This window comes from Urocitellus parryii, chromosome 1 (genome assembly GCF_045843805.1).
Source record: "Urocitellus parryii isolate mUroPar1 chromosome 1, mUroPar1.hap1, whole genome shotgun sequence".
In the NCBI taxonomy this organism is placed as follows: Eukaryota; Metazoa; Chordata; class Mammalia; order Rodentia; family Sciuridae; genus Urocitellus; species Urocitellus parryii.
This window is the reverse complement of record NC_135531.1, coordinates 100,203,485-100,347,663: the sequence shown is the minus strand read 5'-3', so window position 1 is coordinate 100,347,663 and position 144,179 is coordinate 100,203,485. Positions and strand designations below refer to the sequence as shown.

The 144,179-nt window shown below is 37.8% G+C and overlaps 2 protein-coding genes across 3 annotated transcripts; both read right to left on the bottom strand.

The window, feature by feature from the left end:
• Positions 1-13,770: 13,770 nt before the first annotated feature.
• Positions 13,771-15,098, bottom strand: Pou4f3 (POU class 4 homeobox 3). The gene is made up of 2 exons (XM_026384450.2): positions 14,979-15,098; positions 13,771-14,667 (listed from the first exon to the last, which is right to left on the bottom strand). The coding sequence occupies exons 1-2, from the start codon at positions 15,096-15,098 to the stop codon at positions 13,771-13,773; spliced, it is 1,017 nt and encodes a 338-aa protein (XP_026240235.1).
• A 49,438-nt stretch (positions 15,099-64,536) lies between these two features.
• Positions 64,537-143,947, bottom strand: Rbm27 (RNA binding motif protein 27). 2 transcript variants are annotated; one of them, XM_026384362.2, is made up of 21 exons: positions 143,697-143,947; positions 130,014-130,132; positions 124,328-124,452; positions 118,251-118,342; positions 117,407-117,600; positions 116,367-116,627; positions 113,851-114,144; positions 111,419-111,553; positions 98,042-98,206; positions 95,063-95,212; positions 92,059-92,203; positions 90,123-90,276; positions 88,397-88,693; positions 85,589-85,729; positions 81,373-81,492; positions 79,962-80,036; positions 79,666-79,830; positions 77,547-77,651; positions 77,244-77,435; positions 69,865-69,975; positions 64,537-68,386 (listed from the first exon to the last, which is right to left on the bottom strand). In XM_026384362.2, the coding sequence occupies exons 1-21, from the start codon at positions 143,753-143,755 to the stop codon at positions 68,303-68,305; spliced, it is 3,183 nt and encodes a 1,060-aa protein (XP_026240147.1). In that variant the 5' UTR covers positions 143,756-143,947; the 3' UTR covers positions 64,537-68,302. The 2 variants fall into 2 exon arrangements, with proteins under 2 accessions (XP_026240147.1, XP_026240146.1); XM_026384361.2 differs by having other exon boundaries at positions 64,538-68,386; positions 116,367-116,630.
• Positions 143,948-144,179: the final 232 nt, after the last annotated feature.

Here is a 144,179-nt window from a genome sequence, read left to right as displayed (position 1 = left end):
GAGGTGAATAGTCCTCCTCCACAGCATGCTCCCTCCATGATGTTCCATCTCACCACAGGCCCAACAGCAATGGGGCTAACCAACCATAGACTGAAAACCCTGAGACTATGAGTCTTATAAAATATAAATCAGTACAAAATAAAATAAATGCACAGTTCAGGGCACTCATTTTATGCTGAGTCCAACAAAGATCTTCAGAAGCCTTAGGCACCGAATACCTTAGTACCTTATTATCCTGTTTTTGAAATTAAAAACACAACCCTAGAAAATATATTAGAGGAATTCCAATACAATTCAGAATTTGACTATTAAAATGCTATTTACTTAAATACCAAATATTGAAGTATTTCAAAATACTTTTATTTTGGGTGTCTTGGCCTTGCAAGTACCCTGGCTGCATATCAATCTGCTTAGAACTTCCTATATAGCCTGTTGCCTCTGGAACACCAAAGGGCCCAAAGGAAAACCTTAAAAACAGTCACCAACCTTCCAAAGCATTTTGACACTGTATAATCAGGAAAAAGGAGAGTCAGGAAGAGACTGAAAAGGAAAGAGAAAGCTTTTTTTTTTTAAAAGAATAGATTAAAGAGAAGATAAACCCATACTAGTAGACAAAGTCAATATAGTTCCTCAATGTAGTTCCTACTATAAAAATCATTTTATTTTTATTTTTTTAGAGAGTGAGAGAGGAGAGAGAGAGAGAGAATTTTTAATATTTATTTTTTAGTTCTCGGCAGACACAACATCTTTGTTGGTATGTGGTGCTGAGGATCGAACCCGGGCCGCACGCATGCCAGGTGAGCGTGCTACCGCTTGAGCCACATCCCCAGTCCTATAAAAATCATTTTAAATGACAGCTCCCAAATGATATTTGCATTCCCCTGAAGTCTCAATGGATCCCTATGTTAACACTATAAACTATTGAGTTTTCTATTGCAGTAAATTGATAAAAGAACAAAGTCTCATAATTTTATTATTATTGGTTTTATTAAGTATTTCTCTTGGTATTCCAAAGGCAGATGTGAAAAAAATATTAGAATACTTACATTTCATGCTACTTTAAGGAAGTGGCAATTTTTCTTATTTTTTTAATTTTTTTTTTTGGTCAGAAAGCACCTAACATTTTTTCACTGGAGAGAACTAGAACTGATCATCTATAGAAGATTTTCTATAGCAGCACTGACTCTCAAGTTGGAATGAGATGTCATCTTCTCCATCTATACATCTCATCATCCATTCTCAGACAGGGACTGACAGTGCAGGTCTCCTTGAAACTTCTTGACTGCCAGAGTCTTCTTCCTTGTGTGGGGCTGAAAACATTTTTCTGTGTGACTTTTATTTCCTAACTTGTTATACCCCTTGGCGCACACCTAGAATTCCAGCTGCTCAGGAGGCTGAGGCAGGAAGATTTTGGCTTCAAAGCCAGACACAGCAATTAGCAAGGCCCTAAGCAACTCAGTGAGAACCTCTCTCTAAATAAAACACACAAAGGACTGGGGTTGTGGCTCAGTGGTAAAGCACTCACCTAGCACATGTGAGGCTCTGGGTTGGATCGTCAGCACCACATAAAAATAAATAAATAAAGGGCTGGGGATGTGGTTCAAGCGGTAGCGCGCTCTCCTGGCATGCGTGCGGCCTGGGTTCCATCCTCAGCACCACATACAAACAAAGATGTTGTGTCCGCTGAAAACTAAAAAAAAATATTAAAATTCTCTCTCTCTCTCTCCTCTCTCTCTCTCTCTCTCTCTCTCTCTCTCTCTCTTTAAAAATAAATAAATAAATAAATAAAGCTATTGTGTCCAACTACAACTAAAAAATAAATATTAAAAAAACTATCTTAAAACATACACAATACACACACACACACACACACACACAAGGCTGGGGATGTGGCTCAGTGGTTGAGTGCCCCTGGGTTCAGTCCCCCCCAAAAAACAAAATTTAAAAAAAGAGTAAGCCTTCTTTCACATAAAAGTCCTTCTGTTTTCACCTCTAAAAACATAATTCCATTTTCTTCTACAGGAGCAAACATGGCACAGCAGAAAGAGTATAGCTCTCATGGCAGATCATTCTGGGTTAAACTGCTAGATTCTATAATTTTTAGTTACATGAACTCAGACAAGTTGTTAAATCTTTCTGATACCTCATTTGTAAAATATGAATTATAATACATATACTTTACTTACTGCACATTTTTTAAAATTCCTTTCTTACCTTTGCCTTTTGGGGAGTGGGATGTGGTGGGGAGAACAAGCAAGAATAGCTCATTCCCTGACTCAATTTCAAATATTTGTTAAATATTGGGGTGGGGATATAGCTCAGTTGGTAGAGTTCTTGCATGCACAAGGCTTTGGGTTCAATCCCCAGCACTATAAAACACACACACACACACACACACACACACACACTTGTTAAATATCTGTTCCTTAAATGTAATTATCAGGATGTTTCTTGTTTTTACTGTCATTTACTATGAACAGCTGCTCTTCCATATTTGTGAGTTTTGCATCCATGGATTCAACAAACTGTGTATCAAAAATACTTGATGAAAAAACTGCATCTCAATCTGTATATTTTTTTTCTTGGCATTGTCTCTAACTGATATAACATCCATATACCTAGCATTTACATTGTGTTAGGGGTTGCAAGTAATCTAGAGATTATTTAAAACCTACGAGAAAATATGCATAGCGTAAACGCAAACACTATTCCATTTTTACACAAGGGACTGGAGTAGCCACAGATTTTGGTATCCATGAGAGTTACTAAAATCAGTCCCTTATAGATACTGAGGTATGACTGTATTTGCTAAACTGTTGTTAGATCTCATTTGTGCCCTACAACAAAGAGGTTGCATTAGAATTTACTTTCAAACTAGGCTACTTGTTCTTATGGATGGCATGTCCAAAGAATCTGGATGCTGTATCAGTTTTCTCCATGATACCCAGAAGTGTGTGTGCTGTGAACTGAAAGTCTGTGTCCCCCCAAAAAATTTGTATGTTGAAGCCCTAATCCCTCATGCAATAATACAAAGCATTTGAGAAAATATCGTTCCAAGTCCCTCGCTAGATGGAAAGACCTGTCTGTGATGATATTTGTAAGTGGGGTCTTTAGGAGGTAATTGAATCATGAGGAGGAGCCCTCATAAATTGTATTAGTGCCCTTATAAGAAGAGACATGAGAGAGATGATCTCTCCCTGTATTGGCCATGTGAAGACATTGTGAGAAGGCTGCCATTTGTAAACCAAAGAGGGCATTCACCAAATCTGCATCTTGACCTTCAACTTCCCAGCCTCCAGAACTGTGAGAAATAAATGTTTGTTGTTTAAGCCACCCAAATCTGTGGAATTTGTTACAGCAGCCCAAGCTGAGTATGTATGTTTGTATCACAAGTCACGTGTATTGTAAAATAGGATGCCAAATTTATGCCATCTTTGTTTTAAAATAAATGCCTTTACTATGTTTGTTTAGATCCATTTTCCTTTCTTCTGCTTTGTAAATATAACAACTCACATTGATTTTTTAATCATTCATCACTAGAATAAATCCAATTTGACTATGATGTGCTATTCTTTTTATATACCATTGAACTGGTTTTTGACATTTTGGGTAAGAGTTTTTGCATTTATTTGGGGGGAAGAATTGCCTGAAATTATCTTTTCTTGTAATGTCCATGTCAGATTTTGATTAGATTTGACTTAAAAAACATTTTAGAGCATTTTCTCAAAAGTAATTTATCTTGAAAAATTGTCTATCACAGACCTGAAGTCATAAGATCCTGCTCTATACCATTGCCGTCCTTGAGAAAGTGCAAATCATTAGTCCTTAGAATGTTCCCCAAATTGGCATCACTTCGGAAAGACATGCTCTTCACAATTCCACAACCTACAAGGTGTCTCCTGCTGAACAACAAATGGCACTACTATCTGTCCCTTCCTACCCCCTAACTGTGTCTCACACTTCTTCAAAGCACAGTCAACTTATTCTGCCTTTCATAAATAACAATTGAAAAGAAAATTGTGTTTCTGACTATATACTCAGACTTCAGTATAGGGCACTTTGGTTTAAAAAAAAAGCAAAGCAAAATATAAGAAATGGCTTTAAAAAAAAAAATAAAGAAAATCTTCCTCAGGCTGGGGCTGTAGCTCAGAGGTAAAGTGCTTGCCTCGCATGTATGAAGCACTGGGTTTGATCCTCAGCACCACATAAAAATAAATAAAGATACTGTGTGTTCATCTACAACTAAATAAATATTTGAAAATTTTTTTAAAAAGAAATATCTTCTTCAATTTGGGCAAGCAATCAGAATCATGCAGAAAAATTATGAAAAATACAGATTTCTGGGCCCTAGAACTACATGATCATATTTTCCAGCTAGAGGACCTCTAAGAGACCCTTCCCAGCTCACATCTTTGATTCCATGTGTCCATCTGCAATAATACAATTGAGAAAATATCGTTCCAAGCCCCTCGATAGATGGAAACACCTGTCTGTGACAGCCAAGAGAAACAGGGCTTTCCCTCACCAACCTAAGGGCATTAATAGAAGAAACAGGACCACCCTACACAAAGTCAAAAGCAACAGTAAAACACCACAGGCAAAATAACAAGAAGTAAATAAAAAGCAGAGAACAGACAGGAGTAGCCCTGGTAGTCTGTGTTTTAATCATTTCACCAGAACAATCTGACCAGTAATTCAGGCCCCAGAGGTTAAATGAGCTCACAGCTGCAAGGGTTAATCCAAGTCAGAAGGAGATTTTGCCATTCTCATGTCTGTGGATTCCAGTCAGAGCTGGGATAAGCATGAGAGCCTGGGACCACCTTGTCCAGCCCTCAGCAACCTTCAGTTTCTGGGTCCTCCACTGGGTCTCCTCAGACCCACTGATGAGCTGGCAGGGCAGAAACAGGACTATCTAGTCTAACAAAATGTTTTAATTTCATCCCTGCCTTCTATATTCACCTTATTGGTGTTTTTACTTTTTTATTAGGGGTGTGGGATCATGTTTCTACAAAATGGTTTTAGAATCAGAATGCTAAAAAGAAAGAAAAAAAAAAAACAGGAGAAACCATACATGGTAGCCCCTAGCCCTCTTTTCCAGATTTTATCTATTTATTTATTCTTTTTGAGACAGAGTACTGTTTGTTACTTAGGGTGGCCTCAAAACTCCAGAGCTCAAGTGATCTGACTGCCCCAGCCTGTCCAGAAGCACCAGCTCTATTTGATGGTACAACAATCTTTTTGAAAATAAAATAAGCCAAACCAAATATGATAGACAAGACACATCAGTGCCTTTACACATAAATTCACATAATGTGGCTGCTTAGTGCCTCAGAGAGCCTCTGCTCCAGCACCTCATTTCCCAACAGGGCAAGAGGGGACAAGATTAGGGAAATTCCCAAGTCAAATTCTCAGCTCTAGTTGTTGGCAAACCTAGATTATGTGCCCTAATGTGGTGGGTTTTTTCCTTCTACCATTCTCTCTCTTGGGAGCCTATTGATCTGAAAAATAATTTTGCCATTTGGAGTCTTCATTGGCAACTTGCTCATTGTCTAATTGGCACTTTATTTTTACTTTTGATGAAGCTCTGCCCAGTTTACTAAACTGATTTCAGTGTTTATGGGTATTTGGTCATAAATACAGATACTCACATAAAAAAAAAAGACCTTTAGCTCATCTAATCCTTAGGATTCTTAATCTGGGATGCATGAACTCCTGGACTGGATCCAAGGGATCTAGATCTATGATTGAAGCTGGGAAAAATTTTGAGTGCACAGGAATGTTTTTTTCTGGGTTAGGGAGGGAAAAAAAAAGAAAGTCTATGAATCTCATCAAAACTGAACTACTATCTAGTTCAGTTTCCTCACATTGGTGTTGAAGAAACTGAGTCACTGAGAAGTGAATAAACTTGTCAAGGTCACATAAAGGGAGTAAGGCCGGGTTCTTTCTCAGTGCCCTATGAAGCTTCTGTGGCAGTATATTCTGATCAGAAATTATTCCTTTCTCTCAGTTAACCCTCTTCTCTAAATCCTGTGCTTTATATAAGAGGAATTCATTGAGATAGTATGCAGGGTTCAAATCAACAAACCAACTCCAGAACTCCCAGAAGTAAATCAAGATCATACTCAATTAAAGATAAACCTTGCATTTGGAGGTTCTCTACTCCCTTGTTGGTTGAGTGCTCAGCTGCAGTTTCTGCAATGTGATCCTCCATTCCCAAACCCAGGTAGTTATTAAATATTAAATTATGTCATCAGCATCTTCCCCAGTCCTGTTTTAGCTGTGTATACAAAACAAAAACTTATCTTACTGGAGAAATGGGCTCACTTGGAAAAAGCAAAGGAATAAAGATAGTTTTTTTTTAAGGAAATTCAATAAAACTTGGCACTATATACACTGAAATATCCAATAGATAAAGTTAACTTCCTTATATACATAGCATCTAATTCCGTAAAAATGATAGGCTGCTTTAAATTTTATTTGGTTGGAGGTAGGACAGATCTCAAATCAATCTAAAAACTCTCTTATCTTTGTGACTAAGCAATTGTGGTATCTGTACCTCCAGATTCATTCTAAAGAAAGGAAAGGAAACAGAATCACGGTATTTTCAACTACCCATTCAGTTGATTTTTAAAAATATTACTGATTTTATATAAAACTTCCTAGGGTCCTTGGTGTGTGAAGAGAATTCAATGTTATTGCATTTCTCACTTTTTTATGATATCATAGCTGAGCAATTAAGCACAATGACTAAGAATGGCAAATCAAGAAATGGTAGCCAATAAAATATCTCTGGAGTATTGGTAACATTATTTACCATTAACAAAGGAAACTGGGTAATGTGGGCCATTCGAAGGAAATTTTAACTGCAAATCTTTTAGTTCTCTTGGATTTAAATCATATATTATTGAATTAAAATGTTAATGAATAAAACTTGAATTTTAAAAAGAGAAAAAAGTGGCAAAAATATATTACTTAGATATGTAATTAAACTACTAGAATAAACATAAAAGTGGTTGAAAATGAGAGTTGGTCGAATTGCTCTTCTTTGTTACTCAACTTTTAAATTACTCCGACAAAATATAAAACTAACTTTTAAAAGAAAAGGAAATCACTTCTGACCAATTCATTTTACAGGTAAAGAAATTAAGGCCCCAAGGTTGGGAGAGACTCCCGGGTGGCAGAGCACAGATACATGCTTAGATTGCTGAGTCTTAGGGCACAACTTTCTTCCACTTGAACAGGAATTTTGGAGCAGCTAACAACTAAATACCTTCTAATTATTATTATTGTTATTATTATTAGAATTAAGACGTTTTTAGAATAGTTGAATAAAATTGACCTCTCCTCATTCTGATCTTCTGTGCTAATAATTGTACCCTTTTTTATTCATTCAATTACAAGCAAATTGACAGGAGACATTTATATGAGGCAGCTTAAACCCCAGCTAATGGAGTGCCTAATGACTAATTGATCAGATCCCAACCCAGAGAGCAGCTCTGAGTGGCCTAAAGGAATTTATGCAATTAGTTTAGGTTTGGTAGAAATTGAGTGCATATGAAAGTAAGCTTTTTATGGTCTTGATTTATGAAGGCTGGACATTAACTGTATCTGCCAAGAGGTGAGCTGCCTAGCAAAGCCTCAGGCACGGTGGCGGGGGCGGGGGTCTGTCTCAGGCAGAGAAGTTGGGATTTGGAGCAGGGCCGACGTGTGTCCTGGAGAGAGAGGAAAGGAAAGTGGAGAAAAGGGGGAAGATGGGATTGGGAGAGGGATTCTGCCAAAGGGTGAAGTTATGGTGGCGCACCCTCTCTGTGTAATTCAAAGTAAAGACATTAAACACTAAATATGTATAAAAAATCCAATAAAAATATCTAAATTTTTCCAGGATGAACACTTGGGATTTGTGTGAGAAATCCTAAAAAACAAAATCTTTTAAATATTAAAAGATACACATGGTGAGAGAGGGGGGAGGTGTTTCTGTCCCAGTTTGTCCCCACAAGTCGGGGCAGCGCTGGGCGGGGCTGAACTGGGGGAGGGGGCGGAGGAGTGGGGATTTGTGGAGCGCAGTTCTCCACGTGCTGCGTCGGGAAGCAGCGCTGGGGGGCTTTCTGGGAGGATTAGGGTCTCGCCGCCCGGGTGTCTTCCCACAACGGCTCCTGCCGCGGACCAGGGGGGCTCCCTGGACGCGGCCGAAGGGAAGTTCCCTCCGGAGGCGCCGGGAGGAGTCGGAGAGCCCCGACCCCACGGGGAGCCCTGGGAAATGGAGCTGCCGCGGAAGCGCCGTCGCGGGGCGGAGGGAAACCTGACCTGATCGGAAAACAGCGATCGAAGGGGAGACTAATTCGTCCGCCGGGGTCCTCGCCGGCTCCGTCCGCCCGCCGGAGCGCAGTTACCGCGGGGCTCCCGCCGCTCCGCAGAAAAGCGGAGAGGCGGAAGGGGACATTCCCCGCGCCCTGGTCTCTCCTGCACTGTAAGGTCAAAGTTTCAGATCTGTGAGGTTGCAGAAAATCTAGGAGGGGGTTGAGTGGGACACAGGTGAACAGATGCACTTAGAAGTGGCGCGGGACGAAAAAGAGCCGAGGACACCCAAACCTGGCGAAGACAGCGGGCCTGCTTGGCTCTCACCGCCTCTTCTGGGTCTCACTTGGGGACAGAAGAGGCGGAGAAACCAAAGTTTTTCAGATTTCTCCACCAAATTGCTGCATTCACGACGTGTCCTGGGCACAGTTACAGGAACCCTCTGTGCCTCCGTGTTCTTATCTGTAAAATGGGATTTAAATATACCTATTCGTAGGGATTTAAAAAAAATTGCACATAAAGCGCTTGGAACAGTACCTGGTATAGGGGAAAGCCTCCATACATTTTAGATAATCATTATTCGACTATCCAACAAACGTTTATGGGGCGCTTACTCTGTGTGAGGTCCTGCGTTGTGTTGGGTTCACGGAGGGAGGGGTGAACCGGGCGACCTGCTCACCCAGAGCGCATTTACTGCTAACGTAAACAAGGTGCTTTCAGGAAGTCGTAAGGACTAAGAAAGAAAGAAAACGAGGCTACTTTAGGTAGAAGGGGTCAACTAAGTCCCTTTCCCTCTATGGGCCTCAGCCTCTCTTTCAGTGAAAGGAGGAAGGTGAAAGTGTTCTACTGCCCAGGCATTCCGGAGCCAAACGGTGAGCACAGGGAGAAGGGAAGAGTCCAAGACACCAATCCTGCTCCTCTTTTACCCACTGGAGCCTTTCTTCTCTGGAAGGATAGAAGTCGGGGTCAGTGTTGGTTGCTGGAAAAGTACGAGGTTCAAGGAGCCACCAATTGGGTCCAAACTTCTCAATGGGAATTTTGCATATTCAAAGGCTCCTTAGCGCATTCATGGTCTCCTCGGTAACAGGAACCCATTGGACTGTGTGCAAAATAGTTTCTTTTACACTTTACGTTTCTTGCCCCTGAAAACCACTCAGAGAGCGGATAGGGGACACTACCCTCCTTTGACCAGATGTGGCTCACAGTGCAGAAACGTTGAATCCGTCTGACTTCAAGGCCTGAACTTGCCCTCAACACTATCTCTCACTTTTCTGAATATGAAGAATGTTTGAAGCAGTTAGTTACCCATTAACGCCTCTCATGGGTCAAGCCCTGACCTTACATGATCTCATTTAATCATCAGAGCAATCCTGAGATAGTCTTTTTTCTCCAATTTTACAGATGAGAGCACTAAGGGTTAGAGTAATAAGGTCACTTAAATAAGAGATGGTGTGCTTATTCTGCCTTGAATCTGCCCACTCCAGAACCAGAGCTATTTCCATCTCAGCAAAAAATTAAAATTAAAAGAGCCCAAGCAAAAAGGCAGGGCCAAGAGTGGGCCAGACAAACAGGACAGGGCACTCTCTGGTCCTCCTCCTTGACCTTTTCTAGTTTCTTGGAAACTTTCTTCTAGTTTCTTGGATCCATGTCACAGAAGCACCCTGATGCTCACCAGAGTGAGGCACACCCTCTTCTATATAAGCAGGAAGAAAACTGGCTGCCTTTGGATGAAAACTTTTGACCATTTTGACCCTGAACCTGACTCTCAGGGAGGCTGCCATGTCCTATGGTCTCTGTCCTTCTCTATAGTGCCTAGAATTTCAAGACCATTGGGCTGGAAAGGGTGCTTTCATTTTACAAAACCCAAACTTCATTCATTCAATACTTATCTATTGCCTGCTACTCTGGGTCAGACTCTGAGCTGGGCATGAAATATTGAACAAAACTGGCACTACCTCAGACACAGAGAGAGGAAGCCACTAGTCAGAGATCACACAGTTAAGAGCCCAGGACACCGGCCTCTAAGTTCTGCCTGCCAGGACTTGAGCCCTGCTGGGGTGTTATATGCCTGGCTCATTCCAGATCAAGCCCAGTTCAAGCCAAGAAGGTGCCTAGAAACCTTCCACCGAGTTCCCAGAGGACTCTCAAAGGCCTACCAGTAGAGGCCCAAGGCAGCTTCAGAATATCGGCCTCATTTTGTTCTCTATACTGGCTAAAGAAACACCCAGTTAAGTCTTGGATGGTCACTATTGCAAGTTGGTGGCATTTGAGAAAGGAAAAACTTCTCCAAGTGCTCTTAAATAATCCTCAATTACTCAAAAAAAAAATTGTTTTTTACAGCCGTCAGCAGAGGCTTAGGTGATGTGAGCTGCCCAAGGTCACATGGTTAGGAACTGGACCATGGATACAAACTAGGTCTGTATGAACCCCAAACCTGCTGGTACCCCTCCCCCAAGAGAGAGGTCTGTGCCTCCGCCGGACGAGTGGCAGAGGCGACTAAACAATCGTGGGGAAACCACATCTCCCCTGGCTTCCTGAGCGAGCCCCAGGAAAGAGGCAGCGGCGCCGACCCGGCGCACTGAGAGGGAGGGAGAGGGTGGAGCGCTTCGCGGGCAGGGCGGCAGCTGGGGCCTGGAAGTATAAACTGGTCAAAATACTCCGAGCGCCAGAGGTCCCCGGCGCCTGAAAGGGATGAGGCGCAAAGGAGCAGTTCAGACTTGTTACCAAGTGCGTTGCAGTCAAGCGACTCCTCTCTCCACCTCTCCAAAAAAGTCTCCCAAAGTTTTGAGGTTGCTGATTTTAAAAATTGAGACAACACCAAGGAACTTTTCCAAAAAGGAGAATGGAGCTAGATATTGGGTTTTTTCCTAAGCCCGAAAATCCGAAGGCTCTTACCTGCAGGAAACCTAGCAAAGGCGCATCCTTCTGGAGCGCTTCGCTTCGGCACGGGATGCTCATGGCCGCCTCCTCTGCAGCCCGGCTGTGCTCCGGCCCTGTGTTTTATACCACTATAGGCAATTAATATTGCATCAGCCGTATTTTAAATTTTCAAAACCCACAATATAATGTAATGGCATAAGGGCATTTATTATTAAAGGACGCCCGATGGAAAGGGAGGTGGAGAAATCACTTGGGCTGTTGCTTAAGGCGGAGGCGAGGGGCTGAGGCCCGGAAAGCAGGGGCTATCCACAAGTTTGCTTTCCCCGTGGAGTGGGGGTGGGATGCGGGGGGGGGGGCGCCACACTGCCCAGAACGGAAACTATTCTACTCCTAATTTCGGGGAAACTATTCTACTCCTAATTTCGAGCGGAGGTCTAATGACCCAGAACTCTTTAAGGGGAAATGTTCAGACGACTCCTGGACCTGTAGCATTAATTTTTAAATCACGACAGCGTTTCTGCGGTTCACAAATAAAAATGTTTCTCCCTCCGCCCTTTAGAGGGAGTAGAAAAAGAGAAGGAAACTGACATCTTTTGAGCACCTACTGTGTGCAGGGCAATAAACTAGGTGCTTTGCAGCATATCTGCTCAGTCCCTCCACAAAGAGAGGGATAGACCTTTTGGAGATTAAACCATGGAGAGAATAATTTGGATGACTATCTCAAATAAATTTTTGGAGACCCGGAAGGGATCCCAACAAATTGCCCCAATGACCACTTTTTTTCTCTTTTTGCCTGTATCCCCTCATCTTCTTTCCAATCACTTGAATCTTTTAAAATAATTTGTTTCTTACCGAGTGCTGAGCATCACCTGCCAGATGTCTTAAGTAAACCCTCTCACCTAGTCCTGACAATAACCATGGGAAACAGGTATTAAACCTTCATTCTGTAGACAAGGAATCTTATGAAGAAGGCTTAGAGAAGTTGGGAAACTAGCCTCAAGATGGTTTAGCCAATGAGTGGAGTTGAAACTCCCACCAGTCAGAGTGCAAAGTTTGGAATTGAAGTTAAGTCCAGAGAATAGTCTGATCTGATCGATGGGCAGTGAGGAAGAAAGTGCCTTTAAACGTTGAGGTCTGGAGAGGAACAGTCAGATCTCCCCGGAAGAGATCCCGGTAAGAGTGAGAGATTGCAGGGGAGAGGAATGCAGAGAAGAGATGGCTGGGGGCTGGCTGGCAGGAAGTGACAGTCCAACCCTTTTGGATTTTCACTTTTAAATCCTCCCAAGACCAGTACCCTTAGCATCCAAGAAGGAAAACTACTGCGATTCGGGTTGAAAAATAAAGCATTTATTTTAGAAGTAAATTCAAGGGGGGAGAAAGAGGAAAAAACTTAATATTTTATTTGCATCAATTCAGAGAATGAAACCAAAGGTCACACGCAACACACAAACTACAAGGAGCAACAAAAAAAAAATAAATAAAACATGATGGGGTCAGAGGGACTAGGATGGGAAAAGTCCAGGTCGGTGGTCCTGCTCCTTTTCCCACGCAAAACTATAAGTGAACCTCCAACGAGAGACACTCACATAAAGAGGAAGGAAAGAAGCGGAGTTAAATAAATAATTGGAATCAACTGATGCCAACAACAACAGTAATAAAAGCGCAAAGAGGTTAGATGTGTTGGAAGGACTTGCATATGATTCGGAGAAGTTACAGTCACTTTGGAGCACTGAGCCGGCAGTCTGGCAAGAGCAGCAGCTGAGACCAGTCCTCATTCAGTCTGGTCAGAACACTACCAACTCAACATCCCCCCACACACTCCCTCCCCATCCCTCCCTCCATCCGGCGGTAGTTACCCCCTCAAACGCCAGCAGGTCGTGAAGGATGGCCAGAGCTGGTGTGGCTGCTGCTTACAAATAGCCAAGGGATCCCAGCATTTTCAGTCGCTGGATTGGGCCCACTTTTCCGGAGCCCTACTTACCACCAACAGCTCAGAGCCCCCAACTCTCCGCACACTTTCCCTGAACCTAATCCATGCTACTTTTTGAGAATTTACTGCAAACCCAAGGATAAGATGGATAGAATTTAGGCCGAGAAGGGAGTATAAGGCTATCCTTTGGAAACATAAGTGTATTTTATATACTCTAATAAATCTCCAGTACGTTTGTGTTCCACTTAGATCCTATACTTTATATTATTATTTATCACTTACTTTCCATCCCTTCACCCCTTGCCTAATTGCTCTTAGCAAAGTGGCGCTTTCACCCCATCGTCGGGCGGCGGAACCAATCCACTACCCTCTGCTTTGAGGCTCCTGCCCTGAGGTCTCGCTGTCCAACGTGCGAGTGCGGGTTTCAGCACCACGGACAGCACAAGTCCCACCAAGCCGGCCACTTTTGCATTTTTCCCTAGCGCCAAAACTTTTTTGGTGGGAATAGAAAAAAAGAAAAAGAGAAGGCCGGGAGGCAACTAGGCGGGATAAAGGGGAAGGTCTGTGGCTTCGGAGGAGAGAGCCTGACCTGCTAGGAAACACTTTGGGGTTTCCTATAACCGTCCCTCCCATCTCCCGACTCCCGATGCTTTGCCCCGCCGAAGTCAGTGGACAGCTGAGTACTTCATTCGTTTCTGTTTCTGTCTCTGGTTACAAAACCAGACCCTCACCACGTTCTTTTTAAGGTCCAGTTTCTCAGCAATGGCCGCAATCTTCTCGGATGAAGGACGTGGCTGGATGGCAAAATAGGCCTCGAGTGAGCGCTTCTCAGGAGCGGCGATCGACGTGCGTTTGCGCTTACGCTCGCTGCCGTTGAAGAGCTCCGGCTTGCTGTTCTTCTCTCGGTAGGCAGCCTCCGCTTCCTCCAGCCAGGCCTGGAGCACCGGCTTGAGAGCAATCATGTTGTTGTGCGAGAGAGTGAGAGACTCGAACCTGCAGATAGTGCTCTGGCTGAGTGAACCCACGCCAGGGATCTTGAGATTAGCTAGAGCCGCGCCCACGTCCGCCTGGGTTACCCCCAACTTGATGCGTCGCTGCTTGAAGCGTTCGGCAAAGGCCTCCAGCTCGCGAGGGTCTGACTCCACGTCACTGAGGCAAGCGGGCATAGTGCTGTGAGGCGCCACGGCGTGCGGGTGACTCATGCCCATAGCCTGGTGCAGGTGGCCCATGGCGCCTAGATGGTGCGGGTGAATCTGAGCCGGCATCACCGAGTGCTCTGGCGCACCCAAGCCGCTCACGCTAAGCGTGGGCGAGATGTGCTCCAGCAGGTCACCTTCGAGGCCCTGGTGCACTGCGTGATGCGGGTGCGAGGTGAGCGCTGCCGGGTGGGAGATGGGCACCGTGGACGAGGTGGACGTGCAGGGCACGCTGCTCATGGTATGGTAGGTGGCGTCGGGCTTGAACGGATGGTTCTTGCCGTGGGAGACGATATCCACTGCCGCCAGAGCTTCGGCGCGTGCCAGCAGGCTCTCATCAAAGCTTCCAAATATATTACCCTGCAGCTGCAAGCGAGAAGGCGCACAGCACGGTCAGTAGGGAATACTGTCAACTCAGGATTAAAACACATTTTCAAGCAACTGAGATGCCTCTCCTCAAAGCCCAGGTCATAAAAATTAATACGGAGGCAGCAGCTCTGCTGGAACAGACGTGTGGATCAGAGACATGAATGAGAGAGAGCGCCGGGAGAGAGCGCAGGGGAGACAAGGAGAGGGGTTCAGACAGCGGCGATTGTTCTGGGCGACATGAAATAAACATGAAGCTAGTGCCTGTCAAAAACTGTGCCTTAGAGCGGTAATTATGCTCCACTACGTACCTGCGGGGCTGGGAGACAGACTCGGCGCATGGCCTCGGAGCCGGAGTGCAGGCTGGAGAATTTGGGTTCTTGCAGCACCGGGTGCATGCCGAAAGGCTGCTTGGCGTTCATGGCCATCATCTTCGCGCGTCTGGCAGGGAGGCAGCGGGGGACATGGAATCAGGCTCGTCTTGCTTGCTCGCTGCGCTCCAAGTGAGCGCCGATCAGCGCCCGCGCTCCCCTCGCCCTCTCGCTTGCTGCCTCCCCTCTCCCCCACCTGCTTCTTCACTCATCTTACAAGCAGCCTGCCAGGAAGGGCCCGGGCGCGCGCAGGCGTGCACACGCGCCCGGGAGTCGCAGGGGCTGCCCGGGAGGCAAGGCGAGACAGCAGCTCACGGCGCGCCTCTCAGTGCCCGCCGAGGCCGCCCCCTCCACAGCATTTATACCCAGGCCTGCCCGGGTCTCTCCCCGACCGCCCCGCCCCGCCTGGCTCCAACCTGCCAGACCTTACGGATTCTTTCTTCTTCGTCCTGGACTTCCCTCCCCCTCTCCAAAGTCCCGAACCTCTCTGTCCGGTTCCAGCTCGCACTACCTGGATCGAAGGCAGTCTTGTGCTGAGCAGGGGCAGGAAGCTGACCCTACTCCGATACCCCACCACACACACACACACACACACAAACACACACACACCACAGTCGGGGCCGGGCTGCCGCCAAATTGCCCATTTCCAGGGCGCTCCTGGCCCCACGCCCGAGCAGTCCACCAGAGTCCAGCACCGCCGCTCGGAGAAGAGGCGCCTCCAGAACCCAGACCAAGTCCGGCAAAGGCGAGAGGTTGCCAGAATGAGCCCCTGGTGACCTTCCCCCACCCAGGAGCCCGCCTGGGTGGAGGTACGGGCAGTAAATGTTTTTCCTGTGCTAGAGGCCTGTGGCTTTCCCCACATGCTTGCCTCTCTTGCTTTCTCCAATCTTCCAAGGGAAGGAAGCTTTCTGAAAGTTCTCTAGAATAGTGACAGTTCAGAACAACCCACCTGGCCTGCTTAATTAAGGTCAGTGCACTTCTGCTGGGCCATCCCTGCTTACAAACCCCATTGCCCCTAACAAAAGCTACTATTTTTGAGCTACTAATATGTGCTAAGCCATTTAGAGTTCCATTTAGAGTTCAATCCTATGGGGCAGATGCAATGATCCCCTTATATAGATGGGGGAAATCAAAGGTCAGAAGGTTAAGGCTTTTGGCCCAAGACTACATGGTTGAATAGAGCCATTATCCATCCCCCCAAATATTTCCAACAGCCTACTGTGTGCCCGGCCCCACAAATGATTTCCGGGACTCTTGACTACTTAGCCTCTGTGTCTTCCAGAAGTTTCGAGACTTGAGGGCCCGTGATCCTGCCGGATTCCCTCCCTCTCCCCGCCCACCCCGTGTCTCCTGCCCTCTCTTCCCCTCTTCTTCCCTCTTCTTTTCTCTCCTTTCCCCCGAGCTGGTAAACATCGTCAATAATGGATGGGGAATCCAGGGACTGCGGCCGCGCTCAGTGTTGCGAAAGAAACCCCGCGCGCCCAGCTGCGTCTCCGCAGCCACCTCCGCTTCCGCCAAGGGAGCGATTTTCAGGGTTTTAGGCGCATCACCTGAGCTTCGGGAGTGCGTGTGCCACGTTCCCCAGAATCTTAACGCGATGGGGGCGGGACGATGGAGGAGACCCACACACACACCCACACCCTGGCCTAAGAGGAAGTCCTGCCTACGCCCAACTTTCCTTTCCACTTGACACCCTCAATCCCTTCCCATCCACGCCAGCTCAGGGCGGGGAGGAGGTGCGGGGGCGGAATCCAGGCGGAGGAGGCCAGGCGCAAGCGCTTTTGCTAAACTTCTGTGACTCTTTTCTCCGCTCTAAAGTGGGAATTGCATTCACGTGTGCTTTCTTGGGTTCCAGTGAAGATGTTTTGAGCTAGAGTAGTCAAGAAAGCATTGCGCATTACTCAAACTAGTGTTGAGTAAACTTCCTCACAGCCTTTGCACCCTCCCTCAGACTCCCTCAAAATGCACCTCTACCTCTCTCTGGCGGAGAGACCATTAGATCTTCTCAACGCTTCTGTACTGCAGGGTCCTCATCTGTAAAATGGGGATAATAGTCTCTTCCCCGCTGATTATTGAGAGGAACACTCTGAGAGACGGACTTGACACAGTACCTGGCACATTGGAAATCAGAATAAACGTTAGTTCCTCTCTTCTTCCTCAACTTAAAGAGAAAGTGATGGAGAGTGGGGATGGCCTGGGGTTATATCCCTGGGGAATATTTCCTCTGAGGGTGCAAACTGTGCTTCCTTCCTCTCTATTCTTTAGCTCCAGCTTTATGCCAGAATACCAAGGACTGAAACACAAATGTGAATCAGACTCCAGCCCTGCCTTCAGAGAGTGGCCAGTCTAAAATCCACAGCAGGGAATTGTATACTCAGGAACAAGGCAAGAAATAAGGATGGCGATATATATATATATATATATATATATATATATATATATATATATATATCTCACGATGGAGGATATATATTTTATATATATATATGATGATGGAGGAGATATATATATATAACTACAGGCCTCAGAGAGGCCTAGGTTCGGAGCTGCACTCTGATGCTGGACCTCAGCTTACCTATAAGGAGATCATTGCTAAGAGCTTCCAACTTTAACAATCAAAAAATGGTTAATTTAAAAAACATTTTGAACAAATCAGAATTTCTGTTCAGGATCCATCGGTTTCCCAAAAGCAGAGCAGTAATTTTTTACTATTTAGGATCACTAAGTCTTGTTTCTATCCAATGCTGGAAGCCCAAAGGGAAAAGGAGAATGAAAGTGGGGGTATGGGATCTGCATCATGCCTGGCCTCGTGGTGCCCTAGGACCCACACTCACTCCATAATACCCTAGTTGGGAAGCTGAATCTGCAGAAACTAGGAGAAGTAGGCCCATCCACATCCATCTTCTTTCTCTGCTGTTTCCTCAGGGTCCTTGGAGATGCTGAGGAGATCACAGTCAGGTATCAGTCAGTGACAAAACAAAACCAACAACTGCTCTGTCTTCAGAGTTGACCCTTACCTCACCAGCTCCACCTCCACCACCACCACCCCCAGGCATTAGGATCACAAACTGGAAAACATTCTCTCATCCTTCCCTCCCAGAAGGTCTACTAGCAGCTCTCTGCAGCCAGCAGTAAGCTGATATTCATCACTAAGGACTAGTCTTCATGGAAAGGTCCTGGAGATAACAACCTGGAAGAGACAGACCATACAGAACACAATTGGAAGGGGAGCCTTAGAACTCAATTAACAACATCTTCCAGGATTTGCAAAGTTAAATTCAATTAAAGGCAAATATGGTAAAATAAGTTAGTTACTCCAGCTGGGTACATGAAAGGGAGATTGAATGATGATAAACTGGACAGCACATGCTCAACCCATGGCATTAAATTACAGTTCACACACACACACACACACACACACACTCCCACATGTGCACCGTGTACATGGGCCAAACAAAATTTGTCCAGGTTCCAAGTAAGGACCACATGGGCATTAAAGCAAGTGTCACTAAAGGGGCCATATCCTTTATTATAGCAGCATTTCAGAATGCTTGGGATGCTGATGGCTGGGTCTTGTACGTAGGTTCTGTGGGGAAAGAGGGCAGATACACAGAATTGCCACATAAACTCTAAGTGAGGGTACAAAGCATTAAATCCTCCAGAAGGACTAGCTTTGTAGGGAACAAAGGGATGAGGAGGGGGTGCAGTGGCATTTTCCTATGAGCTAGTAGCTCTCAACTTTAGTATAAATAAAAATAACCTGCAGCCTTTTAAAACTACAGCATCCCAGCCTCACACCCAGAGATTTTGACGATAAGGGTTCTTTAAGAGATATCCATGATTTGAATGCAGATGGGACTCACAAATTGCAAATCTTACTCCGGGACACCTATCACTGGACTCAATATTGTTTTTGATTGAAGCCCTGTCCTAGGCCAGGAGTGGTGGCACATGCCTGAAATACCAGCAACTCAGGAAGCTAAGGCAAGAGGATCCTAAGTTCAAGTCCAGCCTGGGCAACTCTGTGAGACACTGTCTCAAAATAAAAAGGACTGGGTTTGTGACTCAGTAGTAGAGCATCCCTGGGTTCAAGCCCCAGTAGTTGGGGGAGGGGTGGCCCTGCCTAATTATGTGAGTTTCCTGGAGACTTAGAGTTTTCCTTTTCAGAGCTCCCAATGTCTTTTGAATCTTCCTCTATTATTTCTTAGTAAGAATGTGAGATTTTTGTGCCCTCTGCTCTTTGAAGAACTCTGGGACTTCTTTGAAAATAAGTTTTTTTTTTCTCTCTCTCTCTCTCTCTCTCTCTGTCTCCAATACTTGTGTCTATGGGCAAAGCACCATGTAGAAGCTTACTGTAACTTGTGTCAAATGAATGAATACATGAACAATGTTCTCCCCAGGACTCTAGCAGAGGGGATGATGGTGACAACAATAGACTTTTATAGAGTGGCTCCTATTTGCAAGGCTCTGAGCTAGGTGCTTCAGAAGTATTGAATTTCTGTACCAAGCCTATATCATTGTGCCCATTTTGCAGATGAGAAAACTGAGACACACCGAGATTAACATTCTCAAGACCATACAGTTAGGCACTGATGGGGTGGGGATTGGAATCCAGGTTTATCTGACTCCCCAGCCCTTGCTCTTAACTAACAACCTTGGCTGGCACCCATTACCCTTCACCCAAGCCCAGGGGCTGAGGCAATAGGGTGAACAGGGTTTTACTTTTCTCCTTCTTCCAAAGACTCCGAGGCTGGACAGGCTCCAAGCACACTTCCGGCAGAAGCAGGTTTGGAAAAGCAGCAGCTACCCCCACCTTCTTTTCTGGCCAAGCCTCACCTTGGAGCATTGGAGAGGGGGCAGGGAGGGTGGAATGGGAGATGGCCTCCTGGATAGGACTCCCGAACTCAAGATGCCATCGCGGGGAGGCAGCTGGCATGGCTGCCTGGCCAGGTGTTCGCAGCCGCCTGCCTTGCCTTCCTCTCCCTTTCTCTCATCTCTTTTCACAAACTTCTCACATGTACTCGCCGCCTGTGCATCTGCTGCTGGACTCGCCTGTCGGCCGCTGCCCCTCATTGTCTGCTCCAGCTTGGACGATCCGAGATGCCCAGAGGGACTCCGGAGCCGGGGGCCAAGCATCCTAGATGCTTGATCTGCCTGATGGGCACGCGACAGGAGCCCTCCCCAAACCCCACCCCCGTTGTGGACAGGCACTTCCTGCCTCTCTCAGCCTCAGTTTCTCCATTTGAAAAAGGACCAAGCCAGGCAGAATCTCTAAGAGCACTTCCCAAACACATTTTTTTTCACTGAACATATATTTACTGAGCACCTATATTAGGCAGCCACTATGACAGAATATAGGAATTTAACTGCAAAAAAAAAAAAAAAAAAAGCAGCACTTCCCCCCATCATACCCATGAATCAACCTCCTGGGCTGTCACTTGAGCAGAAGGGAAGGAATAAATAAGATAGTAAACAACTGCTACAGAGAAAATAACCCAGAGTGGTGGGGGCAGAATAGAAGGGGCGAGAGGGAAGAAGTGAGCCTGAGGCCAAGGCCTGAGGGAGAAGAGGGAAGATAAAAGGATCAGTAAGTACAAAAGTGGGAACAAGCCTGGGGTGTTCAAGGAAGGGGAAGAGGCTTGGGTGGGGCCACCAGGTAGTGAATAAACAGAGAACAGAGAGACATGGGTTGGCCAGGAGCTATTCCGAGCAGAGAGGGGGCCAAGGGTGATGATAGCATGTGAGGTCCACGCTCAGAGGACCTTGCTGGTGCCTTGGCAGGAACTGGATTGAAGCTATGCAGAGTATAAAAGAGAGGTCCCCATTGGGGGATGGGGGCTGAGGCTAGTGCTTCATGGGGAATCCCGATTGACAGTTTGGATCTAAGGTGCTGTTGCCAGGAGACCCTTTCTAATAACTTCCGACCTTCGGTGCTGAGCTTTTTGACAGCCCCCCATTGTACTGTAGGTCCTGCCGTGTCTTCAACGGTGAGCTCTACACTGGAGATACCTGGGCAGCAGCAGTATGGCCAGCTCTGTGCTCTCTGGACTCTACCATCACAGAGCCCTCGTCCTGGTAGATAAGGACTGGTTTTGCCTTCCTCCATCTCCAGTTCCCAGGCATCTTGGAGTATAAAATTGTGAGATCAATCCTTTGTGGTCTACTTAGTATCCCTCTCTTTCACGGCCAAACAATTAGGCCACTTCTCTAGCCAGCTCTGTCTGAAGAGGTAGCAAGGGAGTGGTACAGTGGACAGAGCATAGGATTTACATGTGGGTATATAGCCAAGCTGCTATGTGACCCTGGACAAGTCACTCATGGTCTCTGTTTCTTAATCACTACTAGAAGGCTAGGGAGAAAGGCTCCTTCTCCCCTCCCTGTGTAGATATTCAAGGCTCAAAGTATGGGTCTTGGAAAGAGGGTGGTGGCCAAGCATCATCATAAATGGAAATCAAGTTCTGATGGTTCTGTAGGGCCCTCTGCACAAGATCTCTGTTGCTTATGGTATTCAAGAAAGGCTTTCTGAGCATCTCCTCAGACACTAGCACATTCTAGGCCTGGGGATAGAATGAGAACAAGACCCCCATCATCCCTACTTTAAGACACCTTAAGAGTCTGCTGCTGTCTTACTCTGCTTTCACAGTAACTCTCGGAAACAGGCATTATCCCCTCACCCTTTTCCTTTCTATAGAAAAGGAAACTAGAGCTCAGAGACATGAAATGACTTGTCTACCAGTATACAGCTCTCACTTGAGAGCCTGGCTGGGCATTATATCAGTTAATCCTCACTAACAGGAACTGTTATTACTTCTTTTTCACAGAAAGAAGAAACTGAGGATCAGAGAAGTTAAGCATGTTCTTTGAGGTCACACAGGAATAGGTAACTCAGATAGGATTTAAACTAAGGTCTGCTGACCCCAGACCATAAGCTTTCCCCACACACAAAGCAACCTCCAGAAAAAGGGGGTGAAACTTCCTGCCACTTTTTTGCTTGCCCTTAGGCCCCAGAATCGGTTAAAAAAAAAAAAAAGCCATTAATCACCCTTCCTAAATTAAAAAAAAAAAAAAGAAAGAAAAATTAAGAAAAATAGAAAAAGAAAGGTAGAAAAGAAAAAGGAAGAGGGAAAACAAGTGAAGGCTTTGCTCCCATCAGGGGGGAAATCGGCGTCTTGTCGCCTAGCTCCATGCCCTGATTTATGATAAAAAATTTAGAGGAAATCATTTATATTTTAAAGGATCTAAATAGCTGCATGAAAGTTTTATCTAAAGTGCCACTGTATTTATAGGCAGTTCTTCCATGCTGGAGGTAATTAATAGATGTATAAATCGCTGGGCTCCCAGCTCTCCTGCGCGCCTGGCTGGATGGTGGCGCGGGCCTTGGCACTTGGGGACCTCGGCAGGAGAAAGGGGAGACAGCAGCGCAGGGATCTACACCACAGCTCACGCCCCCTCCCTTGGTGTGGGAAGCCTGTGCCTGGGACCCCAGGTTCATGTGCATTCGACAGCGGTTGCAGCCCTGCTGTGGTTCCCAGCCGCCCACCAACTCCTACTCCTGGTCAGGACTCCAAAAAGATCCCCGAGACGAGGCCAGCCCCCCATCCGTCCTTCCAGCCATGCAATCAGTCTCTCCACTCTCCGGGAGGTCCCTTTAGATGAAATCCTGGGCTCCCTGGCTCCCCCACCCCAACTTGAACCAGTCGCTCATTTCTCCCTGGGTGTGCCCCTGCCCAGGATGCCAGGTGCTTGTTTTGGAAAAGGGAGCCAGTTGCAAGAGGCCCGAAGCTCTGGGCTTACTTTAATTACGCTGTGAAATATTGATGGTTTGGCTCTCTCCGCGGCCGCCACACCTTAGGAGAGGGGAGCAGGGCCCAGGGATGAACACGTTAAGCAAGGCCAGATGGCTTCCCTTCAGACGCACCGCGCAGACCGACCGAGGTGTCACTGCCTGAGATCATCACCGAGCACTGAATAATTGATGGGTCTCCTGAATTCGAAAAGGAAAAAAAGAAAATGCACCAAATTGGAAATAACAGTAATGATTCATTCGTGGATGGGCCTTTGGAAATTGGGAGAGAGAGGTGTGTTCACCTAGCGGGTTGTGGGTGGAGAGGCGGGGGACAAAAAGCAACTAACGGGGTCCCTCCTCCCTTCTTGGGGTCCTTCCAGCTGGCCACATTGGGCAGCCTTTGCCATCTGGAGGTGGAGCCTCTAAATACACGTCTCTTTTCCTTGGGAACCAGAAGCAGGCCTTACTGCTTTCATTTCCCATCCTCACCAAACAATGGGGCTCCAAAAACTTACCTAGTGGCTCTTTACTGCATCATTAAAATTGACTCGGTGCTTTTTCCTCCTTCTTTCCTTTCTTCCTCCCTTTCTTCCTTCCTTCCTCCCTCCCTCCCTTCCTTCCTTCCTTCCTTCCTTCCTTCCTTCCTTCCTTCCTTCCTTCCTTCCTTCCTTATGGCCCTCTACATGGCACAACTGAAGGAGCTGATATCCTGGGGAATGGAGACTTTTTAAAAATGTTTTCAATTATATATACATATATAATTTTTAGTTATACATGACAGTAGAATATATTTTGGCAGACTATATATACATAAAGTATAACTGATTCTACTAGGTTCCCACTCTTATAGTCCTACATAATGTGGAATTACCCTGGTCCTGTATTCAAATACAAGCCCAGGAAAGTTCTGACCAATTACTTCTATTATCTTTCCTATTTCCTTCCCCCCTCCCTTTCTTCATTACCCTTTTTTGAGTCCAATCTATTTCTACTTTTCCCCTCCCCGACCTCCCTTGTTCCGGTTAGCCTCCACAAATCAGAGAGAATATATTTGGCCTTTGGTTTTTGAGATTGGCTTATTTCACTTAGCATGATAGTCTCTAGTTCCATCCATTGACCTGGGCAAACGACCTAGTGAATTCATCTGGGGAGTTGGAGAGGAGGTGTTGGTGGTGATGTTTCTGGTGGAGATGGGGGAGACCTCACCGTCTGTCTGGTCTATTCTATTTGGGATGGACTGGATGGAGTAAAAGGTTTTGACATGGTTTGACCTTGCCCTGGACATACAAGGGCATACCATTACTTGGTAGGGTTTTACAGTTACTGTCTCCTTACAAACAAAGCAAAATACTTTAAGCAACTACTACCCTAACCCATTCCTTCCCAGGTATATTTATCTAGCATTTATTCTCTCTCTCTCTCTCTCTCTCTCTCTCTCTCTCTCTCTCTCTCTTTATTTTTAATCTAACAAACAGGACAGTGACGACAGGGCCCTATCATTGGGTTTAACATATGAGTTCTACTACAGTGGGAATACAGAGAACCTGGAGACTCTTTTTTGGGGGGAAGGAGGTACTGGGGATTGAACTCAGGGGCACTCGACCACTCAGCCACATCCCCAGTCCTATTTTACATTTTTTTTTAGAGACAGAGTCTCACTGAGTTGCTTAGTGCTTTGCTTTTGCTGAGGCTGGCTTTGAACTTGTGATCCTCCTTCCTTAGCCTCCCAAGCCGCTGGGATTACAGACTTGTGTCATCATGCCCAGCTCATCCATTTCTTTTCTTTTCTTTTTTTTTAAAAATTTTTTTGTAGTTGTAGATGGACAGAATGCCTTTATTTTATCTGTTCATTTTCATATGGTGCTGAGGTTTGAACCCAATGCCAAACACATGCTAGGCAAGCGCTCTGCCACTGAGTCTTCATCCACTTCTTTCGCTCTTTCATTTGACTTCCTGAGCAGTGTAGAAACTTATTCATGTACTTGCAACTGAGTCTTTTAAATATATTTTTAAAATTTTAGTTTGGATACAGCATAACATTTCACTCCATGTCTATAATGTGTTATGATTAGATCAGGGTAATTGTCATATCCATTACTTAGACACTTATCATTTCTTTATGTTCAGAATATTCAAACTCTTCTCTACTAACTGCTTTGAAAAATTCCTTTTCATTAACCATGACAACTGAATCTTTCAAAATTTAAAGCCAGGTCTGAAGGTAAATAGGCGAATCCTGAAATGAATGTCATATTCTAAGTGGGCTGCAAGACTCACAACATGGGAGATGTGTCCTCTGTTACATTTCACATTTAAAATCTTTTTCTACAAAGAGCACATTACACATAACCAGGCAGTTTCACTGCAGAAGGAAATGCCTGCATCATCTGTGAGTAAGTGGCAAGTGGCCCTAGGTCCTATTCAGAGAGACCTTGATGGCTGCCCTGAGTGGAAGTGGCTATGTGGTGGAGAGTGGCCTTGGGGTCTGAGTGAGTCAAGGAAGCCATCTGGGGGTTGCTGAGACCTATGGGAAGAAGGGACTAGCCACATGATAAGCTCTGGGAAGAACAATCTAGGCAGAGTCCTGGATAGAAATGGGTTTGCATGTTCAAGGACCAGGAAGAAGGCTGCTATGGCTGGAGCCATTGGAACAGTGGGAAGCAAAGGTGAATTTTGAGAGGTGAAGAAATTAAGTGTGACCTTATAATCCAGTGCATGTAATATATGTTTAACTCCAAGTACAGTGGAAGGGTTTTTGGAGGGTTTTTGGCGGGGGTACCAGGGATTGAATTCAGGGACACTGTACCACTGAGCCACATCCCCAGTCCTATTTTATAATTTTATTTAGAGACAGGGTCTCACTGAGTTGCTTAATGCCTTGCTTTTGCTGAGGCTGGCTTTGAACTCGAGATCCTCCTGCCTCAGCCCCCCAAGCAGACAGGATTACAGGCATGTGCCACCGTATCCCACAGAAGGTTTTGTTGTTGTTGTTGTTCTTCTTCTTAGATATACATGACAGTAGAATGTATTTCAACATATTATACATACACGGAGTGTAGCTTATTCTAATTTGGATCCCATTTTGTGGTTGTGCATGATGTGGAGTTTCACTGGTTGTGAATTCATATATAAGCATAGGAAAGTTCTGTCCAATTCATTCTACGGTGTTTTCTATTCCCATCTCCTCTCCCTTCCCTTCATTTTTCTTTGCAGTGGAAGGTTTTAAATAGGAGAATGATAAAAATTTCACCCAAAGGGATAAATCTCAGACTTAGGCAGGTAGGTGGCAGAGAGGTTTTCCAAGGGAAAAAAAAATGGCACTCTTACCATTCCCTGTCCCTACAATGTTCTTCTCCCAGATAGCTGTAGGGCTCATTTCAACTCAAATGCCACCTCAGTGCAGTCTTCCCTGAGTGTTTAAATTCTGCAGTCATCTCCCCTCCCATATTTCCGATTTTTCCTACTGTTTCATTTTTTCTCCATAGTACTTATCATGTTACATACCTTATAGCTCTATTTTATTTATATATTTATTTTAATTTTTTTTTTTTTTTTTGGTACCAGGGATTGAACTCAGGGCACTCAACCACTGAGCCACATCCCCAGACAGATTTTATATTTTATTTAGAGACAGGGTCTCACTCAGTTGCTTAGCATCCTCACTTTTGCTAGGCTGGGTTTGAACTCTCAATCCTCCTACCTCAGCCTCCCAAGCCGCTGGAATTACAGGCATGTGCCACCATGCCCAGTCTCTATCTTATTTATTGATTAGTCTACTGTCTATTTTCCTAACACAACCCAAGCCCAATGAGAAAGGGACTTGACTTTAATCACCACTGTATACCTTCTGCCACAAATTCTGACCAGGGCTCAATCAGTATGTGCTGAATAAATGAGTTCACCTGAGCTGAGCTTTGGTATCATGTGATTTTCATGCATGAAGAGTGTCACTGCCTTGTACCATTGGGGAGGTACTTTTTTTTTGAAAAGTTTAGCTCTATTCATATCTTCTCATTCCCACCCTCAACAACTGACAGGAGGTTACAGTTGAAGGGGTGTTTGTTTGTTTTTTGGTCTTGGAAGGTGTCAAAGGTGAGTGCCAATGTGGACATCTACGTCTTATCATACCTTGGTCCCCATCATTCTTGCTAAGCCCATTCCCATCTCAAAACCTCTGTCTTTATGTTCTGCTGTCTCGTATCTTCTTTTCTCCAATCCCTCACATGACTGACTTCTCTATGACATTCAATTCTTAGCTCAAATGTCACCTCCTTAGAGAGGACTTCCCTGGCCACCAATTAAAATTATTTCCATCTGGCCCTTCTCTCCCATCCGTCATGCCTACCCCATGACTCCACTCCATTATTTTTTTTTCAGCATAGTCCTTATCACTACCTGAAAACAACTTGTTCCTTTACTGCTTGACTTATCTCCCTAGAATATGAGTTTTATAAAAGCAGCCAAGATTAATCCTCTGTGCCATGGGATCCTCAGTACCTGGCAGAAGGAGTGCTCAAAATGTGCACCGAATGAATGCAAAAGTGAATGAGGGCAGCCGACAAGCGAGGTTAGCCTGGAGCTGCAGAGTAAATGATTGGCATTGCCTGGGAAACCTAATTCCCCCTCCCCTCCTCCCCTTTAGACCACATTGTCTTCCCGATGTATGTGGGAAAAGATACCTGAAACGATTAACAAGAAGAGCTGGAACTTTTCTAAGCCCATCGAAGGGGGAAATGCTGAGCTCTCGTGGAGAAAAGGGAAAGCGTGTCCTGGCTTTGGGAGGATCACTGCTTCCATTGTTCACCTGAGACTTTGGGTCAAGAAAGCAGATTTCTGACATCATAAAACTGATTAAGATGAAAAGAAAAAAAAAAAAAACTTGACACTGGCTATGACATGACTGTTCCATTGTACAATCTGATCGAGGAAATGTATCTAGGATTACCCAGACAGTCAATTATTCATGAGCTAAACGTCCAGGCATCAATTACCTGGCTTGATGCTCTTATTCATTAAGGAGATTGAACAGTCCAACTTAACAAAGCTGGAGAAAGTTGCTAAGTAACAGAAGTTACCTGACCAGCCACAATACTGCAACCTCCACAATATGAGTCCTTTTGTGGCAAGAGAGGGCCCCGGGATCACCAGCACGAGAGATCAAGTGGTAAACTGCACTTGGGCTAATTTCAGCGTTAGCTCAAGGAAGGAGGCTGAGGGTGGATGGGCTGGATTTGGAGAAGGCAGAAGTAATGAACAAGATAGAAACTAAGTCACTTTTTGTTTTTTCTGCAGTGCTGGACCTCAAACTCAGGGCCCTGTATACACTAAGCTAGATCAAACCCAGGGCCCTGTTTACCACTGAACTACACCCTACTCCCGACTAAGTCACCCTTCCTTAATGAGGTGGACACTTATCAGGAAGAATTAAAATATTTCACTTGGAGGAGGGGACTTGGAATTGGGTTTCTGGGGCAGTGCCAATCGGTTACTCTTCAGCTCTAGGCCAACCCTAGTTATCTAACTCACTCATTCATTTATTCATTCACTTAGTATGTATTTAGAGGACCACATGTATGCCAGGCTCTGGAGATTCCATGACACATAGGGTTAACCTCATCTGCTATTATAGATCCTATAGTCTAGGGAGAGCTCACAGGTGATACATATGAATATTTTTGTAAAAATTCAGAGATGCTTACATAGCATAAAATTGAATAAAAGTGAAATACTAGAATAACAAGATTTCCCTGGGTGATACAGATTCTTGGATTTTCTGTTCAGGCATCTATTTTAGAATGAGTCAGAAAAAAATTATTCTAAAGATAGGGGAAATTCTCAACCATTTATACAGAAAACAGAACTTTATATACTCAAAACAAATAACTTTCTCCTCAGAAAATCTCACTCTACTATGTATAAAATGATGTATAATACAGGCTGGGGTTGCGGCTCAGCAGTAGAACACTCACCTAGCATGTGCAAGGCGCTGGGTTCTATCCTCAGCACCACATAAAAATAAACAAATAAAATAAAAGTATTGTGTTCAACTGCAACTAAAATATATGCATATTAAACAACCTTCACAACCACCATCAATGCTTGTCTGTGTGCCTTTTATCATTGGGAAAAAGACTTACATATATTTAGACTTTAGGATACAAATCTTAAGAAAAGGAGTTTGTTCTGGCATTTGCTGCCTACAGCATTTCACTCAGGGCCACTGAAAAATCAGGATGCTCACTACATCTGTTTTGCTGGTACCAGACACAGGGGTGCAGGCAGGAACAGCTCATGCCCTGCATAGTCTAGTGCATTAGAAAAATGTGGAAACCTTTGCCCAAACTTATCAAAAATTTCCAGATAGCAAACTGAAGCACCTGACCAAATGCAGGGCCCTTCTCAGCACAGGACCTCATGCAACTGCACAGGTCTGGTGCCCAAAGGCGGTCATGTGGTGTGGGTGGTTAGGAGCTGGATTTCCGAGTGAGACACAGGTGGGTGTAAGCCTTAGCTTCACCCTTATTAGCTGTCATTCTTGCCCCATCTCCATTTCCTTTGTAAAATAGAGATAAGACTCGGGTTTTGAGAAGATTAAGTGAGACCATGCCTGGAACACGCTACCCAAACCATTGGGAGTAATTATCTTTAATTCTATGGAAATGTTAGTGATAATTTAGTGACTATGGGGCCAGTCTGCACCAAGCCTGGTCCTAAGCGTCTGCACGGGGTAACTTCAATAGAAGAATGCATACTCCAAATGACACAAATCCCCCTTTCTCTGCACTTGGGTATTACCTGGTCTACCAAGGAATCTTCAGTAAGATTCCTTTCTCCCCACATCTGTCGACACCTGAGAGGGACCTGATTTTTTGGTGATGTGAATGTCATGTGAGGTAGGACTGTTGTTGTCAGTTTGATAACTTAGGTTCTTTCCTGGCCAACATAATTTGGCTCCTTTATTCATGAAATACTTTTATGGTCATTTACTGAGCACCTACTGGGTGCTGGGTACTACGTCAGGCATTGAGAAAGCAAATAAATTATACACAATGCCTATCTTCAGGGTTGGGGAGTGGTCATGGGGATGTACATGGTGGAAAATACTGCCACAAGCCCTTCATGTGATAGATTTATTCTCATACTTTTAGATCCCAGCTCAAATAGTCCCTCAAAACAGGCTTTCTCCAACTACCCTTCCTAAAGAAGACTGCCTACTGACTGTCATATTGGCCCACTTATTTTCTTCCTAGATCTTATTGACTTATTTGTAAATGACAGGGACCATATCCTGTCCATCTCTGTAAATGTAGAACAAAGAGCAAGGCCTGGCTTATCGTAGGAGCTCTGTAAATATCTTTCAATAAATTAATCAATAAAGTGCCAGAGAAATTTGATGGTATTGTGGAAACAGAGAGTTCAAGTACCACATTCTGCCTGAATCATTAACAATGGAGGTGTCATTTAGAGGAGGTGTCATTTCAGATGAACCTTGGGGGAAGAAAGGAAGTTTGACAGGCAAGCAAGGTGGGTAGATATTGCAGACTGAGGGGACTTATTTTCTTCCTAGATCTTATTGACTTATTTGTAAATGACAGGGACCATATCCTGTCCATCTCTGTAAATGTAGAACAAAGAGCAAGGCCTGGCTTATCGTAGGAGCTCTGTAAATATCTTTCAATAAATTAATCAATAAAGTGCCAGAGAAATTTGATGGTATTGTGGAAACAGAGAGTTCAAGTACCACATTCTGCCTGAATCATTAACAATGGAGGTGTCATTTAGAGGAGGTGTCATTTCAGATGAACCTTGGGGGAAGAAAGGAAGTTTGACAGGCAAGCAAGGTGGGTAGATATTGCAGACTGAGGGGACAGTGTGTGCCAAAGAAAGAGGCCACAAGAGTTCAGGAACCATAGGTATTTTCACAGAACAAAGGAGCAGAGGGGCAGATGATAGGAGAAGCAAGAACTAGAATCAGAAGTGGAAGTGGGATCCATATCACTAAAGACCTTGTATATGATTCCAGGAAATCTGAATGTTATTCTGCAGGCAGTAAAGCATGCTCCACTTATCTGCCTGCTGTGCAACAAATACAATGGTGAACAAGATTATGTGTGGTCCCTGCCTTCAGGGAGCTTACCTTCTAGCAGGGAGGATGGATATAATATAAATGTATAATTATGTAGTATTTAATTATTAAACAAAATAATTAAAAGCACAGTGATTAACCATTACAAAAAAGAACGTGGTGTGGTGAGAGCTCATAACAAGAAGATCTAGCCTAGTCTGGGGTCACAGAAGCATACCTCCTCCCAAATTCCATGTTTTTTCTTGAAAAAAATATGGTGCTTAATGTCAAAAGTTCACTCAACCACATTGAATAAAAAAGAAAGCTCACATACATACTGATGAGTTCAGTAAGTCCATTCCCAGAAAGACATATTTGGTTGGATACCATTTATATAAAATTTTAAAACATACAAAATGCTATTATTGTCTGTGAATACATACATATAGTATGAAGACAAGCAGGGAAATGATGAATACCAAGATTAGTATAGTGGCTCCCAGGGGAGAAGGTTGGAGAAAAGAATGTCATCATGGAGGTTCAACTGTATTTATGTTTTTTTTTTCTAAACTGGGGAGCTATACATGGGCTTAGTCTCCCACTCTGCTCTCTCTGTCTCTACACACACACACACACACACACACACACACACACACACATATGCGCTTTTTTGGGAGGGGGATGGTGGGTATCAAACCCAGGGCCTCACACATGCCAGACAAAATCTCTAATATTGAGCTACATCCCCAGCCCTCTAAATGTTTATATATTAGAAATATTTCACATTTTTAAAAAGTCAACTGAAGTCTACACTGAGTACCTTTTATTAGCCATCATTACCATAAAAGAGTTTCTAACACCCATTCTCCAAGAAAGTACAGGAAATGGAATGAATTGTGGAACCAATTCTATCACATTTTTCAGGGTAAATAAACCCCCAAGCTCATAAAAAATTTTATTGGGTCAAAAACTTTCCCCAGTCCTATAAGTTCTTCCTAGGGATTCTGAATATAAAACAAAAAAGTGAAGAAAGGAAATGATTTTTCTTTCTATTAGTCTGAGCTTGTGAAAGGAACTCCTTACCTTAATTAGGACCATTTGATAGCTAGTTGGCCCCCATGAACTGTCCCTTTATCTTTATTTGAGAAAGGGCAACTAAAATGGAAAGCAATGCAGGGAAGGCAGAAATATCTAGAACCTCAGATTCTCACCAATAATATCGAAGTCTGGGCACCAGTGAGCCTGGTCCCCAGTCAATGGTAAAGTGCAGAGAGTGGCTGATCCTTTGCCTTGTCATAAATGGCTTTCAATAGTACCCCTTCGAGGGATGCCTGGATGTGCATGCATGTCTAGGTTCCATGACCAAGGTCAAAACTAAGACCCCCATCTAAAGGAGGAATGATGGACTTCAACGTTTCAGAATATTTTCTCATGAGTCCATGGTAGGTCTCTGTGGCACTCCTTAAAATAGCCAGTGAGGAGTAACTGGACTGGCAGCCAGTTATTGATCATTCAGCAGAGTGCTAGCAGCTGTCATCAGTCCAGAGTAATACAGAAACCATGTTCCTTCTCCCTTAGCAGCATATACTTCCCTAAGTCCTTATCACAGACCCAGAACTAAAAGCCCTAACTAACTTGCTACCTCAGCAGTATAATGTCTAATAATATCCTCTGATAAATGGAGATAAATGGTGTTTGGAAGGTGGACGGTGCTTTCCAGATTGACAGTCCAATCCTAGGAGACAGAAAGGCGTCAAGCCATCATCTGAAGTGAAAGTCTATAAAACCAAAAGCAGAGGAGGAGGCTCTTTTCCACTGAGAACTTTCCTCTAATAGCCTATTCAATCACTAACTCCATTCATTCATCCATCCATTCATCCATCCATTCGTCCATCTATCCATCAAAACATAGTTTCGTATCTATCTGTGTCAGGTTCCATTCTAGGTTGTGGAGTATGAAAATGACCCAGATTCTTCCCTTGACCACATACCCACTGGAAACAGGATCTGGTATAATGTTTCTAAGGGAAAGATTTTTTTTCCAGCTTTGATATACTAAATTGACTAGATAATACTATCAATGATGAAGGACAGATAGCCTCATCCAGAAATGGCCAGTAAGTAAGTTATGACTCCTGAGCTACTTGTATTCAACTAGCCATGGCTATCTGGAGCATTGTGATGAGAACGATCCCAAGCATGGGTTCAGGTGGTGGGAAAGAACGTTGTGGCGGATTAGTAATGACTGTTACAGATGAAGAAAGAGAGAGTGGCTGCACATATTTGTTTTCTGTTATGTGGTGAAAAGACAACAGAAACCTATACACAAAGTATTATGGTTTGGATACAAGGTGTCCCCCAAAAGCCTCCTTGTCCATACGAGAGGTGAAATGATTGGGTTTTAAGAGCTGTCGCCGACGCAGTCGGTCCTAGTTTGAATGGACTGACTGGGTGGTAACTGTTGGTTGGTGGAAACTGCCTGGAGGAGGTGGGTCACTAGCAGTGTGCCTTGGAAAGGTGCGTCCTCCCTGTGGCTCCTTCCCCTTTCTCTCTTTGCTTCATGGTCGCCAAGAATGGAGCAACACTCCTCTGCCAAACCCTTTGGCCATGACTCGGACTGAGAACAGTGGAGTCCACTGACCTTGAGCCAAACTAAATTTTTCCTCCTCTAAGCTGTTCTTGTCAGATATTTTGGTCACAGTGACGAAACGTTGACTAACACATAGATATGCTGGTTTGGTTTCTGTCATTAATAATGAAACACTTTAGGCAAGTTCGTTGCTTTCCCTCTCTCTGTTTCCTTATCTATTGAACAAGAACAATAATAATATGTGCTTTGCTCTACCTTTTGCTCAAGTTTGCTGGTATTAAATGAGATAAAGTATGAGAAAGTATTTAAAACACTGTAAATTTCCATATATCATATATGTATTAAGAGAACATCACAACTATAAAGTGGGTTTTTGCACTCAAAAAATAGGGCTTTAATCAGGGAGGTGGCCAATCAGCTTATTTTCCTTTATTGAGGATTTTATCTTTCTGTTTTGTGCATCTTAATGAAAGAAACACTTGCATGAAGTGAGCTTTTCCAATGTCAATGGATATTCAAAATAAGAAAATATCATAAGAATTTCTTAAAAGTGAGAACAGAATGCTCATGAGAATTCAGTTCAAGAAAAGGGGAGTGCCTTATGATCAAACATAGCCTAGAGACCTTGATCCTTCTTCAAGAGCAGGATTCCTTGGTCCCCTACATTATGACAGCTCTCTTGTAGTTACTCTTTTCTGTGACACTGATGATGATAATGATGAAGATGTAGTTATAATATTGTATCAGGTGTTGTGCCAAAGACTTTACAGAGATTTCTTCAGATTTACTCCTTCCAATAGTCCTCTGGGTAGGAACTTCAATTCTTCTCATTTAGAAGATGAGTTGAGCCAAGTCTTAAGGGGCCAAGCAATATCCAAGGCCACAGAGCTAGGATATTGAGGGCTGTTTGAGGGCATGGGCAGTCTATGGGGGTCTCTTCCACTACACTCTGATGCCAATCATCTGGCCAATTTCATTCCCCAGAATCTCTCCCAAGAAGATATAATCACCCAATAAGAGAGAATTCCTACCCAGTCTAGAAGTTGGATTTGACAGCCTTGAGTGCCTCTGTAGCTTGGCATTCTGTGATTCCAGCCCCACAAACACTGGTATGAACCTGCTTTGTTTTAAGCAGAAGGTTTATTTTTCAGGAACAGGCAACTTGATAGAACCAAATAAGCACAATTAACCCTGAAATGTGGTAGCTCTATTATTCATGATTTTAAAAGTATGTATTTTGGATTATTAAGTTCTAACAATGCAGCAAAAATTAGAGTTTTCCCTCATTTCACTCTCATCACCTGTTTCTGTTCCCAGAACTCGTAAAATTTCCATTTTCTAATATCACATTTTACAGAGCCCTTGTCCATAATGTAGACCACATCCTTTTAGCATTTACATCCTAGCAGGTAAATAACATTAATTTTAAGAAGTTCCCATCATATGCTTCTTAAGAACTAGCTACAGTCTATATATAGTGCAAACGCTTGGGCCCGTCTAGACCACCAAAAAGAACTGTTCTGCCATAGAGCATTGGTATAAAATGTGTTGAACTGTCAGCCCCGTTATATCTACAGTTTTCAAAACATTGTGTTGCAGTTTCACAACTTAAATTGTCCTTTTGAGCCAGGCACAGTGGTGCCCACCTGTAATCCCAGCAATTTGGGAGGCTGAGGTAGGATTGCAGGTTTGAGGCCAGCCCAGACAACTTAGTAAGACCCTGTCTCAAAATAAAAATAAAAAATGGACTGGGGATGTAGTTCAGTGGTAGAGCACCCCTGGGTTCAATCACCAGTCCTGGAAAAAAAATTGTCATTTTTTTTCTTTTGTCCACAAAGTAATGATAGAGCATTTTTTCATGTTTTTCCTTTTCTTTTTTATTGGTGCATTATAATTATATACCATAGCATAATCGTGATTTGTTGTTATATATCTCTATATGGGCACAAGGTAACAATATAAGTCAGTTTCATTCCCTAGAACCTTCCCTTTCCCTTCTCCCCTCCCTCCCTCTTTCCTCTATTCTTCTGGCCTCCCTTCTATTTTCATGAGATCTGCCTCACCCTTTTTGTCCTTTTTTCTCTCTAGCTTCCATATATGAAATTAAGAACACGGCCCTTGCCTTTCTGAGTTTGGCTTATTTCACTTAATATAATGCTCAAGTTCCGTCCATTTTCCTGCATAGGACATAATTCCCTTCTTCTTTATGACTGAATAAAACAGGTGTGTGTATGCCACATTTTCTTTATCCATTCATCCATTGACACCTAGGCTTGTTTCATAAATTGGCTATTGTGAATTGCGCTGTTCTAAATAAGAGTACACGTTATCCCTAAATATACTGACTTTAATTCTCTAGGATAAATACCAAGGAGTGGTAAGACTGGGTCATGTGACAGTTCCATTCCTAGTCTTTTGAGGAACCTCCATACAATTACAGGGACTTTTAAATGGACAGTATGGCCAGATGGAGCTCACTTATTCAGTACCAAATTCAGTTCAAGTTTAAGGGCCAGAAAGTCCTATCCTTGAGAAGGAAAATTACAAAGAATGATTTGTCTGTATTCATAGTATAATATTTCGTACCTGATAATAGAGTTGTTTTAAGAGTAAAAAAAAAGTAATGAGTACTTGCAAAGAGCTTGGTATCTGAAACATTTAGACCACCAGCAAATTGTCATCATTGGGGTGGGACAGGGGCCATGATGGGCACCTTGCCATATCAATACATAGAGCTCTTCCTTAGCCTTTAAATGACTATATATTATACCATTATAAGAATATTTCATGATTTATTTATTCATTTGTATTTTCTGAATTTTTAAATGTCACAAAAGTAATAACATATTTTTTAAAATTGGTGCTTGCTTGTCCCACCAAATCATATGTAATAAAAACACAGCCATAACTGTGCTGCTATAAAGAGAAAATTGTGGGGTTTTGTTGTTGTTTGTTTGTTTGTTTTTTTAATTATATGAGACCACCAGAGAACTTTGCTGGACTTCCACAGCCCTAAGTTATAGCTAGAGAAATACAACTTCTCTCCATAAAAATATTTTTTCTCTTTGCATGTTTATTACAAAAACATCAGAAATTATGAAGCCTCAGAGAAGAGGTAAGAAAAGTAATTTGCACCCCACAATTACTCTAATATTTTAGTATATATCATTCCAATATAGTTTTCTGAATATTCCTATTTGTTCATGTAACTATTAACTTCCACTACCTTTCCCCTAAGTTCTCTCTGCTCTCAATGCTTATTGTCCCCAGTGGTACTACCATTGGTCCATTTACTCAGGACAGTATCAGAATCATGTTTGATTCTTCTCTTTCATATTCCACGTTCAATCCATTGCCAAATCTTGACATTCCCACTTTCAATATATTTCCAAAATCTCAGTACTTTCAAGGCCATTGCCTGTGGCCAGGTCTCCAACTTCTCTTGCCTTCAAACTGACCTCCCAACATCTGCCCTTACCTCCTTATTTCCAAGGTCAATTCTCGCCCCCTCCTAGTTCTGGGAATTGAATCCGGGGCCTTGCACATGCTAAACAATCACTCTACCACTGAGCTATAGCCTAGTCCTGCCTAGTCAATTCTTAAATCATTAGCCAGAGTGATCTTTTTAAAGAGTTTCATCACAACATACCCCTGTTCAAAATCTTTCAGTAACTTCCCATCATGTCAAAACAAAACCCCAAGACTTTCCCAGGGCCTACAAAGCCCTGCCCCTGCAATACTATCTCCTTACTATTACCCATTCCCACTGGGACACAGAAGAGCAGGGCCCCATAGGAGGTTACTCATCCCTCTGTCAGGAAGTCTGCTCCGAAGATGGCATATGACTCGTTTTCATGTGGGTCTCTGCATATTTATTTATTTATTTATATTTTTTTGGTGTGTGGGCAGATAACAACTTCATGAGAGCAGAGGCTTTATTGACTTTGTTTGCTGCTGTGCCTCCAGGTTCTAGTACAATGTCTGTCCCCTAAAACCCAGGCACCACAGTTGAGACAGACAGGGGGAATTACACTAGCAGATGTAAAGCTACAGCTATGATAAGTGTGTGCATGGGGCAAGGCAGACTGGGTTATGTAGAGGTCGTGACCACCAAATCTGAATGGCCTATACAAACCAACAGTTGTTTCTCACAATGCATGCACATCATGTGTCAGTGGGGGCAGGAAGTGGTCTCTGCCCAGGTCACCTTCACTCAGTGATAAGTGAAGGAGTCTCTCCCATAAGACAGTTTGCAGTTCAGGTGCAGGGGGAAGAGTCTTAAAGGTTTTCTTAAAGGTTTATACAACAAACAAATACATGTCGTTTCTGCTCCTGTTTCATAGACCAGAACAAGGTATGTGACCACATAACTTTAGGAAGCAAGGAAGCATGATCTAGTCATGTGCCTGGAAGAATAATCAAGTGTACAGGGTGGAACAGCTGAGATGGTATGATCAGGGGCTGGACACAGCTTTGCTAGCCAGATCCCTGGATCTTCTTTTGAGTCCCACTCACACATCAGCAGTGTTGCTGGCTAGCGATTGATTCCAGCCTTGGCCTGGCTGGGACTTGTGGATGCCTGTGGCCTCCCTGACCTGCAGCAGCCCCAGAGCAGGGCATTCAGGAACAACGGTCAGTCAAGCAGGAGCAAACATAAGCACAAACAAGAGTGGAACTGGCCCTTGAGTGCTCAGATCTACCAAAGTCCAGGTCATCCTTATGGAATGCTCAAGGCCACAAGTTACTGAGCCATTGAGGAGAATGACCTAACTATGGGATGGGGATTTGCATCAAAGAATTCCTTCACCTCTGACTCTGCCTAGTCCTGTTTTTGCCATGTGCTAGGGAACAGGATGACTTATAAATGAGTGCTCCCCAAATTGTGGGACTGACCCAGGGGAAAGAGTTCCACTGAGCCTATAAGGGAAAGTGGCAAGTCAGACATTGCCAAATTCCATTTTCAGTTTTTGAATTAGGAAGAATTTCAAACATACTCAACAGTCCAGATTAGTACAGTGAAGCCCCATATACCTGGTACTGGGTATTTCCCCTATTTGCAGAATATAGTAGCAGTCCTGGTCACCACTGCCCACAACCTATCTCCTGTGTTATTTGGGGGCAAATAGTGATTGGGTTATTTCTGTAAGCATTTTAGAATGTATTTCTCCAGGACAAGGGCTCCTTAAAATATCATCACAAGGGGCTGGGATTGTGGCTCAGTGGTAGAGCACTCGCCTAGCATGGGTGGGACCCGGGTTCAAGCCTCAGCACCACATAAAAATAAAGGCATTGTGTTGTGTCCATCTACACCTAAAAAAATTAATATTTTAAAATATAATCACAAAATATCATACCTAAAAAATTTATCAACAATTTCTTAATGTGACTAAATTTCTAGCAACTGTCTTTTAAAAAGTACTTTTGTGAACTTTGAAAAAGTCCACAGAGCCTGAAAACATAAGAAAATATATAACAATTAGTTTATTAATATTACAATTTGTGAGAGACTGATATTGCTTCCAGAGTTTGGGCTACCCTGTAGTGTCAAGATAGATTAGTGTCGATCACTGTCTATTCAGAAAATGTCTGTCTCAGATATGGTGACTCTAAGAACAATAGAGATTCAAGCTCGATGTGGGGTCAGAGAAGGCTTTCCTGAGAAAGCATGTTTGAGCTGGTATCTGAAAGATGTGTCCCTGAAAAAGAAGAAAGATGTTTCAGGAAGAGGGAACTTCTTGGACAATGGGCCTGTGATAACAGAGAGAAGAAATCAAGAGAATCAAGGGGGAGAATAGTTGGAGACTGAGTAAGATAGGAAGGAACAGCGTTCTGCATTGTGTGTGTGTTTGTGTGTGTGTATGTATAGTATGTCTACATATATTATTTTTGTAAAGCATGTATCAAACCCAAATTGTCTAATAATTTAAAAAATTAATACAGTAGCATAAACAACTTTCCTTGTCATTATGAACTCTAGTACAGGTTAATTTTAATGATAGTATATAACACCATTATACAGTCAAGTACAACTCATTTAAGCAATCTCCTATTATCTAACTTTGAAATGGCTTCTTTTTTTTTTTTTTTAACTGCAGTGAATAACACTAAAGAGAAGACCTTTGTAATTCAATCTTTGAATTCCTCCACCACTGTTTGATTTCGATAAATTACTTAAAGCACAATTTCTGGGTAAATGGGTGTGGACATTTTTAAATCTCTTTATTTCTTTTCCATGAATTGACAAATCATCCTCAGAAAAACTTTTGCTGCTCTGTCCTCACATACAAGCATGGCTTTACTTTCAACATTATGACATGTAAAAATCATTTGAGTTCACTGTTTTCTATTACAATTCATTATACTGGAGACAAGGGAAAGAGTTGGAAGGAAAGCAATCTGTAAGCACACAGGGATATTTCATTGAGACAAAACAGCAAAACTCATCTATCAGGCAATAGTTTCCAGTAAGTACCCATCACTGCATCCACAGTATAGATCTCTCTGGCAGCAAACATTTAGGGGCCATATAATTCAGGAGTCATTGTCGAAACAGATCAATGGGTCCTGCACATGATAAGAAGCTTTCACCCACAATTGAGAGCTGGGGAGTCTGTGCTCTCTTGACTGAGCAACCAGGACTGTGAATGGCAAATCACCATTCAGCTCTTGCTGGGAGGCAGCACTTTCCGTTCCAAGCCCAGCCCCAAAGCAGCGGAAAGGGAAGCAGTGTGGCTTTGTGGTTTGATCAGAGGAATGGGCCATTAGAACTTCAAGTTCTCTTTTGGGCTCTTCCAATGACTTCTCCTATGGCCTTAATACTGTCTGCCTCCTTTTTCTTAAGGGTAAAATGGAAACAGCAAAGCTAGCTTCTTCCACATTAAAAAAAAATGCATCCAAGTGCTTGAAGATCTTTAACACATCTGGACATCCACAAAGGAAATTTTACTGCTCAAGAAAATTCATTTTTTTTAAACCACTATTGTGTTTATCATTTTTTATTTGTTTGTGGTGCTGGGAATTGAACCCAGGGCCTTGAGCCTACAAGGCAAGCACTCTACCATCTGAACTATATCCCCAGCCCTATCATTTTGTTGTTATCACTTACTTTAGAAAAATCTAGATTTAACGGTCATGTAAAGAGGGATATCAAAATGAAGGCACTAAATGGGAAATAAGAAATGTGGTTACTTGTTTTTTCTTTGTCTCAAAATGAACAAGTAAAACAAAATATATTGACATATGATACTCGTTGAAAGTATGAAGACAATATAGAGGAAATATTTATAATTATGGAAAAAAACCACACTGTTGAATGAAAAAGATAAAGAGAGCAATATGATCAGTACGTTTCCTTTTTAAAAAATTGTGAGCACGTCTATGTAATGCATTATACATAGGGGAAAATCTAGAGGAAGACATGTAAAAATTATCAAATGGTTGTCTGTGGATTTTCATTTTTGTTTCTTTTTTGTCTGTTTCTGATTTTTCTGCAGTGAACATAAATTACTTGAATGCTAAAATTATTTTAAAGTAATTGATTAATATTTTAGAGGACAATGATCTTTGTGAACCTAAATAGAGAATAAACCAGGAAGCTATTATAGAAAAAATGAGAGAGAGAAGACATGATCCAAAATTAAGTTGTACATACAAAATATTTCTTTTCATTAGAAAGAAGTAAGTGAATCAAGAGAAGCAGACATACTCAGGAACCTGATTAGGAATAGTTATTGACTTTGTATAACCTCTTAGAAATTCTGTCTCTGTTGTTACAGATCAGATTCCCCTTCTCTGCAGATGATGCAGATTTCAGTTCCAATCACAGAATTGATTGATAGTGAGGTGGAACACCTAAACACCCATATTTCCTCATATTCTAAACAGCCGTCACCAACCTAACACTTTGCACCAGGAAGTCTCACGTTGTAAGTCCTAGGGACTCTCAAACCACAACACCTATATCCACACACATCAAATACAAGTCTGTCATACTAAGCAACGTAGAGCCGAGTGCATCTTGATCCATGACTTTGGCCTCTACACATGGTGGTTCTTCTGATAAAGTGGTTGCTTGGACCACTCTTGGGGAGCAGTCAAATGAAATCCTAAAAGAGAATGGACATTTGTTTTAATCTGAACACCAGCTATTCTCCCTTCTACACCCCAGCTTTGCTTTGGAGAACCTTCGTGAGTAGATACAACTTTGGTAGGATTGTCAATGGGAAATCATACCCTTCTCTGGCTAATGGGTTGACATAAGTCCAGGCCTGTGGTCTCTACATGGAAACAGCTTCAAGTGGACTGACAGGGATTGTAGCAGCTCATTCTCATCAATGGAAACACTGAAGCATAGTCCCCCTCATTGCTACGACCTCAGACCTACCTGCTTCCTGCTATTCCTTGAGATTTTCAGCCTTTCTTCAATTCTGTAATCTACTTTGTATTGCCAGTAAATTCTTTTTTATTAGTCAGATTTGGTCTCTACTACTCACAATCAAGTAACCCCAAGAGATTCCAAATCCCCATTCATGGGCACTTTCACATCCCAGTCCTGGATTTACTATTAACTCACAAGATAATACCAGGCTCTACGTGTACATAGAAAATGTGTGCCTGGAGTTGGGTGACAAGAGGTCCAAAAATATCTATTGCTCCCTGAAAATGAAATGAATGCAAAGCAACACATATATCATAATGCTGTGCTCCGAAAAATCACACTTTTTTATTTTCAGTGCCAGGAATCACATGGTAGGGAAGGGCTCTACCCCTGAGCTATATCCCCAGTCTGAAATAGAACTTTTGAGATTGAGGTAAGTCTCCACCACTACAATCAGGCAGAAGAAGAAAACTATTCTGAAGTATAACTAATGTAAAATAAGCTAGAATCCTGGAAATCTCACCTCAAAGTAATAATGTTGTAAGAGCAAAAGTCTTAGTGACCCCAAAGTAAAGCATTTTGAAAAGTGACAAGATAATAATTTTAAAAAAAGGATAAAACTATGCCACAATACAGTCAAACTGCTCAAATGGAGCTGGTCTTTAGGATGTGATTATGAAGCTGATGACTTCAGGAATTTCTAAATGACATCACTGTTCAAGAAAGGAGATGGCATTATTTTTCAATTTTTTCTTTCTTTGCCCAAATTCCCAGAAGACAGTCTGGCTGATTCTGACCACAAATGATTGCTTCCCCCAATTATCAGATGCCTACCTACGGTTCAATCCCCTGAGGCCACACTTGAATGTGTAATATTAAAAAAAAAAATGGTGCAAAGGCCCAGCTCTGGGAGAGGAGAAGATAGTCATGAGAGGTGAAGAACAGAAGTGCATGCTGCAGCAGGGTAACTTTAGAACAAGAAAGGGGATTAGAGAGGATTCCCAGTTTCAGACTAAGGCTTCAACTACTGGGTGATATTGTCACTTATAATATAGGATTTATGATAGAGACAGTCAGGTGAGTAACTGCCAAAGCTGCCAGCAACAGAGCACTGTGGCAGAGTCAGAGTACAGTTAGAGGATTATTCTATTAGGAAACATAGAGCATCTATTCACAGCAAAAGTTTCAGTGGAGGAACATATATTATATGATGACAGATGTAGCATAGATTTTGGAGTCAGGTTCCCCGGGTTCAATTGTGACTTAACCGTGTATTTCTGGTTTCATAGAAGCTCTGCTGTGTTACCTTGTATGTTACCACCAGGTATAAATGAAATCGCTGACACAAAAGGACTCGTTGCAGTGCCTGGCATTTTATTATCATGAAATGTAAAAACTTTGCTGTGGTTTTAGCTGAAAAACAGCATATGAACAAAATCATTTCTCTCTCTGCCTGATTCCAGTTCTCCATCTCATCATAAACTCATAATCTCGTATCAACCTTTTGCAAAAGAAATCGATGTGATCTCAGGAATAATTCTTTATTACGATGACCTCTTAGAATAAAGTAGAATAAAAAAAAAAAACAGAAGTCCCTATTTCATCACCTAAGCATTGGTAGTAGATATTTTCAAGTGATGAGGGGAAAGGAAGGGCATTTCTCATTAACTCCTGGCTCACAGAGTGAATGTTAACACAGACTCCCACCTTTCACCCCCTGCTCACAGCCCCCCACTCCCGCTGCCTTCATCCTTCCTGTTAGCATCTCCCTAGCACTGTCCCAGCTTCTGTGATGTACCCTCCTAGGACTATCTTCAATAGAGGGAAAAAATACACATTTTATTGATTTCATTTCATATACATTTATGCTGTTGGTTGGCTGCTTTTATGTTACATCCAACCTTCAGAATTCAGGTTGAATATGTCATGTCATGATGTGCAGGAGGCTTCCCAGAGTCCAAAAGAGACTGAGGCCTGCAGAGAGAGCGCCCCTGGACTTTAATGGGAGCTGAGTACATTCAAAGGAAGAATTTTGCTTTCAGTGTATTTAACACTGCTTGCCTGGAGTTCTGTCTCCACAGGGGCTAACATCTGTGTAAAGACAGCAGGGAGAGGAGCTCCTGACCTAGGCCCTGCTGAGAACAAAGCCAGGACACCTGAGAATTAAAGGGCTCCCATTCTTCAAAGTGTTGCTTATCATTCCCCTGAATATCTAGATACTTTTAGTGCCTCTGCATGCATCACTAAACAATTTGTACATAGCATCGTTGTGCGAGTTTATAAACTTGATATAAATGGTATTGTACTGGATGTCTCCGATGATTCTGAATTCACTTGCTCTTTTTGATCAACATTATGTTTTTGAGATTTATCCGCATGGCTCTGGTTTATTTATTTTAATAGCTGTAAAGCATTTTATTGTTCATAGTGTTTTATTTCTTAGGCAAATGATGGATACTTTGGGTGTTTGTTATATTCTTTTCTAAACTTTATAGGAAGTCTGAAATAGCGATTTAAAAAACAAAGTGAGTACTATCCTTTGGACTTTCCTGGATGACATAAGGCTTCTTGCTATAACACTCGGCTGCCCTGGTAGGTAGCACAGCTACTCTCCACATTCCCAGCTCTGCAAGCTTGAGCTCAGCAAGCAATAATTTTGTAATAATATCTAGTGTATTTGTTGAACATTTATGCTAAGGCCAGGCACTGTGCCCAGTGCTTTGACAGGGTGATCTCATTTAATCCCCGTAACAATCCTACAGGGAGGAGAGTATCATTATTACCCTGCATTTATAATTTAGCAAACTGGGGCTCAGAAATTTAGTAACATGGCCAGTATCTCACAACTAGGAACATGCAGACTCATGATTTAAAAGAAAGTCTCCAGGATTTGTAGTCTCACCACCATGCCATTGTTTGAATAGTTGGGAGAGGGAGTCATGCCCGCAGCTTGGTATGGACACACTCAGTTTGCCTCACCCAGACACCAGTGGTAGGATGGGAGGATATAAGGAGCACTGGGATTGTAGTTCTCACCCAAACCCTTGTAAAGAAAACCTACTTTAAGGTTGTTTGACCTATATATTAAAATAGTTCAAAGGACTAGACACACCCATGTCCACCCCACTGAAGGCAGGCAGAAATTGCCCCATCTCTTTTTCCATGCAAGGCTCACCAAGGCTGGGAACTTACTTCAGGGTCTGGCCCAGGTTCTTTGAAGCAGGGGCTTTAGGCTTTTGAAATTTTTCTCCAAAGAAGATTTTATTTGCCAAGTGTGGTGATGCACACCTGCAATCCCAGCAACTTGGGAGGCAGAGGCAGGAGTATCTCGAGTTCAAAACCAGCCTCAGCAAAAGCAAGGTGCTAAGCAACTCAGTGAGACCCTGTCTCTAAATAAAATACAAAATAGAGCTGGGGATGTGGATCAGTGGTCGAGTGCCCCTGAGTTCAATCCCTGGTATCCCCCCAAAAAGATTATACTTAAAATCATTTTCATCATTTTCATTCTTTTTTTTAATATTTTTCTCTTTTGGTACTGGGGACTGAAACTAGAGGTGTGTTACCACTGAACTACCTCTCCAGCCCTCTTTATTTCATTTATTTATTTATTTATTGATTGATTGATTTATAAAGAGAGAGAGAGAATTTTTAAATATATTTTTTAGTTTCGGTGAACACATCTGCTGAGGATCGAACCCAGGGCTCCGCACATGCCAGGCGAGCGAGTTACCACTTGAGGCACATCCCCAGACCCTTCTTTATTTTTATTTTGAGACAGGGACTCACTAAGTTGCTGAGGCTGACCTTGAACTTGTGATCCTCCTGCCTCAACCTCCCCAATCTCTGGGATTACAAGTTTGCACCACCATGCTTTCTCATTTTCTTTTTTCTTTTTGAGAGAGAGAGAGAGAGAGAGAGAGAGAGAGAGAGAGAGAGAATTTTTAATATTTATTTTTTTTTAGTTCTCGGCGGACCCAACATCTTTGTTTGTATGTGGTGCTGAGGTTCGAACCCGGGCCACACGCATGCCAGGCCAGCGGGCTACCGCTTGAGCCACATCCCCAGCCCTCTCATTTTCATTCTTCTTTTTCCTTTAACCATTCTTCCTTCTCTTCTTCCTCTTCTTTAAATGCCAAAAGCATTTACATTATTTAATGTGAAAATTTAAATATGCCAATTTCATAGTTCTGTTTTGACATTTTTAATTTTGTAATATATTAAGAGCTTTTAAAATATAGATGTGGCCTGGACCTCTGAGAAGCCTTGCTTTGGCTCTGGGGAGTGGGAAAGGCCCTAGGATCTCGGAGATCTTTCCCTGGGTGCAGGGAACTCCCTTGGGTGCCCTGGAGAACCCTCGATTTTTCACAATAGCTAAACAACACAAAAACTCTTGGATGATTCTGAATTCACTATCTGTAGACCTAATAAAAGGTAACATGAAAGATATGAGTGTTCCTGTTTGTTTCTTTGTTTATTTTATCATGTGTTAAATCCAAATTAACCCTGGCTGTGGATTAGTAACTATCTGGAATTGCTCTTGCAGAGCCAGCCTTGCAGGTGACACCTCTCCCCAAAACCTGTGCCAATGTCCCTGCAACTATTAAACCCATTCTGCAGCTACACTACCAAAATCCAAGCCAGGGGGTAAAAACAGAAAGAAATTTGATGCCTCTGAAAATTCAGCATTTTCTTCATCAATCAGATAAGACTGCTTCTAGCCTGGGATCTGATCCACAGTTGTAATAATTCCAAACATTTCTGAGAAGGGCTGCTGCTCCTTTTAAAAGACTGCTGTAACTTCAGCCACTTGTGACAAAACCTGGGTGAATTATGAGACAATTTCATGCTGGTTTGCAGAGTGATTAAAACAAGTGGCCTTGAATGATAGCATATGTTATAAAGAGATGGAGCCTTTTGGTTATAAAAGATGTATCAATCAGGGGAAAGCAAATACAAATTAAAGTTTGATGAGCAATTGGATATTAATTGGTACTAACTCTGCTTTTTATGTCACTTTGATGTGGAGTGGATCATAAACATGGTAAGCGATACTAATAATGTATATTCACTTCAATACAACTTTATGGCTCCATTTATTAAAGAAACCAATATTGAGATTGAGTTGCGAGTGCTCTTTTCCTATTGTACCTTCACCTAACTCCTGCCATGCCGGCTCTTGGCTACCGCCTGCGGGGTCCACTGCAGTTCGTTAGACACACAAGAGTCATTGCCTGGTGTTTCCTTTCTGCATCAATTCTAAATTACAGTGGGAACCAACTGAACAGCAAACTGGGACTTTATGCTTTTTTTCTGAGAGTTTTTTTTTTCACAAGTTTGTCTGCTCTTCTAAAATTCAAACAGAAATCACAAAGGAAGGAATTCAACCTGACATGAAGGAGACACTAAATAAACACTGCAGTATAGTCCTATAAAGAGCCATATGTTCTATGTCAAATATAACTCAACATATTTTATTTCAAATATAAAAATGACTTTTTCCAATCATAAAAAGGCAAAGATGATACATGATTACTGGTAAAAGAGAAAAATAAGAACTATTCTTTTAAAAAATTAAAATGAGAGGTTACTGGATAAAGTTTCTTAATGTCATTTTCTCCTTTAACAATTCCTTTGCTTAATTTTCCAAATTTCATATACCTGGATTCCTAGCCCAATTCTGCTGTTTCTTCTCTGTGTGATTCTATGCAAGCTACTTAATCCCTTTGTGTTTTAAAACTTTCCTATCTGTAAAATGGGCATACATTTTACATACCTTAAAAATTATTTTTAAAATACAAAAAAATTTATAATAAATTATCATAAAACTACATGATACATTTTTTAAAACATCCTTTAAAACTACTTAACACTCATGAAAATAGAAGGAATACCAATACAGCAGAGAAAGGAAGCCAGGGAGAAGGGAAAGGGGAAGTTCTGGGGAATAAAATTGACCAAATCACACTGTTATATTATGTGCATGTACAGATATGTAACATCGAATCCCACTGTTTTGGATAATCATAATGCACCAATAAAAAGGTGGAAATCCTATTTAATACTTAGCACTATGCTTGACCTGTTCTAAACAGTTAACTATTTTTATTATGACAATATTATTTATAATCAGTGTAGTCTATTCCATTATATTGCCATTCCATAATTTATTTAATCAATCTGCTATTGCTGGTCTTTCTGGTTGACACTAACATTTCTCGTTAATACATGGCATTGTTATCTTGGGGGTAACAGACCTTCGGGAGCCAGCAGGTCTAAGAAGACTTCCATTACTTAGAATTTAGCACAGCCACTTGGGACTTACACACTGGTCCTGCATTTGAGGCGCACACTTCTGTATAATCAATGTAACTTACTAGTTTTTTTGTTTTGTTTTTAAACCAACACCAACTTGCCTTTGATGAGTGAAGTGTAGCCCTTCTTGCAGGGAGGCTGAGTAATTTCTCCAGATTCTCAGAAGACCAAGGGGATGCATTGCTTATACTAGGGGTGAGATTTGCCTGCCCTGAGTGTCAGAACCAGGCAAACGCTAATGTGTCCTTCTTTTCATAGAAGGAAATCAACTATTAATCAGGAGAAAGCCCTCAGGGAAGTATTTTACTGGGCTATTTGTCTCAGAACCTGTATTTTTATTACCTACTCATTAATTGCACCAGCTTATTTATACTAGATATATATTAATAAATAGCAGGATAGGAAATAAACACTAAACTGGGACAGGGTTCTGTGTGTATGTATCAGCTCAGAGGAGACCCCCACCACCACCACAGCTGTCAGGCAAAAAAAATGGGCTGTTTTACAAAGAAAAGGGAGACAGGAGGTCAAGGGCAGGCCTAGGAGGGATCCTTGGGTTTTGGATCTGTTTGATTAAAAGGCAGGCTTGTGTGGAAAATTAAAGAAACAGATTGATAAACAGACACTTTTGATGCAAGGCCCTAAGCAAACAAAAGACATGATGCATCTCAGTAAAACAGGCTTTCTCTTATTGCCACTGATGGACACCAGTGTCATAATTTTCCCTTAAAAGTAAATGGCCCATTTTCAAAATAGGCAGAGTCCCTGCTCCTTATATCTGGTCTTAATTCAAGAAATATATCTAACCGTAGTCTAACAAGAGTCAGTTTCAGAAGAAATTAATGAGGAACATCCATTAAATATTTATGCTCTGAAAGAGTAGGTTCACTAATGTTTCTTCTAATCACCAAAGCTAAACAGATGTATCTTCATAAAGACACTTTTGAAGAATAGAATAAGCATAAAAGAGGCACAAATAGAAAAAAAAATGTGTATATATAGTGATGACAGGAACTAATAATAGTGAATGCATCACTGCCCCAAGACAATATTTGTTTAAACTGGAACGCACAATAAAATTGTCAGAGCGAGTTCTCTTCGTGTTTTCCAATATTTAAATATTATATTAAGCAATAATAATAATAGGAGTTAAATTTATGGAAGCTAAAACTAAGGCTAGGAATGAAAAGAGTTAGATGCCTACTCTTTTAAGCAGCACTTGGAAATTTCTATAACTATTCTAAAAGCAGCCTCGTTTATGGTTAAGTTACCAGCCTCATTCCTGGTAACTTTTTAATTTTTTTTTTTAAGAGAGAGTGAGAGAGGAGAGAGAGAGAGAGAGAGAGAGAGAGAGAGAGAGAGAGAGAGAGAGAGAATTTTTAATATTTATTTTTTAGTTCTCGGCGGACACAACATCTCTGTTGGTATGTGGTGCTGAGGTTCGAACCCGGGCCGCACGCATGCCAGGCGAGCGCGCTACCGCTTGAGCCACATCCCCAGCCAACTTTTTAAATTTTAAAGTCATCCTAGGCAAATCTGAAATGATCCAAAACCTCATTTTTGCTTTTATATAAATTTGGCCAGAATAAAACCTGTTGGTTCCTTTTTTTTTTTTTTTAAGTTTGTGAAGATGGTGTAAAACAGCCTCCCTGTCACACTCTGATCTGGGATACGGAGTAGGAAGGTGGGGCCATTTGTGAGAGCTGGGCCGTGTGCATTGAAACATTGGCCTTATCACTCATTAGCTTTGTGATTTGGGCAAGTTAACTTCTCAGCCCTTTGAGCTCCTCATTGGCAAAATGGAACAATACAAGTACCCACCTCAAGAAGTTATAAAATGAGTTCTTAGGACAGCCTAGAATATGTGCTCAGTTTTTGTGAGTTATTATCACTGTCAAGATCAGCTTACTGTGGTCAATGGACAAGAATGACAGTGGTGGGTATTTTACCCAGAATTCAGCCTTTGTACAGTTAAAGCTTTCACCACGTGATGCTAGCACAGGCTCCACCTTACCTCCTTGCATATTCTCAGTCCCAGTGACACTTCCCACAATTTTTTGAGTGGAGCATAATTCCCCTTCACGTGCTAGGGAAGATCTACAGAAGGTGAGTATTGACGTGGTGACCAGGATGGGGTCGTAGGAGACATGATTTGCTAACCTTTTTCCAGTGCTCTGCTCTTACCCATGCTGGAGACTGTGAATTCGAGTCCTTCAATGACATTGGTAGCACTCAGATTTTATATGCAAAATGTCACAGTGACTGTGTCCTTAACCCTCTTTGGGAACATAACCCATATTCTGCTTGCTGAATTATATGTCATCAATATATGGAATGATTTTAGAAAGTACTTTCCATGCTACATAACTGAATCACTCAGGGAAGTTTACTATATAATTTTTTTCACATACATACATGCCTATGTTTATACTTAACACACATGGTTTATATTGACAGTATATGTGTATGCACTCAAACTCCTCTTTTAGGACTATCAAATTAGAATCTTCAGAGCTGGGGTCCAGTAACCAGCATTTTTTTAAACATTCCCTAGGAACCCACTGGTGTGCAATCAGAGTTCAGAGTTGCTATTCAAAGACAGTGATTCTCAAGATCTTGTGCAAGGTACATTTTCTCTGAAGAGTGTCAACATTTACGAAAAATCCACTGTCAGAAATTAGGGTAGATCTGAGGTTATCCCCTACAATGAAGTCACTCTCTCCTTTGCATTCTCTAATGCTTTCTTGCATGGAGAGAAGAGGGAATTATATTGCTAGTGCATAAACTGGCATCTGTGTAATCTCTGCAGTATTCTTTGATGAGTGAGTGCCACTGATGGGCCGTTAATAAAAGTGTTGAAATACTGCTTTACTTGCCTGAAAAAAAAATTGAGTGGATTCAATAGCTAGTCATGACAGCATACTACTCATGAGCATAGACAGTCCACATCAAGTGGGGCAGGGCAGAACCCTATCTACCTAGGACAGACCAACAGAATATTCTGCTGTGGCCTGGAATGACTATCTCATCTTTCAAACAAGGACCTCTGTATGACACAAGTCCACCATCAAACTCTTCCTAAGGCCCCTCTATGATTTCCTCCCCATTTCTGCTCAACTGATGGCCACAGCTGAGGATTCACTGGAAATCCTAGAGGAAATTGAGACCTGACATAATACAAGAATGGTAGATTGCTTTAGTGTTCACCCTCCCACTGCTTTCCATCCACCCCTGTCACATATCCTTTAGCATCAATGATTCTTGAAGCAGATGCTAGGTTGTGAAATTAAAATAGAAAGACCACAAAGAGAAGACAGCCTATTACCTAAAACCAAGCTCTCTGGAAGTAGTGCATTAGCTCATTTATCCAAATGTGGGGAAAACACACAGGGGCTGTGCAAAGAATTCATGCCATTAGCTGAACTAACAAAACAGAAGTGAGTGTGCAACCAAAGCTTTCTCTGTTACTTCTAGGTTTTTATTAGACAACACAAACTACAGGCCATGCAACTGACACTGTTTTCTGTACACAGACCTACTGAATTCCAAGAACTGCTCCAGTGTCAGGCAACTTTATATGTAGTTCTTCCTACCCACATGCTTCACATTTCTATTTCCCTCTCCATACATTTCTAGCCTGCAGGACATACTTAGTTGCTGGGTAGTCTGTAAAAGTACATAGCTCTCACATGGCAAAATGCAATTAATCTGAAGTAGAATCACAAGCACTTTGTAAGCCATAAAAATTTAAAAAAAAAACAACGAAGAGATCATATTTTAATGACCACCCCAATGCTGATATTTATGGGTTTTGTGCCCCATTGCAGCAAAACTTTCTAACATGTTATGCAGATATTTTAAAAATCACAATTTTCAAGCCACATTTTCATCTAACTGATCCTCACTAACTTCGGCTCAGGAATTTTTACCCTAGGATAAATATTACCTTTAAGAAGAAATATCTAGAATTGGATTCATTACTGAAATATCTGCAGTGTCTTAAAATAACAGTTAAATCAGATAGTAGGAAAAGAATGAAAATTTAAAAATTATTTTAGAGTTTCTCTTCTTAGTGTTGCCAGCTTCTGATTGCTCAGAACATAGAGATAATTCTTATAAAAATCTGAGCTACCAAGGTTATGCAGAATCAGCATGCATGGGGGGGGAAATGGCAAGGATCTACCTGTCCTCTGTGCTTATCATATAATGTAGTATGTCCTTAAAACAAATGTGCAGATGACACTCATTTGTTCCTGTCATAATGCAGTGGTGAAAAGTTTTTCATAAATTCTCGAAGTTGCTTTATGGTATAACTACTAATGCATGGAGTGGCAAAAGCAAATAGTCTTTTCTTGCATGAAAGCCCCAAACTCACATGCAGTTTGTCATCCTGCAGTGGAAAGTACTATAACCATGTAAAGGTTTGAACAAATACATAGTCCTTAAGTTTGTTGTATCAGTTATAAGAAAGGCTTGTTCTGCAGATGCTTACCTTTTGGGGTTACAGTATAGTGTTAAAACTCAATCTACAGGTAATATTATTGGCAGAAAAAGTCCCTTCATCTAATGTTCCAGATCTAGTTTGGATAAAGCCATTATCAAAAATTTCACACCTGCTATCCCTGGTTTTGCTTTTAAATTCGAAGTGCAACTCCGCCTCTGGCTTCTGGGTAGTCACATTAAGTTAATCACTCCAATTATAAGAAAGAATAAAGCAGAAAACAAAGAAGAGGGTCTCCCTGTCAATTGAGCATAGTGCCCCCGGTTTATCCCTGAGGGAATCATGTTTCACAACCTCTTTCTTCCTTCTTCCTACAGAAGAATCCTTTGCCACAAGAAATTTGTTTAAAAAAAAAGACTCAAGAGTTTTCTAAATATAGAGCCATAATGTCCTAAGGAAGTATAAAATAGAGAAATAAAAATAGTCCCACAAAAGAACAAGACTCCCTTGGGTCACATTGAATGGACTGACTGATTTTCATCAATAGTGGGGATTGAACCCAGAAGAACTTTACCATTGAGCTACATGCCCAATCCTATTTCATTTATTTATTATTAATTAAATCTTTTATTGAGATTAAACCCAGGAGAGCTTTCCCACTGAGCTATATCTCCAGTCCTTTTTATTTTAATTTTGAGACAGGTTCTCACTAAGTTGCTAAGGGTCTCACTAAATTGCTGAGGCTGGCCTTGAACATGTCATCCTCCTGCTTCAGCCTCCTGAATTACAAATGGAATTACAGATGTAGGCCTTTGCCTGGTGAAATGATGATTCTTTGCTGTGCGTGCCTCCTTCCTTGTTGTCACTTTTTATACACCTCTATTAAAATGACCAGGAAGCCAAGAACAGTGGCATACCCTTGTAATTCCAGTGACTAGGTAGGCAGAGGCAGGAAGATCACAAGTTAGAGATCAGTCTAGGCAACTTATGGAGATTCTGTCTCAAAAAATAAAAAGGACTGACAATGTAGCTCACTGATACAGCGCCCCTGGGTTCTATCTCCAGTACATTTCAAGACGTAATGTGTGGAATATTTTCATGTGTTTAAAACATTTTATATTATGGATTGTACAATAAATCATTTGCTTAATGGTTATGATAGAACCCACTAAAAATAAAAAGTTTGTTTTAATAACATGTTTTTTTCCAGAATATCATTGAAATGATAATTTTATAAAGTTGTGGGATGGCAAAAATGACAGCTTGCTTCTTTTTAAGTACTTTTCTACCTTTTTTACCCAGAAACAAAGTTCAAGAATGAATTGTGGAGTTATTTCAGACTTTGTACTAAAAACATATCTTATTCAACAGCTATTTTATTGTCTACCAAACAAATCTATTCTCTATATAAAATAATATCAATTTTTCTATTATAATTATCCTTTGATCGAAACCTAAAGCACAATTCCTTTTTATATGCAAGTATTTATACCTCACAGAATTAAGTCAAAGAAAAAACTCTTTTTTACATAACTAAAAGATTCACTCTAAAGGATTCATCAGACTGGAGCAGATCATGACACCCAATAGAACAACCAGTAAGGATCTTTTGAGGTATGACTGTTAAATGCGTCAAAGAGCAAAAGACTGGGGAAATATCTATGTTTCTATGTGATATTAAAAAAACTGGTAGGAATTCTATTTAACATAGTTCTTGAAACACTATCCAGAGCAATTAGATAGACAAAAGAAATTAAAGGGATACGGACAGGAAAAGAAGAACTCAAATTATCACTATTTGCCAACAATATGATTCTATGCACAAAAGACCCAAAAAAATTCCAACAGAAAACTTCTAGAACTAATAAATGAATCCAGCAGAGTAGCAGGATAAAAACTCAACATCCATAAATCAAAGGCATTTCTGTTTATCAGAGACAAATCCTCTGAAAGGAAAACTACTCCATTTACATTTACAATAGCCTCAAAAAAAATTGGGGAATCAACTTAATGAAAAAAGTGAAAGACCTCTACAATAAAAATTACAGAACACTAAAGAAGGGAATAAAAGAAGACCTTAGAAGATGGAAAGATCTCCTTTGTTCTTGAATAGGAAGAATTAATATTGTCAAAATGACCACACTACCAAAAGCACTATATAGAATTAATGCAATTCCAATCAAAATCCCAATGACATTCCTCATAGAATTAGAAAAAGCAGTCATAAAATTCATCTGGAAAAAAAAAACAACCCAGAATAGCTAAAGCAATCCTTAGCAAGAAGAGTAAATCACATGGCATCACTATACCGGACCTTAAACTATACTACAGAGCAACAGTAACAAAAGTGGCATGGTATTGGCACCAAAATAGACCAGTGGTACAGCATAGAGGACACAGAGACAAACCCACATAAATACAGTTATCTTATATTAGATAAAAGTACCAAAAACATATATTAGAGAAAAGATAGCCTTTTCAACAAATGGTGCTAGGAAAACTGGAAGTCTATATGCAACAAAATGAAATTAAGCCCCTATCTCTCACCATGCACAAAACTCAACTAAAAGTGGATTAGAGACCCTGCACCTAATAGAAGAAAAAGTAGGCCCAAATCTCCATCATGTCAGATTAGGCCCTGACTTCCTTAATAAGACTCCTATAGTGAAAGAACTAAAATCAAGAATCAATAAATGGGATGGATTCAAACTCAAAAGCTTCTTCTCAGTAAAAGAAACAATCAGTGGAGTAAATAGAGAGCCTACAGAACGGAAGCAAATTTACAACCAATCAATAAATATATGAAAAAATGCTCAACATCTCTAGCAATTAGAGAAATGCAAAATTAAAACTAAGATTTCTTCTTACTCCAGTCAGAATGGCAGCTAATAAGAATACAAACAATAATAAGTGTTGGCAAGAATGTGGGGGAAAGGGCACACAGTTACATTGCTGGTGGGACAGCAAAGTAGTGCAACCAATCTAGAAAAGAGTATGGATATGCCTTGGAAAACTGGGAATGGAACCACCATTTGACCCAGCTATCCCACCCCTCAGTTATACCTAAAGGACTTAAAAACAGCATACTACAGAGACACAGCCACATCAATGTTTATAGCAGCACAATTCACAATATTTAAATTGTGGAACCAATTCAGATACCTTCATATATGAATGGATAGAAAAATGTAGTATATACACGAATGGAATGTTACTCTGCATTAAAAGAGAATAAAATCATGGCATTTGCAGGTAAATGGATGGAGTTGGAGAATATAATGCTAAGTGAAGTAAGCCAAATCCCCAAAACCCAAATGCCAAATATTTCCTCTGATATAAGGAAGCTAATTCATAATGGGGATGTTGGAGGAAGCATGGGAGGAATGAATGAACTTTAGATAGGGCAAAGGGGAGGGAGGGGAAGAGAGGAGGCATGGGGGTAGGAAAGATGGTGGAATGAGACAGACATCATTACCCTAAGTACATGTATGAAAACACGAATGGTGTGACTCTACTTTGTGTACAACCAGAGATATGAAAAATTGTGCTCCATTTGTATAATATGAATTGAATTACATTCTGCTGTCATATATAACAAATTAGAATAAATAAAATTAAAATTTAAAAAAACTGGTAAGAGAGAATTCTAATTTGGAAAGGAAATTCCTTCAATTGGCTGCAGTGACTCATAAGACTGTCAAAACAGACTGTATTTGGTTCCTCTCATGGCTGCATGTATTGTGCACCAAGGATTAGAAAATATTGTTACCTTAGATCTGGTTGTCTATATACATAGTTGATTATTGTGATGTATTATACAAACACAGAGGTGCAAAGTCAGGTATGAAATGTTTCCTTCTCTTTTTTCCAACAATGCTAACACGTTTTGTTAGGTGATTCCACATGACTTAATAACCCACATAGGAAATTCAATTGTGGTTGAAAATAATTCCATTCAGACAATGTAATGAAGCTTAGATGACGTGCTAATGGTGATAAACACTTCACAAAGTACCTTTAATGATACTATCTCATTATAATGCTTCCAATCCTGTGAACATTAAATGGGTACTAATTTTAAAATACCCATTTTATATGAGTAAACTGAGTCTTCAAAAGGCTAATTAATCTCAGCACACATAGGTAATAAGAATTGAAATATGAACACAGTTATCAAAAATGGTTAAATACCCTACTTGTACAAACTTAGTAGTACTTAGTACTATATTTTTTTCACTAAAAAATATACAGATATCATAATAGTTTTTATAATTTCATTTCCAAGTTTGCAATCATTTCTTCTTAGCACCATTAAAATTGTGGTAAATAAAATGAAAAGGAGCCAAATCAAAGGCAGAGAGGTTGCTCCTTATTACCTCTCCTAGTTCTTCATTAAATCATTTATTCAATAGTTACTAAAAGGCCTCTGTAGGCAGAATTTTTTACTCTGTCTTGCCTAGTGTTTTCTTAGTTTCTTTGTATGGCACACATATAAAAAAAATCCATGTTTCTGGGCAAGAATGAGAGAGGATGTTGAACATAATCAAACCTCATTGTACCTTCCAGCTATTTTAAGGGCATACATTTTATTTGGATTCTGACTCATGTAAGCTGCAAAGAAAGGAAAGCAATTGAAATCTTTTATTGTAACCAATTCTGCCACCCTAAGCCTATGGAACACGAAATTATTGCCAATGACAACAATCAAAACCTCAGAATGAATAAAAGGGCAATCCCTGAGTCATAAAACAGGAGAGACAACAGGAGGCTGAGGCAGGAGGATGGCAAATTCAAGACAGCCTGGGCAACACAGCAAGACAAAATAACTGGGAAGCTGTGTTCGTAATGTCAAAACAGCTCTGTGCACATCTTAATGCCCCAATTAGAGACCCTTTTTTGGAGGAGCAGGTAGCATTGCTGAGAAATTAATAGGTGTCTAAACTCACAAAAAGCTTTCCAAAAATAATAAAACTCAGAAGTGTTCCATAAGGAGTCCTTATATAAGTATGTCCTCATCCTTAAGTAGATTTTAATAATTTACTTCAATCTTAAAGACTCTCTCTTCAACTTTATCTAATTTATCAATAATATTCACTTGAAAATATAAAACTAAGAGTGGATTAAACTTCTTTGACATACTTGGAGCCTCAAGAGACCACACAGCATCATTCTATTGAGATGACTCCAAATAATTTTCACATGAATGACTAAAGTGCAGAAATGTATAATTTATTAGGATTTAAATAAATCACAGGGACAGAAGTGCTTCAAAGCTATTGGTAGACAATTTTCAAAAAATAAAAAAGTTATAACTTTAAGAAATTAACTTCTCTATATAAAATTCTTCCCAATCTTTTATATTCAGAGCAAAACAGTTGATAATTCTTTAATAAGAGCACATAAACTTTTTTTTAACCAGTCAATGGTAGAAATATTTTTAAAATACATAATTCAGTTTCATTTTTAGTGGGAATTACCTTTCTAAAACGATGTACTATGTTACCAGCAGAATGTTATAATCATCCTCTTTTATCTCAGCAATTTCCTTGATATAGTTATATTGGAAATATTCCTTTTGGCTATAAAATTTGTCAAAAACTAAAACCTTTTCATTGGGCTGTCAAAGAACAAAAAGTCCCCACTCTCTCAAGACTGATTACTCTTCTTTTTTTCAGATGACAATTGTTACCATAAAAATTATTAGTCAATAAACATTTCTAGTTGCTAAAACAGTGAAAACTAGAAAGCATTACTAGAGGATTATAAGAACATTACTAAAATTTAAAAATCTGAACATATAAAAATTCTATAAATGGAACAATGACATGAACATCAGTTTTATTCACTGAGAATATATTCTTTTAAAAAAAATCTATGGCTTAAAAATAACTGTAAGAGAACACTGCTATTCTCAGCACTTTGCCTAGAAAATTTAGTATACTATATGAAAACACCATTAAATTAAAGCATGTAAACTTATTTATGTACAACATGATTTTTCTAATGCCAAGGTTAAAAAGAAGAAGGCACCAGAAATATTGAAAAACACAAAGAAGCAGGGTAGAAATACTGCAATATTATCATAATTCAGTTTGCCACAGGGAAAATACTTAAGATAAAATTGAAAATAAAATAAACATAGGTTATGATATAGCCAAATTGTTGTGAAATGTATCAAATTGGCTGGCTGTACACTGTGGAGGTCACAGAAGATTATTACTTCAAAATGTTTTTCTACAAATTAGCATAAATAAACCTTTCTCTATGGTTTCCTACATGATGTTGCTCCCCAAGGGAGCTAGGTTCCAATCCAAGGTAGATAAGCCAGATGAAACCAGAATGGCAGTATTTGACAGACACTAATATAAAAGATCAGTGACATTCCACAGGCTTGCAATTTTCCATTTTATTAGAAGCAATAGACCACAGAGGTTAAGAACATGAACAATGGGGCTGGGGTTGTAGCTCAGTGGAAGAGTGCTTACCTAGCATGTGTGAGGGACTGGGTTCTCAGCACCATATATAAATAATAAAATAAAGGTCTAATGATGATTTAAAAAAAAAAGAATATGAATTCTGGAGTCAAACTCATGATGTTCAAACCCTGATCCCACCACTATAGGTTGTGACCCTCAAGAGGAGTCTCTCCAAAAATCCATTTTCAAAACTAAACAAGGAGATAAAAGCATCTTTCTCAAAGGCTGTTGTAAGCACAGAGTGCAGGCAAATTACTCAGCTCATTACTTGGGCCAATCAGTCTACATTCAATATATGGCAGTTATTCTTTTTTAAATGAGTAGTTAGAAATCATAATTTATTATAACTGAAAATATTTGCTTAGAACCATGGTGTTATGGGAAGTAAGGTTTATTACCTAAGGAATTCCAAAAGAAATGTATGAGAGATTTAAAAATAGATTTGTACTTTATAAACTTAAATGGTATTCTTTTATGCACTTCTGAAGATATTGCAACATTTTCATCATGTTTCCAATTGTTCTCTTCACATTTTAGAAACTGAAAAAGTTCAGTTATGTATACAGAAATAAACCAGGCATCTATAGCCAACTGATTCTCAACAAAGGCATCAAAGTTGTACCCTGGAGAAGGCACAGCCTCTTCAATAGTGGTGTAGGAAAGCTAGAGATCATATGCAGAAGGTTGAAACTCAACCCGTCTCACCATATACAAAACAAATCAACTCAAAGTGGATCAAAGACCTAAATGTAAGAGCCAAAACTATGAAATTACTAGAATAAAACATAAAGGAAACATTTCAAGATGTAGATATAACAATGGTTTTTTGGATAAGACCCCAAAAGCAGAGGCAACAGAAGCAAAAAAAGGCAAATGGAATTATATTAAACTAACAGGTAACTAAACAATCAACAGAACAAAGGAAACAACAGAAGAAGACAACATAATGTATTGATGAAAATATGTAAACTATTCATAGACAAAGGATTAATGTGTAAGAGATATAAGGAACTCAAAACCTCAAGGAATAATCCAACTTAAAAAAAAATGAGTAAATGGGGGCTGGGGTCGTGGCTCAATGGTAGAGTGCTTGCCTAGCATGCATAAGGCACTGGTTTAGATCCTTAGTACCACATAAGAAACAAAGTAACGTGTCACCTAAAATTAAAGATACGTAAATAAATATTCTTTAACAAATGAGCAAATGATCTTAACATTTCTCAGTAGAATACAACAAGCATATGACAAAATGGTAAACATCAGCCAGGCACAGTCACACGTTTGTAATCCCAGCTGTTCAGGAGGCTGAAACAGGATTGCGAGTTCAAAGACAGCTGAGGCACTAAGCAACTCAGTGAGAGCCTGTCTCTAAATATTTTCTTTTTTTAGTTGTAGTTGACACAATACCTTTATTTTATTTATTTATATGTGGTGCTGAGGATCGAACCCAGGGCCCCACATGTGCTAGACAAGTGCTCTACCACTGAGCCACAGCCCTAGCCCAAGAGACCCTGTCTCTAAATAAAATACAATACGGCTGGAGATGTGGCTCAGTAGTTGAGTGCCCCCTGGGTTCAATCCCCAGTACCAAAAATAAATACATAAGAAAATAGGATTGGGAATGTGTCTTAGTGGTTGAGAACCCCTGGGTTCCATCCCTGGTACCAAAAAAGGGGGATGGGGAGGTAGACATCATTAGCCATCAGGGAAATGCAAATTAAATCCATGAGTTATTTCACCCCAGTCAGAATGACTATTTACAAAAAAATTGCTGGGAAGGATGCAAAGAGAACTCTTACAGACTGTTGGTGGGAATGTAAATTAGAACAGCCATTATGGAGAATGGTATGGAGGTTCCTCAAAAAACTAAAATCTGGGCTGGGGTTGTAGCTCAGTGGTAGAGTGCTTGCCTAGCATGTGTGAGGCACTGGATTTGAGTCTCAGCACCACATATAAATATTCATTGACAAGAAAAAAAAAAAGCTAAAATGTACTATCTGATCCAGTCAACACATTTCTGAGATATCCAAGGAAATGAAATCAGCATATCAAAGAGATACCTATGCTACCATGTTTAATGCAGCAACATTCACAATTGTCAGGGTGTCCCTTGAATGAATGAATGTATAAGGAAAATATGGCATGCATACACAATGGAATATTAGCCATAGAGAATGAAATCCTGTCATTTGCAGCAAAATGAAGGAACTGAAGGACATTAACCATAATAAGCCAACACAGAAAGACAAATGTCACATGTTCTCTCCCATATAGATGCTAAGGAAGAGAGTCAATTTCAGAAGAAATAGTAATCACCAGAGGCTAGGAAGGTTAGGGGGAGTGGGGGCAGTGGAAGAGAAAGCTGGTAAGAGGTGCCAAAGGCGATAGGAAGAATTAATTTCTAGTGTCCTACCTCAGAGTAGGATGGCTATCACTCACAACATACTGTATATTTCATGAAGGACTAAAGAGGAGCTTGAAGCTTCCAAACATAAATGATAAGGAGATGGAAATGATAATTACCCTGTTCTGATGAGTACTCAACTATATACATATATAGAAATATCACATTTTACCCTCTATGTACAAGTATGTGCTAAAAATAAAATTTTAAGAAACATAGTGGAAAAAAATCAATACAGAAGTTTAAAAAATCATATATTTTTTAAAAGGATAGGTAATTAATTTTATACAGGGTTTTATTGTATTTCTTATAAACTTACAGGGATACTTGGTTCAAAAAGTGTGAGAATTCAATGGCACAATATTAGAATATGCACAACTTTTTCACAGAAACTAAAATTGGTTTTGAATCATCGAAGGCTAAGGTGAACTCTAAAATAAGTACATTCAAAGCCAAGTAATTTTTATTGATTTATAGACACTAAGTAGTAGTAGTTGTTGTATGGACTTCACAGGCATTTCTTTTATGTGTGTGTGTGTGTATACTTTCTGCAGTGAACTGAATTGCATAAAAAGTAGCACCAATGCACTAATATTCTACCTCCTTCCCAAGAGGACAAATAACAAAAGTACAAAATCTGTATGCAAGTTTAAAAAGTCACACAGAAGTTGTCTTTAAAAAAAAAATAAAAAACCCTTCAGGTTCAAGAAAAGAGTATCAAGTAATTAAGAAGTTAATGCAGCTGGGGTTGTGGCTCAGAGGTAGAGCACTTTCCTACCATGCATGAGGCACTGGGTTCAATCCCCAGTACCACATAAAAATAAAAAAGAAGTTACTGTATGCTTTTTCATTTTGTAGACTAAGGACCAACTTTAGACTCCAGACCACTTTTCTGAGCAACAGACTTATTTTATACTCAAAATAGTATTTATAATTTCACAGTGAAAAAGACAGTAATTTAAAAATTCAACCCATCCTGCCACTCATTCCAAACTAAAACCTTGAAAGTCCAAAAGTGGATACAGATAAGAATTTTTATCTAAAAGACCCCAACTGTTTATTGGGTAGTAAACCTAAATGTTGTATGGTAAACTTGTTTGGGGTGTGCTATATACTGGATTATAATATGTAACGTCTCATTGCAACTTGCTGTGAAGATTCAGTCACTGCTCTAAGACTAAATTCTGTCTTCTGGAGCCCCCTACAGGCTCTTAGGCCTGGTGATACAAGCCTATAATTCCAGCAACTCAGGATGCTGAGGCAGGATTCCAAGTTTGAGGCCAAATTGGGCAACTTTGCAAGACCCTCAGCAACTTAATCAGACCCTGTCTCAAAATGAATAATAAGGGCTGGGGTTACAGCTCAGTGGTAGAGAGCTTCCCTAGCATAAGTGAGGCACTGGGTTTGATCCTCAGTACCACATAAAATAAATAAATAAAGCAATTGTGTCCATCAACAACTAAAAAATATTTTTAAAAATATTTTTTAAAAATGAATAAAACTGGCTGGAAATGTCACTCAAGGTAAACAACTCTAGGTTCAATCATCAGTTAAAAAAAAAAAAAGAACTCCATAAAGTGGTTAGAAAACTAACATAAAAAATGAAGGCGTACTTTCATCCAAAACAAGCTATTAGATTGACTTTTCTTGCTCTTTCACCAAAAGATAATTTAACATAAACACAGAAATAGCAATGTTTGTCATACTTAATGACTACCACAACCACCAAAAACCAAATATATTGCAAATAATCAACAAAACACTGGTCTGACCTTAATTTCACCTGTATCAAGTTACCTAACTCAGAATGCTGGAAAGGCTTAGTTAACCTAAGGTTGACTGCAGAAGAGGTAAGGGGCCAAAAGGTAGATAGATGATCCTACTGAAAGCAGATCTCTTCACAAAAGCAATTTAACATAAATGAAGGATAGTTCATAATACCATAGTAGTTTTTTGTTGTTGTTGTTTTGCTTTTTTGGTCAGTGATGGTTGGCCCCTTACATAGGTCTTTGAGATTAAAAACAAGTCCAAAGTGCTGGGAAATGATATTGGCCAAATTGTTATATTGTGTGTATATACAAATATGTAACAACAAATCCCCATCACTGTGTACAATTATAATACACCAATTTAAAAACAGAAAAATTTAAAAATAACAAAAAGTACAAATGAGCCCATCTGCTCTACAGTATAATGTAGGTCCCATTTGGCCTCAGGCAACCTTGACTCTTACTCAATATTCCAAGTTTCCAGGTATGATGGCACACTGTACTCCCAGTGATTCAGGAGGCTGAGGCAGGAGGACCACAAATACAAAGCCAGCCTCAAGCAACTTAGTGAAGTCCTAAGCAACTTAGTGAGACATCTCAAAATTAAAAATTTTGAAAAAGGAATGGAGATATGGCTCAGTGGTTGAGCACCCCTGAGTTCAATCCCTAGTACCAGAAAAAAAAAAAAAAAACAAATCCATATGTTGATATATACAGTCATATCTGTTTACTGTTAACTAAATCCAGACTAGGTAATATGATGAAGTTCAAAATGTGTCCTTGGCTTTAACACAATTACCTCAAAAATCAGTAAAATCATCAATAAAATCAATAGTTTCTATTAAGGAAAGTGACGTCTTAGTAAAACATTTGACTTGTCTTCTTTTTTTTAATATTTATTTTTTGTTGTAACTGGACACAATACCTTTACTTACTTATTTATTTTTATGTGGTGCTGAGGATCCAACCCAGGGCCTCCCATGTGCTTGGCGAGCGCTAAACCTCTGAACCACAACCCCAGCCCTTTGACATGTTAAACAGATATAACTATGTTCAGAACCTTGCTCCCTGCAAAAGGCCCCAGAATTTTATTATACATATACACAGGATAGGATCACTTAACAATCTATTCAAAACAAATGGCCACATAAAGCTTATTTGCCATTTACATAATACATGTAATACAAATAAAATTTGTTTATTTGAAAAGAATGAAATAAACTTAATGTTTTCCTGAATAAGCTGAAAATTATAAATGTCCTTCCAAACAATACACTTAAGGAGAATTTTAAAAAGAGCAATTTTTAAAATGAGAAAATAGGAACCCCTGTGAAATATTCCTCCTTCCCTTTCCCATCACCACCTCAGTGTGTAAGATCACTGCCTTCTCTAGTTAATCCTTACAAAATCTTCATCACATTTAGAACTTAAATATCTTTTAAGTCATCTCTTCTAGGTATTCTTTCTCTTTTTCCTGTTCTACATAAGGAAAATGTCCTTCCTATTATTGGCACACAAAGTGAATATCTTCACAATAATATAACTGTTTTCATAATATTGTTTGTGCTTTGTATCTGGGATACTAACATCTATCCATGACCAAAAAAATATGGCTATCAATGGTCACTTACAAGGAGCACTTTAATAGACTTCTCTTTCATTCTCTAGACTACCCTGATCAGGGAGCTGTTCACCTGGACATTTAATAGCCAGTAACTCTGAACCCAAATTCATATTGGATAACATTCGTTCATATACTTGAACCCAACAGAAAGCACACATACATACCTACTGCTCACACTCTCTCATGAGCAAGCATACACACGCATATTCTTTCTTTCCAGAACAAGCCAGAATTACAGCTCTTTTGGTGATTGTTATAATTTTTGGAATGGTTCATAAATTTTCCGAATTCTTTTAAATTTGTAATACTTTCATTTTTTTTCTTTTTTTCCCAATTGTGAACCATTCCATATTGCATCTTTATTGCAAAAGTCAACATGCTTCTTAAGAAATTCAGATTGTAATCAATAAAACAAACATTACATATATGAATTTAAATGTATAAACAGTTAGAAATTCAACAATATCTCCTATTTTACTATTACACAAGTTCACAATTTTGTAAAAACTATAATACAGGCATACTATACATCAAGAGGAACCACTATTCCTTTTCACATGATTTTTTTCTTCTTTTTTTGAAATAATGATCCATCATAATGGACCTTTTTCACTTTAACAAGACTGTTTTCCAATTTATTATCTTAGCTGGTGACAATATTTTCCCAATATGACATGAAGAAATTGAGAGAAATTTTGTATTCCTTAAGGTTACCTTTTTAGGCTTGGGCAGAAATCCAGTAACTCAACCTGACCTAGCCATACTAATGGCTTTTATTGCTGATCAACTACACATTAAGAAGAACAGCAGAATTTGCCTTGATGCTGTATATTATTTATGTAAATAAAGGTGTCGAGAAAAAAAAGTCACGGTAGTTATTTGCTTTTTAGAGAATTCTAAGAGTTGGAGAGGATGCCGGTAAAAAAATTCCCAAAGGGGAAAAAGTGTGTGTGTGTGTGTGTGTGTGTGTGGTGTGGTGTGTGTGTGTGTGTGTATTCAACTACTTAATACTAATCTTAAATTTTATAATACAATTAATTCATGTTCTGAATTCATTTGAGAATCAAGCATGTTTTAGAATTCTTAGGACATTTTAATATTTTTTAGTTCTATTTAAGGTACACTGAAAATGAAGTCTTATAGAAAGGACCTCAAACCTTAATGAAAAAAACTATCCATCTGTTCTTCACTTTAGCATCCTTCTCTTTCATCCCCTGCCCCCAGTAACTAAAAGTCAAAGAAATCCTCAACTCACTCTATAGTGAGAGTACAGTTAAGATGTCAACTTTGAAGTTAAAAAATCATATGAAAAGGAATCTCATTCTGTTGAACTGTCAGTCTACTGAAAATTTTCTTACAGCTCCATTAATTTACTGTAATTTTCAGTTTCCAAATACAAAAATACAACAATTCTTATTGAAATCTATACGCTGGTAGTTTTAGTACACAAAAGAAAAAAAAAACCAAACAAATTATTTACAAAATTATACAGTTTAAGAAAAAACTTTGTACAAAAAATATATAAATCCTTTGTTCCCTCTATCACGTTTAAATTGTCAGGACTCAAAATATTCACCACAATGAATCTTTCAAAATATATACTGACTGAGCCACAGACATCAAGAAAATTTCATTAGAGATGATGGAGGAGTAAGGAGCAAGATTGCTTATTCTAGGTACCCCATTCTAATGTTCTCCTTCTTTTATAAGCTTATTTTAGCTTCAGTGTTATCAGAAATATAACAATAACCTAGAAAGAGGAAGTCCTTATTATTAAGGGAAAATTACACGAACTTATAAATGACCCTGGTTTGACACATCATTCCAGGAAAATATGTAGAAGGAAAAGGATGATCAGAACATGGGATTTAACTTTTTGAAGCTACGTAAATCTAGAGTCCTGAAGGTTTTAAGTTTCTTAGTGAATAGTTTCTCCTTTCAGAAACAAATCTTTACCTCAGGAAACAAAATCCTTGATATAGTGATCACCAAGAACCTTCTGAAGCCAAAAGGTTTCAAATTTTCACACCACACACATATAAAAACACAGATGTGTATATCCTTGAAAAAGTAACATCCTATGTACATTAATCATTTTATTTCCCTAGGGGTCAATACAGTGTAGTGTTGCTCCTCTGCTTTTCCATCTAACATTTAGAACACAAGGACATAAATTTACATATATATTTTACTTAACAGATATACTATACAGTGTACAGTAAAAATGCACACAGTAAAGGAAGCTGTCTACTAAAGGATGCATATGTTCATGGATAGCAACAAGCTACAAAATTACGAAAATATAAGGTCATCTGATCAAAGTCAAGTTATGACTCCCATTTATTACTAGCATACCCAGCCTCCTACCCCACCCCCATTCTACCCCCAGTCACCTCACCATCATGGTTTAAATTTAGGAAAAGAATTTCGGACACATTTTAACCCTTTTGTCTAACTATAACTAAACTGAACCTTTAAGGGGTGGGGGGAGAAGCTGGTGACTCTCCCCTTTTATTTATCAAAATATCACTTATTTATCAAGGTGGTGTTTTAAAACTTTTTATTGGGGAATGACTCTTGATGGCCCAACTAAATCACTCATCTCAATAATGGGTAAGTCACACCTATGACTAAAAAGGCAACAGGAAGAAAACAGGGAACGAGAAAGGGTGAACAGGTGAAAGCCTTTTACATTTTGAGTTTTTAAAAAAAGGGATCAACTGAACCAATTCACTAAATATCAAAGCAAAGATCAGCAGCAGGAAAAGTTTAGGAGTTAATATGAGGATAGAAATACCTTGTAGCTAGCTACCATTGCCTTGTAGCATTTGAGAACAGAGTTTGTTGTGATTTTCACTGAAATAGCACTACTGCACATAAAACCCTGAAAAAACTGAGAGTGAATACAAACTGGGCTGCTCCACAGTAAAAAAATTAAATTTACTTTTCTTCCAAGACAACTCTTGAAAGCAAAAGGGTATTTTAATTACAAATATCTCCTACTGTCTGACGACCCATTCATAATAGCTGAGAGTTAAGAGATTCCAGGCGATTTTGACATTTAATGAAATTTTATCAGATTATAATCCAAAATAAAATTTCTGAACACCCTGTCATTTACATCATAATCCAACACCAATAGCAACAAAAACAGGTGGTGTGGAAAATAAGGCTCTAGAGATTATCCATGTCATTCCTGTGGATCTTCACAACTGCATAAAAGTCACTAGGCCTTTGGTGCTTTAATATCATGTACAATTATGAGATGTGTTTAAATAGCAAACTTGCTGTCCTTAAATCTACTGTGTTGAAAAGAAAAATAAAAAAATTTTTTTTTTGGCTCATTGACTTCTTTAAATAATTTTAAAAAGTTGTTCTTCTAAACAATATTCCTAAAAATTATACAGCTTGCATCAGATTTCATCTTCGCCATGAACGAGACTCATATTCATCTTCATCTTCATCATCATCATCATGCAAGAACAAATCTGAGGTTTCTGTTTCCTGAAGAAAGAGAGGGTAAAATTCGCTTAAAACATTAAATACTTTTTAGGCCAATGGAGAAACAGGCTAGTATACAAAGCCCAGGCTATATTTACAAGTGATATACTCAAGAGTTATCTCTCAGGGCAAAAAACACCCAAAATTGTTTGTTGTTGAACAGGCTGGTAACTCTTTTTAGAGTATAGTATGATGTTTTGGTACATTCAAACATCATTTTTTTTATGTGCTGGGGACTGAACCCAGGGCTTTGTGCATGTGAGACAAGCACTCTACCAACTGAGTTGTATCCCAATCCCAAACATCATATATTGATCAACTCAGGGCACTCAGATTATCATTATCTCAGAAGATCTTCTTTCTTTGTGATGAAAACATTCAAAATGCTTTCTTCTAACTGCTTTGAATTGTATGACATTGTTAATTATAATCATTCTGAGTAATAGAACACAAGAATTTATTCTTCCTGTCTAGCTGTGACTTTATACTTGTTAACCAAGCTTTCTCCCTTTCCCCAAACACTTTTTAAAAGAATATAAATTCTCCTCTGCTAATATTAATATATTTTCATTCTAATTATCATCAGGAAAATAAATACCTATGCGTGTGAATGGTAGAAAAAAAATTTTAAAATATCTATGAGCAATGTCTCTGATAAATTAATTTTATTCCATTAACTTGAGGAAATAAATGGTCAAACTACTAAATTTTTCCTGTTATGTTTATCTAATTATTTGTAAGGAATAAATACATTAATCTCCCATGACACTTGATATTCCAAATCATATATTTAAAATTTGACACAAAGTAGCCACAAACATTACTAAAATACTAAGACTTTGCTTTCTTTCTGTTGTGAGGATTTCTACTTCTGCTATATAAAATTACCCATGTAGTCAGAAGACACTTGATCAATTATAAATTCTTGACATATTTTAAAGCCAAGATTATGATGAATCAGAAATAATTTGCAACACAGCTTAAGTGTTCACTTTAATAAACTAATTAGAAACACAACAGTAAACCAGGCACAGTGGCATATGCCTGTAATCCAGCAATTCGGGAGTCTGAGGAAGGAGGATCCCAAGTTTGAAGCAATCCTCAGCAATTTAGCAAAGCCCTGAGCATCTCAGTGAGACTCTGTTTCAAAATAAAAAAATAAAAAGGGCTGGGGATGTAGTTCAATGATAAAGTGCCTCTGGCTTAAATCTCTCCATTACCAAACAAAAAGAAAAAAGTAAAGAAAAACCAATATTAATACAGCAAAATCAATTTTCTTGTATTTTAAGACTGATTATTATTTCTAAACTGATCTAACTAAAAGCATGAAAAACACTATATGTGCATGTATATATGTGTGTGTGTGTGTGTGTGTGTGTGTGTATTTTTAAAGTTGTACTATTTAGTGTGAAGGAAAATATCTAATTGGGAAATGAGACGTGATCTAATTCAAGTCTTAATCATTCAATCATTGAATTTACCTCTTCCTTGACTTCTTCTTCCTCGGTCTCAGTGGATATAGATGGTACCTTGGGCTTGTGCCATGATATTTGTAGCCGACGGTCTTTGAACTTTGACCCTTGGTTTGCAGCCTAAAATATATTTTAGAAAAACATGTAATTTTGCATCATATTTGTAATGATTTTGTCAAATTCTATATTATTTAGAAAGTATAATGATCTGGGGGAAAATCTGTTAAGGTGAGTCCACAATCTAGAAAGAAGGAAGTCCATTTTATTTAGAACAATTTGTTCTGGTCTGTCTTGGACAGTCCACCATTTCTATATAAGTCAGTAAATTTTACCACTTATCACATTTGGGATGATGTATATAGTTGTTCTTCTATATAAGTCATGATGAGAATAATAAATATTCTTTTCTTGATTATTAACCTTTGATTTTGATGGGTACAAATTTAGATTCATACCTTAAAGTACATAATTCTTTAAAAAGGTGAATCAAAGGGCCAGGCACAGTGGTGTATGCCTATAATCCTAGCTACTTAGGATTCTGAGGCAGGAGGATTGCAAATGCAAGGCCAGCCTGAGTAACATGTCTTAAAATAAAAATTTTAAAAGGGCCAAGGATATATAGCTCAGTGGTAGAGTGCTGGCCTAGCATATATAAGACTTTGGGTTCAATCCCCAGTACTATAAAAAAGAATAAGAAAAGAAAAGGGAAAAAAAAGGAAACAATCTAGCGTCCATTCACTTCACTGCAGGTCTTACAGCCTATTTACTATTTTTTAAATAATTATTTATTTGTTTGTTTGTTTGTTTGTTTTTATGTTGTGCTGAAGATTGAACCCAGTGCTTCATACATGCCAGGCAAGTATTCTGCCACTGAGCTACAGCCAGGGCCCCTTATTTACTTTTTAATAAAGCTCTTCCCATTTCCTCTTCTAAAGTGCTATTCAATGACAAGTACTCCCTAGTCCATCTACCTATTCAATGAGCATTAATTAGACACATATGTCCTAACTAAAGGTAAAACTGCTCTGTTTCAAATGGGCTTCTTCGTACTAGTTTCTTAACATTTTTTTTTCCTCAGCAAATTTCAGTGTGAAGGCAAAAGTTTCATTTTAAAGACAAAGTAACAGAAACAAGAGAAAAAGGATTCAAAGTTTCATGAAAGTGAGTGCTTAGTTACTCTGATAGCTTTTCTATCAAAGGTACTAGATTGCAAAACTGTGTGCAGATCTGACAAACATAACATTTTGTGTGCAGTTCTGACAAACATTAACAGAAGGGGTTCTTTCTAATTTCACTCTGGATTGTCCATGAAAAAAATCTCTGATAAACCTCATGAAGCCACGCATAATTCTAAGGCATTCCTGTATATCAGTGACATTCCTGTATATCAGTGACATTTCCAGAGAACTGGAAATGAGGAAAACCACCCCATTCACAATATCCTCAAAAAAAATAATAAAATACTTGGGAATCAACCTAACAAAAGAGGTGAAAGATTTATACAATGAAAACTACAGAACCCTAAAGAAAGAAATAGAAGAAGATCTTAGAAGATGGAAAAATATACCCTGTTCATGGATAGGCAGAACTAACATCATCAAAATGGCGATATTACCAAAAGGTCTCTATAGGTTCAATGCAATGCCAATCAAAATCCCAATAGCATTTCTTTTTTGTTGTTGTTGTTTTTTTAAAGAGAGAGTGAGAGAGTGAGAGAGAGAGAGAGAATTTTTTTAATATTTATTTTTTAGTTCTCGGCGGACACAACATCTTTGTTGGTATGTGGTGCTGAGGATCGAACCTGGGCGGCACGAGCCACATCCCCAGCCCCAACAACAGCATTTCTTGTAGAAATAGATAAAGCAATCATGAAATTCATATGGAAAAATAAAAGACCCAGAATAGCAAAAGCAATTCTAAGCAGGAAGTGTGAATCAGGAGGTATAGCGATACCAGATTTCAAACTGTACTACAAAGCAATAGTAACAAAAACAGCATGGTACTGGTACCAAAACAAGCGGGTGGACCAATGGTATAGAATAGAGTACACAGAAACCAATCCACAAAATTACAACTATCTTATATTCGATAAAGGGGCTAAAAGCATGCAATGGAGGAAGGATAGCATCTTCAACAAATGGTGCTGGGAAAACTGGAAATCCATATGCAACAAAATCAAACTGAATCCCCTCCTCTCGACACACACAAAAGTCAACTCAAAATGGATCAAGGACCTTGATATCAAATCAGAGACTATGCGTCTGATAGAAGAAAAGGTTGGCTCCGATCTACATATTGTGAGGTCGGGCTCCAAATTCCTTAATAGGACACCCATAGCACAAGAGTTAATAACAAGAGTCAACAAATGGGACTTACTTAAACTAAAAAGTTTTTTCTCAGCAAGAGAAACAATAAGAGAGGTCAACAGGGAGCCTACATCATGGGAACAAATTTTTACTCCTCACACTTCAGATAGAGCCCTAATATCCAGAGTATACAAAGAACTCAAAAAATTAAACAGTAAGAAAACAAATAACCCAATCAACAAATGGGCCAAAGACCTGAACAGACACTTCTCAGAGGAGGACATACAATCAATCAACAAGTACATGAAAAAATGCTCACCATCTCTAGCAGTCAGAGAAATGCAAATCAAAACCACCCTAAGATACCATCTCACTCCAGTAAGATTGGCAGCCATTATGAAGTCAAACAACAAGTGCTGGCGAGGATGTGGGGAAAAGGGTACTCTTGTACATTGCTGGTGGGACTGCAAATTGGTGCTGCCAATATGGAAAGCAGTATGGAGATTGCTGGGAAAGTTAGGAATGGAACCACCATTTGACCCAGCTATTGCCCTTCTCAGACTATTCCCTGAAGACCTTAAAAGAGCGTACTACAGGGATACTGCCACATCGATGTTCATAGCAGCACAATTCACAATAGCTAGACTGTGGAACCAACCCCGATGCCCCTCAATAGATGAATGGGTAAAAAAAATGTGGCATTTATACACAATGGAGTACTACGCAGCACTAAGAAATGACAAAATCATGGAATTTGCAGGGAAATGGATGGCACTAGAGCAGATTTTGCTAAGTGAAGCTAGCCAATCCCTAAAAAACAAATGCCAAATGTCTTCTTTGATATAATGAGAGCAACTAAGAACAGAGCAGGGAGGAAGAGCAGAAGGAAAAGATTAACTTTAAACAGAGTCATGAGGTGGGAGGGAAAGGGAGAGAAAAGGGAAATTGCATGGAAATGGAAGGAGACCCTCATTGTTATACAAAATTACATATAAGAGGTTGTGAGGGGAATGGGAAAAAATAAGGAGAGAAATGAATTACAGTAGATGAGGTAGAGAGAGAAGATGGGAGGGGAGGGGAGGGGGGATAGTAGAGGATAAGAAAGGTAGCAGAATACAACAATTACTAATAGGGCATTATGTAAAATTGTGGATGTGTAACCGACGTGATTCTGCAATCTGCATTTGGGGTAAAAATTGGGAGTTCATAACCCACTTCAATCTAATGTATGAAATATGATATGTCAAGAGCTTTGTAATGTTGTGAACAACCAATAAAAAAAATTAAAAAAAAGAAATTTCCTAACAAGCTTGGCATAGTAGCACATGTCTATAATCCAATCACCCTTAGCAATTTAGTTGGGCCCTGCTTTTTTAAAAAAAAAAAAAAAAAAGACTGGAGATAGTAGTCCAGTGGTAAAGTGGCCCTGGATTTAATTCCCAGTACCAAAAATAGGTAGGTAGGTACATAGATAAGATTCTTTTCTTTTTAACAAATCCTGACTTACATCAGCAATAACAACCACCATGTGATTCTTAGCTCAGAGGCCAAACCATGATTAGTTTAATTCAGTCATGGTAACTCTGTTTCCCTTAAAGACATTAGTTTAGAAATGGGCATAAGACACTTCTGGCTAAGGTGCATGAAGGTACATCACTGGTTGGGAGTGATGGTGGCTGGCGAAGTAGGTAGACTACTTTCTGGAAAGGTTTTCTTCTCTTCCCTACTTTAACAACTGGCATAAGAAATGTTTTGAACAACCAATTAAAAAAAAAAGAAATTAAAAAAAAAAGAAAGGTAGTATCCTTACTTTTCTACCTTTGTGCATTGTTGTTAGAGGTTGTGTATGATGTTTGTTATTGCTGCAGTCACCCTAATACCATGAGGAAAAATGCCCAAGATAACAGAAAGACCTTGTGTAGTTAAGTTTCTGAATTAACCATTTCTCAAACTTCTGGGTATGAAGTTGTCATCCTCCTCCTCCTCCTCCTCCTCCCCACCCCCCAAGCCAGGGAGGGAGGCAGGGGCAAACCTCCTTGTGTTAATGCAGGAATGTCTGGAAGCAAGTGGATTATGAGAACTATAACCTTACCAGTCCATCCTTCTTTAAATAGGCTGGTGGGGTGTGGCTGGAATAGGTGGGTAAGTGGGGACATGCCTTGGAAAGGTGCCCAGCAGTCCTTATCTCTGTGCTTCCTCTTGGCCATGAGGGGAGGAGCTTCCCTCTCCTATGCCCTTCCCCCATCGTGTTCTACCTCAGCATGGGCCTACTGCAATGGAGTCAGCCATCCATGGACTGAGACGTCTGATTCAGTGAACCAAAATAAATTTTTCCTCCACTAAGTTGTTCCTGTCAAGTACTCTGGGCACAGCAATGAAAAACTGACAAAACACTCCCTGCCTCATGATTTCTTGAAAAGGAAGAAAATACATGTTTATATTTTCAAGTTATTTATCTGTCACTTGCAGCCAAATGTATTGAGAGAACCATGTATTACCTTTATAACCAGGAAAGGAAAAAAAAACCAAAGTTCCATCATGTAACACTGAGTATAATGGTTAAACCACACTACCACAATTCAACACTCTGCAAGTTAATTGATGCATGCTACTTGAAAAATGCCAACATCAAGTCCAAATATTCCAAACACTTAGAAAAATAACTTCCCTTGTTGAAACCTGTCAAATGTCTCTTTAAACCAGAGATAAACTAATGTACCTTAGTTCTTGCCCTGTGCCCTTAAGTAAGCTTTATGACTTATAACTTTCAGCTGCTGAACAAACCTGCAATGTCAAAATACTTAATGGAATTCTTCATAAAGATCTTTAATAATCCTTAAATCTCTGTGAGGTAAAAAACATATAAACAAAGATTCTCTTTATAAAAATTGTTTCTGAATTGATTTTGATATTTAAAATACATAAAATTTTATTTATATTTTTATATATTCCATGTTTTTAAAAGATATTTAATATATAAAATAATTTGAGGTAAAAAGTCTGATTTTAAAAAATTTATGTTCACTGAAAGTTAGAGATACAAAGAAAACAATTAAAAACTTGAATTCTGCTACCTACAACTAACAATTTAATGCACTTTTCATTTCAAGTTTATATGTAGTTTTGAATTTTTTTTTTTTTTTTTTTTTTTTTTTTTTAGTACTGGGGACGGAACCCAGGGGTGCTCTACCATTGAGCTACATCCTTACCCTGTTATTTTCTAACAGGGACTCACTAAATTGCCCTCGCTGACCTCAAACCGGCAACCTTCCTGCCTTAGCCTCCTGAGTTACTGGGATTACTGGAGGTACCTAATCTTTTCTTAAACTAATAGTTAATCCCCAAATTTTCCCCATATTGGTCAACAGTCTTTTAGAACATGACTTTAGGGGCTGGATTTGTAGCTCAGTGGTAGAGTGCTTGCTTAGCACATGTGAGGCATTGGGTTCGATCCTCAGCACCACATAAAAATAAACAAATAAAGGTATTGTGTCCATCTACAACTAAAAAAGAAATTTAAAAAGAACATTTTTTAAAAAATCTTTATTTTTATTTGTTTATTTTTATGTGGTGCTGGGGACCCAGCCCAGGGCCTCATGCATGAGTGGCAAGCACTCTACCACTGAGCTACAACCCCAGCCCAAGAACACGTTTTTAATGACAAGCAAAATACTATTGAATAATTACATGGTTCCCATTTCACTAAGAGTGCTACAATGAGAATACTTAGGCACTATTTGTACATAACCACAATTCCCTTATGATAAATTCCTAAAAGTAGACTATTGGATAGAAGAACAAACTACAAGGGCCTCCAGAATTAGATTCTTACACTAGCTTGCCTATAACCCATCAGTTTTTTATATAGACATAGTTATATATCTATATCTATATTCACATACATATGGTTCATCCTTTCACAATCACTAAGAACAGCATAAAAATATTAAAAATACAGATTTCATCATCTTGGCCTTGGGATATAAAAGACATTAAGAAGAGTTCATTTAAGTATGCTAAATTTACTCACAATAACATCTGCAAACTGTTCAAAGAAAGCATACTAAATTACCCAAGTAGCTAATCCGGGGGTATTTTCCTAGTACTCAGTATTGTCAGCTGACTCTCAAATCTGGACTCTCTTTATAATAACCTATTGTTCTCCAAGAGTCAAGGTAAACAAAATTAATGAGCATCAAATTAATAAAAACACTTGGAGTGAAGCCTTGCCCTTCATGATTTGGCTCACCATCTTTAACACATTTTAAAGTAGAAATATTTTCACTCAAAAAAGTTGTCTGAGAAGAAACCTAATTATCTTGGTTCTGGCCTTTAATGACTGAATGGCCTTGGTTGGCATTTTAAGCTTTGGTTTTCTTCACATCTGAACACATAAAATGATACACAGAGATTCATGTTTTCACTTTCACATTTATATAATTATTTATATAATTATTTAAGCTTGTATAAATGAGAGCAATGTATAAAAATGTTCTAGCTCGATGAATATAGAATGAGTGGCTGGAAAGAGAATATACTCTGTATGTCAGAATAATAAAGACATCTGCCTGTAACAAATTTCTATTTGTATGTTTGCCTTAAAGGAAGTGGGCTGCCACATACAGAATATAACTAAACATGTCTACTGGCCTAATAAATTCTTTGTTTTTTTTTTTTAACTCTAATCCAAATCAATTTTGGGCTGGGGATATAGCTCAGTTGGAAGAGTGCTTGCCTCGAATGCACAAGGCCCTGGGTTCAATCCCCAGCACTACAAACAAAAAAATTAATTTTACTTATTGACTAGGATTATCTGATAAACCATATAATAATCCAAGAACAAAAATCAAATGCAGCTTTGGAACAACTTGTCACCACACATGCATTTACATGGAATATCATGGAATTATAAAGCAAGATCTACTTTTTGACCTTCAAATAAATTAGTAAGAATTTACTAATATGCATATTTTTACAACTAAAATTTCTAATGTATAAACATTGGTATTTGCACAGACTGTAGCAAAGAAAATGCTGAACACAGTGTTTTTACAGTTAGCATTTGCTACTTCAAAAACTTACTGAGAAATGCTGAAGTAATTCATCTTTTTCCTCCTCAATGAATCCCCTAACTGTTAGTGCTTTGGGGCGGTGGTCCACCACCATGTGATTTAGTGAGCCCCTCCCTCTTCCTCCACGGCCTCGGCCTCTTCCTCGACTTTGAGAGGACATGGTCTTTCCTCGACCCACAGGTAAAATACCTAATCGTGCAGCCTGAATAACAACAACAAAAAGTAGAATGTAACATACATTGTTAGACTAAACCTTCGAAAATAGAGAAAAAGCTAAATTTTGAGATGTTACATGTGGTGGGTTAAATCTCACCTCAACCTGTAACTGATTGAGTTTTTTCCGTAATTCTGTTGTGTCTTCTCCAGAGGATAATCTCTTATGAAGGTCTAGTTCAGTATCTAGTAACTCTTTCTGGGCCTTTGGAAAAATTAAGAGTAAAAAGGTATTTTTTAAGGTAACTTCCAAGATTTTATCAGAAAATTACAGTTTCACAATGACACATCTACCTTTTGAGAAAATAAGTGAGAGGATGCCAAGAAACATGTGCTTTAAGGAAAGTAACTTTACAAACAAAAACTACAAAAGTATAGTGAGCATAACGACAATAAATAGTAGTATAACAGCATAAGATGACCTATAATTTTGATCCTGGAAATAGTCACCTAAGAAGAGGGAGCTGAAATAATTTTCACATAATAATGCATCATAAATGAAACATAATGGGGCAAAGTAAATTAAATGATAAGCATTTATTAACTATACAAATGTAATAGTTATAGAATTCCTTTCTAACAGGAACTCCGTAACTGTTGCCATTCTTTCTTGTATGAGATACAAAAAAAGTCACGCCTTTAGGCGGCATGAGTGTGAGAGAGATTTACCCTTCCATGCACTTTTCTTTTTTTTTTTTTTAATTAATTGCTGTAACTTTATTTTATTTTCATCCTTTAGAATAAAATGACTTTCTACAAAAAATAAATAGTTGCTAATGTGTTTTGTTGTTGTTGTTCTAATCAGTTATACATGATAAGCAGTTTTATATATTTTTTTTTCTTTTTTGGGGGGGTGGTAGTGGGGTACTGGGGATTTCAGCCAGGGATGCTTTTACTGAGTCACATCCTGAGCCCTTTTTATTTTATCTATCTGTTATTTATTTGGTAATAAGGATTGCACCCAGGGGTGCTTAACCACTGAGTCACATCCCATCCCTTTTATTATGTGTTTTATTCTGAGACAGGGTCTTGCTAAGTTGCTGAGGTTCTCACTAAGTTGCTGCGGCTGGCCTTGAACTTGTGAGCTTGTGATCCTCCTGTCTCAGCCTTCTGTGTTGGTGGGATTACAGGCATGTGCCACCATGCCCAGCCCTCCCATGCACTCATTGATTTTAAAACGTACATATGGTTGGGCATGATGGTTTGCACCTATAGTCCCAACTAAATGGAGATTGACATTGGGAGGATCACTTGATCACAAGAGTTTTAAACTAACTACTACACGTCTAAAAAAAGAGTAAAGTATATTATATTCTTTCTAGAATTGGGGAATATCTCAATAAAAACATATTTTTTATTTTATAAAAGCAATCTTAACTATCACTTTATATTCCTACACTGATAGAGAACCATCATTTCAAATATATACAATAATTACATTTTATGTATCTGACAAATTTATTCCCAGCTCTCAAAGGGTGGAAGTGATCTAAAATCCCACTAATGAAGTTGTGGTATAAGGGAACCTCTGCATAAAGCAAGTACTCTCCCAAGATATAGAAACAGATATGAAATAATAAAACTAGACTGAAAGAGATCTAGAACTTATTATTCTAATAGCATACCACATTTTTATTCCTATTAAGACCAATGATATCTTTTAACTATCAAAAGGGAATGTCTTTGGGGATGGAGATGTGGCTCAACAGTAGAGCACTAGACTAGCATGCGCAAGGCCCTGGGTTCAACCCTCGGCACCACATGAAAACAAAATAAAGATATTACTAAAACAGATATTTTAAAACAGGGTGGGGGGTGGAAATGGCTTTATAGAAAATAGTTCTTTCCAAGCCATTACTTGAGCAGTTTCCTTTTCATCAGCACAGAAGACAAAAAATTCAATTAAAAAATACACACCTTTGTGTGTATTTTTTAATACACACAAAGTGTATTAAAGTGGGAGTGTAGCTCAGTGGTAAAGCCCATGCTTGGCATATACAAGGCCCCAGGTTTAATCCCTAGCACCAAATGAAAACGAAACACACTTTTGTTCCAAAAGGGAATTATCACCTCTTCTCAAAAAGAGGATAAACAGCATCTATAGAACCACTGAAAAAAATACACTATCACTGTTTACCTGTCTCTATTAGGTTAGTAGCTATCTAAGGGTTTCACTGCACTTTCAAAGTACCAAGAATGTGGTAGATGTAAATAGATACCTCTGTTTTTGTCTTTACTTTCGATGGTGTGGAGACTGCAGAAGAAGTTTTTAATTCATCTTTTAATTGTGAGATCTTTTCTCCAAGCTCTTTCAAAGTCTTCATTATATTTGCTCTTTCTTCTGGTTTCATGTTTTTGTTTTTTTCAAGCTTAGATATCAGCATCTACAAAATAAGCAGAAAAAGTAAAACTATACTTTGTAAATTGCAATCTTAAAAACTCAGAAGTCTGGATATCTTTGTAAATCAACTCTAAACACCAATTCCAACAAGCAAATAATGAGTTCTTATCTTACCTTCTGACATTCTATTTGTTTTTCCAACATTTCTTGCCTCTTTTTCCTCATATCTTGTTGTAGCTTCATTGCTTCCTATATAAAGAGGTAAAAAAAAAAAATTAGTAACAGATAACAAAATTTACCAATGATATATAATACTACTATACTCTCATTTCTTCTGAATTATTCCTAAGATTTTCTTTCTAGTTAAAAAAGAAAAGCTAAAACCAGGGACAAAATCGTGGAGTATATTTTCTCCCAAAACTTTTAGCATAAGAGAATTCACATTTTAAAATTTATAACTGCACTTTAAAAAAAATATTTAAAATACTGGATACTGACTAGCTCTATGAGATTTACTGATTAAAATGATATGAATATCTTTAAAGAAAACAAGAGCTATTTTCAACTTACCAATGTAATAAGCCAAATCCTTAATTTTGAAGTTCCAAATTTAATAAAAATGTGAGATGCAGTTATAGGTTAGAAATCACCAAAATCTATGGATTTTTGCCAGAAAAATTTTGCTTTCACCTCTGAGAAGTGAATCTTTCTACTAAGACAGTACATACAAAAATCTACTTTATTTGGAAAAAACCTCTATGACTAGCTTAAATCTAAAATGACAATGAAACTCAGAACTGAATAATATGAATGACTACATATGTTCATAACTATTTGAATACTAAATGAATGCTATAGTTTATGTGAAATATTATCCAATAACAAAACCAAAAAGGATACAGTAAAGCAAATGCTGAAATAAAAATGTTTGCTTTTCACTAGGTGCTTTGGGCTAGGAGTGTTGCTCTGTGGTAGAACACTTGCTTAGCATGTATCAGGCCCTAGATTATATCTCCAGCACTATAGAAAAAATAAAGAAAGTATGTGCTTTTTTCCACTGGAAAGAAAAAGAAACATGACAGAACAAGGGGCAGTGGTGCAAGCCTGTAATCCCAGTAACTCGTGAGGCTGAGGCAGGAGAATCCCAAATTCAAGGCTAAACTCAGCAACTTGGCAAAAACCTGTCTCAAATTAAAAAATAAAAAGGGCTGGGGATGTGGATTAGTGGTAAAGTGTCCTTGAATTCAATACCTCGTCCCCCGCCCCCCCCCAAAAAAAATTATATAAAATTTAAGGCTGAGGGTATAGCTCAGTGGTAGAGCATGTGCTTATTATTAACATACGTGAAGTCTTAGGTTCAATCTCCGTGCCAAAAAAATAAAAAAGTTATTCCTTTTGTTTGATATGGCCACTGAAAGGCACTGTGAAACATTTTTTTGTTTTGTTTTGTTCATTCTTTTTCAGTTTTTGACTCCACATTAAATGGAGAAGATGTATGTTCTATAACATGAACTGGTTTAAAAGTATTAACTTCTCAAAATTCAATAGGTCATTTCCTCTGCAAGACAAGAACTGAGATTGGTACCTGTTTTTTTTTAAGAACTTCTTGAACATCATGAGACTTAGACCCTGAACAAAGTTTTGAAGGTGTCTTTAAGTTTGAGGAGCTGTAAATCGTTTTTGGATGGCTTGGACTTGGAAATATCTAAAAAAAACCAAAAACAAAACAAAACAACACAAGAATATGATTAAATTAAACCTTACTGGTGCTTAAAAAAAAGACTACATAGTTTTAAATTTCTTACGGGTTAATTTTTTTTTAATATTTTAAATGCTTCATTTATAAAAGCTGGTTCTTCACACATGACTCCAATTGTCATTCAACATTATTAATTTTTAGCTACAACATTTTGTTTCTAAATGCAATCCCTTATTTTTCAAGATTTAACTGTAAGAAAAAGAAGAGCAGCTCCCAACACCTAGAACCTGGCCTGCCTCTCAGATCTTAGAGCCCTTCTGTTAAACACAATTTCACAGAATAGTAATAGCAGACAAAGCCACTGTTCTGACTGGGATGGATCAAGACAAAAATCAAGATCACTGCACAATCAGGACTGAATACAGATTAAAAACATTAATATTAGCCAAATCATAAAAATGACTATCCTTCTAATCATGCTCATAAAAATGATAGATACTTCTTTACCAACTATAGCTTTAGGTTCTAGTCTACCCTCTTTTCTTTCTTTTTTGTGATACTGGGGATTAAACTCAGGGCCTCACACATTAGGCAAGTGCTCTACTACTGAGTTACATCCCCAATCCTAACCTTCCCTTTCTTGGTATAATGTATTGAGATATCTAATCCTACTTTTTTTAAATCCTGCACCAAAATCACCTGAATACAGCCCAAATCTTAAAATAAATCCTTTTAAAATCCATGGTTTCATTGTGTGTAACTTCCCCCACAGAATAATGAATTCAGCTTGTTTAAACTATGGTTCTGTTCCTGGCTGTCTTTGTCTATAATATAATAAAGTTATTTTCCATAAGCAAAATGCCAAATAAGGACCCATATTTTCCAATAACTGGAAATCCTTCTAGAATCAAGTTATTTCAAATTATAATCTTAATATCAATTTAATAAAATAATATGTGCTTATAATAAAATATAAGTACTTGGCTCACAAATTTAACTTTGCAAATAACCAGGAGGTGTCCATCTTCACTTTGCTGGTTTTGGTATTAGATTCCTTTCCTTTTCTAAATAGATGACTCTACAAGTACTCTCCCTTCTTTAAGGCACATACAGCTACAAAGGATACTACATTCTATATGGTTCAAGTCTTCCCTTTCATACTGCTCTTTTCTTTCCTTCTTTCTGCTTTTTAATTAATTTTGAATATATAAGAGATGCAGAAAATAAAAGGAATTCATAGAAATTGTAACAATAAAATATCCAAATATAAAACTTCTCTCAATCTCCATAAGATTTAACTATCCTCAATATACCGGAAAATAATAAAACTATACAGGAAATTACCTATACAGGAAAGCCCCTTAGATACCACAGAGCTAACATTCACATTATTATTTTATTATTCAAATTAAAATGTCAACACCTACAATTTACTGAGTACTTATTATATGCTAATAACTTCTTGTTTACACTTTATCAACAACACAATTTTTAATTTCCATAGAAACTCAGCTTATTGAAAAAAAAGTTAATGTTTATGAACTGTCCATCATAGCCAGTAAAACAAATCAACTAAGGATTTGTCTTTAAAAAATCATTTTTTTTCTTTGTTTGTTTTTCATAATGGAATTTCGGACATTCAAGAGTAGAATTGTAGAAAACACTTGATATATCCATCCCCAAGCAGCAATAAATAATGATCAGTACATAAAACAATTTTATTTCATTTATATCCCCAACTACTACATTCTTACCCAAAAACCTTACCACATCATCTATAATATTTCAGTTATAGTTCTAAAAGAACTTCTTTCTTCTTCTTACATAACCAACCACAATACCATCATCACACTTAAAAGATAGCACTAATTCTTAAATATCCACATCTCCAGTGTGTATTATAATTTTCTAAACATTTTTGTCTCATAAACAGATGGACTAAAATCCAGATAGTACAATTCAGTATATTTCCTTTAATCTATATTTTCCCTCGCCATCTCTTTCTAGTTTTGCAAATTACTTGTTCAAGAAAACAAGGCACTTATCCTGTAGAAGAATCCTGTAGGGATTCTGTAGAATCCTTTAATAAGTTCCTCTGTTCCCCAATTTTCTTTTAAATCAGCAGATAGGATCTAGAGCTTTGATGATATTTTTTCTCTTTGACAATGTTCTGGTAATCTTCAACAATTTAGGGTTTAACAAAATATTCTATATCATCCATAACACCAGACTTTAGACAGCCATTTCTTCAAGGACCCACGTTTCTTTGAATGTTAAAGGTGTTTAGACCTTTTCAGTGAAGAGAACTAAAAAACATTTTGGGGTTAAAGATAAAATATAACTATATATATCTATACTGATACTCTCAACTTAACAGCAGGCCTACAGTGTTGTTACTTAATCTCTCCTCCTTTCAACCATTCTGAAAAATCTCAGTTGTCAATGACATCAGCTTATAATTCCTCATTTGATTTATCCTACAATGCCCACAAGTTAGTTTCATAACACAGGCTGAGCATTCCTAATCTGAAAATCCAAAATCTTAAATGCTCCAAAAATCTGAAACATTTTTAAGCATCAAGATGATACCACAAGTGGAAATTCTAAAGTGTAAACAAGAAGTTATTAGCACATAATAAGTACTCAGTGAAATCATTTCACACACAAAATTATTAAAAATATTGTATAAGACTAACTTTTAAACTACAATAATAAGGTATATATGAAACATAAATGAATTTCATATTTAGACCTGGGTAGATTGCATTAAATATACGTAAAGATTCCAAAATGTGGAGAAATTCAAAATTGAAAATTTGCCCCAAGCATTTTAGACAAATACTCAACCTGTGCCAACATTGCCAACACCATGATTTTTAAAAAGAGCTTTTTAAAATTGCTTTTGGGGCCTTTTAAAATGCATGTACAACATTTTAAAGGAATTAGACTCTACTGATAGGCACTTGGGTTTTTTGCGATTACAAGGAACTTTCAATTAGTAGTAGCCTTGCACATATACCTTTTCATATTTTGGCTACGATATCTTTGGCAGAGATTCTGAGAAGGAAGATTACTAGTTTAAAACAAATGTACACAAAATTTTGCCAGATACTGCCAGATTTCCTTTTATGAGAGTTGTATCGTTTAGCATTTCTATTAGCATCTAAACTTCAGCTATAATTGGAATTATCCTGGCTATGAAGTGATTAATAAACGGTCTAATTTTATCTTTTCCATATGGCTATTCAGTTATCCCAGTATCATTTATCAAAAAGTCCTTTCTTTTCTTCACTAATATGGGATATTTTGTTATAATATAATAAATTCCAAGTTGCAAATGAGTCAACTTCTAGATTTTCTATTATTTTCTATTATCTGTCTATTCATATGCCAATACTAAATTGTTTTAGCTAAAGAGACTTTTTATAGTATTTTTTGGGATAGCCCTGTGTTCTTTTTCAGGGTTTCCCTGGCTCTCTTTCTAATAATCTCCATGCTAGATATTTACTGTATAGATATATTCCTAAAAGCAAAAGAAGCTACAAGACATTTCAAACTAAAATTTCTAGGAGTAGGGATATATAGTTCAGTGGTAGAATACTTGCCCAGCATACATATAGAACCGAGTTCAATCCCCTTTTTTAAATTATGACGAATTCCCTTCACTATGTTTTTATTAATGAGGGAAAATGAGTAAAGAAATAGACTGTGAAAGATATCTACCTATTAGTAAGTACCTAAAATTCTCAGATTCCTACTTAACTTTTTTTTGGGCCATGCAGGGAATCAAACCCCTAGCATTCCACCATGAGCAACATTCCCAGCTCTCCCCTACTTAGCTTTAAATTGAAAAAAAATTAATTAGCAAATTTCTGTAATTATGGAAATTAGGAAGATATACCTTCCACATTAAGGTCAGCTGTCACACTTGCCTTGATTAAGGAAGTAAGATGTTACAAATCTAGATGCTAATCAATTTGTTTAGACATTTGGGATTTTTACAATTATAAGGAACTTACAATTAATAGTAGCTTCTCTTTGTGTCACTGAATGATTCTAAATATATATGAAATTCACAGAAATATATATGAAATCCACACACCTGGCAATCCTCCCCAGCACCACCGGACTGATTCAACAAGTGTGACGCATCACTCTGGTTACCACTTGCATGTCCAAGACGATGTTTAACAGGAACTTTGTTAAGAACATATGCACCTGATGTCTGTGGTTTGCCCATCATCTGCATACACAAAACAAATACACATGTGGAAAACATTTAAAAACACACCTAAGAATGACATACATGTAAGATAGTGGTAACCTGGGAAAGAAGATAAGGAAATGAAAATGGGACAGTGTGTCAATTATCCATAGTTTTTATTTTTAGAGATGGGTGAATATACAAATGATTATGTTACATTATGTACACATTTTGGATATCTAAAATGTTACTACAGCTGAATATGTAGCTGAGTTGTAAAGCATGAACTTAGCATTCATGAGGCCTCTGCCTTCAGTGCCAGCACAAAAAATAAATTAATTAAATATGTAACAATAAACTGCATACAGATATATTTTTTTAAATGCTACAATTTTTATTGTTCTAATATATAATGCTTTGAGAAAGATGGCTTAAAATCACAGTAGCTTAGTATGAGTCATGATGTAAAATGATGGTCTCAAAAGGCAATCATGAGGGCTGGGGATGTGGCTCAGCGGTAGCGCGCTCGCCTGGCATGCGTGCGGCCCGGGTTCGATCCTCAGCACCACATACCAACAAAGATGTTGTGTCCGCCGAGAACTAAAAAATAAATGTTAAAAAAAAAAATTCTCTCTCTCTCTCTCTCTCTCTCTCTCCTCTCTCACTCTCTCTTTTAAAAAAAAAAAAAAAAAGGCAATCATGAGGGCTGGGGTTGTGGCTCAGTGGTAGAGTGATTGCCTAGCATATGTGAGGCACTAAGTTAGATCCTCAGTACCACATAAAAATATAAATGAAAATAAAGTTTAAAAAAAAAAGGCAATCTTGAGCTACATTAAAAAAAAACATGGTTTAGGGGCTAAGGATATAGCTCAGTTGGTAGAGTGCTTGTTCAATCCCCAGCAAAACACACACAGACAGACACACACACACACACACACACACACACACACACACACACAGAACATGGTTGAATAATCATAGAGGGGATGGGATCACTCTTTTATTCACTATTTATCCAACATCTAGGGTAAGTAAGTACTCAACTCTGGGCCCTAACGTGATGCAAGATACAGACAAAAATGAATGAAGGCTTAGATGCTACAAGACAGATGATTGATATATATATAATACATATATAAATATATATAATATAAATATATATAATATATATACATACATAAACATATATATACTATAAATATATATAATATGTATACATATATACATATAGACACTATAAGGAATACCTTTTTGTCTTTAAACGCATTTAATATAAACATGAAAACACCTAGGTGGAGATTATCATTATTGTCAGCAACTAAACAATTCTAACACATGGTGTTTGTTCTTTCCTTCCTTTAACTATTCATTAAAATGTCTTCAAAAATAGGTACCGGGCATGGTGGTACATGCCTGTAATCCTAGTGGCTCAGGAGGCTGAGGCAGGAGGATCGCAGGTTCAAGGCCAGACTCAGCAACTTAGTAAAACTACAAGCAACCAAGTAAGACCCTGTCTCAAAATAAAAAATAAAAAGGGCTGGGGGTGTGGCTCAGCAGTTGAACCCCTAGGTTCAATCCCTGATGCCATGGGAAAAAAAAAAAAAAAAAAAAAAGTACCAGGCCCTATTTAGTCACTGAATAAAATAGTTAAAATCACAGTTGGAGTTTCCATTCCAGCTTGAAATGGAATAGAATTTTTCTTTTCTTAAATTTATTCGTTTATTTTTGTAGTACTGGGATTGAATCCAGGACCCTGTACAGGCTAGGCAAGAATTCTACCACTGAGTAGAGCTCCAGTCCCCAGGAATAGAATTTTCCTACATAAGAAAAAGTAGATCAAATAGATACAGGGAGAATAAAATAAGTAAATCATCTTTAAATTTAGAGTTGTTCAGTGGTGGGCAGTTGTTACACTTCAGTTCGCATATAAATCACTTAAAGAGTACTTTTTAGCCAGGTGTGGAGTTCATGCCTAGAATCCCAGTGATGCACAAGCCTGAGACGAAAGGACTGCAAGTTCAAGGCCAGCCTGAACAACTTAGCAAAGCACTAAGCAAGTTAGTGAGAACCTCTCTCAAAATAAAAAATAAAAAGGGCTGAGGATATAACTCTGTGGTAAATTGCCCCTAGGTTAAATCCCCACTACCCCCAAAAGAGTACTCCTTGAAACATGTAAATTTGGGGGCCTCATATCTGAGATCAACTCTAGATTTGTCCTACAGGTGAGGCCAGAAGTCTGCAGTGAGAACAAGGATAATAGCACTTTTCAAATTTTTTAGTGTACATTAACAATCACAAGGAGAGCTTGTTAAAACATGGATTCCTTGTCTTCACACTAGGATAGGATGGGTGAAGCCCAAGAATCTCCATTTCTACTAATCAAATGCTGCTGGTTTGCAAATCAAACCATGAGAATGTCTAAGGTAGAAGACTCAAGAGCCAGTTGAGGATGGTGGCACACACCTGTAATCCCATATACTTGGGAGGCTGAGGTAGGAGGATTGCAAGTTCAAGGTTAGCCTGGACAAATTGTCAAGATCATGTCTCAAAATAAAATTAAAAAAGGTTAGAGATGTAGCTCAGTGGTACAGTGCCCTAGTAACGCCAAAACAAACAAACAAACAAAAAACAACTCAAGGGACACAAATTGAGAAGTACTGGCCTACGGGTGGGACTAGACCTCTAATTCCTACTGAACCAAATTACCTTCTGGATACCTCCATGCACTGAAGGAGGAGGAGACTGGGGCACCAGCACCTGCTGCGGATGAAGGTGCTGTGGCAGGTGATGATGCTGCTGTGAGAGATGACTCAATGTTTGCTGTTGTTGCAGGAGAAGCTGTGTTGGGGACTGCAGTGCTGGTTGCTCGTTGTTTTCCCTATGCCACAGAACTCGAATAAATCGGTTGTTTAGAACTGCTTCTGTGCTAGAAATAGCCTTCCTGGCCTCCTCGTTGGTAAGGTATTGGATGAGGGCTGCTTCAGGATCACCCTTAAAAGCAACCTTTAAGAAAATAAATGGAAAGAACTTAAATTCCCAAGAGTAGGGGATAGTTAAATAAATTATGAACCATTGCTATGAGCTGAATTATGTCCTCCCAAAATTGTAATGTTGAAACCCTAACCTCCATGGACAGTCTTTTAGGAATTAACATTCAATGAGATCATAAATTTGGGCCTTAATTGGATAGGTGGTTTTGTGAGAAGAGGGCCAGCTATCTGTAAGCCAGGAAAAAAAGCCCTCACCAGGAACCAAATCAGCCCAGCATCCATGTCAGTGATTTGCACCTACCTACTTTAAGTCATGTACATTTTCTTTTTTTTTTTTTTAATTTTTTAATATTTATTTTTTATTTTTTAGTTTTCGGCGGACACAACATCTTTGTTTGTATGTGGTGCTGAGGATCGAACCCGGGCCGCACACATGCCAGGCGAGCATGCTACCGCTTGAGCCACATCCCCAGCCCCTGTACATTTTCTTAAATGCCATAAAGAAATAATGATGTAGGAAAATTTTAACAGGAAAAAAAAAAAAGAGGGATATTTGGTATAATCACATTTTTTTGTGATTTTCAGTGTGTGGAGCATTTTTAAAAAGAGAATATGTGTTATGTATACTTCCATGTAAATATAAACAGCATGTCTTTTCATCAAAAGATAAACAGTCATCACTGCCAAGCAGTAAGATTTGGTGATTTGTTTTTTCACTTGTGTTTAATATATTTCCAAGTATTTATACACCTGAACATCTACTACTTTTATACCCAAGGAAAAAAATGTTTATAAATTTCTCAAAAAGAACACTTTTTTTTTCAGTATATTGAAATACCAAGTCTCCCAATACTATTTCTTAAATTCAATTATATTGTGGCTTAATGATAACTAGCAACTATCAAATTGAAATTTCAAATTAAACTTGTCTTTCTTTATGTGTTATAACACCCAACCACAAATTCAAATATCTAACAAGTACACAACAAAATAAAAAGGCTATAGCTTCTTTGGTCCTGGATAACATATTCTACTGCCTAAAACTCTCAATGTTAGAACCATCCTTAAACAATTAGTATTTCACTAAGATATATAAAAAAAAAAAAAAAATCAGTCAACAGACAAGATTACAGGCTTAGAAATTACCAAAAATCTCAGTTACTAAGTTATAACACATAGGGGAGAAAAAGTCATTTGTTAAGATGTAGGACTATCTTTTTTAAGAGGGGTAGCAGAGAAAAAAAATCAAATGAATTCACAAGAACAATTCAGCTTCACAATTCCACTATAAAGGTGGGTATATAGATACACAGTGTAAAGTTCATAGCACTTAAAAGAAATGATCATAATTACTACTGACTCATTTAAGCAAGGTGAGCTGATAAAACACTACCAAGACACACAGAATATATGGATTCTGTTATTCATATAGTCACATTTACCTGGATATTAACAATAGTTCCAAATTTGCTGAAGTGTTCATTGAGCTTGGTAATGTTGTTCAATTCCTGAGGGATTTTCTTGACTTCTAATTTGGTGTTTGTATACTGATTCTTTCGCAAGAATCCTGGTTTACTCTGATTGTTATTCCCTTGCCTGAAACAAATATTAATAGATCCTCGTTAATTCTCCCACCTCATGCGTTCCCAAGAGGTAAATTAGCAAAGTAAGTAAAATTCCTATTTATTTAAAAGCGTTTTGGGAGAATGGGGATATAGCTCAGTTGGTAGAGTGCTTGCCTCGCATGCACAAGACCCTGGGTTAAATCCCCAGCACAAAAAAAAAAGTTTTTTGTAAGTTCTTAGCATTCTTCAGAAATTACTAAGCAATTCTCACATACTCCTTTTTTTTTTTTTTTTAAGTTGTTGGACACAATACCTTTATTTCATTTATTTTTATGTGGTGCTGAGGATTGAACCCAGGGCCTTACACGTGCTAGGCAAGCAATCCACGGCTGAGCCACAACCCCAGCCCAACATAACCCTTATCTTGATAAAATAGGTGGAGAGAAAGAAAAAAAGAGAACTGTGTGATATTACAAAAAGAGGCCAAATTGACAGTAAAAATCATGTTGGGGGCTAGGGATGTGGCTCAGGCGGTGGCGCACTCGCCTGGCATGCGTGAGGCCCGGGTTCGATCCTCAGCACCACATACAAACAAAGATGTTGTATCCACCAAAATCTAAAAAATAAATATTAAAAAAATTCTCTCTCTCACTCTCTCTTTAAAAAAAAAATAATCATTTTGGGCTGGGGATGCGGCTCAAGCGGTAATGCGCTCGCCTGGCATGCGCAGGGCGAGGGGTTCGATCCTCAGCACCACATACAAATAAAATAAAGATGTTGTGTCCACCAAAAACTGAAAAATAAATACTAAAAAATTCTCTCAAAAAAAAAAAAAAACATGTTAAAAAGACCTACAACAGGCTGGGGTTGTGGCTCAGTGATATGATGCTCTAGGGCTAGGGTTATGGCTCAGTGGTACAGTGCTTGCCTAGCATGCATAAGGTACTGGGTTTGATCTGCAGCACCACATAAATGTAAAATAAAGATATTGTGTCCACCTAAAACTAAAAAATAAATATTAAAAAAAAAAGACCTACAACAATTACCAAAGCCTAACATTAAAGCAAGGATAGAGCTCCATATTTTTCTTTTTGGGTACTGGGAATAGAACCCATGAACTACATCCCCAGCCCCCCCCACTTTTTTTTTCTTGAGACGGGTCTCAATAAATTACTGAGGCTGGTCTTGAACTTACATTCCTCCGGCCATAGCCTCTGGACTCAGTGGAAATACTGGCATGTACCACTGCATTCAGCCTAGAGCATCATTTTTTTAAATTTTTTTTTTAGTTATTCATGGACATTATCTTTATTTTGTTTGTTTTTATGTGGTGCTGAGGACTGAACCCAGTGCTTCACATGTGAGAGGCAAGCACTCTGCCACCGAGCCACAATCCCAGCCCTAGAACATCATTTTCCTTTTTTGGGGTGTGTGTGGTGCTGGGGATTGAACCCAGGGCCTTATGCATGCAAAGCAAGCACTCTACCAACTGAGCCCTACAGCATCATTTTTCAATAATGAGTTTTTCAACTTTTGCAAAGGTACAAAACTTTTTCTTCTTTTTATTTCTAGTGTCACAATAATTTTTAATATTGCATTAAGTACAGAAATAGATATGTTACAAATATCTATTATGTTATTGTTAACTTTTCAATTTTTAGGACATTCTAAACATGTCTCCTGGAAGCCTAAATTTGAGATACATAATTTTCAAATAATGGTTAATGACAATTCTTAATTTTAACAATTTTACTAATTCAATCAAATCAACAAAAACACCAATTAAATGTTACTATCAAGAAAATTATCTTACTTTCCCAGCCAAGGTTTCTTTGTGAGTGGCCCTTCCAAACCACTCATAGCTCTTTTTCGGCTATCTGGTTCAAGAACTACTCTGGTTATGTTGCTATTAATTGAAACAGGAACTGGTGGTTCAGTCTGGATGACAATATTAGCAGCTGTTGGAAACAAAAATTCATATTACTGAGTTTTGTGGGAATTTCAGATGATTAAAGTATTTAGTCTAAAAAAAGAACTATGAATAGCTTTCAACTACTATCATTGCCTTTTTGGAAATGCCTAATAACAAGAAAAATTACAATGCTTCTTTATTCTCTTTTAAAAACTAAAAATTCAAGTTAAAAAACTTAAAGGCAACCCCAATGTAATAACTAATTCAGGCATAGATCATCAATGCGTTAAAAAATTACTGGATAAAGGTTACTGAAGAACACCACTCTACAAATTACTTACTTATAAAATAAATATATCACCTTAGAGAAATAATCAAACTTAGCACCATTAATGAAGGGACATTATCTGTCTTCAGATGTAATCCCAGAAGTTGTTCACCATATTGTACGAACTGGATAGTATATTATGGAAATACGATTCTTACTGGGCAATAATACTGTGCTTATTTAGGACTATGTATTATTCTTAGATGTAAGCTAAAAGTTTTAAAGTGTCACAGCATCTGTCATTTACTTTCAAGTCATTCAAGAAAAACATGAGGGAAGAGGAAGGTCAATACTGTATAGTGACATATTTCAAAACAGTTATGAACAAAACACTATAATAATACTGTAAAACATATACTTATCAATGGCGGGAAGAAATGAATTGAACAAAAAAGTAAAATCACACAAAACCATGCATATTATACCCTGAGTATTTTCCCCTAAATTTAGCAACTCCATCAAGCAAAGAATAACTTATTGGGCATAGAGGGATGGATACAGGTGGGAAGTACTATGTTCCACTTAATCTATGCGACAATAAAGGAAATTATGACATAAAAGCTCATTCATTTCACATGTATTTCTTAAGCAACTATTTTATAGCTCTGAAAATGTAGAAGATTTTGGAAATAAATTAATGAATTAATCCTGCCCTTGTACGCTTTGTGTTTTAGAAGGCTAATGGAGGAGACAATAATTGTGATATTATAAAACATTCTAGAACTTGAGATGCCCTGGCACTTTCCTTAAATAGTTCTTATGATTACCACTTCACATTGCCTAATGCTTTTCTTGATTGAGGTGCTTCGTTAAAACAACAATAATAAAGATATCTGGAGGTTAAGTACTTATACGAGATGACAAAGCAAGTATTTAGTATATAAACCACATGACTTCTTCAGTGACAGAGATTATCTATGGATTACTATGTATGAATGTACAGACAGACCAGACCAGGTTATTTACAAAGGGAAGACATGAAATCATTGAGAACCTGAACTTCCCACTAATTTCAGGTAACTAGGTTAACAATATGTGCAACAAAGAAGGTAAGAACTTATTTTTTTGGAGTTAGGTAGACCTGGGTTCAAATTCTAGTTCTGACCCTTAGAAGTTGTGTGATTTTGGGCAAATTCTTTAATAATATCCCCAGTGGCTTCGCTTTTGAAAAATAAGTATAAAAACAGTTATCTCTTTTATGAGCTGTTGTAAAGAATGAGAGAACTATATATATATATATGCATAAATATAAATTGTCAATAAATTTATGTTTATACAAATTTAAGTATAAATATAAGTATTTACAAATATATTTATACATACAAATAAAATCATATATCACATATTTATAATATATTTCTCTGTGTGTGTGTAGTGGGTATGTGTGTAAGCACATTATAGGCATTTGGTATAATCTTTTTTTTTTTTTTTTTTTTTAATTTTGGTACCTGGGTATTGAACTCGGAGGTACTCAGCCACTGAGCCACACCCTCAGCCCTATTTTGCATTTTATTTGGAGACAGGGTCTCACTGAATTGCTTAGAGCCTAACTGCTGAGGCTGGCTTTGAATTCATGATCCTCCTGCCTCTGCCTCCCAAGCCACCTCATCCGACCATTTGGTACAATCTTAAAACAGTGGTAATAATATTATTAATGACAGTAAAGACGAATAAAATCAGGACAGCAAATAATAGGAAAGTGTTCACCACATGATTAAATTAGAAAATATGTTAAGTATGGCATGTGGCCAGTAACTCAAGCTGAAATTAAATTTTGGAAATTTAACTAAAGCAATAGTAACTGGAGTCACCACACTTGTTAAATAATCTTCTTTTGGCCAGGCGCAGTGGTACACAGCCATAATCCCAGCGGCTCGAGAGGCTTAGGCAAGAGGATCACAAGTTCAAAGCCAGCCTCAGCAAAAGCGAGGAACCAAGTAACTCAGTGAGATCCTGTCTCTAAATAAAATACAAAATGGGGCTGGGGATGTGACTCAGTGATCAAGTGCACCAGAGTTCAATCCCTGGTGACAAAAAAAAATAATAATCTTCTTTTGGAGGGTGGGGAAAAAGAGATTATCAACCCATATTAAAAGTAAAGGCTAATGTCTAATCTTGTGTTGTTTTTAATTTTTTTAATTTTTAATGTTTGTGCCTAAGCTTTGTAATAGGTTCTAAACTATGGTTTTACTGTTTTAGGTCCTCAGTTATTAGCATGAAACAGAACTCTCAGGGTACAAATAATGAGTTATTTGAGAGAAAGAGAACAATCATTTCATCTTCTATACTAATATCTAGCATAATACCTTGCATACAGCTTAAACAGTATGAAGTCCTATGCCCCAAAAAGCAATTAAATAACATTAATATTATCTGTATTAAAAAATGAAAATATTCTAACTATTGCTTTAAAATCAAAATTGGAGATAAAATTTTAAAATATTTGAAGTGATTGCATAATGCCCTTCAAAGAGAGTATATACATTATTTCCTCAAATGAGGTCAGAAATGCAAATGTAATAGCTATCCAACTACTGCATTACACTTATTATCAGATAAAGTTCAAGACATTCTCACCTCTTGGATTTGCATCCATATCTCCAGATGTTAGACCAATCAGGTTGGGACGCTGTGTCTGTGTTCTTGAAAAGAACTGTCTGTACTGTGATCTACCAGAGCTGGTAATACTAGGAGCTTCTGGGTTATAACCATCAGGTTCATAAGTATCTAAGGGAAAACAAAACAAAACATAACAAATCAGAAAGAAGTTAAACTACTTCCCATTATTATAAATAACTGCTAATAAATAAATAATAATAAACATATATTCTTCAACAAATATAATTATATCAACCAGCATATATTTCTTTTTTGAGTTATAGTTTATAGATACTCTGTTTGAAAGTGAAAGAAAAAATACTATTATCACAAAACATAAATATACCCATTTTCAAACTCTGATATACTACCAGATTCATTCACTTAGTCATTTCTACCCTATATATTAACTGCCTAATCCAAACTTCAATACATACTTCATGTATTATGTATACCATATATGGAAGATTGATGAGTTTCATGTCTTACCAATTCGTTTGCCTATCTGCACTTCAAAGTAAAGAAGTATTAGCTGGTTTTATATATGTATTAAAATTTTTTTTTCAAATAAAACATCTAGATAAGTTTTATATTTATAAATAATTATCTTAATATGACCTTCTTCACTTTTATCAAATGTCCTATATCTTCCCTAAACTAAGATTTTAATTTTTAAAATTATAATATTAAATAGTTATTATGTTAATGCTAAAAAATTTCTGAAAGTATTTATTTCCAAATGGTATAAATCCTTTTCACCTTCCATAAAAGGAAAAGCTTATGAATTAACTGAAAAACTAATTTTTATAAATGTTATTTAGAAGTCCTTGTGCCCTTAAGTGGTTCACATTAAATTTAAGTTTTAAGGTAAGGTACATTCAAATCTTCAATAATGATCAATTACTTCTACGATCCAAAGTAAAAGATTAGCAAATTATCCCATTTAGGGATCTTTCTGGACTCATATAAGCATTTGAAACTGCAGTGCCTATCTAAATGAGCACTATTAGGATTCAGAAGTCCTCAAAGAAGCAAATTTCTCACAACCCTCTTAGATTAAACCTCTCCCCTGAATACTGTGTTTTCCCTAACTTTACATTCATGAGCAAAATTTATATTCTCTCCTTGCACAAACCATAAACAAGCTACCATGAGCCTAAACAATAAAATGACATTAAAGCACAAATGATTCTGAGATATTTGGCATTAGAACTAAAACTGCTAGTCAGTACTTCTTCTCCCTACCTTCCCTCCATTCTTCCCCTTCTGGTTTTGAAAGAGTTCATGGGAGTAGCACAGAAGGGATATCAGTGTATTAAAAACTGATCCTCTCTTATTGTTTACTTCTTGAAATGTTTGTCTATTTTATTTATCTTTTCAAATGTTAACCAATGTTGAAATTAATCACCGGAGCCCTTTGTGCTGCCCTACTCAGAAGAGAATGACTCAGGAGATATAATTAATTATTATCACAATAATTTTCCTATCATAGAATTTACATTTTATTCTCAAAGCTTTCATTAAGCCTCAAAGTAGTCTGATGATAGTTAACAAAAGCACAACCAAACAGATGCTTTCACCTCAAGAGATAGGAGGCTATACTTACACTTATCTGGGTTTCATATTCAGGCTTCACATTATTTAAATATTTCAGCTTCTGCTCTAAGCCACGCCCCCACTTTTTTGTTTGTTTGTTTCAAGACAACTATAGTTTAATAGTGAGTATACCCTTTTGACAGAAACTTGCATTGGAACAATATGTAGCTTGAAAATAAATCTCATCTACTTGCTTAATTAAAGCTGAATGTGTTTAAGACTGACATAATTTGATGATACGTAAAATAATAATTTCCATGGTTTTTGTAAGTGTCTAAAAATTATATAACATACAAAATAAATGCCATTTTATATTTTTAAAAAATCAGCAAAATATGTTTAAAAGTTTTCATTTACCATGTGGCATTACTAACAAAATCTTGTACAGTCAAGGCTACAAAAAGTTTTAAAGTTACATAATCAAATGTCCCTGTTCTGTAATTCCTGGGAATACACATAACGCCAATAAACTTAAAAGTCCTTTAGTTAATTATGATGAACTGAAATCTAAAGGCAAAGTGAAAAAGGTTTAAAAAAACAAAAAAACAGTCTCATGAGACAAAGCAATTCACAGATCTTCAAAATATACACATCAACAGGAGGAAAGAGTTCTTTTCAAGAATCACCACATTACATTCAATTAGTCCATACAATGAGAGGTAGAAGGGGGGATAGGGATATTTTATCCATAATCAGCAAGAAACCAATTTTTTTTGTTTATTTTAAAGAAAAATTACCCTAGTTTTTCCTCATAATGTATAACTAATTAATTAGAAAACACTCAAGTAGCCAGGTGCAGTGGCACATGCCTATAATCCCAGCAGTTCAGGAGGCTGAGGTGGGAGGATCATGAGTTCAAAGCCAGCCTCAAAAAAAAAAAAAAAAAAAAAAAAACAGCCAGCATCAGGGGTGGAGCAAAAAGCCAACTCAGCAACTTAGCATGTCCTAAAGCAACTTAACAAGACCCTGTCTCCAAATGGAGTATAAAAAAAAAAAGCTAGAGATGTGGCTCAATGATCAAGCACCCCTGGGTTCAATCCCCAGTACCAAAAAAAAAAGGAAAGAAAATACTCAAGTAGATACTACCTTCCTGTCTACTCAATCAGAAATTAGCATGACTTCATTACTGAGACACAGAGAGTTAATACAGAAGACACCAGAAGATGACAGACACAAAGGGGGCCTATTCATCTAGTAGCCAATAAAAACAAAGCAAAGCAGCAGAGGAACACATAATAAAACAACCTAAGAGTTTAAATAGGAATATGTGACAGCAGATCAGGATGTCAGGCCACCTCTTAGGTGACCAGCTTAAGGTATAAAAGATCAGTAAGGTGGATGGCCATCTGCAGCAAAGCTTACCTGGGACCAGAGGGGTGGGGCTGGAGACTGAGGTATGATACCCAATGGAGGATCCCATGAGGTTTCGAGGTGGCACCAAACGAGCAGCCAACAGAGGAGGCGGTGTCCCCAACTGAAGTCGCTCAGATGCAGCAGCACCATGTTCACGAGAGTACATGGGCTGTCCTATAGAGGAAAGAATAGGAGGGCAGCTGGGATTGAGAGTCACAAGCTTCTCTTAGGTAATGGTGTACTTCCTGAGACTGAGCCAAGACACAGAAATTATACCAACAGGAACAGTAGTTGAGAAAGAAGTTACTGAGATTCTTTCTAACTCAAGAAAGTACAGACTCGGGCTGGGGATGTGGCTCAAGTGGTAGCGCGCTCGCCTGGCGTGCGTGCGGCCCGGGTTCAATCCTCAGCACCACATACCAACAAAGATGTTGTGTCCGCTGAGAACTAAAAAAAATAAATATTAAAAATTCTCTCTCTCTCTCTCTCTCCCCCCTCTCTCACTCTCTCTTAAAAAAAAAAAAAACTTGGAAAAAAAAAAAAGAAAGTACAGACTCGCCACTGGTTAGGATGCATTCAGGTATAAACAAAATAAGAACTAGGTAGTACAATTACATAATCTCCATCTTTTAGAATCTTAAATGGAACAACTATGTGTTCATTATATCCAAAGCCAACCAACCAACCAACCATGTCAAGTTACCAAAGGAGTCCTGAGCTATTATTCACATAGCATTTTGTATCCAAAGAGATATGCAACTGATGGCTATCCGACATACACTCTCCTCAAAACCACATATTTTAGGTTTGCACAAAAAATACTCTACTGAGAAAAGAAAATAATGGACTACTACCACAAGCATATCCTCACAAAGAATAAGAAATGTTCAAAGAGAGCAATAATTTGTTATTCCCCATGGGTAGGTCAATAACAGAACAAAGACAAAAAACTTGATACACAGACAAGCATTGGACATATGAAATTATTCCAGATACTATGAATCATGTTTTTAAAGAGAGCATGCATATGTGTGTGTGTGTGTGTGTGTGTGTGTAAAATATACAACAATATAGACACAATGAAGTCAAATTCTGAAGAACAAGATTAGAAAAAGAATAATCATACCGGTGAGGTCCTGGATTTAATCTCTAGCACAATTTTTAAAAGAGAAAAAATATATCAAAAAGCAAACTTTCCTTTGGCTGTTTAATAGTATCTTGGGCTGGGGATGTAGCTCAATAGCAGAGAACTTGCTCCCTGAGTTAAATCCCCAATACCACCAAAAGAAAAAAGGAAAAAAACAAAGCATATTATTAACTGACAACTCCACATGAGACATATAAATTTATAAAGTTTAATCAGCGTATTATATCCAAAGTCAGACATTCTCTATAATACACGAACCAAATTAAAGTGAATTTAGGACATGTGTGTATATGTGTGAGTGTGTATTTGTATGTGGTACTGGGAATTGAACCCAGGAGCATTTGAGCTCTGAGCTACATCCCCAGTCCTTCTTTAAGTTTTACTTCAAACTGAGTGGGTCTTGCTAAGCTGCTGGGGTAGGCTTTGAATTTGCAATCCTCCTGCCTTAGCCTCCCTAGATGCTGAGATTACCGAAGTGTACCACCATGTCCAGCTCCTAAAGATCTTTAATACACCTCAACAGGAGAGGCTATAAAGCAACCACTTGATTTCATAATTAATGTTAAGAAATAGAAAGGCTAAACTTTACTACTCTTCTCTTCCTAATATATGGAGAAACAGAAGTGATAAACCATATAATATAGCAGACTACATAACTGGGCACTTAACACCAATCCTCTCAAAATTTCTATTCAAAAAGTATCAGTTAATCATTGTACTGTACACATGATTCAACATTATCTTCAATGATCTAAAAATAGTTTTAAGCATGAACTAACTGCTTAAAACTGGGGATAGGGCACACTGGTTACAACACCCCTAGGTTCAATCCCCAAATAAAATTTCTAATGCACCATAAAATAGATCAAGTATGTCTAATTAGCAATAACTAAGCCAAAGAAAACTGAAAAGTAAAAGGCTAATTTGTACAGTGTTTTAAAAACCATTGACAACATGCTATTCAAATACTTCAGAAAGACTGTTGTTATTCAAATAAAATCTGATTTTTCTTAACATCTGTTAAGGTCCCTAAATAGCACTTTTAAAAGAAAATGTTCTTGGGCTGGTGATGTGGCTCAGCAGTAGAGCGCTCGCCTAGCATGTGCGAGACCCTGGATTCGATCCTTAGCACCACATAAAAATAAATAAAGGTATTGTGTCCAAATACAACTAAAAAGTAAAATATTAAAAAAATGTTCTTTAGACAAAGGGCTGATTCTAGGTCTGGGCAGAAAATATTTAAGATGAGTTTGCTACGCCATGGTATAACTTATCCTTCCAAAAGACATTTACCAAAGACTAGTGCATCGAAAATAAATAAAAATCCAGCAGGGGTCAATAGGAAATGATACAACAGGTCAAAGATGAGAAAATCTGAACATCAAAAAGGACTGTAATGGGGGCTGGGGTTGTGGTTCAGTGGCAGAGTGCTTGCCTAGCATGTGTGAGGCACTGAGTTCGATCCTCAGCACCACAAATAAATATATATAAAAAATAAAGGTTCATCAACAACTAAAAAATATTTTTTTAAAAGAGGACTGTAATGGAGCAGAACATTATCAAACATAATAAAAATACATGAGTTCATAATGATACTTTTTAAAATTTTTTTTGGAGGGAGGAGGGGGACCGGGAATTGAACTCAGGGGCACTCAACCACTGAGCCACATCCCCAAGCCCTCTTTGGTTTTTTGGGTTTTTTTTAATTTTTTAAATATTTATTGTTTAGTTTTCGGCGGACACAACATCTTTGTTTGTATATGGTGCTGAGGATCAAACCCGGGTCGCACGAATGCCAGGCGAGCGCGCTACCGCTTGAGCCACATCCCCAGCCCCCAAGCCCTCTTTTGTATTTTATTTAGAGACAGGGTCTCACTGAGTTGCTTAGCACCTCGCTGTTGCTGAGGCTGGCTTTGAATGCGTGATCCTCCTGCCTCAGCCTCCTGAGTCGCTGGGATTACAGGCATGAGCCACCATGCCCGGCCAAAATGATACTTAAAAAAAATACAGGCAGCCCTTTTGGAATACACAGAAAATCAACTCATCATTCTGAAAACTGAAATAAAAGAAAACAAACATTTTTCTGTCTTTCTTGTAAAACTGAATTTCAGGATAACCAAAGGTTTAATACTGCCAAGTTTTACTTTATAGAATTATAGAAATAATGAAAAAGAAATTGCAGAATTAGAGTATCACATGAAACAGAGATCCATACATCATCAAAACTGGCTATTAAAACTGGCACCAAAACAGGCTGGTAGACCAATGGTACAAAATAGAGGACACAGAGACAAATCCATAAAATTACAACTACCTTATATTAGACAAAGGTGCTAAAACCATCCAATGGAGAAAGGATAGCATCTTCAACAAATGGTGCTGCGAGAACTGGAAATCCATATGCAACAAAATGAAATTGAATCCCTTTCTCTCACCATGCACAAAAGTCAACTCAAAATGGATCAAGGAGCTAGGAATCAGACCAGAGACTCTGCGTCTAATAGAAGATAAAGTTGGTCCTAATCTTCATCAAGTGGGGGCAGGCCCCAAATTTCTTAATAAGACACCTATAGCACAAAAGTTAAACCAAGAATCAACAAATGGGACGAATTCAAACTAAAAAGTTTTTTCTCAGCAAGAGAAAATATGCGAGGTGAATAGGGAGCCTACATCCTGGAAACAAACTTTTACCCCTCAAACATCAGATAGAGCTCTAATCTCTAGAGTATACAAAGAACTCAAAAAGTTAAACAACAAAAAAGCAAATAACCCAAACAACAAAAAAGCAAATAACCCAATCAACAAATGGGCCAAGGACTTGAACAGAAATTTCTCAGAAAAGGACATACAATCAATCAACAAATACATGAAAAAATGCTCATCATCTCTAGCAATCAGAGAAATGCAAATTAAAACTACTCTAAGATACCATCTCAATCTAATAAGAATGGCAGCCAGTATGAAGTCAAACAACAATAAGTGCTGGCGAGGATGCAGGGAAAAAGGTACACTCATACATTGCTGGTGGGACTGCAAATTGGTGCAGCCAATTTGGAAAGCAGTAGGAGATTCCTTGGAAAGCTGGGAATGGAACCACCATTTGACCCACCTATTCCCCTTCTCAGACTATACCCAAAAGACCTTAAGAAGAGCATACTACAGGGACACAGCCACACAATGTTTATAGCAGCACAATTCACAATAGGTAGAATGTGGAACCAACCTAGATGCCCTTCAATAGATGAATGGATTAAAAATGTGGCATTTATACACAATGGAATATTACTCAGCACTAAAAAATAACGAAATCATGGCATTTGCAGGCAAATAGATGGCATTAGAGCAGATTATGCTAAGTTAGCCAATCCCTAAAAAACAAATGCCGAATGTCTTCTCTGATATAAGGGGGGTGACTCAAAATGGGATAGGGAGGGGAGAGCATCAGAAGAAGACTACCAATAAATAGGAAAGAGAGGTGGGAGGGAAAAAGAGGGAGAAGGGGAGTTGCACAGAAGATGGAAGGACAACCTCACTGTTATACAGAATACATATATGACGTTGTAATGAGAAAAAGGAAAAAAAAAGTGTGTCACATTAGATCGGATAGAGAGAAAGGATGCAAGAGGAGGGGAGGAGTAGAGAGGATAGGAAGGGCAGCAGAGCAGACAATATGATTGATGTAGGTACATTCCATGTATGTATTATATATCAAAATGCATTCTACTGTCATGTATGACTAAACAAATAAAAATTTTTAAAAAATAAAATAAATTATATGGGGAATGCATTTATAAAACATGAATGATTTATGTAAGAAAAACCATAAAATGTTCCTCAAATAAAACAAATGCCTAAATATGTTGAACAAATGCAAAAAAAACCTGGCTATTAAAACTATGAGCAAACTTTTAAAATGAATGGATCAGGATGAAAAAAATCTGGGTGCACTGATCAATATTATAACACAGAAAGGAAATACCAGACATGAACATAATGATGTTCTACAGTAGGAAGTACATAAACCCATCTACAAAACGTTCTTCCAAAAAAGAAGAAAAAGAAAATAAGTATGAATCTTATTAAACAACTTATAATTTACAGAAAATACAGGGGTAGAATTATGTGTTAAATGATACCAGAGAATGCAAGCTGACAAGGCTAGATTGTGAGAAATTCTCTAGGAGAAATGATCTGTTTCCTCAACAAATAAATGTCAGTGGGGGGGGGGGGGGGGGGCAAGGGAAATCATTACAGATTTTAAGAAACCTATAAACTAAGTATAATGTGTAATCTTGTTTGGGTCCAGCTTCAAATGAACCAGTTGTAAATGGACATTAATGACACAACTGAGAAATATGAACACTAACTGAATATTTGACAAAATAAACATCAATTGTGAGGGGAGTGTTATAGTATAGTGATTTTGTTTTATTATTCTTATTTAATCCTTATGTTTTAAAGATACCTAAGTTTACAAAGGTAAAATGCTATGTTAGGGATTTGTTCTAAACCTCAAGTTACAGACGGATTACAGACAAAGCAAGTTTAAGTATATATCTGTTGATAACTATTGAAGCCAGAAATAAGAACATGAAGATTCACAACATTATTTGTTTTCCTTTTGCATATATTTGAAATCTTTTGTGAGTTTTTAAAATATTCAATAGGTTACAATAATGGTAAAGATAAGCTAGTCAGAATTTACACTCTTTCAATTAGGTTTGCTCAGTGTGCAGAGTAATGGGATAGTTCCAAGCTACAAATACCTCAAGTTCATTTGCCCCTCTTAAGTTCATATTTCTTTACATGCCTGATAGCATTCTTAAAGAAATCAGAAACACATTAACACATTCTTAAAGAAATCAGAAAAATTGAAAAAAAATTAACACATTCTTAACATTAACTCTAGTTAGTTGAAGAGTCTTTACTCAAACTGAAATTTCAGTTGATTTTTAAATTTTTCCTAAATAAATATTCTAAAGGATATTTAGAATAAATTTAATAAATTTAGAATATTCTCAGGTAAACAAACATAGGGTTGGTCTTAACCTAAAAGCTCAAATAGAGAAAAAATAAAAAGCCACACCTTCTGTGGTTCAGCCATATTTATTATGTGTTGTCTCTAAAAGACTACAAGGTCTCTGGTATACTTTAGAAGTTCCAGGACCAAAGTGCTGCCTGCTACACAGTAGAAACTCTAATAAATAGTCACCTAAAGAAGGAACTAAAGGGGCTGGAATTATGGCTCAGTGCTTGCCGAGGATGTGTGAGGCACCGGGTTCAATCCTCAGCACCACATAAAAATAAATAAATAAAATAAAGGTATTGTATCCAAAAAAAAAAGGAAGGAACTAAAGTTTAAAGGACACAAATGGCATGTATTTCTTTGGATGAATATCTGTATGTTGAAAACGGGCATTGTAACAACTAACATAACATGAATCAAAGTAAAACACAAGGAGAAAAAAACTTAAAATAATATACAAGGTTTAAAATGCAATTGTTAGAATCCAGGACATTATATACTACTATTACTTTTTTGCACCTCCAGTACAATAATCTTGGCAGTTATATTTCCACTATATCTTTTTCAAAGAAGCAGAGGAAGCAAATCAAATGTAAAACAAAAAAAATAAGAACATACTTTTTTAAAAAAATGGTCCTGTGAGTTAATATTAAATTAGGTGGCATTAAATTTAAAAGCATCTGCACAGCAAACAAAACAATTAAGAATGGGAAGAGAGAACCTACAGAATAAAAGAAAATCTTTCCCAGCCACTCTTTTGACAGAGAATTAATATTTACAATATATAAAGAACTCTCACACCAGCCAGAATGGTAATCATCAAGAATACAAACAGTACAATCAGAAAAATGAAAAGTTGAGCTGCAATTGTGTACAATGAATCAAAATGCATTCTGCTGTCATATATACCTAATTAAAATAAATAAATAAATGGGGGAAACAGCTGGGCTGATTGACCATCATGGAAGTGCACAGCAGGCCAACATCATTGGATCAGACAATTTGGGAAGAGTATGCCTGAGTGGAAATGGACTGGTGACCAGAGGGACCACCCAAGGTCTTTGCCTCTTATCTTTGAGGTAGTAGATTCTTTTCCTAATATTTGCTAAATGTTATCAATTTGCAATAGTCTCAATATAATTGCTTATAACAAAATAAAGAACTGGGCTTACATCTTATCTAAATTTATGGTATATTAATATAGAATTAAATCTTTTAGCTCTCAAAAAAATACAAATAATAATAAATGCTGGAGAGGATGTAGAAAAAAAGTAACACTTTTTATAAATTAGTTCAACCCCTATGAAAATCAGTGTATGGAGGTTCCTCCAAACACCAGGCATGGAACCACCATATGACCCAGCTGTACCCTCCTTGGTATTTATCCTAAAGAATTAAAAATCATCATACTATAGCAATACATGCTTACCCATGTTTATAAAAGCACAATTCAAAACAACCAAAATATAGAATAAGTTTAGATGTCCACCAATGGATGAATGGATAAAGAAAATGTAGTATGTATACACAATGAAGTTTTATTCAGTAATCAAGAGATACTGAAAATGAAACAAGAAGGAAAATTACTTAAATGTCATATAGATTTTGTTCTAAGGAGGCTCAGCTGAATGTACAATTTACATACAAGAAAAATCAAATGACAAAGGAAAGTATGTCAGTTGCTAGATATGGATGAAACTAGAGATCATTATGTTAAGTGAAATAAGTCAAACTCAGAAGGTCAAGGGTTGCATATTTTCTCTCATGTGTCGAAGCTAAAAAGGAAAAAAGAAAAGAAAAAGATGGGGTGATTTCACAGATATCAGCAGAGGAAAGGGACCAAGGAGTGGGAGATGGAGAGGGAGGAGAAAGTGCTAGGAAGTGATATTAGCAAAATTATATTATTCTATTGTGTGTGCATTTAAGAATATATAACAACAAATCCCATCAATGTGTACAACTACAATGCACCAATAAAGAATGCAGAGGAAAAAAGAGGGAGTCTATGTCCCCACCAAAAAAAAAAAAAAAAAAAGCTTTTTCAAATTAAAAAAAGGTCTTATAGGGGGGCTAGGGATATAGCTCAGTTGGTAGAGTACTTGCCTCCCATCTCCCATACACAAGGCCCTGGATTCAGTCCCCAACATCATAAAAAAAAAAGAAAGTCTTAAAAAAAAAAAAAAAATAGAAAGTCTTGTAGGGGCTGAAGCTAAGTATTTGAGTCCTTGCTTAGCATGCAAGAGGCTCAATTCCCAGGACCTGGAGTGCAGGGGACAGTTTACACTGGGTTGGCGATGTTAAAGCTGGGTAAAATGTTTAAAAATACTTCAGTGGAAAGAGTTGACTTTAATGTGTATGGTGTTGTAGTCTTTTCAAAAAATTCCAACTACATCTCAAGTCATTTTCATATGATGTCATTTTAACTCAATAAAAACAACAAATTTCAGTCTTTTCTAAACCATAACCAATTTGATATTAACTTCTGAATAGCATGAGCAGGAATCACATATATCCAGTTTTATAAGACTAGTTTTTTCCATTTTTTTAATTTGTTTTAATTAGTTACACATGACAGTACAATGATCTTGACATATCGTACATTTGAGTCAGATGGGATATAATTTTTCATTTTTCTGAGTGTACAGGTTGCAGAATTACATTGGAGAACTAGTTTTTTTTTTAGTTGTAGATGGATACAATACTTTATTTTATTCATTTATTTTTATATGGTGCTAAAGATTGAACCCAGTGCCTCACACATGCTAGGCAAGTGCTCTACCACTGAGCTACAGCCCCAGCTCCCAGCCCCTATTCTTATGCTTTTAACATTCAATAGTCCTCTTCCAAAACAAGTGATAATTACAGCTTAAATAAATGCTTTACTCACAATAGCTAGACTATGGAACCAACCTAGGTGTCCCTCAATAGATGAATGGATAAAGAAAATGTGGTATATATACTCAGTAGAATATTACTCAGCTTTAAAGAAGAGTAAAATTATGGAATTTGCCAGTAAATGGTTAGAGTTGGAGAATATCATGCTAAGCGAAATAAGCCAATCCCACAAAACCAAAGGCTGAATGTTTTCACTAATATGCGGATGCTAATTCACAATAGGGAGCACTAGGGAAGAATAGTGTTACCTTACATTAAGTAGAGGGAAGAAATGTATATCCCATCTATGTAAGATATATCAAAGTGCATAAATGCATTCTACTGTCATGTATAACTAATTGAAACAAAAAAAAGTTTAAATAAATGTTTTGTATTTTACAGAATTCATTTCTTTATATACATATATTTGGAACTGGGGATTAACTGAACCCAGGGTCATTTGCACTATATTCCCAGTCCTTTTTATTTTGAAACAAGGTCATACTGAATTGTTCAAGGTGTCATTAAGTTGCTGCTGAGGCTAGTCAAATTTTGATCCTCCTGACCAAAGTTGTGAATCACTGGGATTACTGGTATGTACCATTGCATTCAACCAAAATACATTTCTTTGTGACCTGTGCTCTCAGGCACTCTGTCTAATGGTAAAATATACTGTAAATTGGCTTTTCTCTTTTTCTTTCTGGTACTGGGGATTGAATCCAGGGGTGTTTAACCACTGAGCCACATTCCCAGACCTTTTTATTTATTTTAAGACAGGATCTCACTAAGTTGCTTAAGGCCTTGCTAAATTGCTGATTTTGAATTTGTGATCCTCCTCCCTTAGCCTCTCCAGTTGCTGGGATTATAGGTGTATACCACCATGCCCTGATGTAACTGGCTTCTGATTTTTATGCTAGTTTGCTTTTTTGTCTGTTTTTGCAATGCTGGGATTGAACACAGGGCCTTGTGCATCCTAGGCAAGCATTCTATCAGTGAGCTACATTTCCAGTCCTGTTTACTTCTTAAAAAACTTACTTCTTGGTTGGGTGTAGTGGTGCACTCCTGTATTATCAATGACTCTGGAGGATGAGGCAGGAGAATCTTAAGTTTAAGGTCAAGACTCCACAACATAGGAAAACCGTATCTCAAAATAAAAAAAAAAAAAAAAAAAGGAAAGGACTAGGGGGACTGGGGATGTGGCTCAAGCGGTAGCGCGCTTGCCTGGCATGCGTGCGGCCCGGGTTCGATCCTCACATACAAACAAAGATGTTGTGTCCGCTGAAAACTAAAATATAAAAAAAAATTCTCTCTCTTTCTCTCTCTTTTAAAAAAAAAAAAGGACTAGGGATGGAGCTGGGGCTGTGGCTCAGCGGTAGAGCGCTTGCCTACCACATGTGAGGCGCTGGGTTCAATTCTCAGCACCACATAAAAACAAATAAAAAAACAAAAGTATTGTGCCCAACTACAGAATACACACATACACACACACACATATATATATATATATATATATGAATGACTAGGGATGTAGCTCAGTGGCAAAGTACCTCTGGTTTCAATCTCCAGTACAAAAAACAAAAAAAACAAAAAGGGTTGAAGATGTAGCTCAGCAGTAGAGTACTTGCCTACCAATGATGGCATGGCTCTGGATTCAATCCCCAGTACTACAAGAAGAAAAGTTTTCAAATTTCTCTATAAATTTTAGGCTTTTAAGAATGGAAGAAAAATCTCAAATTTGTTTGCATAGCAAAATTCTGAAATGTCCACAATGAATGTTAATAACACAACTTTAAAAATAATCAGTTATCATCTAATTAAAGATCTTCATAAGCATACGAGACTACCTTCTTGGGCTGGGGTTGTAGCTCAGTGGTTGAGCGCTTGTCTCACATGTGTGAGGCACTGGGTTCGATCCTTAGCACCCCATACAAAAATAAATAAATGAAACAAAAATATTTATTAAAAAAAAAAAAAGACTACCTTCTAAAGCAGTCAAGCACAAATGCCAATGGAAAGTTACTGCCTTTTATTGGTCTTGAAACAAAAAAAAAAAAACAGAAAAATGTAGTAAATATTTCATAAAAATAAATATTAAATAATGGTCCTTTATTCTGAGATTGTCTTTTTAGATGTAAAACTATTTTTAAAATTTAAATACTATATATTTTCTTATATAGGCCTTATTCTAGCAAAATAAGAAGCTGCTAAGTGTATTTGTCCCCCCAATTTGCTTACATATTATCAGTCTCTGAAAAATGAACATTTGCAATTTCTGTTCTAAAAAGCCTTTACTGCTACATCACAGAATATTCTTCCTTTTAGAGAAAAGAGAAAAGTGGACATCAAGCAACATGAGGTCTTCTATCTTATTCATCTTGGATCTCTAGTATCTAGAATAATAAGCACTGGCACATAATAAGTACTCAATAAATATTTGCTGAATTAATGAATATTAAATTATATCAGTGAAATATTCAGAACTGCCAGATTTTAAAAAATTAGAACCAAATGGAATCTTTATCTCATGAGTCACAAAACTAAATTTAACAATATAAAAATTTGCCATCCAATACAAAAATATGCCATGTGCAACAGACTGGGATAAATAATGTTTTTTCCTATTTACAAGTCCAAAAGGCATTCAAAAATAATGATAAGGGCCAATCAGGTGGAAATAGATGGAAGAGAATTAGCTATGAGCTGATAACTACTGAAGCTGGGTGATGGATACACAGGACTTCATTATCTTGGCACCTACAAGTTCACTATACTATCTTCTTTATTTTTATATATATTTGAGATTTCCCATAATTAAAAAATGAGAGCAGCAATAGAATAAACACTAAAAGACACTATAGTAATCAGAGATACTGAACATGAAACAGGAAGAAAAATTACTTAAATGTCAGATATAGATTCTGTTCTAAGGAGGCTCAGCTGAATGTACAATTTACAGGGGCTGGGGATGTGGCTCAAGTGGTAGCGCGCTCGCCTGGCATGCGTGCAGCCCGGGTTCGATCCTCAGCACCACATACCAACAAAGATGTTGTGTCCACCGAGAACTAAAAAATGAATATTAAAAATTCTCTCTCTCTCTCTCTCTCTCTCTCTCTCTCTCTCTCTCTCACTCTCTCTTTAAAAAAAAATGTACAATTTACATACAACAAAAATCAAACAGGCCTACACATATGTCAAATTATAAAATAAATGCTTTTTGGTAACACAAGAGTTTAAAGCAGAGCAACAATGTTCCAGTACTTAGAAAATTTGAGTTTTTAAAGAGTTATATAACAAGCATATAATTAGGGGTGAAAAAGAAAGTTGAGTCATGACAGGCACAAAGAGGGGATATAATTGGCCTGATCAGAAAAGACACCATGTTGGAAAAGAATGAAAACAGATTACCAAGAAGGAGAGGAATAGATTCTGGATGGATATAAGCCACAGAGAGATTCATTGATGGTTCCAGAAAGAAACTCATTAAGAACCATCTGGGGGTACTGGGATTGTGGCTCAGCGGTAGAGTACTTGCCTAGCACGTGCAAGGCCCTGGGTTTAATCCTCATCACCAAATAAAAATAAATAAATAAAATAAAGATATTATGTCCCTCTACAACTAAAAAATAAATATTGAAAAAAAAAAAAAGAACCACCTAGGGGGCTGGGTTATACCTCAGAGGTAGAGCGCTTTCCTACCATGTGTGAGGCACTGGGTTCAATTCTCAGCACCACATATACATAAGTAAACTAAATGTCCATTGGCAACTAAAAATATATTTAAAAAAAAAAAAGGAACCATCTAAAAAGAATGTGGTATGGTTGGGGACAGGGGATTTGAAACAAAATGTAAAGATGTTAAGGAAGTTATAGCAATAATTTAAATTATTTAAATATAGAAGAGACTAAAATGTTGCTACTTTATAGGGGAGACTTCTCCGAAACAGAAGACCTTGACTTTATCTCCCAGATCATCAAAAAAAAATAAAATATGGTTATACATTGGGGGTAGGAAAGAAGGTGGAATGAGACAGACATCATTACCCTAAGTACATGTATGAAAACACAAATGGTGTGACTCTACTTTGTGTACAACCAGAGATATGAAAAATTGTGCTCTATTTGTATAATATGAATTGAATTGCATTCTGCTGTCATAGATAACAAATTAGAAGAAATAAAATAATTTTTAAAATTATGGCTATCTGGCATAATCACAGAGTAAATTGCTTTGTGGATATAATTTTTGTAATTCATAGTCCATAAAAATAGAAATTAATTTTATAAAAGAGTTATACTGATGGGACAAAACTCAGCAATTTTAAGTCAAATGTTTACTTACGTTCTGATACTGTATAAAGGAGGTTCTGGGGTAAGGGAGGAGGTAGTCTTGCTCCCACTGGTGCAAGATTGGGCACTGCACTTGTCCCAGGCTGGTCACGACTGTTTATCAAGCTTGACTGTGATATGGGTGGTCCTACAGATTACAAAAAATGAGAGGTAGAGTATTAATGTTTCCTAATAAAAATGCTCACTATACTAATATTAACTTACATATTCACACTTTAAAGTTCTAATTGGGCTGGGCATGATGGCACATGCTTATAATCCCAGCTACTCAGGAGGCTGACACAAGAGATCTCCAGTTCAAAGCCAGCCTCAGAAACTTAGCAAGGCCTTAAGCAACTCAGTAAGACCCTGTCTCAAAATAAAAAATAGAAAAAGGGTTGGGGATATGACTGAGTGGTAAAGTGACCGTGGGTTCGATCTCAGATGCAAAAAAAGAAAAAAGGAAAAAAAAAAGACCTAATTGGGCTATGAAAAGAATTAATGAATTTCAGATATGCAGGTTTAAACACTGTTGTACAATTAATTAAAATGACACTCTTTTTCAGGACAGGGAAAACTAATCAAGGGTGAACAAAACTGGTTGCCTTGAATGACTGGAAAAGAACTTGAGGAAATTTTCTGGGGTTACAGTAGACTGCTTTCAACTGTTGGCTTGAAATTTTTCATAGCAAAATACTGGAGAAAATGACACTCTTGGGTTTAAATTTTATACCAATATGTTCCTATACTGAGATAACATCTTTTAATATTAGAATTTTTACATATAAAGAATATTTCACTATCTGGAGAATAAAATCTCAGCTTAAACTTTACTATTAAACTGTGTAACAATATTAAAAATTCACAAATGCCAAGTTAGAAAAACCACGTTTGTACTGACCAAATTTCTGCCAATAGTTACCAACTCTGAAGTGTTCTCTATAGTATTATACTGCAGATAAAATTTATACACAGGATCATGCTAAACTATTTTGGCAACTTCCTGTGAATCTACAATTACTGCAAAATAAAATGTTGTGTGTATTTGTGTGTGTTGCTCGGGAATTAATCCAGGACCTTACATATGCCAGGTAAAAGCTATACCACTGAGTTAAATCTCAGGTCCCAAAATAAAATGTTTTAAAAAAAGAAAATTTATAAAAGTACAGCTTTAATAAGTTAAATGGCAATACTTTTTTAAATAATTTGCAAGTCTTATGTTAAAATGTCCTTACTTTTGCATATAAGTAAATAATTCATGCCATCATTCTGTCAATTACATCTTACAGTCTAACTCTGTTCCTACTATACTAGTAATTGTTAACAATGTTTTTTTATTTTTTTATTTGTTCTTTTTAGTTATACATGACAGTAGAATGTATTTTGACATATCATACATACATGGAATGTTATTTAAAAGACCATTTTTAAACATGTTTCTTTTTGTGTGTGTGGTGCTGGGAAAAATCTCTTACTCACATATTGATTTTTTTTCTTAAAAAGCAACAAAAACAAAAATAGCCTTTGTTCAGTGTAGTGGCACTCCTGTAATTTCAGCGACTCAGGGGCTGAGGCAGAGGATAGCAAGTTCAAGGCCAGACTCAGCAATTTAGCAAGGCCCTAAACAATTCAGTGAGACCCTGTCTCAAAATAAAATTTAAAAAGTGCCAGGGACTGGGCTGGAATTGTGTCTCTAGCACATGTGAGGCACAGGGTTCAAATCTCAGCACCACATAAAAAAATAAATAAATAAAGGCATTATGTCCATCTACAACTAGGGAAAAAAAAAAGTGCCGGGGATGTGGCACAGTGGTTAAGTGCCCCTGGGCTCAATCTCTAATATCAAAAACAAACAAAATCCTCTTTTATTATTAAGGAATTCCACACAGAAATACAAATTAGTAAACTGATTTGACAATTGGAATTTACTTGAGCAAAAACCCACCAACCCAAAAAGCTGGGGGATGGGAGGGGGGCACACCTAAATACTGATAATCACTGAGGCTGGATGATGGTACGTACATGTAGGGCATATATTTTTCTTCTACCGCATGTATGTCTGAAAATTTTGATAAAAATTGTTAAAATGTCATTTGAATATTCTTGAAGAGGTTTGCTTTTAAGATTGGAAAATTTCATTAAATTACTAGCATGTTCTCTCTCTTGCTATCAACTAACAAAATTCTGACCATAAGTCACTATATGATAGGCTACCATAAGCAAAATTTACATTGCTAAGGTATGACAAATAATTCCATGCAACAATGGATGGCAAAAAGGAAGCAATGGCATCTTAATTATGGGAATATATTCCAAATTCTATCATTACTTTATTTTTCAAACAGTTTAAACAGTGTCAATTTTACCAAAAGGAGGAAGTTCTTCTGAATAGAATCCACCATCAAAAAAAAAAAAAAAAAAAGGATTCAACTAGCATGTACTTACTTGGTATGGGAAGCACAACAGAAGGTGGAGGTTGACCATGTCCTTGTGGAACAGGAAGTCTCATACTATGGCCAGGACCTGGGCCTGGGCCTGGACCAGGGCCTGGGCCTGGCCCTGGGCCTGGGCCTGGGCCTGGCATTGGAGGCATTAACATTCCAGGAGGTGGTGGAGGAGGAAGCCCAGGAGGAGGGGGTGGGAAAGGAATCATACTTGGCAGAGCAACTTCATCAACAACTAGAGGATCATTTCCATGATCAAACTGACAAAGGTCCCCCAGTACACAAAATCCTCTTTCTGTAAGAATAAAAAAAGAATCTTATTATGACCTACTTACAGATCAGAAAATAAAACAAATCCCTGAAAAATCCACCATTCTAATTTAAGAAGGTTTTCTCTCAGGAGTCTTAAAGTCTTCTTGGTGTCATTCTACTAATCATCATATGTCCTTGAAGCAGAAAAAGGTGTATTCTCTTCTTTTTATACTATAAGACTGACTTGTTGAGATAACAAATAACAGGGAAGAATAAGCTACTAAGTGCAATGAGATTAAACCATTTGCTATTAAGTTTTTATAATAAAAACTCAAGGTTTTTTTTGGTACTGGAAATTGAACCCAAGGGTACTTTACCACTAAGTCACAACTCTAGCTCATTTTTATTTAATGAAAAACAGTCTTGCTGAGTTGCTAAGAGTCTCACTAAGTTGGTGAAGCTTGCCTCAGCCTCGAGAGTGACTGGGATTACAGGTATGCGACACCAAAACAGGCAAAACTCAGATATTTTAAACAAATATCAATTTAGAGAAAGCTTGTGGAGGAAAGGGGATAAATGTATTGAACTAGATGACTTAATTTCAATAATCTATCTTCATAATGTTATTCTAAAGTAACCATTCTTTCTGTATTTGCAAACTGAATTTTTGGTTTACAATATTCAACTAGATAGGAGAAATAACTTTTAATGTACAACACAAGATATCTGTGATTTACAACGAATAATTGAATGCTTCAAAATAGCTAGTAGATGTAGCTAATAAAAAAAATAGCTAGTAGACAGGATTTTGAATGCTCTCAGCACAAAGAATAAATGTTAAAGTGATAAACACCAATTATCCTGATCTGACCATTCCATTCTATATACATAAACTGAAATCTCATTTTACCCCATAAATGTGTATAATTACTGTCAATTAGAAATAAAAATATATTCAAAAATAAATAAAATATTAAAGTAGGCACTATATACTAGTATTTACTACAGCACTGTTTGTAACAAAAAAATACTAGAAACATCACAAGCATGCATCAATAATAGGTTGAACATATTTTTGTACAGATAGAGCTATAAGAAGCCTATAGAAATATTGAAGAAATTCTTTTTGTATTAATACAGGATAACCATCAAGAAATACTAAGTAAAAATACATGTGAAAGTATGAAGAGAATACTATCATTTATGTAAAAAAGAAAGTAGGGGAAATTAAGTTTAAGATACATATGCATAGAACATGTTTAGAAAGATATATATAAGAAACTGACATCATTAAGTTGGTCTTGGGAAGGAAAATTCAGAAACAGGAGTAATGAGATTTTTAACACCTGAACAATAATTTCACTCTATTCCCCATTAAAAATAAATAAAATGTAAAAATACATGCATTCAATATAGAGGAAAAATGAGGGCATGGAGGTTTAGCTCTGTTGTAGAGAGAGTACTTGCTTAGTACACATAAGGCCCTGAGTTCAATCCTCAGTACCTCAAAATAATAATGATGATGATGATAATGACAATGATGATGACAACAATGCTATGATGTTTCTGTTTTGCTTAAAATAATACAAGCGAGGGAGAAGTGCATAGGGTCTAAATAAAAACAAGATTGCTAATGAGTTGGTAACTGTTGGAACAAGGTGATGAATATTCAGGGTCAATTATATTTTGTCAACTTTTATAAATATTTATTTCCATAATAAAAATAAATAAAATACGCACATGCTGATGCATTCATTCAAATGGAAAATCAGCAAATCAAATTTCTAAATGTGCTTAATAACAAATTCCCAGCACAAACAATATAAAGATATTATTTTTTTTTTTTTAATTTTTGAGGCACTTTTATTTATTTATTTAAGTTCTCGGGGAACACAACATCCTTGTTGGTATGTGGTGCTGAGGATCGAACCCGGGCCACACGCATGCCAGGCAAGCGCGTTACCGCTTGAGCCACATCCCCAGCCCCTAAAGATATTATTAATTCCTAGTATCTACCAAATTTTATGGTATACTTACAACGTTTATGTAACAATAAAAACTAAAAAAAGGGTCAAATTTAAATATTCTCTTGACAAGAGCCAAAGCACTATATAAAACAGGTATATAAGCATATCCCAAAAGAGACTCTTTCATTCATCCCTTTAACAAAAATCTGAGCTACAATGAAAAAGTATGCAATATTGGCAACATTTGTTTTACTAAAATATTTTCAGGAACAATATAAAAGAAGGTCATAGTTTTTACCATCATAATCTCTGCATCGCCTCTTTGGTGGTGGGTTTCGACCAAAAGAATTGGAAGAGCTATGATTGTTATAGTAATTAGACCAACTCTCAGTTGTGTTTTCAGAATGGTGAGCAGGTGCAATCACAGTAACAGTGCTGGGAATAGATTGTGCCCCAGAGGAATACTGCTCAGAAGAGTTTGGAGGTGGTGCAGACACAGGCACATAAGAACTCTCCAGGTCATTCCTTTCACTCTTAAACTTTGATCTTTCCCTGTGTTCTGCTTTAGAGACAAAATAAAAACAAGAAACAAAGAAATCACACATTTTACGTTCCTGAATTTGTTTATTTTCTCACAGAAAGGAAAGATGAGAACTTACAAAGCTATCTGTATTCCAAAATGTCCTTGTTATTAATTTATCCTAAAAGCTAGACCAACTTATTTTCTTACAGAATAAGCAAGATGAGAACACTGGAGTAAACTTACTAAGCTATCTTTCTATATTCCAAACTGCTCTTGTTAATTTATTCTAAAAGCTGGAACATGAATAATGTGACATGTCTGATCAATAACTTGTAAAACATCATCTTTTATAATAATATCAACATCAACAACAATACGAAAAAGGGTCAGCTTCTACTGATATTTAATAGGAATATTATTCAAGTTAGGAGACCAGTGTAAAGATCTTTTCAATTTTATAAACTTTAGGCAATTTATATAAATCAATTATATTCACAAAAAACAACAAAAACCAAAGGCAGGCAACCCTCTTCCTCAAGTAATAGCTTTGTTGATGAAAGGACATTTTAAAAATTACACAAAATTACTTAAATCTAGACATGTACTTTGATATCTTAAAAATAAATTCTTTGCCTATGATTCCAACCCAATAGAACCCTATCTTTCTAACAAAAATCAATATTCAGTTTTTTGAGGTAATTCTCGTTTTTATATTGTTTAGGCATACTGAAGGTACATCTGGCTTTAAGGGACTCTCATATACCCCCATGACATAAACAATAAAACTTTTAGGGGGATACCTCTTGTCTACTCACCAACATTCCTATTTGGATCCCGGTCTTTGCTGCGTCCCCTACTTCGGCTTCTACTTCGACTCAGGCCTCGGCTCTTACTCCGGCTCTTACTCCTGCCTCTTCTCCAGTCATACTTCTCACGGTATAATTCATTCCGTTCATAGTACCGGTCATAGTCCCTCCACTTGCCATCTTCTCTTTTTTTCTCACGTGTCCTATAATACACAGATATAAAAGCCATATAAAGGCTATAAAAGTGAAGTCGGCCAACAAATCCAGAATATAAAATACTCTCAAGTCATCCAAACTCATAACTTTTGTGTTTTTATAGGAAAGGGTAAGACCATGTCACATAATTCTTCTAATCTATCATGTAAGAAGAAAAAAATATTCCCACCACAAGTAAAATGGGTGGGGTGAAATGAAAAAAAAAAGAGAAGAACCCAAAGTATAGAAAGAAGGGGGGGAGCAATTTAGAAATGAAATAGAAACAAGGCTCAAAAACAAGTTTTCCTAAATAAAGACCAGTATTTTGAAGATAAGTTCTTGATTCCACACACAAACGACCACCTGTAATATAAAAATGATATGTATAATTTTAATACTGAGCACCCCTGACCAAATGGAACATTTCTTTATTACTCTCTAAGGAGACTGCTTCCACCCCACTGAGCTCTTGGGGAAAGAACATAATAATGATTGTTTATAAAAGAAATGGAAAGTAAGACAAAGACAAAAAACAGAAAGAGAAATAACACTCTTCCTTTTAATGTATTTAGAGAGAGGAGTTAATACATTTAAAACTCCTTTTAATGCCTTACAAAACAACTAAAAAAAATCAATGTCTTCCTAATTAAAAACAAACCTTCGTTCACTAGATTCTGAACGAGTCTTCTGGGGACTAGGATATTTCTTTTTTCTGCCATCTCGCTCTTCCTCTGCTGGTTCCTGAAAAACCTATATAAAAACATTCATTAAAAATAAGAACAGTTCTTGTATACAATTACAAAACAAAGTCACTTGATGACCTTTCTAGCACAAGAGGGGACAAATATACATATTGAAATACTGAATCAAAACATTTTCAGGGACTGGGTTATAGCTTAGTGGTAGATCACTTGCCTTGCATACATGAGGCACTGGATTCAAATCTAAGCACCACATAAAAAACAAGTAAATAAAGATATTGTGACCATCTACAACTAAAAAATATTTTTTAAAAATTCCAAAAGAGTTAGGCAATAGGAAAAGACACTCAGACTACTTTAAGAAGCACTTTATTAATTGTTAAGAGATGAAACGGTAATAAAGGATGAAAACAAGCAACTCATTCTTCTTTGTTTTTGTTTTTGTTAACACAATGCCTTTATTTTTTATTTTATTTTATTTTTTTAAAGAGAGAGAGAAAGAGAGAATTTTAATATTTATTTTTTAGTTTTCGGCGGACACAACATCTTTGTATGTGGTGCTGAGGATTGAACCCAGGCTGCACGCTTCCCAGGCGAGCATGCTACCGCTTGAGCCACATCCCCAGCCCCAAGCAACTCATTCTTTAAAGTGAAATAGAAATAGTAAATCATTAAGCACCATAAAGTAAAATGGTTTTTATATTCCTAATTATAAAATATATTCACACATAGAGAGGACTTTAGATTTATTTAATAGAAAAGGTTTCAGAAACAGTTCACTTAATGAATGCTATAAAAAGAAGTTATTGGGCTAGGGATATAGCTCAATTGGTAGAATGCTTGCCTTGCATGCACAAGGCCCTGGGTTCAATTCTCAGCACCACACACACACACACACACACACACACACACACACACACAAAACTACACTATTTCAAGTAAATTATTGAAAAGTGGTTTTGGAAAATAATGGAAATGTTAAGGCTTTATTTAGGCTTTATTTAGTTAGTTACTTATTTTTACAGTACTAGAGATAGAATCCAGGGGCACTATACTGAGCTACATTTCCAGCCCTTTTTACTTTTCGAGAAAGGGTCTTGTTAAATTTTCCTGGCTGGATTCAAACTTGCAATCCTCTTGCCTCAGCCTCCTGAGTTGCTAGGATTATCGAGTATGTGCCACCAAGCCCAGTTTAAGGCTTCTTTTAAAGCCTAACAATCAAGAGGGACCAGAAATAAAAAGAGAACAATTGGGCATGGTGGAACACACCTGTAATCTCAGAACTCAGAAGGCTGAGGCAGAAGGACCACAAGTTCAAAGCCAGCCTCAGCAATTTATCAAAGGCCTTCAACAACTTAGCAAGACCCGTCTCAAAATTTTTTTAAAAAATAAAATATATGAATAAATGACTGGGGATAATACCTCCTTGGTAAAGTACCCCTAGGTTCAATCCCTAGTACCAAAGGAAAAAGAGAACCAGTCATCTTATTATCTTTAAACAAGTTGCTCTCAAACCACAAACATAGCCTTCACTTGAGAAAGGTGACATAAAGTCATCTGCAAGAACTAAACATCTAATGCAGAAGCTTACTTATAAACAAATCTCAATGTGAGTGAACAGACCAGGAGATGACAATTTAATTCACACAACTAAAATACAGCCACAATGGCAATGATGTGGCACCAGCAAAACTATATAATCACTACACTGTATTTAAAAATCATTCTCTCTACAATTTAAGAGAAACATAGAGGATGTGTTACTCCATTGGAATACAATCAGCGAAACCCAGACAGTAAATAAATTCCACAGGACAAATGACAGAGTTTCTCTAAAACACAATTAAGAAAAAACAAGGGGGGCTGGAGATGTGGCTCAGCAGTAGCGCGCTCGCCTGGCATGCGTGCGGCCCAGGTTCGATCCTCAGCACCACATACAAACAAAGATGTTGTGTCTGCCGATAACTAAAAAATAAAATATTAAAATTAAAAAAAAAAAAAAGAAAAAACAAGGGGTGAAGAAAGGAAAAAATGTGGTCTTATTCATAAATCATGGCATATATCAATTTGTTGTTTTTTCAGCATCAGGATGAATTGTATCAATGATCCAATTCTTTCACCTGGTTCCTCCTGTGATCAATAGTATAATTATAAAATACCTAATGGTACAATGCAGCTGAGGATCAGGGAAGACAACTAAGATGGACAGTCCATAAATTTGTTTCATACCCTGCTTACAGTAACTGCATCCACAGACCAGAAAAAGAGATAATTAGCCAAAGATACGTGCTGCTTCAAACATTTCTGCTTGACATTAGCTAACAGAATTACATTAAACTATTTTATTTATGCACTAATATGTGAACTATTATTTATGTAAGAAATCATATAACAGTTGAATTTATTTAAACATCAATTTATTTTTAAGCATTTCTTGTTTCTAAAATTTAAGTTAAATTTTAGAATTTAATGCAATTTAAAATTAAATTTCATAAACAAGAAATGCCATCAAGTATTAGCTGGAGTAGCTCTATATAGAAGAGTAGCTCTATATAGTAGCTCTATATAGAAGAGTAGCTCTATATAGTAGCTCTATATAATTTTTCACAATTTTCAAAATTAAGGTTTATTGGACTGGGAATGTGACTCAGTTGTAGGATACTTACCTCGTATGCATGAGGTTGTGGGTTAGATTTCCAGAACCGACAAAAAATTAAAAACCAGGATTTACTTCAAAAATACAAATAAAGACTGGGAGTAATGGTGCATGCCTATAATCCCAGTTGACTCAGGAAGCTACAGTAGGAGGATCCTGAGTTTGAGGCCAGCCTTAGCAACTTATTGAGGTCCTCAGCAACTGAGTTGAGACCCTGTCTTAAAATTAAAGAACTAAAAAGGCTTGGGGATGTGGCTCAGTAGTAAAGTACCTCTGGGTTCAATCCCTAGCATCAAAAAATAAATATATAAGTACACAAATAAAAGTGAATCTATCCAGGCATGGTAGCATATGCCTGTAATCCCAAAGACTCAAGGGAGTGAGGTAGGAGGTAAGAGGATTGCAAGTTATAGGCCAGCCTCAGCAACTTAGTGAGACCCTCAGCAACTTAGCAAGGCCCTGTCTTAAAAAAGGACTGGGTATATAGCTCAATGGTAAAGGGACACTGGGTTCCATCCCCAGTACCAATAAAAAAAACTATTATATGGATGTTAAATTTAATGTAATTGATAATGGAATTATATTTAAAAGAATAATATTATTCTTTTTTTTTGGGGGGGGGGTACCGGGAACTAAACTCAGGGGCACCACCGAGCCACATCCCCAGCCCTATTTTATATTTTATTTAGAGACAGGATCTCACTGAGTTGTTTAGAGCCTAAGTTGCTGCAGCTGGCTTCGAATTCAAGATCCTCCTATCTCAGCCTCTGAGCCACTGGGATTACAGGTGTGCACCACTGTGCCCAGCAAGAATAATATTCTTATTCTAAGGAAATACACGTGTTAAAAGGTGAAGCAGGGCTCAGGCTATAGGTCAGCAGCAGAGTGCTTGCCTAACATGGGTGAGGCACTAGGTTCGATCCTCAGTACCACAAATAAAATAAAGGCATTCTGTCCATCTACAAGTATAAAAAAATAATAATATTTTTTTTAAAAAGGTGAAGGGTTATATCTATGACTCACCACCACTAACAACAATAAAAAGTTACAGATATAGACCTGCAGAGAGCAAACAGAGCAAATCTTCAATAAATATACCTTGCAAATGTCATATAGGAGTTTGAGTTACTATTCATGTTGATTCTTATGTCAGTTTAAAATTACTTCCAAGTAAGGAATGTCATTGGGATTTTGATCAGAATTGCATTTAACCTGTACAGTGCTTTTGGAAGTATGGTCATTTTCATCTGGAAAAATAAGAGATCCAGAATAGCTAAAGCAGTCCTTAGCAGGAAGAGTGAAGCAGGTGGCATCACTATACCAGACCTTAAACTATAATACAGAGCAACAGTAACAAAAACAGCATGATACTGGTACCAAAACAAACTGGTAGACCAATGGTACAGAGCAGAGGACACAAAGACTAACCCACAAAATTACAATTATCTTATATTAGACAAAGGTGCCAAAAACATGCATTGGAGAAAAGATAGCCTCTTCAACAAATGGTGCTGGGAAAAATGTAAATCCACATGCAACAGAATGAAATTAAACCCCTATCTCTCACCATGCACAAAACTGAACTCAAAATGGATCAAGGATTTAGGAATAAAACCAGAGACCCTGCATATAATAGAAGAAAAAGAAGGCCCTAGTCTCCATCATGTGGGATTAGGCCCCAACTTCCTTAATAAGACCCCTCTGGTGCAATAATTAAAATCAAGAATCAATGAATGGGATGGACTCAAACTAAAAAGTTTCTTCTCAGCAAAAGAAACAATCTGTGAGGTGAATAGAAAGCCTACATCTTGGGAGCAAATCTTTACGCCTCACACAACAGATAGAGCACTAATCTCTAGGGTATATAAAGAACTCAAAAAGCTAAAAACCAAAAATACAAATAACCCAATCAATAAATGGGCCAAGGACCTGAACAGACACTACTCAGATGATGACATACAATCAACAAATATATGAAAAAATGTTCATCATCGCTAGCAATTAGAGAAATGCAAATCAAAACCACTCTAAGATTTCATCTTACTCCAGTCAGAATGGCAGGTATTATGAAGACAAACAACAATAAGTGTTGGCAAGGATGTGGGGAAAAAGGTACACTCATATACTGCTGGTGGGACTGCAAACTGCTGCAGTCAATATGGAAAGTAGGATGGAATTTTTTTTGGAAAATTGGGAATGGAACCACCATTTGACCCAGCTATCCCTTTCCTTGAACTATACCAAAAGGACTTAAAAACAGCATACTATAGAGACACAGCCACATCAATGTTTATAGCAGTACAATACACAATAGCTAAACTGTGGAACCAACCTAGATGCCCTTCAATAGATGAATGGATAAAAAAAAAATGTGACATATATACACAATGGAATATTACTCAGCAATAAAAGAGAATAAAATCATGGCATTTGCAGGTAAATGGATCAAGTTAGAGAAGATAATGCTAAGTGAAGTTAGTCAATCCCAAATAACCAAGTTTCAAATGTTTTCTTTGATACAAGGAGGCTGATTCATAGTGGGATAGGGAGAGAAGCAGCATGGGAGGAATAGACAAACTTTAGATAGGGCAGAGGGGCTGGAGGGAAGGGGGAGGAGCATGGGGTTAGAAACGATGCTGGAATGTGATGATCATTATTATCCAAAGTACATGTATGAAGACATGAATTGGTGTAAATATACTTTGTATACAACCAGAGATATGAAAAATTGTGCTCTGTGTAATAAGAATTGTAATGCATTCTGCTTTCACATATAAATTAAAAAAGTGAGACAGAAGTAACTTGTAGAACTGCTTTTGTAATTCATGCAGCCTCATTAAAGAATTCACATTCTTCTCATATGCTATGTTATCTATATATGAAAGGAATTGAAATGAACTCTAAAACTTCCATCTTGGTTTAAAAAATTAGGTATCCATCTATTATCAGTCTTTATATGTCAATATTGTGAAGCCATTTTTGCTTTGCTAATATTGACAATGTTGTTTATAATTAAATTAACCATTTAAAACAACTATGTGGTTTAAAAAAATGTCTTCTTTACATATATGAAAAGCTTTACCTAATGATTTCTTTCCAGGTTTCATTTATTTTCAGCGAAACATCCATATTTGATGAAATTTTTTTTTTCTAGAAGTCACTCGATTTAAGATTTCTCTGAATTCCTCACTACAAGTATGACTTTGAGCCCTAAATAAGTTCTCTGAATTTTTTTCAATTTTCAAGAAACCCTAAGTATCTGCACCATGCCCCAAACACAAAAACATCAATCAATAGATAATTACTTCTAAAAAGCTCAAATTACAACTAAGAATACTTTGAGAAGTTCCCCAAAGCAAAAGAATAATTTTACATTACCTCTTCTTTAATTTCTTCCTTTTCTTGGACTAGTGGTTTTGGTTCAGGTTTAACTGGTTCCAAAGGTGGAAGGTAGTTCTTAGTATAGAGACTTTCAAATAATTTGTCCACAAAACCTGAAGTTTCTGAGAAGAAATAATATTAAAGTGTTACACAAACAAAAAAAAATTTAAACATTGTTAACAAGGTTTTGGAAAAGAAACAATTTCATACACTGCTGATGGCACTAAAAACACAACCTAACTTAAAGCAAAGAATCCCACTTCCAGGTTTTATTTTGTTTCTTTTTCCCAAAAATATAGGGGAATGATCCCCGGGTGCTCTACCATTGAGCTCCATCCCCAGTCCTTTTTATTTTTTATTTTGAGAGTCTTACTAATTTTCCCAGGCTGGCCTTGAACTTGAGATCTGCATAACTCAGCCTCCAGAATAGCTGGGATTACAGGTGTGCAACATCACAACCAGCTCACATCTGGTTTTTTTAGTCCCTCTGACATAACTAAATGTATGCAAACCATATCCATGGAAGAATATTTCTTGGAGTATGAAACAGCAAAAGACTGGAAACAACTCCAAATTTCCAAAAGAGACTAGTAAAATAAATTGTGGGACAATCATACAATAGAATGAGTACTGATAATACCAAGCCTCAAAGACATAAGATTTTTTTTTCTTTCTTCTTTCCCTCCCCCTATACCATACCAGCAATGTAGAATGCACCCAGGGCCTTGTACACTGAGCTCTGGCCTCAAACTTTCTTATCCTCCTCCTCTTTTTTTTTTTTTTAATTTTTTTTATATCTATTTTTTAGTTTTTGGCGGACACAACATCTTTGTTTGTATGTGGTGCTGAGGATCGAACCCGGGCCGGGACACACGCATGCCAGGAGAGCGTGCTACCACTTGAGCCACATCCCCAGACCCTTATCCTCCTTCTTTAGCTTTCAAGCAGCTGGGATTACAGGTATGGGCCACCCTGCCCAGCTCATTACAATATTTTTATGTTTACCTACATAAAAAAACTCAAAGATGTAAGAACTGGCAAAATTATGTAGTATAGGTGGTATAGGGATGCATGTACAATAGTCAAGAGTATTCTCATGATATATCTTCTTTGGGGAGGAGATACTGGGGATTGAATCCACAGGCATTTTACCACTGAGTTATATCCCCAGTCTTTTTATTTTTATTTTGTGACAAGGTCTCCCTAAGTTGCTGGGGCTGATCTCAAATGTGTGATCCTCCTGCCTCAGTCTTCCAAATCCCTAGAATCTTAGGAGTGCACCATCACACCTGGTTTTATCTACTATTTTTTTTAACATTTACTTTTTTTTTTTTTTTTAGTTTTCGGCGGACACAACATCTTTGTTTGTATGTGGTGCTGAGGATCGAACCCAAGCCGCACGCATGCCAGGCAAGCGCGCTACCGCTTGAGCCACATCCCCAGCCCCCACACCTGGTTTTAATATATAATCTCAATTAAAGTCTAGAGGTGCACTATCCAATAGTTGAATGTGGCAACTACTTAACTACATGTGACTGTTTAGATTTGGGTTTAAATTAATTAAAATTAAATTTAAAAATCAGTTTCTCAACCATATAAACCCATTTCAAACACTCAATAGCCACAAATAGCTAAAGGGTACTAAATTGGAAAATACAGATATAAATCATTATCTACAGTTGCACAAAGTTCTCCTAGACAATGCCAATCTAGAAAGCTATACACAACAGTGATTTCGTCTCTGGTGGTAAATTTCTGGCTGTTTCTTCTCTTCTTTTTAAAATAAATTTTATTAGGGAGCTGGCGATTGTGGCTCAGCACTAGAGCGCTCACCTCACACGTGCAGGGCCCTGGGTTCAATCCTTATCACCACATAAAAATGAATAAATGAAATACAGGTATTGTGTCCAACTACAACTAAAAAATAAATACTTAAAAATAAATAAATTTTTATAAGGCTGGGTTTGTGACTCAGTGGTAGAGTACCTGCCTACCAATGTGAGGCACTGGGTTCAATCCTCAGCACCACATAAAAATAAATAAAGATATTGTGTCCACCTACAACTAATTAAATAAATAAATAAAATTTAGAGTTCTTCCTCATGTGTATTATTTTTAAAGTTTAAAGAATTACTAAAAACTTTTGTAGCTTTTTTTGATAAATGCTTATTTATTTTTTGCAATATATTTTTATTGGTTCTTTTTAATTATATATAACATGATTCTTTTTTGCATAATTATAAAAACATAGAATATAATTTGCCCTAATTCAGTCCCTAGTACTTCCTCTTTTCCCCCTTTCCCTTCCCTGTACTCTACTGATCTTTTTGATATTATAGTTTTTTTAACTACTGTCTTGTGGATACACACAATGATATATACCACATTTTCTTTACCCATTCATCTGGTGAAGATCACCTAGTTTGATTTAATAGCTTGACTATTTTTTAAAATATTTTTTTAGTTCTCAATGGACCTTTATTTTTTGTTTATTTATATGTAGTGCTGAGAATCGAACCCAGAGCCTCATACATGCTAGGCAAGCACTCTACCACTAAGCCACAATCCCAGTCCATGGCTTAACTATTGTGAATTATGCTACTATAAACATTGATGTGAATATATCTCTACAGTATGCGGATCTTAGAACTTTTGAACATATAATAAGAAGTGGGATATAGCTGGGTCATATGGTGGTTCCATTCCTAGATTTTTTTTTTTTTAAGAGAGAGAATTTTTTTTTTTAATATTTATTTTTTTGGTTTTCGGCGGACACAACATCTTTGTTTGTATGTGGTGCTGAGGTTTGAACCCGGGCTGCACGCATGCCAGGCGAACGCGCTACCATTTGAGCCACATCCCCAGCCCCCATTCCTAGATTTTTAAGGAATCTCCATACTGCTTTCCAGAGTGGTTGCACTAATTTGCAGTCCCACCAACAATAAAAAGAACTCAAAAAATGTAATCCCCAAAAAACAAGTACCCCAATAAATAAATGTGCATAAAACTAAACAGATACTTTTTGAAAGAAACACAAATGACCAATAAATATACGAAAAAAATGTTTAAGGGGCCGGGGTTGTGGCTCAGCAGTAGAGTGCTTGCCTAGCACATGTAAGGCCCTGGGTTCAATCCTCAGCACCACATAAAAATAAATAAATAAAGGTATTATTTCCAACTACACCTAAAAAATAAATATTAAAGAAAATTCTGGGGCTGGGGATGTGGCTCAGGCGGTAGCGCGCTTGTCTGGCATGCGTGCGGCCCGGGTTCGATCCTCAGCACCACATACAAACAAAGATGTTGGGTCCGCCGAGAACTAAAAAATAAATATTAAAAATTCTCATTCATTAAAAAAAAAAAAAAAGAAAAAGAAAAAAAATGTTCACTACCTCCAGCAATTAAGGAAATGCAAATCAAAACCAAGTTGAGATTTCATTTATATCAGTCAGAATGGCAATTATCAAGAATACAAATAATAGTGTTAGAGAGGATGTGGGGGAAAAGGTACACTCATACATTGTTTGTGTTCAAGATGAATCTTGAACTTCATTTCCAGTTTTTTTGCAGCTTTTTATAACAGTGAGTTCTTAAATGTCTAAACATTCATTTGCCTCATACTCCAAATATCTTTACTATATTTTACTTTTTTTCTTTTTGGCTCTACATTTCACATGAGTCATCTTCAATGTAAATTAACACATTTAAAAAAAAAAGAACACTCATCTATGCTAAAGAGGAATTTCTGTATGTATGTTTTCTTTTTCAAACAAAAAAGTCTTAAAATGCTTGAAAAAAAGATGTAATCCTATGTATTAAAATGAGAAGCCATCTTCTCTTCACCAGCTGATATTTGAGTTAAAGGATATTTTCTCATCAATCTAGATCAACAGTGGCTGGGGCTGTGGCTCAGCAGTAGAGTGCTTGCCTAACATGTGGAGGCCCTGGGTTCGATCATCCGCACCACATAAAAATAAATAAAATAAAGGTATTGTGTAAAAAAAGAAAAAAAAAAACCTAGATCAACTGATAAGTGTTATCCATAGTACTACTGACCTAATAATAATACTTATCAAGCATTTATGTGCCAACCACTGTAGGTTTCAAGTCTCCACTTTTTTATATATATATTTTTTTAGTTGTCAATGGACCTTTATTTAATTTATTTATATGTGGTGCTGAGAATTAAACCCAATGCTTCACACATGCTAGGCAAGCACTCTACCACTGAGCCACAACCCCAGCACATCAAGTCTCCACTTTGAACAAAAGAAAAGACAAAGAAGGTGGGAGGAGAGAGATAAACAGGAAAATAATCATGACATAGAGTGATAAGTACTCAAGGTTGAAAGAAATGACTGGGGAGCATGGAATGTTATGTGTTGTATAAAGGGCAATCAGGGGAAACTGTTCAGAAACGATATTTGAAAATGGACCAGAAAGAAATAAGGGAGCAATTCATGTTTCAGTCAAGTGTAAAATAATTTCAAAGGCTCTGAACTGTTGGACAAGTTTGTCATTTTCTCTCTTTTTTTGCGGGGGGTACTGGGGATTGAATTCCGGGGCACTCAACCACTGAGCCACATCCCTAGCCCTATTTTGTATTTTATTTAGAGACAGGGTCTCACTGAGTTGCCTCACCATTGCTGAGGCTGGCTTTGAACTTGCGATCCTCCTGCCTCAGCCTCCCTAGCCACTGGGATTACAGGCAACTTTGCCATTTTCAATAAACAGTAAACTGGTCAGTGGAACAAGTGAGGGGGAGTGGCAGAAAATGTCAGAGACACAACAGGGGAAACCTCATGGAAACTCTGTAGATCATGGAAAGGACTTTGGTAAAAGAGAAGAGGATCACACCCATCTCTTCAAGAAGCCCCAAGTGAAAGGAAGTCTAGTGGAGTAGAGAAAGGAGAGTGGGAGAGGGAGGGAAGACGGGAAAGAAAAAGAAGGGAATCATGAACTAAAATCGATTTCTATGCATGAATGAGTTTGTCAAGATGAACCCAACTATGTACAAATATAAGGCTCTTAAAAAAAAAAAAAGCCCTAGCCAAGAAAGAAAAAATACTGATGGGCTCATTTTTTAATAGTAAGATAAGCAGTTTCAATACCCTTAGACTGTTTTTTGAGTTTTGTGTTTTGGTTTTTGAAGTGCCAGGGATTAAACTCAGGGGTACTTAACCTCTGAGCCACATCTCCAGCCCTTTTTTAATACTTTATTTAGAGAGAGTCTCACTCAGTTGCTTAGGGCCTCGTTAAATTGGCTGAGGCTGGTTTTGAACTCTAAATCCTCCTGCCTCAGCTTCCCCAGTTGCTTGGATTACAGGAATGTGAAACGATGCCCAGCATAATCTTTAAACTGTTATCCCTCAACCAGGATCTGCCAAAATCTGTAAAGGTCCCAATTACGTAAAAAGCATTACAGCATTCACTGCCTTATTGAGGAAAGAGAAGAAATTCAACAAGATTTAAATTCAAAATCTTGGTGCTAGGGTTGTGGCTCAGCATTTGAGCACTTGCCTCGCACTTTCGAGACCCTGGGTTTGATCCTCAGCACCACATAAAAATACGTAAGTAAAATAAAGGTATTGTGTCCAACTACAACTAAAAAATAAATATTTTTAATAAATAAATAATTCAAAATCTTTATATAAATACTTGGTTGAAGGCCCATAATAATTACCTTTTTGTAAAAAGACATCAAGTTGATCAGCACAAAAGGCTTTCAGTTCTTTCTCAGGTTTGTCCTTCTTGACCAGTGCTACAACATAGTTGGCTAAGGCTGATGGGTCAGCATCACATCTATTAGAAAAAGAAAAAAATGGAAAACATTGTTTTCAAACAGTGGTATCATTAATAAAATAAACCCATTTTGGAAAACCAAAGATCAAAAGTTTAAGTGACTGCCAACAAAGGCAACTATCATAATAAATAACATACTAATACTGCAAATGAGATTTTCTTTATTTCTACAAAATAACTACTTTATCTTAATCTTTGAGCTTCTAATTACACCAAGAATCTTATACCAGGTCTACATTTATTTGCTCTCTCAGTGAAAAGGGTGGCACCTGACACTTAAAAGTTGCTGCTTGTCTCCTAGGCAATAATAAATAATACCCTCAGGAACTACCTGTTCCAAATGGCCAGCAAGGAAAAAACTGGGAGTGATGGGCTAGATTTCTCCACTCCTCAAGCACCAGTATCCAAAAATGGCTGGGCATGGGTGGACACACGTTTACTTTCAGCTATTGCTCAGTTTGAGGCACAAAGATTTCAAGTTTGAACCAGACTGGCAGCATAGTGAGATCTTCCCCCATCTCAAAGAAAAAGAAAAAGCAATCAACACCACTGCTAATTTTTTCAATAGGTATCTTAAAGACTTTATATATTTGTTGATGAACTTTATTTTATTCATTTATTTATATGTGGTGCTGAAAACTAAAACCATTGCCTCACACATGTGAGGCACACACTCTACCACCAAGCCACAACCCCATCCCTTAAAGACTTTTTTAAAAACTGAGAACATACCGCTGTAATCCCAGCAACTAGGGAGGTGGGGGCAGAGGATCACGAGTTCAAAGCCAGCCTCAGCAATTCAGCAAGGCACTAAACAACTCAGTGAGACCCTATCTCTAATAAAATACAAAGAGGGCTGGGGATGTGGTTCAGTGGTCCAGTGACTCTGAGTTCAAGCCCGTACAAAATAAACAAATAAATAAATAAATAAAAAGATGGACACATTTCCCACAGTCATTTAAAAAAAAAAAAACTGAGAACATGAGATGGATGACACCTTAAATATTATTGGTAAATGCTTTAGCAGCTATAAGCAAAGAAAAAAAAATCTAGAGTCATTAGAAGTGGCAAAAGGGCAGCAGAGACAAACTTTATCTGCCTCATGTTTTTTCTAGTCAGCAGGAATCCAACTTTGACACTCAAAATCATCTCTTATGCCAGGTACCAAATGATCCTAGTTTGTCAATTCCTGTATACCCACTGTTCAGACTTAATGTTTTGTCTCCATCATAGAAAAATAAAAGTTTAACTTAGTTTAATAGTCTAGATTCCAGCCAGGCATGGTGGCACAGGCCTGTAATCCCAGTGGCTTGAGAGGCTTTGGCAAGGATTTTCAGGTTCAAAGCCAACCTCAGCAATTTAGTGAGGCTGTAGGCAACCTATCAAGATACCATCTAGGGGGCTGGGGATGTGGCTCAAGTGGTAGCGTGCTCGCCTGGCATGCATGCGGCCCATGTTCGATCCTCAACATCACATACCAACAAAGATGTTGTGTCCGCTGAAAACTAAAATAAAATAAATATTAAAAAAAAAAAAAAAAAAAAAAAAAGATACCATCTAGGGGCTGAGGCTGGGGCTCAGTTATAGAGCGCTTGCCTCATAAGCGTGAGGCACTGAGTTCAATCCTTAGCACCACATAAAAATAAATAAAGATATTGTGTCCATCTACAACTAAAAAAATATATATATACATATATATATATATATATTTAAAAAAAGATTCCATCTAACAATAAAAAATAAAAAGGTCTGGGGATACAGCTCAGTGGTTAAACATCCTTGGGTTCAATTCCTGGTACCAAAACAAACAAATATATATAGTCTATATTCCCCCATGAATGCTTATATTTAAGTAACATATATTCAATGTGGCTTCATAGGGTTATAAAAATAGAATGAAAATACTTGGGATGATAACAAAAAAAAACCAAAGTGATCATATTCCTATAAAATATTATTCTATCTACTCTTGTTCCATAATTCCTTAGACCTCCACTATCAACTAGAATGGGAAAAGTTTCAGCTCAAAAATATCAATTACATTTCCAAAAATTTTGAAATCAGTAAAAAAAAGAAAAAAGAAAACTGAAGCACCAGCACCTTTACTTCTTCTATCTAGTTTTTAAAGTTCATATTTGGATAAAACAAGAAAATTTTTTTCATTGCCGATATTGACATGGGAAAGGTTGCATCTATGCACTTAATTATAATGAAAAATGTGTTGGGGCTAGGGTTGTGGCTCAGTGGTTGAGCACTTTCCTAACATGTGTGAGGCACTCAGTTCGATCCCAGCACCACATAAAAATAAAATAAAGGTATTATGTCCACCTACAACTAAAAAATAAATGTTTAAAAAAAAAAAAGAGGGCTGGGATTGTGGCTTTGTGGTAGAGCGCTCGCCTAGCACGGGCGGGACCTGGGTTCAATATTGTGTTGTGTCCATCTACACCTAAAAATAAATAAATAAATGTTTTTTAAAAAAGAAAAAGAAAAATGTGTCAATTTTACAAAACACAGAATTCTAAAAATTATGGACAAAGGTCATAGGTGATGGGTTACATATATTTTTAAAATACAATGTAGGACTGGGATGCGGCTGAGTGGTAGAGCACTTGCCTGGCATGATGATGCCCTGGGTCCCACATCCATGGCAAAAAGTAACAACAAAAAACATACAATTTAAAAGAAAGTCAAGATTCTTCTAAACTAAAAAATGTTACAGGCATACGGTAACATACACTTATATGTAATCCTAGCAACACGAAGCTGAGGCAGGAGAATCGCCAGTTTGAGGTCCTCATCAGCAATGAGACCCTTAGCAACTTAGGAAGGAACTGCCTCAAATAAAAAATGTTTAAAAAGCACTGGGGGGGCTGGGATTGTAGCTCAGTGGTAGAGCGCTTGCCTCGCACAGATGAGGCACTGGGTTTGATCCTCAGCACCACATAAAAATAAATAAATAAATAAATAAAGATATTATGTTCATCTACAACTAAAAAATATTTTTTAAAAGTGCTAGGGATGGCCAGGTGTGGTGGCGCACGCCAGTAATCCCAGTGATTTAGGAGGCTGAGGCAAGAGGAACGGGATTTCAAAGCCAGCCTCAGCAATGGCTATGCAATAAGCAATCTAGATGTAGCTCAGTGATAGAGCACCCCTGGGTTCAACCCCCAATATCAAAAAAAGTTTCATTTTAGAGAACACATTATGAACACATCACTTTAGTAAATCCAATTGCTAAATTCTGAAGTCTTGTATGCATATTATATACTTGAATTTGTTGAGAGTAGATCTTAAGGTTCTTACCACACACATAAAAACAAAAAATAATTGTGTGATAAAACAGATATTAATTAGCTTGATGGCAGTCATCATTTCACACTGTACATATCAAAACATCATAAACATACGTCTTATAAACACTTTTTAAAAAATTCATTTATAAACAAAAAGCACAAGAAAGCAGCTACATTTTCAAAAAATATTATACACGCAATGCTAAACTTAGTATTCTATAAACACCTTAAAATGAAGATGTATAGGTAGACTTAACTTCACAGAAGAATAGCACATTTGACCAGTGAGAGAAAGGGGGGAAAATTCACATTTCCGCCTTTACTCGAAAAGTTCAGATCCTAGATAAGAACATCTAATACACAAGAAGAGGATACAGAAAAATAAGAAAGAATGGCAGAAAATGGCAATGCTATTTTCTCTGAGCTACATCTTCACACTTTTTTATGTTTTAATCTGAGAATAGGGTCTGGCTAAATTACTGAAGCTGACCTTGAATTTGCAATCCTTCTGCGTCAGCCTTCAGAGTCACTGAGATTACAGGCATGCACCACCATACCTCACTAGCCCTATGCTTTTCTAATGTACATCTCCAAGACTGATCAATGTATTCTAAGTCTCAACAATGTATTGAAACTCAATGTATTCAGTAACCTTTTAACTAAAATAAAGAATCAATAAATTTACTAAAGCTTAATATAAGTTACAATTACAAAGACACCTTAAAATTTTTTAATTCATTCTGTATAATAAGGTTATGTTTTAACTATCCTGTAAGTTATTTTAAAAAATAAAATCTATTAGAATGAATTTTTTTTAGGAAAATCTAACAGAAATATTGCTCTAACTGCCTTATCTGCAAAAACCTCAAATTATCTGCTGAGTAGGCACATCAACTTCACAGAAGATTGCAGACATATGTTAAATTCCAAGATCAAAGAGTAAAAGTCCTACCTTTGACCCCAAGCCAAGAAACATTACTAAAAAACTATTATTGTAGAGCCGGGCACAGTGGAAGAGGCCTGTAATCCCAGCAGCTCAGGAGGCTGAGACAGGAGAATCACGAGTTCAAAGCCAGCCTCAGCAAAACTGAGATGCTTAAGCAACTCAGTGAGACCCTGTCTCTAATAAAATACAAAATAGGGCTGAGGACATGGCTCAGTGGTGGAGTACCCAGAGTTCATTCCCTGGTACAAAAAAAAAAAAAAACATTGTAGACTATTTGTTTCAGAAAAAAACTACTTAATACCTTTTCCACTTTCAGAAAAATGTACATCTTTCTGAATATGGGTCTAATTTTAAGTTCTTAGTACAATCTCTATTTCACAGGTAAGACATCTAAGAAATGTGCTACTGAGTCATAAGCCAGGGAGAGGAATTTGATTCTAATAGGTATCAATAGCCATTAAAAAGTTCATATTCAAAGAAAAGAGGAAAAAAAAGTCCATATTCCTTGACCAGTAGTTACATATATGGAAAACCAGACTAAAGAAACAAAGGCAAATATAGAAAATAACACAGGTATCTAGAAATACTTTTTAAAAATTTATTGCATAAAAATGATATTACTTCTAACAGAAAAGTACAGTAAAGGAATCCATTCTCTTGCTGCTGGAGGTTTATAAAATATACTTCTGTTTTTTTTGTCTTTTTTTTTTTTTTTTGGTGCTGGGAATTAGAACCCAGATCCTTGTACATGTGAGGCAAGCACTCTATCAACTCAGCTATATCCCCAGCCCCCTATAAAATATGCTTCTGATGTTATGTCAACTGAAGAAATCAAGACACAAAATTTTACACTGAGTTGTCATGTAGCTACATATAAATTCATATACAGACTGGGGTGTAATGGTGTATGCTTGTAATCCCAGCCACTCAGGAGGTTGAGGCAGGAGAATAAAAAATTCAAGGCCAACTTCAGCAATTTAACAAGACCCTATCACAAAATAATTTTTTATTTGTTTTCCACTGGTGCTGGGGATTGAACCCAGGGTCTTGTGCATGCTAGGCAACCAATATACCAACTGAGCTGTATCCCCTAAAAAAGTTCTTTTTTAATATTTATTTTTAAGTTTTAGATGAATATAATATCTTTATTTTACATTTATGTGGTGTTGAGGATCAAACCCAGTACCTCATGCATGCTAGGCAAGCACTCTACCACTAAGCCACAACCTCATCCCTCTAAAAGAGGGTGTTTTTTTTTTTTTAATTTTATTCTCTTTTATTGCTGAGTAATATTCTTTTTTTTTTTTTTTTAAGGTTTTTAAAAAGTTAAAAAGTTGCCGAGAGCGAGAGCGGTGGCACTGGCCTGTATGTAATCCCAGCAGCTCAGGGGGCTAAGGCAGGAGGATCAAGAGTGCAAAGCCAGATTCAGCAAAAACAAGGTGCTAAGCAACTCAGTGAGACCCTGTCTCTAAAATATAGGGGTCAAGTGCCCCTGAGTTCAATCCCCAGTACCCAAAAAATAAGTTTTTTAAAAAAGTCTGGCCCCCTGGGTTGAATCCCCAGCAACCACACACACACACACACAACTTCACGCATAAAAGAAAAACTGAAAATAAATATATACAAATAATTTTATTTCCTTTCTAAATTTTTCTGTAATGCAATAAGAAAGGTCCTATCTCTTAAAATTATCACACAGGAGACTAAGTTCTAATGTGAATACGAGAAGAAACCAATATTCAGACCAATAGCACTTTTCTTTTAATTTTTTTAATTTTTTTTGGGGGGGGGCGGGGAGGTACTGGGGATTGAACCCAGTAGTGCTTAACCACTGAGCTACATCTCCAGCCCTTTTTTATATTTTATTAGAGATAGGGTCTTGCTACATTGCTTAGGCTTCACTAAATTGCTGAAGCTGGCTTTGAATTCATGATCTGCCTGCCTCAGTCTCCCGAGCTGCTAGGATTAGAGGTATGCATCACCATGCCCAGCTTCTTTAATCTTAAGTGCTTTCATGAAAGAATAAGTTATGAAAGAAACACAACAAGATTTGGGGTGAAAAATATACATGTAACACCTGTTGGTTGCAAAACACCATTTTGATATTTGGACTATAACTCCTAAAGCAGTAGGAGCTATAATCCCAGTGAATCTGTAATCCCAAAGACTCTTAGGAGGTTGAGACAGGAGGCTTGCGAATTCAAGATCAACTTGGGCATCTTAGCAAGAACCTGTCTCAAAATTTAAGAAGAAAGAGCTAGGGATGTACCTCAGAAGTGGAATATTGCTGGGCTCAATATATTTTTTTTTAGTGGTGGGGAAATCCAACCCAGGGTCTTGAGCATGCTAAGCAAGCATTCTACTATTAAGTTATATCCCCAACCCAATTTCATTTTTCTAATTGTCAAAACAATCTAAACATATTTGAGGATGCTCATTCATTTAAATATTGACTGTTAAGTAAGTGCCACGCATCTTGCTTGGTAATAGAATTACTCTAAGCAAGACAGATCTTGCCCTTCAGTCACATGACCAAGAGATGAGTATGAAAATAATCATACGTAAAGCAACAAATGATATAAAAAGAGATTAATAAAGATATAAGTAATGACACTGTGAGAAGATGAGCCTAGAGAGTGGTAGGAAACATAGAGCTATAAAAGCAACTTCTGGCTTCTGCTCTATAGCTATTGGGCCAGGAAGAATGAAGTCAGATATATTTAGGAGGCAGATCAAGGACAAATGAACAAATATGTTCTTAATTCAGTAAACTAAAACTTGCCAAGAAGTCTCTGGACATAATAAGACCTTTCCTATGAAACAGGAAATAGTCTCCTTAAGTTCCACAGTATGTTAGAGGTACACTGATTCTTTGAAACCACTGGTACAATTCAGAAAATTATTAGTACTTCACAGTCTTAAAAATGTAGCAGCAAAATAATCATTTAACCCAGTTAATCAGGAGATCAGGTCTAACAACAGCTAGATAATAATTTTTCCTCCCATTTGAGTAACCATAGAGATTACCAGCCAGAGTTTAACTTGGTAAGGATTGCAAACCTATTAGCCACAGGTAAATTCTAGCATTCACATGTATACATACCTGCCATGACCACAAAACCAATGAATATGAACCAATAAAATAATCTTTGTTAATCTTATTTCTGTATTTTCCAATATATACTCCAAGATGACAACATATTCAACCTTCTAGAATATTTTTAAAAAGACTTGAGTATGAATCTTGGAAGGCTGAGACAGGATGATCACAAGTTCAAAGTCAGCCTCTGCAACTTAGCAAGACCTGTCTCAAAAAAATAAAAATAGCTGGGGATGTGGCTCAGCACACCTGGGTTCAACTGCCAGTATCAAAAAGAATTTTCTTTTTTTTTTTCTTTTTTTTTTTAAAGAGAGAGTGAGAGAGGAGAGAGAGAGAGAGAGAGAGAGAGCATTTTTTTTTTTAATATTTATTTCTCAGTTCTCGGCGGACACAACATCCTTGTTGGTATGTGGTGCTGAGGATCGAACCCGGGCCGCACGCATGCCAGACAAGCGCGCTACCGCCTGAGCCACATCCCCAGCCCCAGAATTTTCTTTAATATTTATTTTTTAGGTGTAGTTGGACACAATACCTTTATTTATTTATTTTTATGTGGTGCTGAGGATTGAACCCACATGTGCTAGGTGAGCGCTCTACTGCTGAGCTACAACCCTAGCCCCCCCAAAAAGAATTTTTTAAAAAGAATCTGATATAGGGCTAGGGCTGTAGCTCAGCAGCAGAGCGCTTGCCTAGCATGCGTGAGGCACTGGGTTCAACCCACAGCACCACGTAAAAATAAACAAATGAAACAAAGGCATTCTGTCCATCTATAACTACAAAAAAATTTAAAAAGACTTTGATATGGCCAGAATTCACAGAAACTGCATACCAAATCAGACTTTCACTAGCTATTTCTGTTCCTACTTATGGAACCTGCAATAAGACTCTAGCCTGCATAAATCTGATGAATATTATTTTAAATGGTAGTGGTGCTTAACATTAATAAGAGATTTTTGCTGGGCATGGTGGTACATGCCTATAAACCCAGCAGCTCAGAAGGCTGAGGCAGGAGGACCACAGGTTCAAGGCAGCCTTAGCAATTTAGTGAGACTGTAAGCAACCTAGTGAGAACCTGTCTAAAACTAAAAAAATAGAAGCTGGGTACAGTGAAGCATGCCTATGATCCCTGCAGCTCAGGAGGCTGAGGCAGGAGGATGGAGAGTTCCAAGCTAGCCTCAGCAAAAGTGAGGTGCTAAGCAACTCAGTGAGACCCTGTCTCTAATAAACTACAAAATGGGTCTGGGGATGTGGCTCAGTGGTTGAGTGCCCAAGTTCAATCCCCAGTACCTTAAATAAATAAATAAGCAAAAAAATAAAAATAAAAAATGGGACTGGGGATGTGGCTCAGTAGTTAAACCTTTTGGTACCAATTCCTGGTACCAAAAAAAATATGTATAATTTTGCAGAAAGTTTAATGTATATCCTATTTCAAAAATCATAAAATTTATATTATAGTATGATTAAGGTACACAAAGCACTTTTTAGTCTCCATCATTAATATACAATTTTTGTTAGGCACCTATCTAAAAAGCTAATATATCTGTTTAAGAGAAAAAGGTTAGGGGCTTGGGTTATGGCTCAGTGGTAGAGCCCTTGCCTAGTATGTGTGAGGCACTGGGTTCAAGTAATAATCCCTTCTTAGCACTGCATGTAAATAAATAAATAAAGAGAAAAAGGTCAGACAATTTCTCCAAATTCTCCAATTCTAAAATAATGCTCCATTAGTATACACAAACAGACACTATCTAACAAGTTTTAAAAATCCATTACTCTGGGCTGGGGATGTGGCTCAAGCGGTAGCACGCTCGCCTGGCATGCGTGCGACCCAGGTTCGATCCTCAGCACCACATACCAACAAAGATGTTGTGTCTGCCGAGAACCAAAAAATAAATATTAAAAATTCTCTCTCTCTCTCTCTCTCCTCTCTCACTCTCTCAAAAGAAAAAAAAAATCCATTACTCTTTTAAAAGCATATACCAAGAGCTGTAGATATAGCTCACTCATAGAAGACTTTCTTGTTATGTACAAGGCCCTGAACTTGATCCCTAGCACCAAAGCAGGGAAAAGAAAAACATAAAGATAAATTTATCTATTAAGTCTAAAAAGCAGCAGCAAATGTTCATATATGTTTTGAATATATATAAAATAACTTCCTAAAATTCCCCATTAAATATAATGTTTTGGTAGAAATGCATATTTGTTACTGAAAAACGCTTGCCTGAACTTTTTCTAAACTTGCAGAAATTTCTTCAGTGATTCATTTATCTCCTGGATTTTCTTAGAATCTTATTTTTAAGGGGTTCACATATTTAAAATAAGTAGTCAATTCTCACAGAATGAAACAACAATTCTAAATTGTGCATAATCCCTTCATCTTATCTCTCACTACAATATCACGGGGGAAAGATGAAGACCCCAAACAAGACCTGTTACTCCAGTCTGTTCATGCACCTCTAACAAAGAAATAAAACTTCTTGACTAAAATATGGTATCCCTCCCCTTTAATGGATTGCCAAGAAAAAAGGTTGCTGATTTGTGTTTCTACAGCCAGCTAAGGTAACTAACGGGTTATTTCTTCCAGTCTCCCTCTTTCCATCTTTCCACTAGTAAGATTAATAATAAGAGTTCCATATCTAAAAAAGGAGAAGGCAATAGATAAGCTCTAACCATTTGTGTATAGGAAATAATCACATGCAAATTGCATTGGTTTAAAAATACCTGCTACATACCTTTGTTTCATCAATGACAAGATGCAACATGATTGAAACCTCCTAAAAATGAGATGCTTTTATAAATTTAGTTAAGGCAAATTATGCTAAGAAAGTGCAACAAGAAATCATGTGCACAACCATAGATTCCAACCTAGACACTGCAACTACTTTATCTCAAAGACTAACAACTGCTCTGAAATGCTATGTTGTAGCAACATGTCAATCTGCCATGAAAATTTTTTTGAATCTGGAAAATGCAAAAAAATAAATTTACAAATACAACCCACTTTAGCTTACCATTTATCATATTTTAGGACATATAAACAAAAAATAACCTCCATAATATAGCAAGAATGAAAATATGATATTCATATTGCATTTACTATTTCTTATTAATATCTCCCTCCAAAACCAATACTTATGTGAGTTAAACATAAGCATATTTGTCACTTTAGGAAACCAAACTACACTGTTAAAGTCTGAGTAGTGATTTTAGGTCTTTTTTAATTTTTACTTATTTATTTTTGCTGTACTGGGAAACTAAGGCCTTGCACATGTGAGACAAGTGCTCTGTAATATCTCCAGCCCAGACCTTTTTTTTTTAAAAACATTAAATGAGTGAAAAAAAATTTTTTTTCTAAATAAATATTTTTGGCACCAGGGATCCAGGGTAGCTTAACCACTGAGTCACATGCCCTGCCCTTTTTATTTTTTGAGACATGTCTCACTAAGTTTTTAAGGACCTCACTAAGTTGCTGAGACTGGCTTTGAACTTGAAATCTTCCTGCCTCAGCCTCCCAAGCCATTGGGATGACATGCATGTGTCCCTGTTCCCAGCTTAAAAAAAAAAATTTTAAGAAAGAAAAAAAAAAAGTAGAAAGTGGACTTTAAGTAAAACATTAACTCAAATGGGAAAATTAAATTCAAATAATTATTTTAAAATGTTTTACTCAAGAAAATTACAAAATAATTATATTTACTCCAGCCAAAAAAATCTCGTGAACATGCTTAGTAAAATAAAGTTTCTACTCAAACTAAAATTTGACATTAAAAAAAGAACCGAGCTGGGGATGTGGCTTAAGCCTTAATGCGCTCGCCTGGCATGCGCGGGGCGCTGGGTTGGATCCTCAGCACCACATAAAAATAAAGATGTTGTGTCCACTGAAAACTGAAAATTAAATATAAAAAAAACCCACTCAGAATAGCACATTTTAAAGAATTTTTTCAAAAAGAAAAAGCAATCAACTATAATTTTTAAAAATTGTTACCTTCCATCCAAGACATAAAATGAACATATAATACTTTTTAAAAGATCTCTACCAACAAACAAAATCAGAGCTTACATGGAAAATAGTTTAAAAAAAAAAAAAAAAAAGGCAACAGAGGGCTGGGGATATAGCTCAGTTGGTAGAGTGTTTGCCTTGCATGCATAAGGCCCTGGGTTCAATCCCTAGCACCACAAAAAAAAAAAAAAAAAAGGCAACTGAAATAGCAAGTATACAAAGTCAATTTTATGTTTAATAATACAAAAGATAACTAATTTTCAAGAAAAGGTAACTAATTTTTTAAATATACATACCTTTTATCAGTCTTGATAAAAGACACATATGGTCAATTTCACTAAATTTATCTAATTTCCAACCTTCACAATCCATTTCCATCTTTGTGCCCCAAATCTTTTTATTTGTAGAAAAATAAGATGTACATTCAAGGAGCTCATATTCTACAAAACTTTCAAGTGTGTCCAGAAGCCACTTTCACACTAACGAGACCACCACTAATTTAAAACTCAGAAGCCCTAATTTCACATTTATTCATTCATTTATTTATACCCATGCTGTACTCACACACGTCTCATTCTGCTAATGCAAATACAACTTCAGACATCAAAATTCCCCTAATGTTTCCCTTCCCCATCCTGCCTTCCCAACTAATACAATGAACTCATAAAACTTGTCTTCCTAGATATTGCCTTTTCGACCCAAGAAACCAAAGTAGCAAAACAAAAACAATTAGTTAACCAGGTTTCTCAGGGGGACCCAGGAAATCTATTAACAGGGAAGTAGCTTGACAGTCTCCCAACAGCACCAATTTACCCTGCCTTCACACTGCCAAAACTACTCCGTATTTCCACCCTCTGAAAAACACTCAATTTTTCCACTAAAGCAATCTAATCTAATGAATCAAAACCTGCCCATCCTTTCTCTAACTCTCTTTCTTCAAGGCCTAACCTCCAATAAGAGGAAAAGAAGCAGAAATGAGGAGGGGGCAGGAAATGATCCCTTCCCCTCTATTCCCTTCCGGTGCCCTCTTCCAAAAGAATTGGTAAGATGCACATTCAAGAAACTGGCCTTTTCTTTCCTGATCCTAGAAGATTGTTCCACAGATTTTTATCCCAGAGTCCCCACAAATAAACACTCTACACAACCCTACCTCCTTAAAATAACTATAAAACAGAAAGTTGATGCCTCTACTATATCCTCTTCAAGCATCTGATAATATTTTCACAACTATCTAACGCTACTCTACTTAAAATATATTAAAAGGACAGGTCTCTTGTTTCTTTTCAGTGCTTCAACAACAATCCTAAAACCCCAATTAACTTCAGTTGTGCTATCAATCTTTCATCAATATTCACAAAACCCTTATTCTTTCTACTACCCCATTTACTCCTCCAACACCCCGTATCTAATAAAAAAAAAAAAATCCCTAGATGTTGCAGGTATACCCCTTAAACCCCTCCACCAATATTACGTCCAAGTGTAGTCCTTTCAATCCTCAAACTTATTTTAAAAATTCTCAATTTTTTTCTAACCTCCCATGACAACTAAAAATCATTGGTTGATTCTCTTAGCATTATCAACTCCTCAATAATACTTTAAAAACCCTTAATACCCTTACTGGCACACTTATCAGCTCCCCAATAATTTTTAAAACCCTTTGATGCCCACATACCCTTTCGGCTCCTCCATAACATTTTTCAAATCCTTCAATACTCTTGAACCCTTCGAGCTCACCAATAGCTACATAGCATCAAAGTCCCTACTATCTCTTTCTTCCCTAATATTTTGAAAAGGCCCTCGATACTCTGCTTCTAGATCTGTTAGTCCTGGATTAATACTGGTTTGTAAAGCCCTCGATCCTGCTGTCTCCTTCAAGATTTGATTATTCACATTTAAAAATCCCTCGATAGCCCTGCCATCTCCCTCAGACCTCAAACAGCAGTATTTTAAATTTCATTACCCCAATAGGCATATTTTAAAAGCCCTCGCCGTCCTCGTGACCCCCCCTCAACCCCACATCAACACCGCCTCTACGCCCCTCGCTCTCCCTCTCCCTCCGCCTCCCTTCCCCCCCCACAATGGTGATAGTACTACAGAGAAGACGTCGCCGGGACCTCCCCACCGCCGCCCCGCCGCGCCGCCCACCTCACGCCGCCTCCCCTCCCCCACGCCCCCGCGGGCCCCCAACGCCCACGTTCGCCGGCCCCGGCCCTGCCAGGCTCACTCACATCGGCTCCAGTAACTTGGCCAGCCAGGACTTGAGGGCATCCACATCCTCTATGAGCATGGTGCAGGGAAGGCGGGCTCGGCCGCCGCTCTTTTTCAGGCCTGCCGTGGGTCTCTACTCGCCGCCTCCTCACGCTCCCTTCACAACCCCCAGTATCTTAGCCCACCGGGCATCTTACGAGACTTCAACCTACTCCCCCGGCCGGGGCCTAACAGGAACTAACCCAAGAGCCCTCACTCAACCTAGCCCGAAGGCTCAGGTGGGCGGGAGATAATGACGAGTGGCGGGTGTGATACCCAATAGAAGAGAGAGGGCCGTGCGCGCAAAGCCAATGAAAAGGCTCGCTCGCCCCGCCGGCCGGCCGTACCCAGTTAGGGAGGAGGGATATAGCAAGGTAGGTGGAGAGCTTAAGTGAACTCCTGGTGCAAGATGGTATCTTGGAGAAGGTGCTGTGCCTCTTAAAGGGGCCGCAGCGCCTTTTTGG

What these genes read in the sequence shown, in the direction of transcription:
- Pou4f3 (XM_026384450.2), bottom strand. Translation starts at nt 15,098, where the DNA reads ATGATGGCCATGAACGCCAAGCAGCCTTTCGGCATGCACCCGGTGCTG. An exon ending in TCTGTCTCCCAGCCCCGCAG is followed by an intron (nt 14,668 to 14,978) that starts GTACGTAGTGGA and finishes TCTCGCTTGCAG; the next exon opens with CTGCAGGGTAATATATTTGG.
- Rbm27 (XM_026384361.2), bottom strand. Translation starts at nt 143,755, where the DNA reads ATGCTCATAGAGGATGTGGATGCCCTCAAGTCCTGGCTGGCCAAGTTA. An exon ending in TGATGTCTTTTTACAAAAAG is followed by an intron (nt 124,453 to 130,013) that starts GTAATTATTATG and finishes ATTTCTTCTCAG; the next exon opens with AAACTTCAGGTTTTGTGGAC. An exon ending in AAGAAACCTTGGCTGGGAAA is followed by an intron (nt 90,277 to 92,058) that starts GTAAGATAATTT and finishes TATTTGTTTCAG; the next exon opens with GCAAGGGAATAACAATCAGA.